At 33.2% G+C, this 144179-nt stretch overlaps 2 protein-coding genes across 2 annotated transcripts in view; both read left to right on the top strand.

Moving 5' to 3' along the window:
* The window catches only part of LOC129225236 (DNA topoisomerase I, mitochondrial-like), a gene marked incomplete at its 5' end in the record, with an annotated part of 61218 nt that extends 41318 nt beyond the window's left edge, over nt 1–19900 (top strand). The window contains 7 exon segments of the mRNA XM_054859809.1: nt 3138–3281; nt 9155–9406; nt 9770–9884; nt 11259–11386; nt 12528–12604; nt 14285–14434; nt 17060–19900. Coding sequence (XP_054715784.1) covers nt 3138–3281; nt 9155–9406; nt 9770–9884; nt 11259–11386; nt 12528–12604; nt 14285–14434; nt 17060–17162 — 969 coding nt within the window.
* A 33018-nt stretch (nt 19901–52918) lies between these two features.
* On the top strand, nt 52919–131356 carry LOC129224235 (DNA mismatch repair protein Msh2-like). The gene is made up of 27 exons (XM_054858660.1): nt 52919–52980; nt 53814–53882; nt 60647–60679; nt 64084–64168; nt 66462–66607; nt 78308–78424; nt 81199–81285; nt 86290–86428; nt 86985–87071; nt 87196–87254; nt 89086–89206; nt 89449–89562; nt 95535–95668; nt 98230–98346; nt 98508–98622; nt 102941–102996; nt 103085–103165; nt 104312–104483; nt 104598–104723; nt 106743–106835; nt 112425–112486; nt 114883–115050; nt 118812–118903; nt 118991–119145; nt 123417–123484; nt 125651–125740; nt 131148–131356. The coding sequence occupies exons 2-27, from the start codon at nt 53829–53831 to the stop codon at nt 131298–131300; spliced, it is 2724 nt and encodes a 907-aa protein (XP_054714635.1). The 5' UTR covers nt 52919–52980; nt 53814–53828; the 3' UTR covers nt 131301–131356.
* Nucleotides 131357–144179: the final 12823 nt, after the last annotated feature.

Raw genomic sequence — 144179 nt, 5'->3', positions numbered from 1 at the left:
AACTAAACATTTATGTGGCTTACCATGCAGTGTGCATTTCGAAGCAAAAACTACACATTTATCTGGCTTACTACGCAGTGCGCATTTTGCAGCATAAACTCGACCTTCGTTCTCGTGGGGAAATTGCAATCCTTTTGCATCAGTAAATGTTTTAATATTTTGGGCAGTTGAAAGTTAATTTAACACTTAATTACTGAAGATGAGTTCATTTTATCTTTTATTGTACTATTATATAATTATGAAATTATTTTTTATTATTTTTAGTATAGATGACAGAATTAAGCACATTCATCACAAGAAATTGTTTCCTTTGTTTGAGATAGAAATCCTTTTGCGTCTTATAAATATTTTGATATTTTGAGTAGTTGGTAGTTATTTTAACGTATGTTACCAAAAATTAGCATATTTTAATTTTTATTTCAATTGTAATTCACCTTTTGGAAACATCCCAACATAAAGCACTAACGTCGCACAAATTATTTTTTGTGTTTGATATTGCATCTTGTTAATATTTAATGTTTGGGACACTTGGCTTATTTTATGCATACTACGAAAGATTAGCTTTTTTTATCCTTTATTTTCACAACTACTGAAATAATGAACTTTTTAGAAACATGCTACAGTCAGCAATGAATATTTTGCACAAATTTGTTTCTTATGTTTTTATTTCTATCTTTTTGCATGTTGTAATTGTTTTAATATTTTTGCTGGTGGAAGTTATTTTAATCTGTGATTCCTTTAAATTAGCTTAGTTTTATTCAGATTATTATTTTTTTTTATAAGTAAATTAAAAAATAGGAAATGAATTAAAAATTAGGTTAAAATATTTTTCCTAAATTAGTATTTTAAAAGACCACAAAATATTATAATTTTCTTTTAATAGTTAAAAAAATAAATAATGTCCTTTTTTCTGTATCTATTTTATGTAGTATTTTCACTATCTCTTTAAACAACTTAAAGCAGATTGTTTTAATCATATGAGGCAGTGAGAAGCAAAGGGATGTAAGTGACAAAATTAAAACTTTGGAGATAACCAGTACAAATGGTAGGTGAACCTCTCCTCTGTCTTGAGGAAAGAGATAGGACTAGTAGTCCTGGTAGGTTCTGCTTTACAGCATGATTTAGAAAAACTTTCCAATGAAAATTAAAGAAAGAAAAAAAAGAAAATTAATTTGAATTTTGACATCTTGAATTCAAATTATGTTTTTCGCAATCACGAGTGTGTGTATGTAGGTGTGTGTGTTTGTGTGTGGGGGGTATGTGTGTTTGTGTGTAGGGGGTATGTGTATGTGTGTGGGGGGGGGGTATGTGTGTAGGCATATGTGTTTGTGTCTGTGTGCAGGCATGAATGTGTGGGGTAGTTGTGTGTATGTGTGTGTGTATTTTTTTGTGTGTAGGTGTGTGTGTGTGTGTGTGTGTAGTTGTGTATGTATGCGCGTGTGTGTAGGACATGGATGCAATCTGATGACGGCTTTCGCTATAGGAGCAGCATCGTGAGGAACCAGTCGACGGTGATGGTGCAGAGGGTGGCGGTGGGAAAATAAAATCAAAGGACATCAAAACAGTCAAATTAAAGCAATCGTGTTTGCTCAAAAAGAAACCTAAGGCCTTATCTTCAAATGTGTGTTACTCAAAACTTGAAAATGTCCACTTACATCCCTTTGCTTCTCACTGCCTCATATGAAAGTTGTAACCCCCCCCCCCTTAGTGGTAGAAGGTCAAGGGTGATAAGTAATTAAACAACAATAACTAGTAGATTACACATAAACACTTGAAACTATCTTTTTTCATTCAAATTTTTTCCCAAAATATTTTTATTATTGGTACTGCATGTTTCAACTCACAGATAGGTTACACATGTAGAATTGCACATTTTGAAAACGATAGGTTTCAGACTTTGACAAGAAGACAATTGAAAGGAATGCGAAGCAAGTGAATTACTACTGGACCAGCAGGTGAAGAGAAAGACCACAGCAACCTTAAGCTGTAGGTGAGCAGAGAGAAAGAGATGAGACCCCTTCAATTGAAAAGGAACATGCAATTTTTAAGTGGAGAAAAGAATTAGAAAGTGTTATCCTACTTTCTAGCGTTTTCACTCTTGGGGTTTAGCTGTTAAAATCTAATCAAATTGTGGCCAAAAGTGAAGAGTCCTTAATTGGTTTCTTTCTAGCTAATGATTACATGAAACCCTATTTTATGCACATAATAATCAGCTTCTTGGAAATGAGGAGTGTTAAAAATGTTATTCAGAGATGGAAAGTGTTTTAAAATTGTAAAAAAAAAATAAGTGGAAGTTTTTTTCTTATAATTTTAGTTTTATCTGCAAATAATTCAAAATTACATTTGTTAAATCATGCTTAAAACATTAAACTATCAATTCCTTTATTAAATCTAGCTTAATTATGAATTTTCTAACCATTCCAGTTATGATATTGCTCTGGCTATGACGACGCTTTGTTGACAGTCCCAAAGGTGACATGATAACGAGGTTTGACTGTACTCTGTACAGTTAAATTATGAGAAATTATCAGAAATTGGTTTTGAAAAAATTCTTTCCGAATAGTAAGACCTAATGAGGTTTTATTGGGAAAAAAAGGGATGTAAGTGGAAAAATTGAAAATTTTCAGATAACACCAGGACAGATGTTAGGTGAACCTCTCCTGTGTCTTGGGGCAAATGATAGTACAGTTGGCTCTCTGTTTAACGACGCTCTATTTGACGACGTCTTTTCACGGTCCCAGATGGCCCACTATAGTGTTAAAAGCATTCTATTTAAGAACAGTTTTTTGTGGTCCCTTGAAAGTCGTTAAACATAGAGTCAACTGTACTAATAGCCCTGGTAGGTGCTGTTATACAGCATGATTTAGAAAAACTTCTTAATGAAAGCCTAACTAAGATCTGTACTTAAAACGTGTTTTACTCGAGAAACTTGAAAATGTCCACTTTCATCTCTTTGCTTCTCACTGCCTTAAATGTTAAAGACAAATTTGCAAAGAATAGCCAACAATTCACCACTAATTTTTGCAAATGTGTGCTTTTAATGTTGTATTGCAACTTCTGTTACTTAGTTGCACAAAGGTTTTTTTTTTCTTATGTATTTTGTGCCTTCACTATATGCATTAAAATTTGCTCTACAGGGAGAGAAAGATTGGCAGAAGTATGAAACAGCAAGGAAACTAAAAGCTCATGCCGACAGAATTCGTGCAGAATACACCAGGGACTTTAAATCTAAAGAAATGAGAGTTCGACAAAGAGCAGTAGCACTCTACTTCATTGACAAGGTGAGATTTTTAGCTAACACTTTTTGAGTTGCCTTTTTGAAAAATATTCTCAATGTTTAGATCTATCTTTCTGTGGTTTGTATTCCTTTTGGTTCTTTTAAGGTTTCCACGGGTCCGTTTACAAAGGACTCCATGCCTGAAATAACTTAGAGCTCCCACCCCCAAAGTATAAATGCAGCCCTGCCTATTATATCTGTAGTGGCCTTGCTTGTGTAGTAATCATTAACTATGAATGATGAGGCCAATACTTAACAACATATAAGTTTAATAGTTATAATAATGCACAATTTGCAAAAACAAAATTGACTTTTCATAAACTCTGTAATATAAGGGATGTCCTTACCCAAGCTTCATCCCTAGCTAAACTAAACATATTACTTTTAGTAAGCCAGCAGTTTCGTGCTAATTAGCACTGTAAGTTGAGATTGATTTCAGTCTTGGTGGATCAGATACATTTTTTCAGTCATTGAGTTCAATGTAAGATTCTGCATCAAACTTAACAGTGAAAATTTTCTCTTTTGGGAGTCTATTTTGCTGAACTCTACGAGCTTCTAAAATTCAACAGGCTGCCCATTCACGAATGGGCAGCCTGTACTTTATAACTTAATTGCCCATTCATGGATGTGCTGTTCCAAGTCTGTCAGCATTTGTAATAAATTAAGTATTAGTTCATACGAAAACTTTCTTTGGTTTATGGGATCTATTTTGCACTTCAACTCAGTCGATAAATATCTAGTTGAAGTGGTTTTGAACAACTGCCAAGCCAATCTGCTCATAAAGGGTAACTTTTGATAGCAAACCAGATTGGAGCATAAAGGTTGATGACTTATATTGCAAGAATTATTAAATTTTCAGAAGGAGATTCCACTGAAACACACAAACGTAGAATTCGATTAGCACGCGTTAGCCGTAGAACATGAGACATTTTGCTAGGCTTTGACTCTTGCCAGAGCAGATTTTCGTGCTATTTTTCTCAATAATTTCTGAAGTGGTGGGGTAAAGTACTACTGAAGCAAAATAGCTACTCCAGCCCTGTCGGATACTTTGTATCTATCACATGTCCGTGAAAGCAAATTAAAGTCTACTGTATTGCTTGTAGTAGTAAATTTATGGATATAAGCGTTTGTAGTTTGAAGCTTCTAAAGGTCCCTCGAATTCATCCTTACTCTTCGTATCCGCGTATCCGATAGAAGAGATGTGATGAAGTAATGATACTGAAACTGTCTTCACATTCTTCTTGAGGCTGAAGCTGCAATTTCTCTCCTTCTCATGGTTTTTTTTTGGGGGGGGAGGAGAACAAATGTAGAAATGTAGTCCTTAATATCTTTGCATTTGTAAGATGAAGTGTCAAATAGTAATTCACTATCTTGGTAAAATGATTCTGATTATTTTCTTATTTATTTTTGGATAGGATTTCAAAAGATTGCTACTGCATTTCAAGAGGTAAATTTTTAGCATCTCTTTCAGTCATGGGTGCAAGACCTTCCGTCTCAGGACGGATTTCCGTCTTGACAAAATTTCCGAGACGGAGGTCGGGACGGAAAGAAATTCAATGACTTTCTTTTAATTTTTAATGAAAAAAGAAAAATTGAGTGTTTGAAAAATATGCTTTAATATTACTGGACCGTTGCATAACCACGAATTTACATCGACATTCTCTCGGTTTTCCGCCATGTGCTTGTTTTGTTTGCAACGTGCTTTTGGAGGAGTGGCTTTTCGGCTCGCGCCGTTTGACGTTTTTTAGGTATAGCTTTGTTATTTCCAACTCACTGCATTGCAAACCGAGGAGTTGCTCGCTATTCTCCCTGATTTTTCGAAGCAATCGGCTCTAATTGAAAATTTAGCTTTTTCTCATGCTATTTTCGATCATCATTTCGTTTTTTTTTTCATTTGAGGGGTTTTTTTTTGCAAACTTTACACGCATAAATGAAAATTATGTACGCTCTTAAAATGTCTTAAAAGTTGAATCTGCATCACCGATTGAAAGTGATTGCTGACAAGATGAAATATTTTCGCCACAGCAAAGGGCGTCCACATACCAGGTAAAACAGAAACTATCAAGGATTTTGAAAATTTTAATGAAAATGGGAATTTTGGAAATAATCGGGGGGGGGGGGGGATTTCAAGCTGGTTGGAAACACCGATGGGCAAACCGTTCCTGCATTTTTGACAGACTTGAGGAATCACTAAATTCTAATGTCATTGAATCGAACACTCGCTAGAATGGAAATACGGGTAGGGAAGGGGGGGAGAGAGAAAGGAAAGGAGAAAAATAACGGCAGCACGAGTTTGCGAAAAAACGCTGCTCTTGCAAAGAGGGTAATCTGTCCGCAAATTAACCTACGATACTGAGGTCTTAAACCGTTGATATCTTGGACAATCTAGGGGGGGGGGGGGGGGGGGGTACTCACGGGTTACAGTATAAAATATCAAAAACTGAATTGAAAATATTTTTGAAGCTAGGAGTGGTTCGATATTTCTCCACTGCAAACTCTTAAAAATTTAAAAGTCAAAAAGTTTTAGGCTGTCTCTGATGATGTAAAAGTGGGTTTTAAAAAAGAATCGAAGATTGGAGTTTTAAAAACACTAATTTAGGCAATCTTTGGTGAATTTATGAGAGATGGTTTTGGTGTTTTTACATGAAAATGTTTTGTAGCTGATGTATTAAAAACTATTTGAGGCTATACTTAAATGACTTAAGTTAAAAGGCATTTGCGACCCTCTCCCGAAAAGTTTGTAATTGAAGTCTTAAATCTTTTAGGCTGTCTTTGGCAATGTCAAGAGGGAGGCCTCTCTTTAGGCGAAATTCCGAAACTGGAGTCTTAAAAGCACAACTTTGGACCGTCTTGGGGTTCGGGGTTCTCCTTTCCCAAAAAATATTCAAAGCTGAAATATTCAGAACTCGACTTTAGGTAATCTTTGGAAGACTTAAGAAGAGGGAATTCGAAGGCTTTCTTTCAATACGTTTTAGAATTTAAATTCTAAAATCTTCGGTGATGAAAAGGGGAAACCGCAAATTTAAGTAAAATTTAGTGAACTTAGAGGAAAGAGTTCGGGGGGGGGGGGGGTCTCTCTCCCCGAAGTATTGAAATTCTATTTTGGCTATTTTTGAGTGAGTTAAGAGTTAGAGAATTCAGGGGTCTTTCTCGAAACATTTTCGAAATTGAAGTCTTAAAACTTTGGGTTGTCTTTGGCGATGTGTGGAAGGGAGTTGCTCTCTCAATAGAAAAATAAATCTTAAACAAAAACTTACACTGCGTTTAGTAAACACAATGAGAGGGGGGGGGGTATTCCGCACCCCCAGCCCGAAATATTTTAGTTTCTGAAATTTTAAGAGCTTTGGTTTGGGCTATCTTTGGATGACTTAAGGGGGAAGGGTGTAGGAAGATTTTTTCAAAAAGTTTCCAAAATTAAAGTATTAAAATTTTTAGGCGGTCATGAATCATGTTTATAGGTAAGAGGGGTACTATTCCTACAAAACAATTTAGAAACTGAAGCCTTAAAAATTGAAATTTAGGACATTTGTGGTGAACTCAGAGGAAAGGGTTCGGGAGTTCTCTTCCGAAAATTCTTTGATGCTGAAATATTTAAAGCGCCACTTTAGGCTATATTTGAGTGCCTTAAGAGGGATGTGATTTGGGAACCCTGCCTGGAGTTAGGATTCAGTTCCCCTATTTCTTTTTTTAATTAATGAATGTTGGAAAGGGTACCTTGTTTAAAAAATATATCTACTTCACTGAAGCGATTTTTTATTGCTAGTTTCACCACCTGTTATCCTATAACAGAATTCTTTTTCAAATGGAGACTGTGGGGGAATGATGACAGTTTATTATCATTAGTCGGTCTTACCCTTCCCCCACCTTTCCTTCTTTTCTAGTTTGTTGGCGCTACCTTGGGTAGACTTTCGAATCAGAACTGATTTATGATGCAAAAGTGAAAATCTTATGTCCTAAGCGATTTTATTGTTACAACAAAAATGTTTAGGATCGGCAAAAAACTAATGGTGGGGTGCTGCAAACGCTTTTATCCCTTACATTATCTAACATCGTCTAAAATTGGGTTTTTGAAACTTCAATTTCGAAATATTGCCGAAGGAGGGTTGCTGAACTCCATCCCTTCAATAGTGCATTCAAAAAGAGTATAAACGTTATGAAATTTAAATTAAAATTTCGTTTTTAATTCTTCAATTTTGGGAAAGCCCATAGCGTCTCCCCCCCCCTCTTTCTTTAATATTTTTTGAAGGTTGCCCAATATTGTGATTTTGGGACTATCAGTTTGAAATAATTGATGTAAGAGTCCCTGAACCTCTCCTTTCCCTGAACTTTACCAAAATGGCCTACTACAGCGTTTTTTGGACTTCAATTTGAAAAAATTTCTGGGGGAGAGCCCCCAGACCCCCCCCCCCCCCCTTTATTGCCGGATTTTAGATTTTTTAGAATTATGATGTCAAAACACTTAAATATTACAATTTTAAGGCTTAAAATTGAAATCAGATTCCAAAACTGCCATTGTTAAGATCTGCAACATTTATACATACAAATTTTTCCTTAAGCCCGCATGCGGGGGGGGGGGGCTGAAAATATTTTCCGTCTTGAACACATCACCAAACTTGCACCCATGCTTTCAGTAAGTAGGCAGGGAGTGTTTGACCTAATTCACACATTTCAGCCAATTCTAACACCTAAAATGGCAAGTGTGAATTTAAACCAGGTGCAAATTGAAATTTTCATCACTTGTTTTTGTAAACAAAGTAACATTTATTATTATTGCAAGCTTACATGGAACGTATCCTATTTGGGTAAGGAAATCAAATCTTCAAACTCAATCCGGAGGCAAAAAGACATATCAGAATGAAATAAAATTTCATACATGTTAGTTTGAGGCGATTTAGCACCTTTTTAATCCCCTGCCCCATAACATTTCCAAAAAAAAATTTTTTTTTGATCCACTCTTATGTACACTAGACTTGATATTCATTTGTAGATATTGCAAAATACTTCTCATGTTTAAGAATGCATGATTTTAATTTTAATTTTATTTTTTTATTTATCGTAGATAGCTATGATTATGAGGAAATTTATTTGCAAGAATTTATTCTAGGCTATTTGAAATTAATAATGTCTGAACTATCACAGTAAATTATTTCTCTGATTATTTATACCAAAGCCCATTTAGGTATTGTATTTTTTATAATAGTTAGTTTTTCAAACAATATTCTCTTATAGAAATCTCTATGTATGAGGAAATGAAATTACAAGATTTTACTATTAATTATTCAATTAGTTATGAGGAAATAAGGTACAAATATGAATATTAAACATTCCTTAACAATTAATTGATAAAATCTTCATGATTTTCCTAATATAAAATTGTTTTTCTTACAAATAAACCTGGTTTAAACCAAAAAATAAGTTTTTTTGGCGGGGGGGGGGGGGGTGTTACCAACCCTGCGTAACATTCCACACAGCGAGCAAAAATTTGAAGTGCAAGATGAGTGGACCAGCTTGGCATCATATAGATATTATATAAATACATTCTTAATATATTGCTTATAATCAAAGATATTTTCATATAGATGCTGTGGTTCTGGAGATCACCCTCCACATGTAAACAAGCATGCAACATTTGCTTTCTCTCTCTGTCTTCATAATATTAGCATAGCTATTCCTTAAGTCTTTGTTAAGTAATTTATATTAGGTCCTTTCATCATAATATTTTCTTGTCTATTCATGTATATTTGTCTGATAGTTTCAGAAAATTGCACACTGTCTTCAGAAAATTTTACTTGAGTCCACTTGCACCGCTGAATTACGTATAAATTTCAAAATATTTGAAAATCAAGAGTAATCAAAAGATCTTATCTTAATTTGTAGTTGGCTTTGAGAGCTGGAAACGAAAAAGATGAAGAGACTGCTGACACTGTTGGTTGTTGTTCACTCCGTGTGGAGCACATTACGCTGGATGATGAGAAGGATGGCCAAGAATATGTTGTGAGCTTTGATTTCTTGGGAAAAGATTCTATACGTTACGAAAACTCTGTAGCAGTGGAGAAAAAAGCGTACAAAAACCTTAAGCTCTTCATGGAAAACAAGCAGCCTGGCGATGACCTATTTGACAGATTAAATGTAAGTATATTTATATGCATATATATTTTTTAGTTTGATCAGCATGTTATGTTTTCTTAAAATTTTAGTTGCATTAAGTGTGTTAGATAACATTAAAACAATAGCTTATAATAGAAATGACAGTAAGTTAAAATTGTTAGACCACTTTTAATTTAGTAAAAATCATTTACTGTTTTACATTGTTAGATGAAAAGTTATCATGTTTGTGTAACATACGCTTGCTCTTCTATAAGAAGTGAAATGATTGTTCAGGTTTTTATTCTCAAGCATTCAAGTTTTTTGTTTTCATACGTTTTGCTTCAGAATATGCATATTTATACTATGCGTGTGTTAATGGTTTGTCTTTTCTATTTTAAAATATAGACAGGTATTCTAAACAAGTATCTTAATGACCTAATGGAAGGCCTAACAGCCAAGGTCTTCAGGACATATAATGCTTCCAAAACTCTACAAGAACAATTGGATCGTTTGACAGAAGGTATGTTTTAAAGGTTTCTTTCACGAAAAAATTGCATGATAACTTTATGGTGAAGGTTATCAGCAACATCATCTAACTTGATAGCTAACTTGAAAACAATATGGATACCAAGTGATGCGTGTTGAACAGTCAGACTTAAGAAAGAATGAGAAAACTTACTGTTAGTTTTTCTCATCAGAATGATGAAAAGTCTTTAATAAAAACCTCCAGGTAGCACCGGCTACTTTGAATATCCTGTCATTTTCTGGAGGGAAGAAAAAGGTCAAGTCGAATGATGTCTGTTCAGATCCCCGGCTCAAATAAAAACAGAAAAATTCCATTTTAAAAAAATGACCATGTAGTCTCTTAAAATATCCATTGGAATACAGAAATTAATTCTTAAATGGCAGATTTTCCAAAGCCGGTGTGACTTTTTACTGAGCACTTCATAGTATTTCTGATTGAGTGATTGATAGGTTATTTATTCATTTATTTTTCTGCTTTTAGATAATGTTTTTTAACGGATATGTCAGTGACTATTGGATGAAAAATTCAATTGCATATGATGAAGATAAAATTTCAGTGTTCGATTTAACTAAAAATACTTAGGACAGTTTTGTTTTATGTAAGTTAGGAAGTGCAATTCATTTTATTGTGAATTATACTCTTTAAATTCTTAGTCATTTGTTTTTTCATTTGAGTAACTGTTGATACATTTTTGCTTATTGTGTAAAAACAATCATTTAAAATTCTCAATATTTTGTATATTTGGTTGATTAATTTAGTGATTTTATCTTATTCCTAAAGAAGTAGCTCAAAGTATTGTAAAATTTATTTAAGCTTTAAGTTATGCATGCAATATATGAGACTTCTCACATCCAGAGACTGCAGTTTTGTTCTTATTAGAACTCTTCAGTCTGGAATAGTGAATAGCTGAGCTGGAGGCAAATGTCATCTCATTGAATTTGAGAGCGCCAACAAACTGGTAGATAAAATAAATTCATCTTAACAGCAATAGTCTGCAGCATGACGGTTTAGCTTAGGGGTGGTAACTTACTGCTTAAGTTATATTGTCCAAGTTTTGTGGTTCGATTAAATTGTGGCACATACCTTTTAAATATTGTGGTATATATCGAGATTTTAAAACATGAAGCACCTCGAAAAAACAGACTAAGACCCTAAAATAGCCACTCCCTTAAAAGATTTCAATGGCTGGTCTGCCCCTCATGGTGTCAAGCTTACTCATAATCTTTCTGCCTTGGCACAGTCCTTATTTTTTATCAAGCAAAGATTGTATGAAGTCTGCTGTGTTTGAAAACATTCACCATGAATTCTATTCTTTCCTCAGTAAGATTATGAGCTGCATGTGGTATAATGCTCTATTTTTATCTTCAGCGGACATGACTGTGCCAGAAAAACTTCTCGCCTATAACAGAGCCAACAGAGCAGTTGCAATCCTATGTAACCATCAGCGGGCTGTTCCCAAAGGATTTAATAAGAGTATGGAAAATCTCAAAGCTAAAGTAAGTTCTATATTGTATATAAGCATGTTGCTGCGACATACGTGTCAGATTCTTTAGAAACTTTATATCTTAGTTTGGACTATAGAAACTTGAAAACTGCTTGAATTTTAGCAAACTAATGTTTGTGCTGTACTTTCTGGTATACATTGAGCAGTTAAGCCTAATATTTTCATGCATTTCTCTGTGTTGATTTGGATTTATCTATTAGTGTCGGTGTATCTTTGCCCCGTGCAGTCTGTTCTTGTTTTTTCTTCTGCTGTCTGGTGTGTGTATTAGTTTGATACTTTATTAAATTGTGCAATATCTTTTCTTGATTTGTGTCAGTCTAGGAATTTTTAAATGTTATGAGAGTGCAGATTAATGTCAAATAGTTTTCTACGCATTAATTAAAAAAGGTGCTATCATACTCCCCTCAACAAATTTTATTCTTCCGAAGCAAATCAATGTGTGTCTTATTTTTACTTAATATTTATGTATGTAAATGTTACTCTGAATGACTGAAACCTGTAAATATTGACATTCTCCAATTCTGGTCTTTCACAGTAACACATGTTGCCCTCATTTATTGTTATAAATTTGTGAGTTCGCTCCAAGGTTTATAAATACAGTAAAGTCTTGAAAGTTCGAGGTTCGGTTTAATCCGAGTTTTCTTCATTTATATTTCAAGTTCAAGTCTTTAGCAGCTGAAAAATTGATTTTCATTAAAAATCTGAAAATTTAAATCTTTCGCTACTGTAAAATTAACTACGTACAGAAAATGAAAATGCCTTAAGAGGTTGGTTTCAACAACACTTCCAAGTGGCATGAAATATTCATGATTTTTGTAGGTTGTTTGAAAATTCTCTGTTGTGGATCAAATTTTTTGTTTCACTGTAATTACTTCACCAAAAGTTTAAGTGAATAAACTTCTGTTTTACAATTTGGTAATATCAATTCATGACATTTTCTAAGTTCAAATACAGCATGATTTTTTGAAAAAATCACTTTAAAATATAAATTTTCATCTTATTTATTTTAATTTCTTTTAAACATATGAAGCGATTTTCATATTTGTATTTATGTATTTAGTTTTCAAATTTATCTAAATTTGATTAGTAAAAAAAATATAAAACGACATGTACATGAGATTTTTTACTTTTAGATGGATGAAAAAGCTAATCAGATAAAAGAAATGAAGAAAGAAGTCAAGGCTGCTAAAAATAATTCTCGAGATAAAGCGTAAGTAACTATTCTTTCTACCTGTTTACTTTTGTCCGTAAAGATCAACCTTAAGTACTGGTTTCAACTACTTGGATTTTCTGACACATTTATGGATGAACCTAATGTTAGTGGTTTGATTATTAAATACCATGTTTAACTTGTAGAAAGCTATGTCATTAATTACTGAACACACAGCAGTCGCAGAACTCACTTTTAGTGATGAGACTCATGATATTAGATTCAAAGAAATCAAAATACTTTCAAGGACTCCCCATTATTACGCCAGATTAAACAGAGAAGCGATCGAAATTTTCAAACATCCCAACAATTTCAACAAAAAGGAAGAAGGAAAAGAGATCAACAAACTCTGGCATCTGCACTTAGACGGATTATCCCAAAAGATACTAAGCCAACCAGAAACAATGACGGACATCCAGCAGCCAATCCCCAACCAGAATGAAGAAAGCTCAAGTTTCAGCCAACCAGAAACAAAGACGAACATTCATCAGCCAATCCTGGCTCAAAACAAAGGGTGAGCTAGCTCTTCCCACATAAATATTGACAACGCTATGAAATCTGCATCAGTTGCTAGGATGTTGCTTCCCTGGAAGCTTCGACCACGTAAACACAGAAGATGATTGCCGAACATGCGGGTCAAAACAATTTGGTTAATAACAGCTCAGACCACGGCACAACACCCCAAAATCTCGTAACACCATCAAAAAGCTGAAATGTTTTCTACTGTGAATTTCTTTTTATGTGAATGTTGGTGAATAAAAAAAATATACAATGTGTGATTTTAAGTACTATACTGAAATTTCGACAAGGCTTTTGTCCCAAATGAAAACCTTAACACCATTACCATTAATGTTTACTTTAAAATTTAATTTATAGAAGGCAGTAGTAGTTGTGTATGTGTACTTTCAAACTAATTAATTAAACCATTGAGTTTTGGGGAAGAAATTTACCATATGCTTTAGATGTCCCATTAGTTTGCTGATATAAATTGAAGAACTCTTTTGGCTATTTGAGATATTCTACTCCATTACTGCTGATATGAAGTAAATAAAATATTTTATTTATTTATTCTGGGGCTATATCAACACTCAGGCTTGCATTCAAAAGGACATATCATGACGTTTTTCAAACAAAAAGGCACACATCCAAAATTAAAATGGTGATATCACCCTGATTTTTTTGCATGAAAATTTCTTACTCTGGAAAAAAAAAAGTCTGCTATCCCTTTGTGCTCAAATATATGTGAATAAAATATAATAAAACTATTTTGCTGTCAGTTTAGTTCGTTTTTTTCCCCCCACCTCCTGAACATTTTTGGAAAATGGATATGTTCCCTTTTGATAAATTAGTCCTTAATTATTTATCTAACAATATAATCAGCTATAGGAGAATTGTTTTAGTCCTGTTGATTTGTTTGGGTGAATGGGAGAAAAAAGGCTAAAAGTTTTAATATCAATAACAGGAAGCAAAGTCAAATGGAAAAAAAAAGTTTAAAAAAGTTAGGGGGGAATATTTTTTTATTACTGTGGCTGATTTGTTAATTCTAATGAGTTAAAAAAAAGAGCCAAGGTTTTCTAAATTTATTGAAAGTTTTCTTTTACAATTTTTTTGTTTATAATTTTCTACCAATATTAAATTTATAATTTATATATATATATATATACTAATTTTATTTATTAGAACCTACGAGAAGAAGAAAAAGAGACTTGCTCAACTGGAAGATCAATTAAAAAGGTTAGAAGTCCAAGCGACGGATAGAGAAGAAAACAAACAAATTGCACTAGGCACATCCAAGCTTAATTATTTGGATCCAAGGATTAGTGTTGCATGGTATGTTGTATTGTTTTACTTAATACAAACTTTCGGGTTAATTGTGCTAGAGTATTTTTATACGTTCTATGGATTTTATAGATTCTCTGTCTCACAAGACAAATGTGCTGTTCCCCCCACGCCATTATAGCAATGATAAACTTTTATTTACAATACTTTTTCACCGTGAAATCCTCCAAGAATAAACGATAAGTAAAAAAAAAAGAAAAAATCCAAATTTTGAACTAGCTGTGCATTTAAGTTGAGTAAATATCTCAATTTGTTCTGTAGTTATTTTAAGATTAAATTGACCCTTTAATCTTGACCCTTTCAATACCCAAGAGTACCATTTATCTGTACACCATTTCATATTCATGTGGAAAAAAAGGCTTACGCAATTTGAGCGCATTTCGTGTAATTGGGCAGCTATCTTCCAGCATCTGTCACTGGTTTGTCCTTTTTGTGACAATTTTCCCAATTATGCAGTTTGCAAAGCAGGGGCGGATCCAGAAATTTTTGTTGGGGGGGGGGGGGGTCAAGTTTCAGGTAGCTAGTGAAGTAGAAGAAAAAAAAAGCATAATGTGAACCTTCTTCCAAATGTAGGATATATTGCTATTGCATATCAATTAATATTTTTAGGACATTCTATTAACTTATCTATATATGTTTTCTAACAAAAACTATTATCGTGAAAAATAAAATAACAATTAATTAGTTGTATAGTATGCATTGTTACTATTTAAATTATAAAAATTTTGAAACAGTGAAATTAGATATTTTTACAGGGTTCGTACGGGTCATGGAAATCCTGGAAAGTCATGGAAAAAAAATAAGCAAATTTCAGACCTGGAAAAGTCATGGAAAATTGAAATTTTCAGTCTAAATCATGGAAATTTATTTTCAGTCATGGAAAAATGTTCTGGGAAAAGTAACAGTAGCTAAAAAGAGTATTAGAAATTTTGAGTGATTTAGTATTACACCATAAAGCTATTTAAATGGGAAAATTGAACGATCTCAGAAAACATTGCATCCAAGTTCGTTTCCATCACTTCTAAATCTTTATTTTAAAATTTATCAAAGGTTTTGGGCAATCTTTAATCTTGCGATAGAATACAGAAATAGGGGAATTCTAATGCTAAAAAACAGTAGTGCCCAATATACGGCCCGCAAAACTAATCCATGTGATCCACTGGTACGTTCAGTGTCATTATTCAAACGTGTTCTGGAATTTCTGAACCTATTAATTTAAATGCATTTGAAAATGTACAAATAAGTAAACAAGTACATTTAAATCAAAAGATTTATTTACTATGAAATGTTTTTATTTTTATTTTTTTTAAATAAATATCTGGTTTAGAAACATGAATTTACTAAAGAATGTGTCTTTATTTTAAAGAAGCAAAAAATTGTCAAGTTGGCACTAAAAAGCAACTTTTAAAGCAAATTTATTGAAACTTAGTAATGATTCATTCAACCTTTTCCCAAATCGTCATTTTGCCTGTTTATAAAAAAATAGTCGACATTTAAGCATCATTCACTGTAGTTTTACTTAACTTATATGATGAAAACAGATAAAAATTATTCAGTTTTTTAGGTGTACACTGATATTTTTTCAATCACGTAGTGGCATTCACATAAAAATTTTGCTAATGCTCATTTAAAAAAAAAATGTAAGTTTGATATTAAATAGTACTATTCTCTTCATGTAACAAGGTCATAAATTTTCATGAAGTCATGAAAAAGTCATGGAATTTTTTCATCTAAATAGAGTATGAACCCTGTTTTTATATTAAATGTTTCCAATGAAAACAAGAAATGCACAGCATTGTTGTATTAAAATTTTCTACAGCAACGTTAAAAGAAGTACAAAAATATGCAGCAAAATATTTCAGACACGCGTTTTCGAGCTTTCATTGTAAAAAAGAACTTTTACAATGCAAAAAAAAACTTATGGAGAGCATCCATTTAAATGCCAAGTTTTGCCTTCTTATGCGTGTTTGTACTCATTTTAAAAAGTGTTTTCCATCACAGGGGGGTCAGTTGACCCTTTGACCCTCCCCTGAATCCGCCCTTGGTGCAAAGCCTATTGAACTAAAATGCCAATGTATTTTTTATCATTCCTTGTTTCGGTGTTCCCCCCCCCCCCCCCCCCCGCCAAAAAAAAAAGTTTGAAACATAAGTTAATTGTTTTATTACAGATGTAATGCTGTAAAAAATTCTGTAATGACATTTTTTTTGTATATTTATTTATTTTATTTTCTATGTATTTAACTTTTTTTTACAACTTATATTACATATTTGTTGAGTTTATTAAAATAATTGAAATCAAAGTTCATAATAAAAAATGTTCCATGAAGCATCTGTCATCTGTATGCTATTTTACAAGGATTTTTTAGAACACTGAGATATATTTATTTTATATATTAAATTAGTCTATTTTGAACTAGAAATGCTAGATTAAAACTACACCTAAATTAAAATCCTTTAAAATCTCCCTTGAAACTTTAACTCATTCTCCTGTGTTTTTTTTTTTTTTTAATTAAAAAAAAAATTCCTTTCATGAGATTGGCAGGTCCGAGTTTATCCGGAACAAATTTGTTACTGTTTTACTTATTGTGTCTCTAAACTGACTTATTTATTTTTTAGGTGCAAAAAGTGGGACGTGCCTATCGAAAAGATCTACAACCGAACACAACGCGACAAATTTAGATGGGCCATCGAAATGGCCGGTCCAGACTACGAATTTTGATGCTCCTCAATCAGCCTCTAGTGTTACGAAGAACAGGCTGACATTTAGATAAATAAGGAAATAAAGTGTCTTGCCTTCATCATTCACATCATTCCATGTTGCAGCTTAGCTGCCTGTGACACGCATTTTGTATGGACTCATTTTTATCATGGAAAAGAGTGTGGACCTTGTAATCATATGTATGTTTTTAGAGGGATGATTAAAGAATGCAATGTCATGTTTCCAAGCTCATTGTTTTTCAGTAATGTAGTGTTTATTTATTTATTAGTGTCTATTATTTACCAAAGTGCTGTTAATTGTTCATTCTTTATTTTCTTTTGATATGGTTAATTTTTTAATGTGTGGGATATATGAAAAATGGCTATCTTATTTATTCTATAAATTATTTGTAAGTTTTTTTTTAGTCTGCAGGCATGAGCTCAAAGTGATTCATACAGAATAAATGTCTGGTTTTTGTAATAATTGAGTCCAAAGCAATACTTTCCACTAAACTGTTGCATATGCAAATCCAGGAATAAAGATGTAATTCTACACATACAGAAACATTTTGCATTTATGAGTGGCATTTTTTTTTTTACAGGAATGGAATAAGAATTTTTCTTTTCCATAGCAAAAACTTGCATATCTATTCTAATTAGCTACAAATTCAATCAAATATGTAAAAAGATTTCCTATACTGATGAATAGCTTGCATGTTTTTGCAAGGTACATATTTTAGTGACGAAAGAAAGAATGTGAATGATAAAAAGATAAAAAGTTACAATTAAAACAATGGCAAAATTGAATTTGTGTAGGCTGTCATTGAAAAGATTTTCTAAATTTTGCTAGATAGCTACCTCCTATCTTAGCACTGATTGTCTTGCATTTTTATTTTTGTCACTTATTTCTTTTATTCTATTTGCCTGATATGACTTTTGAAATATCTGTTTTACATTGTTATTTTGTGTGCTGAAATGCAATCACTATCACATTGATTGAAGTAGTTTTATTATTTATATTATTTTAAGTATATCAGAATCAGAATTATTTTTTAAAAATTGCATTCAAAATTTCAAATATATTTTTGAATCTGATTTTTTGCGTAGTGCTTCTCTTAAAATTTCAAATGTCTGGTTGTAAGAATTGTATCAAAATTTTGTTTTTTAAACAATGGCGCAAAGATTTCATAATTCTTTCTTTTGTAAGTATATTTGTGCTAAATAGAGGAATTTAGCACAAATAATTAGGAATTTAATTAAGAATAAGAAGATAATCTACCATGGTATATGCATCTCTTTAGTGCTTCATGAGCAGAAAATTGCTTCAATATTGCCTTATGAGATATTCCACAAAAATAAATAAATAAATAAAAATCAGTGCTTCCTTTCTTGATAGTTTTAAAAGTATTAATGAATTATTTAGTCTTCTAATATGGTATCCTAATGCCGTTGTCATATTCTATGAAGTTGTGTTTTGTGTATTATGCATAGCTATGTATATGCATGGAACCAGCAGATGTTCATTTTGGATTGAAATTTCTTAAACTAACAAATTAATCCCATTCTACTGAAACAAAACCAGTACTAAATTAAACTGTTCTAATCTTTCATTGCATGCAAGCTGTATATTTACTTAAAAATTTAAAAAAAAAAAGTTTTAGCAGTAAGGAAAAAAACAATCACTTTTGTTCAGTAAATGAATAAAATAACTTCATGTTATTTGTATAAGTTGAATGACATCAATATGTTTTGTGCATACAAAAAATTAGCCCAGTGCCCTTTTTTCAATGCCAAAAAATCAATTCCAAAGAAAGCTATAATTTAAATTGACATTAACTGAATGACGCTAAAACCTAGATTAACTCAAGTGATTGAGTTGTGACCAACAATGTTTTTTTTAACTATATTGTTAGTTTTAACAAATTGGTCAGTAAATGTCTCACAATTCGGGAAATTCAGTTTTTATTTAATAAGGCATAATACACTTGTCAACTGTATTGTTCTTTATGTTAAGATTTTTCTATCTGGAGATTTTTCTGTAATGTTAAACATAAGTGTGTAGTTAAAAAAAAACTCTATTAAACAATATTTTAATTTCACGTTTCAGCATTTTGAACTGAATAGCATTTTAAAGTACCAAATTATTTTGTCTTCCCAAAATTTACTCGTAGGTTTGCAAAAAAAAAATACAAGTGATGAAAAAGCATGGACACAACTTGTGTCTGTAGGTTAAAAAATGGCTTTTTCCCGGTGACATGAAAGTGTTAATAACTTGCCAAAAAAATTGATAAAATTTCAGTAACACAATATTGGTTAAAAGAGTTTCGGGTGATTAAAGATCTACTGTATGTTGAAATACATTAAGTTTTGATGTATAAACTGTTACGTATCTTAGAAGAAAAATTCTTGTTGCGCCTTTTGATTATGCATAGAAATTGTAATCTGTATGAATCAGCTTTAGCAAATGCTCTTTTCCTTCATTGCAAGCTGTTAATTGAGAATCAAAAATTATAAATGAATTTAATCTGCCTTTTTAAAAAAAACTTTTAGGCTCTACTTGAGTGCTCATTATATATACTTTCATCCTCCATTATTGTTGATTGTAATCATTTAATTATTTGTTTTATATTTATGCATGGATTGTTGTTTTTATCATACATTGTCTCTGAAATGTAATGGGAACTTGCATCAAGATTGTATAGTCATTTGTCCTACTTCACGAAAAATGAAAACATAATAAAAAAGTTGATTTATATCAAATGGCTTTCTGAAATAGCTATATTTAAATACAGTAAAGCCTTGTTCATACTTTTTTAGATGGACTGAGATTAAATAAATTTAAATGAAAGTGACACATAATTCGCAACTCCAGTGCTCGAATACGCTACCTTGCGGTGATTTACAAAACTGCTGAAAAAACTAAAACATTGCCACATTGCGTTCCACGTGTGTCTGTTGACATAAACACAGGCAGTTTGTTCTGAGTATTTATTAACGCAATCGATGTGTCTTAGATTGCTTTCAGCTACAGAAATTATTTCGTCCCTTAGTAGTATTCTCGAGCTTCTTAAAATAATGTTAGTTTTCCTTATTTCCTTCTAAAAAGTGAGTTGATTGAGAATTGGTGAAAGCATTAACACAAGAAACCTCTGCATTAACAAACTTGGATAACGTTATACCAAGTAAAAATTTTTATTGTTTTGTGTGAATTTGTAAGAATATGGGGGTTTTTTTTTTTTTTTTAATCTTAAATTAATTTAACTAACCATATTTTACAACAGCATTTAGTTGAAATGGACAGTATGCAAAATATTTTCTTGCATATATTATCGTAGAGCAAAATGAAAAATGTTTAACCGCGAGAAAGAATTTACTTTATTGCTTTTATTCTCAGCTGAAAGGTTTCGCCAAATTTGTTTAGGGTTATAGTTTTAGTATTGTGCAAGCAAAGTACCCTTGGCGAGGTTCCACATGTTAGTTAAACCATTATTAATTTGTATCATGAGTGGAATAAAATGGTAGAAATATTACAGAATTCGATAAGTAAAAAGAAATAATAGTAGATCAACTGAAAAGAAAATTACCACTATATATCTGTGAGACTTTTGTTGATGATTTGCATAGCACGACATAATTGAATCATAACTCAGAAATTAGAAACATTCGAAACAAAAATTTTAAACTAACCGATTCACGAATTTGAGAAAAATAACTCGGCTACAAATACAAAACAATCAGCACTAGCCAAGCAAGGCAAAGAAGTATCATCTTCTTTTGATAATAATTCGTAATGTCATATTAAATTTCCTAGCATTAATTGTTATTCTTGTCAGGCCACAATTATTTAGTTTTATCAGAATTTATAAATATCGAATTCAACATCGTGGAACTGACTGCTTGGAACTACAAACTTCGTAATTTGCATTAATTTCTAACGTTTATTAATGCTTCTTGAATTCTCATTTCTTTCTACGTGGGCCAGAATATCAACAAGACTTTGAAAATTAATTTAAAAAGAATAAAGCGAAAAAATCATGCATACGAACAAAATTTACTAGGCTTATGAGCATTTTTTTCGTTATCATGTGCATTTGTTTTACCTTTTTCGTCCGCCATTAGAAAGTCTACAGTGCCCCCCACAGTTTGTTGGAGTTGCGAATCGAAACACTGGCAAATCACTTGGATTTTTACAAGGGGTTCTCCAAAGTATAAAATGTTGAATGTTCCTAATCTAATTTTTACAGAAGTGACTTTACAACTGACAGATTTTTACAGATGTGGTTTTACAACCTACATTTCTATGCCACAAAAAAAAAAGTTTTTTTTTTCTTTTTGATTTGAATTTGCAATTAGTTCTTCATCTTCCCCAAAAGTTCTCAACTTGGGTTCCGTGGAACTTTACCCGGGTTCCGCTAGTGAACACTATTTTCTTCATCAAGGCGCAAAAACTTTTAGTCAATTTGAGTTTTTATTAAAGATTGAATTCAAAAAGGCAGTTTGCTTGTAAAAATAAATATAAATAAATATTTTGTTTGGTGCTTTTGCATATTATTCATTGAATGTCAAGAAGTTCCTTAAAGAAAACAGTAAACGTGCGTTCTCCAAGGCCCAAAAAGTTGGTTACCCTTGATCAAAGCCAACACTACGCACATGCGGAAATTTACAGGTTAGAGCTCGGTTTTTCTGAAAACACATTAAAAAAAAGAAAAAAATCAGATTTTATTAGTCACTCAATTTTTTTTTAATAATTTTTTTTTACAGTAATATTTGCAAAATAATCATTGATAGTTCATTAAAACTGTATAATAAACCAGAATTGAATCACCATAATTAAGAATAAGTTGCAACTTATTCTTAAAAGTTACAACTTAATCTTTATCTTCTGTCTTGAAGTTGATTAAGGCGAACAACCTCATGGATCTGATCTGATTCAGAACAGAGAGATAAGTAAGAAGAAGAAGACAATTTTGTGAGGAAAACAAACTTTTATAACATTCTAAACGTTTCTATCAATTATCAGTTAAATCAAAGCTTATGTTCTAAATTGAACAGAATTCAAAATGGCTTTGTTTTATTCTGAAGTGTATAATTTTCCTATTTAACAAACTTTTTCTAAACCGCGAACAAATTTGACTGAAGTTTACAAAAGTTTTCATGTATACATTACTTTTTTCTGGAAGTTCAAGTCACTTTTTAGCACATTTTTCTTAATTTTGCCTGCTGAATACATTGTTTTTGAAACAATAGGTTCATAAACACAGGATCTTGCAATATTTTCCTGTTCACAAGCAAATAAAAGACATAAATCAGTGAATGTAATTTTACACTTTGTTGTTTCTTTATTAATTTCTCCGAAGCACGAATCAAATTGATTACAGCGCCATCACATTGGAAATAAAAAATAGTGATGAAGTAGACAGGGGTGCCCATCCCTCCCAAGCTCAATGGCGCAAATTCCCCCCCAAAAATTTTCTCGCCTTCGAATTAGGTTAAACATAAGTTTTTAAAGTGTTTAATTTCCATTCGAATTCACGGGAGGGGGGGGGGAGCGCTAACAAACACCATTTGGACTTAAATATTTTTGGATTGTTCCGCATCGCCTTCCCAAATTTTACAACGTGGACCTTGAGTAAACAAGTTTTTTTTAGATCCCTGAGTTTTGCTGTTTTTTTTTTTTTTTTCAAAAGTATGAATAATTACAGGGAGAGTGGATTCAACTGTCTGTTTAGGGATGGAGTCATTACTAGATGTATGCAATATGAACCTTGAAACGGAAATATAATAGTCACCTAGATAGGGGGTCCGGGGGTGTCTCCCCCGAAAAATTTTCGAAATTGTAGTTTTAAAACCAGTTTTAGACGGTCTCTGGTAATGTTGGGGGGATAAAAGGTTCGATGGCCTCTTTCCAGTAATTTTTCAATATTGAAACTTCAAAAACGCAATTGTAGATAGTCTACCGTTTATTAGGGAAAGAGGCGGGTTCGGGGGCTCTCCTCCGATACGTTTTCAAAATTGTAGTTCTAAAATGCAGTTTTTGACTATCTTTGGTAATGTTAGGGAAAAAAGAGATTCACGGGCTCGCCCCGGAAAAATTTCGCGATAAAAGTCTTAAAAACCCTATTTTACGCTATCTATGGTTAGGGGACAGGCAGTTTTCTGAAATTGATCCTCTAAAATTCCAATTGTAGCCGACCTTTGTGATGTTAAGAGAAAGAGTTTCTCTCCCAGAATTTTCTTGAAATTGAAGCCCTGAAAATGAGACGATCTTTAATAATGTTGACGAGAGTGGGGGAAGGGAGAGTGGCGCTCCACTTAAATTTTCGAACTTGTAGCTTTATGTGAAAACGCAGTTTTGATAGATCTTGATCAGAGCCATTGCTAGGTCAAAAAACTGGGGGAGGGGGTGTACGCATTTGGCGGCCCCTTAATTGTTTCAAACGCATGTTCTAATGTGCAGAGAGAGATTTAGCTTCTGGTTTAGCAGGGATAGTCATTTTACTGAAGCTTAGTACTAGCAATATAAATGTAATTGTAAGGAGCTTTGGACTATATTTTAAGTTGGAGAGGAAGTAGAGAGGAGATCCAATATATCCTCTCCCGATAATTTTTACCCAAATTTAGGTTCCCAAAACACAATCATACGTTATATTTGATTATGAAAGGGGGGGGGGTCCGAGGGCTCTCCCCCCCGCAAATTTTCAAGATTGTTAGTTGAAAAACTCGGATTTAGACGATCTATTGTGATGTTACAGGAGGAAGAGACTCGGAGTCATCCCCTGATAAATTTTCAAACTTCTTCAAACTCCAAGCACGCAATTGTGAATTATTTCTGATTGTGTCAGAGGTAAAGAGGGATCCCGGGGCTCTCCCCTGAGAAATTTGAAAATTGTAGATCGAAAAATGCAGTTTTATATGATTTATAGTGGTATTAAGGAGAATAGAGAGGCGAACGCTATACCTCCAAAAGTTTTTGAAAATGAAAGCTTTAAAATGTGGTTGTTGACTTTTTTTTGTTAAAATGGAGTGCACCGCCAGTTTCTTGAAATTAAAGCTCAGAAAACGTAATTTAAGCTTTACTGAACTTACTTCACTGAAGAAGGAAGGAGGGGGGAGTCTTGAAAAAGCTCGCGCACAGAAATGTTTCGAAATTGAAGCACTAAAAACGAGATTTAATACGTTTTTCTGTGATGTTGGCGAGAAAGAGAGGGGAGTATTCCCTCGAAAAATTTCCGATCTGTTGAAAACGCAGTTTAAGAATATTTTTGATAATGTTAATGGGTGGAGAGATTCAGAGTCTTCCCCTGAAAAATTTTCAAAATTGAAATTCAATTAACGCAATCGTAGACGATTTTAAGTACTGTAAGAGGGGTGGAGGTTTGGGAGATCTCCCTCGAAAAATTTTCTGAAGCCTTAACAATAAAATTTTTGAGGATCTTTGGTAATATTAGGAGGAGGACAGGTTCGGGAAACCTCAGGGAGTTTTTTTAAATTAACGTCCAAAAGACGAAATAATAACGTTAGAGCAAGGAATGGGGTTTGAGAACGTTTTCCCGGAATTTTTTCAAGGCCTAAGTTTTAAAAACTCAATTCCTGACCAGCTTTGGAGACGTAAAAAAGAAGGAATTGGAGTTCTCCACCTCAGTTTGACTACGCCCCTGTCTTCATTTTAAATTATAATTATTGATAAACATATTGCGGTAATACTTTCTTTCAATTTTCCTTTGCCAAACACGATTATTTGCTTGGATTTTCCATAGTAAAATTGTCAATTTCCAGTCTAATATATATATATATATATATATATATATATATATATATATATATATATATATTGAAATACAAGCGTCTGCGGCCCCAGAAAAAGAACTTATAACATTTTGAACGGATGTAATTTTGTGCGATACCTTAGGTCTTACTTAGCAACGATTTTCAGAACAGTATTTTTCATGAAAAAAAAAATTTCGTATGAGAATGTTTCGGCGACTCCTTAGGAGCCACGGAAAACATTCCCATATGTAGGAGTCTATGAAGCCATAGGGCCTATGAAGCCAGCCTATTTATTCGTCTATATATTTTTTTAAACTGAAGAACGATGAAGCATTGTTTTGTATGACCAGGGCCTCCGAGAGACAAGGTGTGCACCATGTTAGTTTTGTCACCGGTTCTCCCTCCTATTATGCTAATTTTACTCATGCACAATACTTTAGTTTGAACCAGGTCCATAGTTTCTGACTACATGGACATACCCACTCTACGGCCTAGTGAATAGTGCGCTGAATACTATTTTTTGCGTTAAAAATGTTTGAAGCGCATATTTCTGCGGCCCTTACTTTGATAATCTTAATAAAAGAGAATCATTGATAGCCCTAAATTGTATTGTAACATTACATTTTCCATTTAAATTTTACTGAAAAAATATCTTTTGTCACTATTATTTCAGTTGTTCATTTGTATTTACTATTTTAATTTTTTAAATCAACCAAAATTTTCCCTTTTTCTTCGCTTGTTACATCGCCAAAAGGAAAGTCGCGGCCCCACTTTTGAGAAACTGGGGGGGGGGGAGGTGCAACACCCCCTCCCCCCTTGGCGTCGGCGCTGATCTTGATAATGTTCGTAGAAGGTGAGTTTCGCTGCCATTCAACCAGCAGTTTTTCGAAATGGATACTCCAAAAACGCAATTCTAGGATTGTCTTTGATTGTGTTAAGGAAAGAAGGGGGGGAAGGAGAATCAGGGGCTCGCTCTTATAAATTTTTCGAAATTGCAGTAACGCAGTTTTAGATGACTCTTGATGATAAGGATGGTGTTATTCGGGCTTTACAGTGAGGGGCGCTCTCCTGAAAGTTTTCCAAAATTTAAGTTACATGGTCAAAAAGGATAGATAGCACACAGATACACTGTGACAGATATTCTTCGGAAATCCTTAGAAATGGATTCAGCTATTCAGCACACATGAAAAATCAGAACTCAATAATTTTAACGAATCAAATATCCTTCTATGCATATCAGATACCTTCTATGCTTCCATCAGCAAAAACCAACATCACTGAAAGTTTTAATAAAAATCATCTAATGAGAAATTGAACCAATCAGTTTAAAAATGGTAGAGAAGATGATAGTAAAGTGAAATGATAAATTCTACATAAACTTCAGCTAGTTTATGAAAAAACTATGGTAATTGTCGATTAGAGGGATTAAAAATATGTTATTCGCTAACTTCAAAATTAGTTCTTAATGACTGTCAAGGTGCAAATGAATCATTGAACAACTAGTGCATGTGGTCAGAATTATTACAAACAATAAATTAAGGAGAGGGGAATACTTTTTATTTTAGTCATTTTTGATCTCTTTCCCTCTCATCACTGTCACACGTATTCATCACATCATGCAGAATTGTGCTACTTCCGGAAGATTTATAATAAATTAAATAGAAATCAAATCGTCTGATCAAGTTTTGAAACAGGCACCAACTCCATCCCGTCTCTGATGTTAACTTTATTGAAAAGAGACACGGGTATTAAATTTTGGAAAGAGTACGTGAAAAAAGTTTTACTTATGCATCTATTTCTTCTTGAATAAGTTTAAATATTTTTTCCGTCCAAAAATAAAAAATTTCATGTTCTAAATTAAATCAAAACTTCGGAAAAAAATCCCCCCCAAAAATTTTGATGGCGCAACTTGCGCCATAATCCCCCCCTGTGGGCAACCCTGGAAGTAGAAATGTCTTTTTATGGACTGACAACTCTTGAAATAAAATTTCGAATTTTTACGTGAAACTTGAAGTTCTTCATTGTTTCACATGACATTTGTTTTATTTCATCTAAATTTATGTCTGCTAGGAGGAAAATTCAAACTTATCTGGCATATTTAGAGTTACTAACTAATGATCCTCCCCCCCCCATTAATGATATCTACACCTTATTGGTTTGATGAGGGGGAAGCAGCAGGGGAAACTTAAGTAAAAAACTAATTAATGAAGTAAAAAAGTTTTAAAGTAGGGGAATGTGGGGCAAAGGGAAATGGTGACATATTTACTCTGCTTTTAGGGTTGCCTACATGGTAATATTTTAATTATGCAGGATCACATATAGACTTTTCTAGTCAAGAAGTTTCCTCTGAAAATCATATGATATGATAATACAAGAAATTTTCATAACATTACATACATTGCAAAACATTTTACATTTTAGCATGAAATTAGTTCTAATTACCTGACAATGTTGGAGATTTTTTTATCTGATACAGAAAATTAAGGGGTTTCTATGAACATATTTTCTTTTGTGCGAGCACTTTTTTCGGCTCCTATTAGAGGATTAATGCAAAAATGTCAATTGAAATTGGAATAAACTAATAATTAATGGTTAATTGATTGATTGTAGAACATCGGGTCTGAGGTTACATACAATAAAACGGGATCACTGGAAGTGGGTGAAAATTGAGTTGCAAGATTTCACCAGAACAGACAAGAACAAGTTAATAAAAACGTAATTTCTAAAACGGAAAGTAAAGAGCAAGGGCTTATAAAAGTAATTTTGGCCAAATAAAATTTAATAGGACCACAAAAATCGCAATTAGTTTACAAAATATTTAAAATAAGTGCTCGGGTTTTATTTTTTTAAATTAAAGAAAGAAAAAAGCTTTTAAAAATGCTTTAAAAATTTCGAAAATCTGCATAATTTGATAACAACCAAAAGCCCGGAATCCTCAACGCTAAGCTTGCTGTAGTTAGCCTTGGAATTAATTCGCAAACTTCATAAACAACCAAGGCTGTAGCCAGCAGGGGCGGGACCCCCCCCCCCCCCCGAAAGTTTTAAAGTTTTACATTCCATAAAAAAGCCATCAAAATTTTTCTTTTTCGAACTTTAACTCGGAAAGATTCAAGATCCCCCCCAGCATCACCAAGAACGTCTAAACTTTCGTTTTTAGGGCTTCAATTTCGAAAAAAACTTTGCCTGAGCGTTCCGAAAATTTTGTAAAACCCTCTTTAAAAGCTAACTTCAAAAAATTGTTGGAGGAATGTCTCTCCGCCCCCTCTGTTGCCAGCATCATTAAAGATTGTCTTAAATTTAGTTTTCAGGCCTTGAATTTCGAAAATTTTCCGGAGGAGAGCTTCCGAAAGCTTCTCCCCCTAACATCATTGAAAGTCAATCAAAGTTACGTTTTTGAAGCTTCAATTGGGAAGGATTGCCGATCCCCTTAACATCACCAAAGATGGTCATAAGAACCGTGTTTTAAAGATTCCAACTTCAAAAAATTTCCGGGGATTGGCCCCGAACCTCTCTTCCCCCTAACATTTCCAAAGATTGTCTAAAACTGCGTTTTTGCAACTATAATTTCGAAAAATTTCGGGGGAGAGCCCCCGGAACGCCCCCCCCCCCTCCATGCACTAAACGTAATAATCAACAATTGCATTTCGAAAAATTCAATTTCAGAAACGGACTGGGGGACCACCTCCCCCCGCCCTTCCCTTTACACTACTAAAAGTTGTCTAAAATGCATTTTTTAAACTACAATCTAAGAACATTTTTGGTGTATTGTTTTTGAATCTCTGATCGCCTTAACATCCCCAAAAATCTTCGAAAACTGCGTTTTCAGAGCTACAATTTAAAAAATGTCTTTAAGCACCACCTAAAGAACTTTTAGCCCCCCCCCCCCAGGATATTTCTAAAAAGATCGTAAAAATTTCGAGGAGTATCTTCGTTCCTATCCCCTATATCTACCCCCTTTCCTAGTCCTGCAAAATAAAGTTTGATATATAGCCTCTAATACTTCAATTTTGAAAAATCCCAAAAGAGCCCCGCACCCCCGCCCCCAGCCCCACCCTTTTCTTAAACACCAGAAAGAAATTAAAAAATTGTGCTCTAAAAATTTGTGCATCATCAATTTCGCAAAATTTACGATGGAGAAATCCCGAATCCCCTACTTTCGGTCACGGAAGATCGGGCGCCGAGCACATTGTGCCCAATGTTCATGGCGCACAAAGTGCTTAGGCGCCCCTAAGTTCACGGCGGCCAAAAAGCTCGGTGCCCAAAGTTCCCGGCGCCCAATCGTTCCATTTCGTATTGGGTACCAGTTCATGTCGAAATCCCAGATAACGAGATGGCTGATGCTCTAGCAAAACAAGCTGAAAATAATGCGTCAACTCCTATCATCCCAATTCGCACACATAAAGTGCTAAATCCAGTGCTAAAATAACGTAGTATTTGACGTTCCGATGTCACCGCATCCGAGCGCCCTCTATTTCTATGTATTGTGGAATAGTTACAGAAACTTTTTTCGCTTTGGCAACTTCAACCAACTTCGGAGCAACTGCTGAAAAACATTCCGAGTAAAGGATTATTCTTTAATCAAAAGTAAGTGATTTTTATTTTTCTCTAATTATTTTTAAATCTTTCATATGTAAATTTGGTTTATAAGTCGAATTTCATTTAAATTTTGAGTTAATTGGTTTTTTTTTCTTAGCCTCGAACATTCTGCAAAACTTAATTGTTCCATTTGTATCACTTAATATCAATGACTATTTCGCGGATATATTTTTCGCTAATGTTTCTTTCTGCAATTTTCATTTCTCATCTGAATTCGAATTGATTGCTACATTTATTTTCCTAAAATTTATTTTTATTAAAACTGTGTTGCTGCTGTAAAATGTAGTACATACTGTACAGAAATGAGAAAATTAGTATTCTTGAATATTGAGACAGAAAATGAGTGTAATTATTTAAAGATTTTTTCAATTTAAAATATTAATGATAAAGAATCAATTTTATCAACAGAAAAGGCCTCAATCAAAATAGTACCTAAAAAAAAGTTTATGGCGTTGAAAATAGTCAAGATTATAAAAATAAAATTTGTAGTATAACACATTCAATTTGTTCTATTCTAAAGCAATATTTCCTGTAGTTAAAGACCTGGGACAGTTAAAGATCCTGTAGTTTAAAGTCTGACTATGCTTTTTTTTTTTTTTTCAAAAGCAGCTTGAAATAAATCTGCTAGGTTATATTTTTGGTTTTCAGAAATGGAATGCATATTGCTTGTTTATTTTATCGCAGCAAAACAAAATGGCGAGCGACTACCAGCTGTTGATTGTCATCACCTGGTGCTTGTAAGTTTTTTGCGTTTAATATTCCCGTACAGATTGAACAAACAAATGAATTGAAAACGGATGGGGAATGAAAAATAATATTAAATAAAAGCTTAAGGAGTTAAAATTATCTCCCAGTGTTGTCTGTGTTAGAAAAATATTCGCCCTGTAACGAATTGTTTGAACTCAGATTTTTTTTTTAATTTTAAGTTTTTATTTCGAGTTTTAGACTCGGGTTTTGAATTTTTAATATCTTTTTGATGAAAAAACCCAGTCTTGCTCTGGAATCAATCGGCATATTATAAGTGGAATTGAATTGTATTTAATTATGAGTAGAGCATGTTTTTTGCCATTTTTAAATGGGATTCAATTTATATGTCGAATGAAGGGGCAAAAAAATCCTGAACCTAACCTTTTCATATTTTCATGAAACTTTCAAAAATCTTACACTTCCACATCTTAAATTTGTAAATAATTATGAAAAATAAAATAATAATTCATAACTTATGAGTTTGAAATTTGTTAAAAAGCATTTGTTTTGCTGGTCGACAGAGCTTTCAAATGCTTAACTGCACTTCTGGGAACTTTAGTCTTGTAAAATAGCTCCGTTTAAAAGACATTTACGTGCTGTTTAATTCGATCTAAAATGTTTCTCACATAATTTCAAAAATATTTTAGATACTGTCTTCCATCTCAAAAAATGAGTGCTAATCAGGGGTGTTTGTGATCTCAAATTTTCGAAAATTTTAAGCTGACACATTCTGGAACTAAAAAAATATTTAAAAAAAAATTTGAAAGTGGTACTTTTCAAATGATTTCAAATGATTTTTCTATGCATATTTCAAAAATTGAGAAATTGTTTTCTAAATATTGAATTATGTGAAAAAAAAAAACATATACAGTAGCTCCCAAAAGTGTTCGTACACTTTGAAATTTTTTAGTAAAACCAAAATAACGCAAAACTAAATTTGAATATGAAGTCCAATATTTTTTCACATCATTCCTATGTCATTCTTAATACAACCCAGTAGTTTTTTAAAAATATTGACGGATCTTCTTTTTGAAATGGGTGAAAAAACGAAGAAACAGAGAAATAACACGCTACAAAAGTCACCGCACACTCAAACATTTTCGAATAAATTCATGATTAAAATTATCATATGCCGTTTTTTCAACATTTTTGCACTGTGTTGACCCTTATAAGTCATTTGGCTGTAATTTTTTGTTTATTTATTCCTTAATATTGTGCTTATTACTTTGAAATGGCTGGTATTCGTGAAAAACGACAAACACCATTCGAAATTTGAATTTTTTCCTCACAGTAGCGGTAAATTGGTTTGAAATGTCTCTGAATTAGTTAAATTATTTCGTTGTATAGTAAAGTGCTTGATTAAATGCTTTAAAGAAAAGAATTGGACCGAACACAGGGGAAGAAAAGGTCAACCGGCAAAGTTGACAAAGTGTGATCGGAGAATTAAAGTTAAAAAAATTATGAAAAATACACATTTGTGTGCTGTAAATGTTTCTACAGAGTTAAATGAAAATTTTTACATTTAATTTTCACCTAAAATTGTTCGCCAAGTTCTCTGGTTAGCTGGATTAAATTGGACCTCTTCCTGCAGAAATTTTCTTGGTCGTGCGAAAAACCGAAAGTTTTCGCTTTTTGTCGTAAAATCAATGATAAATAAGCTCAAACCCTTTGGAATTACGTCTTACTTACAGATAAAAATGTATTCAACATTTTTGGTTAAATTGTTGTGTAATTGTAAATAGAAAAAAAAATTAGGAACTGAATCTTAAGACTTAGTTGGATCAGTTAATCAGGACGGTGGAGGTGTTCTAGTATGAGGGTTCATATGAGCATCAGGACTTGGAAGTTTGACATTTTTTGATGAAATAATGATTCATTCTGTTCATTTAAATATTTCAAAAAGAAATTTTAAACTATTAGCCCAAAATTTGGTAATCGGAAACAACTTTGTTTTTTATCAAGATAACGATAAAAAGCACACGTCTGTGTTTTGTGCCTCAAAATTTGTCCTTAAGCTTAGAAATATCTTCTCAATCGATAGATATAAACTTAATGGAACATATTTGGAGATATCTGGTGGCTAGATTACGAAAATACGGCTTTGAAATGAAAATAGAGCTACGAAAAGTAAGACTCGAAGTGTGGTTGAACACTTAATAAAAAAATTACGCAACAAAAAGAAAGAAAAATAATGAAATCATTTCCAGACGTTCGAAAAGTGTTATTGATACTGCATGATATTCTACTAAATAATAACTTAATAAGAAGTTAGATTATTCAATAATACATAAACAATTTTTAAAGTGTACGAAGACTTTTGTGAGATGAAATTTCCGGCACTTTTTGGTTTTTAAAAAAAAAAGTTTTAATATTTTTAAAAGAATTTTTATGTAGTTTTGTTAAAAATTGATCATAGATCTTATAATTAAATCCCTATTCCGAAATATTAATTCGAATCAATGGATAGGGGCCTTTTTCATTGAAAGTCGTAGGTGTACGAAGACTTTTGGGAGCCACTGCATATATATTGTAACGGATTCGGTGAGACTTACAACTTTCTTGAAAGGATGACACAGTTCTTGATAAAAACACAGGAAATTTATTTACACTATGTACAGGAAATATCGTCAACAACTGCTAAATTATTCATCAGCAATTAAGCAATTATCACACAACACCGTTAACTCAACGTTTACACACGTATTTACTTCCAAATACGAAAACAACACAGCGAAATGCCTCGCAATAAACAGAGCTAATCCACTCACAGCACAGAAATCTCAATCGAAACTCACCCCCCTCTTTATCCAGCAGGACGCTTTTATAAACATCGAAGAATTTTCCACAACATTCTTTCTGCTTCCAGAAATGCGTAGACCGTTATCAAATTTTATCAATGAAAAGAAAAGGAAATAGGGGGTCGTATACTTTAGCCGAATGAAAAGGGGTTGTATATTCATTACGGGAAACTATTTACAGGTTACGTTACTACAATAATTACTATTTACAGAATTTGTAACATTGCCCCCTTCCTAAGGACTGCACGTCCCGGGCAGTACAATCCCCAGAAAGGGTGCCAAACTTCTATCACATGTTCACAAATACACACATTAAATAATAACCAATAATGCATAGGAAACACAATAATAACAAGAAATATTACTAAACATTAAAAGCTAAAAAATTATCTACAACTTTTATGTTATCAACCATGGTTGTTTACGTAATACTCATGAACTATGGCCATAGTATGGGGCTAACCGATCATAATGTACAACCCTAGGTTTTGCATTAGGTGATTTTTGGATCCTCACTACGACGTCATTCAGTCGGTTAAGGACTTTGTAGGGTCCATCCCAATGCGACTGCAATTTGGGTGAAAGAACTTTCCGTCGGATGGGATTCCATAACCAAACCTTGTCGCCTTCGTTGAATTCATGTCCAGTAGACCTTGTGTCGTATCGGGTCTTCATCTTCTCCGCCGCGATGTTGATTCGCTCTCGTGCGAAGTTATGAACGTCTTCCAACCGGGCCTGGAGATCCTGGATGTACTCCTCAGGCGATGTAGGCACATCCGGAGGACGACCGAAGACGAGATCACAAGGTAGCCGAAGCTCTCGTCCGAAGAGCATCTGAGATGGGGCAAATCCGGTAGTCTCGTGGACAGCACTGCGGTAGGCCAGCAGGAACAAAGGTAGCTTCTTGTCCCAATCCTGTTGATTTCTGGATACCATAAGCGAGAGATTGTTCAGAGAATTGTGCGGTTAAATCTCTCCACCATGCCGTCCGATTGTGGGTGTAGTGGTGTTGTCCTAGTTTTCTTAATTCCGAAAATTTGACATAGGCCCTTAAACACAGCAGAGATGAAATTCCTCCCTTGATCGGAATGAATCTGCAAAGGTGTTCCGTATCTCGAGATCCAATGTTGGACTAGAGTCTCTGCTACGGTGGTAGCTTCTTGATCTGGAATGGGATATGCTTCCGGCCATTTGGTGAAGTAGTCGATGGAAACAAGAATGTATTTGTTCCCATTAGCAGTTCTTGGTAGAGGACCCAGGATGTCGATCCCAATTCGTTCGAAAGGAGCTCCAACGTTGTACAGATGTAGCTTCCCTCTGCTTCTCTTCTTCGGTCCTTTACGAGCAGCACAGGCGTCACAAGAATGGCACCACTTCTCCACGTCATCCTTCGCCTTGCTCCAGAAGAAGCGCTCCCGAACTTTATTGAGGGTTTTCAAGACAACAAAATGTCCTCCAGTCGCACTACTATGTATTTCTTTCAGAACATCTGAAATCCTTGATCGGGGAAGTAGTAACTGCCACCTAGATGTTTTGCCGTCGTCAGATTCCCATTTCCGGTGTAGCACGCCGTTCCGTAAATGGAGTGAGTTCCATAAAGCCCAGTGTCTTTTTGTTGCAGGACTGAAGATGGAAACGTCCTGCCAGCTAGGGCGTTGACTGTCACTTTCCATGAACTCTAAAATTGGTTTTATGTCGGGGTCTTCAAATTGATCTTTTCGAACTTGGTCATCACTCCATGGATCAGGTTCTGATGATGTTGGAGTCACTGTCACCTGATAGGCGGTAGGGCTAGTCGTTCCATACTGTTTCTCGATTCGGGAACAATAGTGGCAGTTCTCAGGACAGGGTAAGTTCTCAGGACCTTGATAAAGCGTCAGCATTACCGTGAGATAACCCTTTTCGATGCTTGATCTCCATGTCATATTCCTGGAGCCGCTGTATCCATCTGGCTATCTGGCCTTCCGGATTTTTGAAGTTCAAAAGCCAAGTTAATGAGGCATGATCTGTCCGAAGCAGAAATTTTCGGCCGTAGAGGTAATGATGGAAGGGAAGTGTTCTACAACTTTCAATATGGCCAGTAACTCCTTTCTGGTGACGCAGTAATTTCGCTCCGACTTTGATAAGCATTTGCTCCAGTAAGCGATGACATGTTCATTTCCGTCAATTTCTTGGGATAAAACAGCTCCGATGCCCTCGTTGCTCGCATCAGTGTCCAGGATGAAGGATTTTTCAGGCTGAGGATAGGCGAGGATAGGCGTTGATGTTAAAGCCTCCTTCAGTCGTAGAAATGCATCTTCGCATTCTTTGGACCATTCGAACTTTTGCTTGCTCTCCGACAGCTTATGCAAAGGTCGTGCAATGTTGGAAAAACCCTTTACAAACTTCCTGTAGTAGGTGCAGAGCCCCAGGAAACTTCGCAGCTGATGGATGTTTTCGGGACGACTCCAACTCTTGACAGCAGATACCTTTTCTGGATCGGTTTGTACACCTTCAGAAGAGATGATGTGACCAAGGTAGTTCACTTCCCGGCGGAACAAATTACATTTGGACGGGCTTAACTTCAGATTGGCTTCCTTAAGCTTTTGCAGCACCTTCCTAAGATTTGCCAGATGTTCTTCGAAACTGCGTCCCACGATGATGATATCGTCTAAGTAGACCAAACAGGATTCGTAGGAAAGTCCTCTTAACACTGTCTCCATAAGACGCTCGAAAGTAGCTGGTGCATTGCAGAGGCCGAAGGGCATCACTTTAAACTGCCATAAGCCTTGTCCAGTTGTAAACGCTGTCTTTTCTCGGTCATCAGGGTGTATCTCAACCTGCCAGTAGCCGCTCTTCAAGTCAAGGGTCGAAAACCACTTGTGTCCGGAAACAGTGTCCAAGGTGTCGTCTATCCGTGGAAGAGGGTAACTGTCTTTCTTGGTGATTTCATTCAGCCGTCGGTAATCTACACAAAATCTGGTGGAGCCATCTTTCTTTCGGACCAAGACGATGGGAGAGGCCCAAGGACTGGATGACGGTTCGATTACATCATTCTCCTTCATCTCTTTCAGGAGGGTCTCAACCTCTTCCTTCTTGGCGAACGGTAGTCGTCTTGGATGCTGTTTAATAGGGGGGTGTTCTCCAGTGTAAATCCTGTGCTGCGTTAAATTCGTACGGCCAACATCCTCCGATGTAGATGAAAACAGATGCTTGAAGTCTTCCACCAATTCTTCCGCAGCAGTTCTTTGATCTTTCGATAATGGCGCACTCCCAATTAACTTCGATGTCAAGGACTCAGAAGACACAGTCTCGGGGGAATTGATTCTTCTAATGATGCAGTTTACTGGAGTACAAGTTGCTAACACTTCACCTTTCCGGATATTCCTTGGCCTTTCACTCACGTTGGCGACTCTCACAGGAATTACATCCTTAGAAAGGTCCACAAGCGTAGATGCTACCAGCACTCCGTTTGGGCTATTGCTTAAGTTGGGGTATTCAATGAGTCCAAATCGAAAACTATTGCTTTCTTCAATGGAGCCAGGTATTAATGATTCTGACCTTGAGGGAATCGATAAATCCGTTTGGGCTATTATTTGATGAGCGGATTTCACATTACTTTCTGCGGGGAAAACGGCTATGTCTTCTCTCATCGAGTGCAGCTCATTTGTCTTGAAGTCGAGGTTGAAGTCATACTTCTTTAAAAAATCCAATCCGAGAATGAAGGGGTCTGTGATAGCAGCAACGAATGCAGTATGATGGTAAGTGGCATTTCCAAACACAATTTCTAAGTTTACTTTACCTTCAATCTCGATCTTGTCACCTGTCACAGTCTGGAGGGTAACGCAGGGCGGCGTCCATAGAATGTTGAGTCCAAATTGACGAGCCACATCTGTTCTAATAATTGTAACATTGGCTCCAGTGTCAATAATCAATTCGCAGGGAAACCCGTTTACATATGCGTAAACAAACAGTCCATTACTGCCGCCACTCGTCGATGAAATCTGGAAAACTTTAAGATGGGGCTCATTCCAATTTGGCGACCTCCGCCCCGCGAGATTGCCATGGCTTAGTTTCCCTGGACCTGGGAGGGAGAGGTGCTCTTCCCTCTGGTTTCTTGGCGAGCTTCAGTTTCTTCGTAAGTGACCCTCGCCGCCACATTTCCAGCACTTAAGTGATTGTCCATTTTGGTACTTGGGAGCCGAAGTCCTTTTGAGGATTCCTGCAATTTCTTTTATTTGCTTTTCCAGTTCAGCAAAGCGTGACGAAACCGGATCAGACTCATCAGTTTTCACGCCGCGGATTGAATGGCGATCCTTGCGGGTTGCTTGCTGGGCGGCCTCCAACTTCATCGCATACACAACAGCAGAACTCAGGTCTTTGACATCCGCCATCCGTAGAGCTTTCTGGATTTCCGGATCTCGAACCCCGTCGATGTAGTAGTTGAGTGCCAGGTTGTCTCGAACATCCGCAGGACAGTCGCAAAAAGCAAGATGAGACAGTCTCTCGACGTCCACCGCTATCTCTTGCAGGGTTTCCCCACTTTTCTGGAAACGGGACTTCAACTGGAGTCGGCTGAAATCTTTTTGGCACTTCTCACCGAAGCGAAGCTCCAACGCAGATGTGAGGGCGGCGAAATCCAGGCGCTGGCTGTCCGGAAGGGTCTGGAGAATGTCCGCTGTGTCACCTCTCAGGGATGCTGCAAGATGACAGGCCTTGGTAGCAGAGTCCCATCCGTTCGCTTCCGCCACTATCATGAATTGAGTTTTGTAAACCTGCCACGAAGTTTTCCCATCAAATGTGGCAAGTTTAATGGACGGTCGAGCAACCGATGTGGGAGCGCCAAACTGTACAGAGCTGCTTTCCGCGGTCGCCAATCTCCTTTCCACGTCTTTAAAGATCTCTTCTTTAAGTAGATGAAATCTTCTATCTTCTTCTTCAAATTTATTTTCTACAGCATTGAATCGGCTTTCAACGGTATCAAATTTTTCTTCAATAGCATCAACTCGATGCTCTATGTCATTAAATTTATTTTCCATCACAGTCTTTACCGAAATAAGGTCGTTTTTAATTTCTTCTTGGTTAGACGTTAAGTCCTTTTTCAGCACCGTTAAATCGCTTTTTAACTGGTCTTGATTTGCCAACATACTTGCAGTCAGATCACTTTTTAATTGTTCTTGATTAGCCGCCATATCATTTTTTAATTGTTCTTGATTAGCCGCCATACTTCCGGTCAAGTCACTTTTCACAGCATTAATTGCTTCCAGAAGTTGTTTTAATTGTTCATCCATTGCGCGAGTAATCACCATAAAAATAAAGTCCAAATTTAAAAAGTCTTTATGAAAAAAATGTCCAAAGTCACACTTACTGCAAGAAAGTCCTGAAGTAGCCCCACGTTGTGCGCCAAATTGTAACGGATTCGGTGAGACTTCCAACTTTCTTGAAAGGATGACACAGTTCTTGATAAAAACACAGGAAATTTATTTACACTATGTACAGGAAATATCGTCAACAACTGCTAAATTATTCATCAGCAATTAAGCAAATATCACACAACACTGTAAACTCAACGTTTACACACGTATTTACTTCCAAATACGAAAACAACACAGCGAAATGCCTCGCAATAAACAGAGCTAATCCACTCACAGCACAAATTCTCAATCGAAACTCACCTCCCTCTTTATCCAGCAGGACGCTTTTATAAACATCGAAGAATTTTCCACAACATTCTTTCTGCTTCCAGAAATGCGTAGACCGTTATCAAATTTTATCAATGAAAAGAAAAGGAAATAGGGGATCGTATACTTTAGCGGAATGAAAAGGGGTTGTATATTCATTACGGGAAACTATTTACAGGTTACGTTACTACAATAATTACTATTTACAGAATTTGTAAGAGTATATTTTCGAACAGTATTTAAGTTACTGATCAAATTAAAGTGCATGCAATTGTCAGCTATTACACAATCCTGATGCTCCCATAGCTTTGAGATATCATTTCAAAACACTGCAGGAAGGCACATTAACAAACCTTAAAACTTAATTACTCACTAAATGCTTCACCCGGCTTTGCACGGTCTACCTCGAAAATAAAAGATATGTAAAGTGACGCGTGTTCAACAATCACGCTTGAACAAAAAAAAAAAAAAAAAAAATCAGTAAAATTTTGCGGCAAATTCCGGAAAAATAATCAGAGGAAACATTTTTGAATCTCCCCATTACAGGAAAAGCCTCAAAGCAAAACCCAGAATTTTATTTGTTCATGTTCGATAAAAGAAATGGCAAAAGATCTTTCTTCTCGATGATTTTATTCACGCTACAAATTTCAATAAAAGCATTGTTACGGAAAGTTGAGATGAAGCACTGATAATTTGAATGGAGGAAAGCCTTCGAAAAATAGGGATTTTATGTCGAAATCTAAGTATTATACTTAATAGTTTTCAATTGATATCTGAGCTAATTATTATTAGAGGAATATGTTAAATAGCCAAACATAAAGCCGGGAAAATTACGAATGCATCGATACCTGGTTCAATGGTCAGTTTACTAGCGTTCGGGAGAAGTAACTCGAAAATCGATATATATATAGATTAATACATAGATAGATAAGTACATACGCTCAGTTTTTAATTATGTAGGATGAATTATGAAAGATCGATTTTTTTTTTTTAAAATCATTTGTATCTTTATGATATAAATGAGCAAAATTTCTGAATCATTCACGTTAGTATGAAATGGTCACGTTCAGTGCGTAGTTGATTTAACATGAAGTGACCCAAAACGAAATAGAACACAAAGAAATTAAAAGAGTAACAAATAAAATAACCTTATTAATGTGTTTTGAATTATATTGTATATAACTCCTTGACATTAAAGTCAATGACAAATCTTTGCATCTTTCGAATTCTAAACAAAATAAGATAGTTGAAAGAAGTACGTGTATAGCAAAATAAATAACATGTAAAATCTTCTAAGCACTCATTAATACACTTGCTATAATTCGTTACTTAATTATAAAATAATTTGAAGACAAATGTGTTAAATTACATGCTTTATAGCATGAATTTGAAGGAAAAAATAACTAATATTACACATGTAATCCTCGTATATAACTTTCTTTCTTGAAAACATGAAAGTAAGATGCATACAAAATATGCAAAACAATCATATGACGTACCAAATAACCAAAATGACATTTTCCCATTAAACCCCACTTATTCTCAATATAAAAGATACAGTATGTGCTTCTCTATTATACATAATGGGTCTTCTACAACCTCAAAATAGTGAATAGTATCAAAAAGAGAAAATTATTCCATCCAATCATGAAAATTTTTAGTGAAGAGTTTAAAAGGTTTTGTTTGTCTGTGTTTTATTGGAAAGTTTTTTTTAATTCTTCAGAAAAATTCCAGATTAATTTCGGGAAGATAGCTGTCTTTTATAGGGACAAAAACTTTTCTGTTTTTTGCAGGATATGTTACCGGCAGTGGTTAGATAAATTAGCTGTCCGTTATTTTCCAGAAACATTTCATTTTTTTTTTACAATGAAAATACCAAATTAGTGCGCATCTCTTCTTTGTCCGACAACTTCCAGTTTATCCTTTGTTATAAGTCTTAATATGCGCGATATTGTAAAAATATCAATGAATATTTTCATATCTTGAAAATAATTCTAGTAATATCTCTGAACATTTGTGTGGTACATTGATTCTTATATTTCTTCATTATTTACTGAAATTTGCACAAAATAGATAATGTAAGTAATGCAACTAGCATCTTCTCCTGAAAGCAGCAGGCCATGTTTTATATGTGAGCAAACTAGTTTTCCTATGTAGAACTATGGAATCAAGTTATCACACTTAAAATTATTACGCAATTAGAGTAAAAATACTAACCAATTCAAATTCCATATCAAACAACAAATAAATCCGCAAAAATGCAGCGTTACTGCAAATATCAAGAGTCTTGCACATCATTTTTTTTTTTTCAAAATAACGAAAATATGTTTTTTTGCAGTACGAAATGGTGGGAAAGAAGTGCTATTATGGAAAACGCATAGAACTTTTTTAGTGATTTTTTTCCCCGTTTGGACAAATTAAGTGTCTTACTCGATATATTGCACCCAAGTCAAGAACATGGTTACTCGAGTTGGATTTTGAAATTCCTTTAAAAGCAGCAAGGTATTTCTGTTTAAAACTAACAAACTAGAATCCTCTTTTATGGTTTTTTTTTTACATGCATCATTATATTATTTTTTTCATTAAAGAAAATCCTAGCACAAGTCAAATTGTCTTTTATGTTAAAAAAATGTATTGCCTCTCTATATAACTATTTCTAAAAAATGACGAACATATTTGGCTCCCAAGGTATGATATTTAACAACGGTTGGGGAATTGTACTATAGGAGTTGAACACCGGGTTACTTTTTTTTTCGACTTTTTTTTATCTAGATTAATTTGCATCATTCAAAAAGTAAGAATGTTTACGTCAGGCGATTTCTGACTGTACTTCAAATTTTTTACGCCCTTAATTTTATTATTAGCTGTAATTTTTGTCTATTTATTTGTATTTTAATTTCAGGCAGCCAAGGTCATAAATGGGACAAAACGATCAACTCCTTTCTTTTTAATTCCTTTTTGGTTGTTCCTAAAATCAAAATGTATGTAAAAGTTTATCATATAGAATGAAGGGCATTTTGCGATTAATTTTTTTTTTAAAACATGCATGTGTTACTTAATTGATTTCTTGTGTGACTTACGTGACTCTTTTTGCAATTAATTAAGGAATATAAGAATATAATTCACATGAGTTTTTCTGGGGGATAAGAAACATACTTGCATTTTAGAGAGAGAAAAGGGAGAGTAGGAAATTCAGGGACCATATTCGATCTTGATCGTGCTCATATTAGATGTAAGTTAAAATAAGCTTTAAAAAAATGTAAACATACTTTGATAAGGTATGACTTTCCTCTTTCAATTGCTATATCTCGAAATGGTATTTTTGATATTAAATGCTCCTTTTTCTCAGAAACTAAATTGTGTTAGGCTTTGAAACCACCAATTCCATACATATAATTAAAATTGAAAAAAAAAAAGCTTTCTTTCTATAAAATTTTACTTCAGTATAAAGAAAAGAGTCTACTCAAGGTACAGAAAAAAATTCATAATTGTATCTTTAATAGATTTTCAGAAAAGGGTACATGAACCTGTGCAAATTAACATTGACGGTATAGAGGGTACTGACTCCCCTTAAAATATGTATTTTATTTATTGAATTATTTTAATTTATTAATGTACAGGATTCGCCAAACCGGGCCCAGCACGAAAAATGTTTTTTTTTTTTTTTTTTTTTTTTTTTTTTTTTTTTTTTAAAAGCACGGGTCGCTTGAAAAAAAAATTAACTATCTCGGTAAAGTGTTTTTTTTTTTTTTTTTTTTTTTTTTTTCAAAATTTACCGCAAGATGAAACATTTACTTCAGAAACAAACTAAATATTAGAATTAAAATAAATAATACCAAGTACGAAAATTGGCATCTTCCTTTCTTTTCTTAAGTTTTAGTTAGGAATTAAAACTGCATCACGATTAATTAAAAAATATATATTTTTACCTTGGAAGTCAAACTAAGCAATTTACTTGATTTATTTCAAAGATTTTATTTTTTTTTTCTATTTTATTTTGTTTATTTATTTATTTATTTTGCATTGCTGGAAAAAATGCTTTGATAAACTACAGCAGAGAATCTTGTTTTTTTAATAGATGCTTAATGCAAGATTGCAAAGTGAAAAGATAGATTACAATAATCACATAAAATTAACCAACCTGTGTGATGGCTACTCCAGATTCCATAAGCTGTAATCATTACTGAAAATTTTCTAACATATTTTGAATCATTGTGTGCAAGATTGTTTTGTGACTTAATAGTTACTAATTTTAATACTGTTCAAATTTTTATTTTCAACTTCTCGAATGGAAGGATATATAAAATACCTTTTGGACTACAAGGACAGCTTTTCTCAAAATGTGACATACTTGTTTCTGTATGGATGAATCTGTTTTCTAGTTATGCTGTGGTCATATTTCAGAAAAATTAATTTTGATAATATTTCACCTAAATGCTAAATGTTTTCAGTAATTTTTATTTTCAAAAGTTAGCTGGCGGTGTATTTTATATAAATGATAAATAGTTTTCAAATTTACTTTTTTTCTTCAATTTTGACATTTTTTGCGATAAATTTGAGTAAAAAAAAGATCAGGATTTAAAGTTATGCATGGCTCTATGAAAAGTAAAAGTAACAAAGAAGTACAGTTTAAACAATGTTGAAATAGTGATCAAGATTAAATTTGTTCTTGTAAAAAAGTCCGCAATTTTCATCAATGACCAGGGTACTTGATAAAAAATCCAGGGTAGCTGGGGTTTTCTTAATTACCCCGGTTTTTCTTCAAACCCTGTTCATATATAGGGCTCGACCGATGGCATTTTTCGGCCGATGGGCCGATGCCGATTGTTGGCCGATTGTTCAAAGATGGCCGATGGCCGATGGCCGATTGTTTTCCTCCAAATGGCCGATTGCCGATGGCCGATGGCCGATGCCGTTGGCCGATGGCAAAAAAAAAATAAAAATAAAAATAAAAAAATAAAAAAAATAAAACAGAAATAAATTGATAAGATTGTCAGGGATTTAAAGGATCATTGATTCATTTCACTTTACTTCCTTTCTACGAATAAAGAATTGTAATCACAAAAAAAAAAAAAAAAAAAACAGATTTCGACTTAAATTCCTATTTTACAATCACCAAATTTATACTTCACTAGTTTTTTCGGCACATCTGTACATACATATGTACCTAAGAATATATAGATAACCAGATATCCATTTTGAACACCTCCTCAGTTAATTATCGCAAATTCTCTTGTGATGTCTTCATGCGGGTAATCTTGCGTCACTCAAAAACGTTATGAAATAGTAAATTGAAAACTCATACGTACGTAGTATGATCTAAAAGTTCGAGGTTAAGTTGTATAAAACCTTACCCTGAATAGTTCACATTACCGAAGCATATATCTATCTACAAAATAGTCACCTTGAACGATTATGCACTTCTGCCAACGTTCGTATAGCTTTTAGAAGCACTACTGGAAGACATTTTTCGTAACCTCCTGTATGGCCTCTTGCGCTGCTGCTTTTAACTTCATCGTGGGGAAGAAGGCGACTTTCATGTTGAGGATGCACAGTTCGATTGGTCAATACTCTGATATGACAAACGAATAACATAACGTTTCGTCGGACTTAGTTCCGTGTGATTTTTACCTGTTCCCAGCAAAAAAAAAAAATGCGCGCCGCTTTCTTCCGCCAGGAGAAGATAAAGCAAAATCACAGAAGGTAGCGAAAAATGGCTTCCAGGAGTGTTTCCAAAAGTTATATGAACACTGGCAGAAGTACATAGTCCCTCAAGGCGACCTTTTGAAGGTGGATGTGCTTCGGTAATGTGAACTATTCTGGGTAAGATTTTATACAGCTTGTCCCCGAACTTTTGCTTCGTACTACGTACGATCTGTATAGGGTGTAGTTATGCTTCTCCTTTTTTGACTGCTGTATGATGAAAGAGAAAGAAAAATAGCCAAAAAAAAGAAGGAAGAAAAACAAAGAGACTGTTTAATAACCAATTGATTTGTTTTTTTTTTTTTTTTTTTTTAATTGAGCATATAACTAAGATTTCAGTAATGTTGTAATAATGTCTGGATTTAGGTACACTAAACATAGTTAAAAAAATTAAATTACGTTGTTAATCATTAAATTAAATAAAAATTAAGAATAGAACTATGAAACCGTCAACAAATTACGCAATCAAAGTGGAAAGATTGCACGTAGACATTTTTTAGTCATCAAATTAAACAAAAAAGGTAACAGATAAATTACAATATTAAATCAAAATAGGAATATTTTTATACTTATTTAATATTTATGAATAGAAAAGTTTGCATTTTCCATAAAAGCTATAACAGTGACATACATTTTGCTGAAAAAAAAAAACCATGAAAAGAGCAAGGTTCTTAAAACGCAGATACAATAAACAAACACAATATTTACTTCAAGTTACTGAATACATATACTACTTGATCTGATGTTTGCACACATAGTATTGGACAATTTGATTTTTAATCTTTTATGAAGCTTTACAAACAAGTTCAAATTAAATTTTTCAATTTAACAATAATTTTCTGAAATTTGAAAAATTGCATAATAGAAAATCCTTGAAACTTTTCTATAAAAAACGAAAATAACTTATTCATTGATTTTATATAAACACATAAAAATAGTTACTTACAATAGAAAAAAATCAATCGCTATTAATGATGCAAAAAAGATGGCAATTTACGAAATATAGGTGAAACAAGTATGAGAAATACGCAAAATAACATTTCTTGACCAAAATAAATAATCGCTAAATATTTAAGAAATGCTTGAAACGACGAGGTAGGGTTGAGTGGGGGGGGGGGGGGATCACCCTCTGAATTTGGAATAAACCACACTTCGGCCCCAACCTCTGCGCTGCCTCATTTTTTTAGTACAGAACAGCTACCACCAACTCCTCGGAAGAGTTTCTGAATCTACTTCAGCACTTTCGAAAAAAAAAATTCAAAAGCCCCTTTGATTTCCGAATTATGTCACCATTCAAAACGTCTTTAATCAATTTCTTATATTAATGCCCTAAATTCTGTCTAAACAATAGATAAAGTTTGAAAAAAACCACTAATTTAATGAATGGTGTTAGTTTTAAACAACTCAGAAGTGCAACTAGAGTTTAATTTCAGAAATTGAGGGAGTGGGAGGAGGAGCACGCAAGTGTTCTCGGAAATTTAAAAAATAGTCGTAAAAATAGAGTTCAAAATAATCATAAACATTGAGCAGAAAACCCTTTCAAAACTTGCACCCGAGTTTGTTTTGACGTGCAATGGCGGATTTAAAATATAGCAAATGTTGCAATTGCGCGAGAGGCCCCATAACCATTGGGCCACCGAAGGAGTTACAAAAATGCGAATGATAAATGTTTTACAACTTCTGTGATCCCCAAAATGTATTTCGACGGGCCCCAAACTTGTAACTCCGACGAAGCAATACAGAAAAGACTGCATTACTGTGATTCATATTACAAATATCGAAAAATTAAAAATTACCGTCGGTTCAACGGGAATCTAATAAAATGACACAAAAATCGGTTTCGCCATCTCATATTTGTTTCCATGGTCTCCAATTCGGCAATATATCACCAAATGATCGTCAGTCTGAGACGCTATATTAGTTTTGCATTGAAATAAGTAATTAATAGCCACAAAAAATGAGTAAACAGGCTTTCCAGAACACCTGATCGAAAACAAAAAGGGAAGTGCACAAGTGGAACGTCCGCAGATCCCACATAGGAAACTTTAACCTTCTACCGATTATCATTTTTGAGTTATGACTTATGACAGATACATACGTACATCCTGATGCAAGAAACAACGCAATCTTGTTTGGTACCTGAATGTAGTATTAAATACTCTTCTAGGGATGACTAAAAATAGAAATTCATACTGAAATTTAAGTAAATAATTTTATATGAAAACAACTCCATTTACTTTGCATTAAAAAGTAAAATAGCAAAGGTCCTTTTTTTTCCAAAAACATCGGCCAATTCCATCGGCTTTTCGATGTTTTTTAAGGCCGATGGGCCGATGTTTCCCGCAAGTTAGCATCGGCCGCCGATGCCGATGCCGATGGCTAAATTGTTGAACCATCGGCGCCGATGCATCGGCCAGGCCGATGCATCGGTCGAGTCCTAGATTCATATATTCATGGGAAGTTACTTCTGAAGTTAGGTTGTAATACACCTTGAATAGCCCTAGAGTCGAATCTCGAAATTGTGGTGTGGCTGCAAGAAGCACTGCTATAAACTGCTCTATTTAGTTGCATTTCAGGATAGTAAAGCCTTTACAATTGTTCGTTTCATCAAAATCTGTAAATTAATCGGTATTTTTGTAAATTTTGTTTTCTTATTTATGTCTGCTGAACAGAAAATATAAAACTTTAATTTACGAAAATTCTATGCATTTAACAGATATTGTGAACAAAAGGTTAAAAAAAAATACTTACAGAGAAAAAAGTGCACGAAATCTGAGCATTGTAATTCAAGGTAGATTTTACGGGAGGAGTCGAAGGACCCTGACCCCTCTCAATGTGCCAAATTTTGCTAAATGTTAAATTTATGTTTCTATTTTAGCTAAGATTTGACATAAACTGGATATTTGTAAAAGATATTTTTCCATTTTTCTAGAGGGGCGAAAAATCCCGTACGTGAGTTTTCGAGCATCAAAGCATTTCTGTACTAAATTTTTAAAAGATCCGTCGTAAACTAAATTTGTCAAATGAAAAACCCTTTATGAGGGGAGGTTGAAAACCCCCCTTTTGTAAATTTTTGAGCATCAAAGGAACTATGTGCCAAATTTGGCAAAGATCACTAACTCAATTTGTAAAAAGGAAAACGCTCTATGTGGTTTTTCCTCCCTCAGGGCGGGAAGAAAACTCCCCTATATGAATTCCTGAACATCAAATGACTTGTGTAACGATCCAACATAAACTGAATTTTGTATAAGGACAAATCTTTTTTAGGGGAATTTCCACCCCCATAGGGAGGAGAAAACTCCCCTATGTGGATTCTTGAGCATCAAATAAAACTATGTGTAAAATTTGTCAAAGATCCAGCGAAAACTAGATTTTTGTGAAAGAGAAAACCCTCTGTGGAGAGTTTCGCCCCTATAGAGAGGAGCGAAAGCCTCTATGTGAATTATTGAGCATCAAAAGACCTATGTGCCAAAATTGGCAAAGTTCCGACGTAAACTGAATTTGTACAAGGAAAAACCTTCTGTATGTTGTTCCCCATCGGCAGGGGCGAAAACCCCAAGGGAGTTCTTGAGCATCAAAGGATCTACGTGTCGAATTTGGAAAACTCGATTTGTAAAAGGAAAAGTCCTGCGTGTAGGCATCTGCCCACCATAGAAAGGGGGCGAAAACTCCCCTATGCGACTTCTTGATCATCAAATGACTTCTGTGCCAAATTTGTCAAACATCCGACATAAACTGGATTTTTTTTTATAAAGGATTTTTTTTTTTCGCCCTAAACACAATGTATTTCGTGATAACATATTATTCCATTCCTGAGGAACTACACCAATCCTATTGAATCCTTTTGTAATGAAGAGATGTTTCGGATCCCTCATTACTGTCGACGACTTGTGTCGTTCGCCTCACATGTGCTGAACACGTATTTTTTTCCCCCTTTTCATTTCTTTTCCGTTTTTCTTTTGTTGGTTCTCTTCTTTGTTGGCTATGCTTCTCTACTTTTCTTTTGAGCAATCATGATTGCTTATTGTTCTCACTTGACTGTTTTGATGTCCTATGATTTTATTTTCCCTCCGCCTCCCTCTGTAGCACCACCGTCGGCAGGCCCCTCCCGATGCTGCTCCTCTAGCGAAAACCTTCTCCAGGTTGCGTTCATTACCTACACACACGCACATACATACACATACACACACATACACACGCACCGACATACACACACAAACACATACGCCGACATACACACACACTCTTGCCTGCACACAGACACAAACACACATGCCTACACACACATCTAAAGTTGGTTTGGCAATTTCTTTTAATTTAATTTTACATGCTCATTTATAGTTTGTTTCATTTGTTGGATTATTTTACGCTTAATGGAGAAACTTAATTATTCAGAGGATTATTTTTTATTTTAATGGACTTTTTGATCTTGTTTCTAGGCTTGCTTCGCTTATAAGTCTTTAAAAAGACAAAATAGTTTATGGTATCGCCAAATAAGTACTTTATATGTAACTTGAAATAGTCCCTGACAATAAATAAAATTGAAACTAATCGCCAGCTTAAAAAATGCACGGCTACGTACCTATAACGGAAAATTACCCCCCTCCCGACCTTTTTTTTATTTTAATAAATGTTAGATATTTAGAGCTGCTCCTAATGCTATACAAATAGAACAAGATTACAAAAATTTGTAAGCAGATCTTAGACTCTTGCAGATACTTGACGGTCTACTTACTGTGTGTGTGTATTTTATTTTTCCAACAGAAAATTCATATCCTAATTTTCGCCAAACTTGGCGATCAAATTTCTTGCAAAGTTTTTAGTTCGAAGCTCATTCTCATTCATTTTTCAAATGTAGAAAATAGTTTTTTATGACTAGAATTCAATGTTTACAGGATTTTACATCGCTAAATATTTTGATTTTCTTAAAAATACAGTCGATTTGCGATAACTCGAAGTCCGATTACTCAAATATTACTATAACTCGAAGTTTTTATCAAGTCCTGACTCTTTTGTCTTTAATTCCATTCTAATTATTTTAAATAACTCGAAGTTAACTTCCTTCAACTCGAAGTTTTTTCCAAGATTACTCGAAATTTATTTTGAAAGAACGAAAAAAAAAAAAAGAAAGAAAGAAAGAAGTGACTATGGGAGAATAATTATTTCACCTTCACTTGCAATCAGAATTTGAAACGAATGAAGATGTGCACTTTTCCTGAAGTAGAATCAGCTCTATTCAAGTGGTTCCAGCATGCTTTTCTTTTTTTTTTCTATCAATATATTTGATTAAACTGTGCATATTGTGCTAAAAAAACTTACGTTCTGTAATTTTATCTGTTATATGTATATATTAATTGAAATATTCGATGATTTTTAACATTAAAATATCAAAAACCAAAACTGGCGTTAAGTCAAACTTTCGATAAGTCGAAGCTTTCCGTCGGTCTTTTTACATTCGAGTTATCGCAAATCGAATGCATGTTTAAAATTATCTTAAAAATGGCAAGTAAAAAAATTCATATCATTGTTTTGCTTTTGCAAGGACAAAATAAATTTTGTGCGGAACTCTCCCCTGCTAGGTTTTTACAAAATATCAACAATGTTGATATTTTGTAAAATAATCTGTTCCCCATTTTTAAAAAAAATTAGTTTCTCAATTTCATGTGTAGAAATTTGAGGAGTTTCTTTCCATATTGCATGTATTTGTTAAATGTTAAAAATAAATTTTTAAAAATACTAATAATTTGAATTTTGGCTGCTTGAGTTCGAATTAAGTTATTCACGATCATGAATTGCCTAAAGGATCCTACTCGTTGGGTTTCTTGTTTCTACAAATGGAATGAAATGGAAATGACCAAGAAATTTGCACCCGTCATAATATGATTGTTGATTTTCTAGAATAGGTAATACGAGGCCGTAAATAAGATACATATTTTATGGCCGAATCTGACCTTTATCATAAAGATTATTTACTGCGTGAACACTTTATAACAATTGAAAAATATATTGAAGTAATGGCACCTGGGATGCTATAGGTAAGGTGGGAGCCTGGGGGTGGGGATAGAACCTGAGCTAAAGTGAACGCTCTCCGGTCTGTGTGCCTTCCGATGTGTGTGTGTACTACCGAACCTGTTTTTGTGAGGTCTTTTTTTGTGTAGTTTATAAAAATTATTTATAAAACGAGCGGAAATTATTTATCAAACGAATGCGTGGTAGTATCATCAAGGGTCGACAGGGACATCCAATGGGAAGTCACTGTGACCTTCCAAAAATTTCTTAATTCGGGAAATTTTTCGGGAGTCGACAAAATTATCATCGCTTGTTTTTTTTTTTTTTTTCGTTTAAATATAACATTTTGGATATTTTCTACGTGAGACTTGTTTTACGAGTCCCTATCCACTGCATAAAAAATATTTTTTAACTCAGTTGCGAAAACTTTTTAAAGCTACTGGTGAAGTTTCAAGCATTTTTTTTACACGATTTTTTATGTGGTCCTTATTCACCGCATAAAAAGAGGATTGGGTGTATATGTATACATTTTTTTAATGCTCAAAGCGTGTGAAGCAACAAGGTCGTTTCCGAAATTTTAAGGGTTTTTTTTTGAAAGAACATTTTTAAAATCATAGGGTCTGACCATTTTTTTTTAATAACTTGACTAAGTTTAATATTAAAAAAAAAAAAAATGCATTAATCGGTGCGCTTTCATAGTTTACGCTTCTGCCGATGACATCACAAATGATGAAATGCCATTCACTGATGCCACTCACGGAGCACAATATTCAATTAGTTTCTTTACTCACATGTGCTGGCAATTATATGATTGATAGTAAGCGTAGAGTGCAATATGTAGTTCGCTTCTTGATCATCATAACGTAGAAACGCAGTAGACAGATGCGCCAAAGTACATCATTTGTGACGTCATAAAGACCACGCCTTATTTTCAAAATCGGACATTTAAAAAAATTAATTAAAAACTAAGCTTTGGGAAAATGAAAGTTTTTTCTAGCTCCATGTTATTTTTATTTATTTTTTGATTATGCTATGAATTTCCTTTCGTAAGGAAAAAAAATCTGCACTTTTTCGAAATAACTCTTGTGCACTAAACGTTTGTGCATTTCTATGCGTATTGTGCACAAATATACTACTAAAATCTACACTAATGTTATTATAACATGAGATGTGCTAAAAATGGAAGGGGAAAAAGATAAATGACATTGTTTTGGTGTTCGTAAAATATTGGTGCGAGAATCACGGACCCGTTGTAGAACCATGTATTAGCCGCACTCTGATTTTAAATGTTTTTAAAATTATGTTAATGGTTCATTTTCTTAAATTGCCATCATATTTTTAACTTTTCTATTGTTCTTCTGCATTTGAAAAAGATTATTCCTAACCAGGCCTGTCAAGTGGGGATATCACGGGGGGAGGGGGCAATTATGACACCCCTAAATTTTACAAAAATACTAAAATTAGGCATTTTGCTCGTGTTTTTTTGTTTTTCCCGAACACAAAACCTTTGCCCCCCCCCCCCGGAAAATTTTTAAATGTCGGGCCTGTTCCGAAGCGTACATTTTTAATTAAAGTCTGTTCGTTGTAAAATATACACTACATTACGAGCGAAAAGAATGGCAATTGTTAACGTAAATTCCTCTACCCCCCCTCCTCTAATCCCCATCAGGGTCAAAAGGGGCAATGAATGACCCTCTCAAGTTTTGAGAAATGAATGTATTTACAGATTGCGGAGCGTGTTTTTTTTTTTCGATGTAATTTATTGAGCAGAAAAAATTCGCATGTAAATGAGCATGTAAAATTATAAATGAGGGCTGCCTGCCATATATCATCAATCTTAGAACTGTTGTATCAAAAAAGGAAACCCCAGGGGATTTTCAATAAAAAATTTGAAAATTATTTGCAAAGCTTTCAAAAAAAAAAAAAAAAAAAAGAAAAAAAAAAGCGCGTTTGAAAAAATATATTAAGAATTACGCATTAATATTTTTAAAAAAATCATATGTTTTCTGTGTTTAGTTTAAATTTTTTCATTACGCGTAATTTTTGATATGATATTAAAATAGCAATAAGAAATGCTCTTCACCTTTGTAATACAATGTTTATTCAGCACTTTTTCTCTTCATTCCTTCTTTTGAAATTAAAATTTTCGTCAAATGACGTACGCCCGATAATAAGTCGAGAAGTATTCACAGATGCCAAAGCGCCAACGCCCACAATCACGCCAAGTGGAAACAAAAACAGGGGTAGCCAGTGGCGCCCTCTTTGTTGCCATGAGTTTCAGCGATTGCCACGGCCTTTAAGTATTCAGTGGGGCCATGTTCTGTCATATTGTTCATGGACCTATTCTGATTTGTGGTTTGGATGCATTTGTTAGGTTCTAAAAATTATTATTCCTCTCTAATTATACTAATCATGCGTTGTGGAGAGTAGGGACTCTGTATCCACACCTCCTCAACACATCACCGCGCCTGAGCGCCAGAAGAAGAAGAAGTAATAATCTGAGCTGCGCGGTCTCTTTGTTTTGTTTGTTTACTTCAAATCTGAATGACATGTGCTTTTGGTAGGAATTCTTTTTTTTTTTTAAATTAATCTCTACGTTTCATCTTTTACCAAATATTTGGTAACTCTCTCGTACTACTTTTAATGTTGTGGCATTTTAAGGTTTCGTTTCCCCGTAGACGAAGCTTACATTTAAAACAAAACATACTTACATGAATCTAAGAAATTACTTCTCGAGTTTACATAGGAAATTTAATTAGAATGTCTGAAGTGGAAATTCATGAAACATTTATTTTTTTTAAGCACAGTATTTTTATACTAACCAAAAATAATATAATCAAAAATACATGAAATACAGCGCCAGCTCAGTCATTTCAGCCGATGACTGCTGTTTCGAGCTTAACTTACTGAAAATAATCGAAAATGTTTCAAATTCAGACCAGATCTGGATCTGGATTAATCTATTCTTTTGGTTTGAAATAAAAATTACACATTCTGAAAACTTCTCTTTTTGAATATTGAAAACCAGTTTTTGATCAGAAGTTCGAGTAAGCGACTTTATCAATTCAAGCTAGCCCCCCCCCCCCCAAGAATAAGGGCGAACCCCTTAAGTATCTCTAAGACCCCCAAGAGCAAGAATCCTCCCTAAGAATTTCTATGTTGCAGTCTGTGCCATGACAACACCCTCCCCCACCTTTAGGTTTTTGATTCCAGTCCAGTGTCAAATCGTTTAAGTGAATGTTACAGCAGTAAATTGAACTTCAAGCAATAACTTCAAACATTTTTTGTTTATCTGAATATATAGCAAATTTATGGTTACAATGTAGTAGCTTCAATTTTCTTTCAGGCCCCTGTGTTATTTAACTTTTTATGACAAATTCTTTTTTTTTTCAGATTTCCATCTCTAAAATGTCTGACGGTGCATTTGGAGAGTTTATTACATACTATAAAAATCTTCCTCAGGTAAGATAGCACTTCAATATTGTTCAGGGTGGCGACAGATGAGGGAAAAGTCAGGGAACTTCATCACTTAGGGAAATATCAGGGAATTTTGAAAAAATAGCAAAAATTCAGGGAAAATTGATCAAATGAAGAAAAAAAAATTTTCCTTGCTAAATGAAATACTTCAATTCCCTACGAATTTTCCGCCAATTATTTGTTCTAAAAAAGTAAAATTAATGCGATGCGATTATACAATGCCGCATATTAGTGCATCTTTTTTCCTCAAGGTCCAAGTATTCAATCTTAGGATGAGCTTCCTAAGATTGCGTATGTAAAGTTGTTTATTTTACCTTGCTTGAATCTTCTTTCCAAGCATTCCGAGTTACGAAAAAATAAACAACCCTACATGTAAAGAGGAAGCCGTCATTAGATGGGGAAGCCGTCATGTGTAGATGGGGTAAACACTCCAGAGGGAAAGGGGGAAGTTAGCAAAAAGGAGGTTGGCATTAGCTGTGTGTTAGATAGTGGGAATATTCCAGAATTAAAGGAGGAAGTTGGTAAAAAGGATGTGGGAATTAGCTGTGTGTTAGATAGTGGGAAAATTCCAGAGGTAAAGGGGAAAGTTATTGCTGAGGCGACTGACTGGGAAACAAAGGTGAGAGATGTAAATAGGGTTGCTGAAAAGAAGGGGGTATTTAATAAAGAGGATGTAGTGACTTTGTGGGTGGGAACTAACGATGTAGGCCATAGTAACAATGATGAGTTTACAAAGGAATGGGATTCCCTGTTGGACAAAGCAACCAACTGTTCGGCAAATGTCCAAGTGGTTGGTTTGCTTCCCAGGTATGGAGTGCATAGGAGTTGGTTAAACCAACGGGCTAGATGTATGAACCTGGTACTCAAGGAAATTTGCGTTAAGCGTAGTATCAGGTTTATTGATGTGTGGAGTAGATGTAAACGAGATTGGATTGCTAGGGATGGCCTACATCTCAGCTCTACAGGGGTCAAAATGGTTAGTGGTTTGGTTTTAGAGGCTTCAGAATCAAAAAACTAAGTTGGAATGGGGGGCATGGTTTAAGGAGCAGAATTCGAAAGGGTACTAACGATCGGGATTTTAGTAGACACGGAAATAGGGTGGCTAATAAGAGAAAAGATTTTAACACTTGGGATTCAAACAATCGTGCAGCATTAAATAAAAGTAAGATGGGCTTACTTAAGGTTTTTTATACAAATGCTCGTAGTATTAGGAACAAGATGGAAGAATTGAAAAGCATAATTATAGACGAGAGGTTGGATATTATCGGAGTTACCGAGACATGGGCTACCGAAAGTGATGATGATTTATTATCTATTGCTGGGTATAATTTGTTTAGACAAGATAGAGTAGGTAAAAGAGGTGGTGGGGTTTTATTTTATGTCAGAGACACTTTAATTTGCAATGAATTGGTAATTAATGATAAACCTAATGAGATTGATATGATTTGGCTGGAGTTGATTAGTAATAAGGACAAAAAACTACGTTTGGGGAATATTTATAGGCCACCCAACTTAAGCCAGGGTCAAGACGAACAGATGTTTAGTATTATTAGTGACATTTCTAGCAAGGGGTCAGTCATCATAATGGGAGATTTTAATTTTCCAGGAATTGATTGGAATAATTTTTACCATAGTAATAGCATAGAAGAGGATTTTTTGAAAGTAATTGGTGACTGTTTCTTAGATCAAATTGTAACTCAGGGTACTCGACAGGACGCGATTTTAGATCTAGTTTTCTGCGACATGGAAGGCTCTGTTCAGGGGCTATGTGTAGGGGAACACATTGGAGATAGTGACCACAACAGTATTAGGTTTGGGATTAAATTTGATATGCACAAAGTAGAGAATTTTAGGTTTGTGTCCAATTTCAGAAATACTGACTTTGTGGCACTTCGGCAGAGTTTGAAAGCAGTTTTTTCTTCTGGATTGGACAATAGCGATGTGAATCTTCAGTGGGCAGAGTTTAAGGAAAATCTAGCGAATACGGTTAGGGATCATGTTCCTTTTAGGAAAAAGGGTGTCAACACTAAAATTTGGCCAATGTGGTTCTCCAGGGAAACTAAAGACGCTCTAAATTACTAGCAAGCTGCTTTTCATAGGTTTCGAGAAACAGGTCACAGTGCAGATAGGCTCCAATATTGTAAGGCAAGGCGTAAATTTAAGTATTTGGTACGGATTCAGAAAAGAGAGTTGGAGCAAAGACTGGCAGATAACATAAACAGGAATCCCAAGAGGTTTTTTGCATACGCTAATTCGGGGAAAGTTCGAAATAGTCATATTGGGCCACTGGTTGATGAGCATGGAATTTTAATTCAGGACGATAGTGATATTGCTAATGTTCTTAATAACTTTTTTTTGAGTGTTTTTAACGATAACTGTATCTCAACAGTTGACACCAACAAGACACAAGCTATAGTACAGCTTGAGGACTTTGTATTTTCCAGGGATGACGTTTTACTTCATTTGAAAAAAATTAAAGAGACTAAGGCTCCGGGGCCAGATAATATTTATCCGAAAATTTTAGTTGAATGTGCAGAGGAATTAGCAGATGTAATCGCAAACATTTTCAATGCTTCTTATAATTCGGGGACAGTGCCAGAGGACTGGAAGCTGGCTAACATTACACCGCTCTTCAAGAAAGGGTCTAAAGGGAGTGCGGGAAATTATAGACCTGTGAGTCTAACTTCGGTGGTTTGCAAAATTTTTGAAACATTGATGAAAATTAAGATAGTAAATTTTCTAGAGACTAATAATCTATTGACTAGTTTTCAGTACGGTTTTAGGAAAGGTAAATCTTGTGCAACTAATTTATTACATTTCTATGACAAAGTTACCATGGCTTTGGACAATAAGAAGCCTGTAGATGTTGTTTACATTGATTTTCAAAAAGCTTTCGATAAGGTACCGCATGTTGCTCTACTTAGCAAATTAGCTGATATAGGAATAGGAGGGAAAACTTTCATTTGGGTAGAAAATTGGCTGACCGGAAGGAAACAACGAGTAGTTGTAAGGGGAAATTATTCTAATTGGAGTGAGGTCTTAAGCGGGGTTCCTCAAGGATCAGTGTTGGGGCCTGTTTTGTTCATTGTCTTTATGAACGATATTCACAAAAATATTTCTGGGAACATGAATTGTTTTGCTGATGATGTCAAAGTTATGGGGACTGTAGAAAATGACGAACAAGCAAATCAGCTGCAAGAGGATCTAGATCATATTACGGAGTGGGCTGATAAATGGGGTATGGCTGTTAATGTTGGGAAATGTCAAATGCTACATTTAGGGCATGGAAATAAGTGTACAAGTTATTATTTGCAAGGTTCAGTCATTAGTCAGGCAGACAAAGTTACTGATCTGGGGGTCCTAATAAGTCAGGATTTAAAGTTTAGCCAACAGTGCAGCATTGCTAGCAACAAAGCCAATAAGATGCTTGGGTTTATCAATAGATCTATTTCAAATAAATCTAAAGAAGTTCTTCTGCCCTTATATAGAAGTTTGGTAAGACCCCATTTGGAGTATGCTGTTCAGTTTTGGTCTCCTTATCTTAAGAAAGACATTAATGTATTGGAAAGGGTTCAAAGGCGGGCTACAAGGCTAATAAGTGGACTTTCCCACTTAGATTATGATTCCAGGCTTAGAAGGCTAAAAATGTACAGTCTTGAGCAAAGAAGAGACCGAGGGGACATGATTCAGCTGTTTAAATTTATTAAAACGAAAGATGTTATGGGGCTAAAGTTTAGCACTGAAAACAGGACAAGGGGTCATTGTTTTAAGCTATTTAAATCTCAGGCTAACATGGATATTAGGAAAAATTATTATTTTAGCAGGGTAGTGGAACCTTGGAACAGCTTAACGGAAGAGGTGGTAATGAGTAAAGGAGTAGACAGTTTTAAGAGGGCCATTGATCTTCACTGGGGATTGTAAATTGACTAGGACCAGTCTAGCTGGGCCCAGAGCCTGTTGCTGGTCGTCACTTTTGTATTTGTATTAATGACTTTGTTGTCTTGCCTTTACTCTTGAAGTAATTAGCATACTGTTATCACAATTTCAAGGAAAAAATCTTTGTTTTTTAAATTAATACTTCAAAAATCTTAAAAGTTATCATTTGGAGTTTTTAATTTAATAGTTAAAATTAAACTTTGACTTAAAGTCATTTTTTTCTCTTTTTTTGCCACGGTTTGCATGGTTATTCGCTGTCACTTCAGTGAACACAATGTTTTTTTTTTTTTTCTTTTCAGACTTTAAAACTCTTAAATTTTAAAACCATATACATATACATTTTGAAATTAATAATTGTTTTTGAATTTAAATATTGTTTGTTACTAAAGTAATCTAAGAATTTTTTTTGATAACTAATGAAATCATTTGAAATTGAGTTGTGTACATAAGCAAATATTTTTACCATTTTTTAATTGTTAAAATGCTATATTCATTCACTAAAACCTAAGTTCTTGATTAGAGAATAACTCAGTATGACTGGTTGTTGAAAGATTTCAATTTATTTAACATAAATATGTCTATTCTGCCATGTGCAAGTAAAGGGCAGTAACTGCACATTTTATTATTATTTTTTTTTTTTTTGCATTTTTGTCATCTATTATACGTTATCTTTATTATACATACTGGCTTATTTGGGTTCCGCTGAAAAAGGGGCGCGAAAAAAACGTCTAATTTCAACATTTGCTATTGTTAGTATTGAATCCGCCACACATTTCTTGAAATATCTGGAAAACTAATATCTGCAGATACTGTCGTTTACCTGCACACGGCAGTATTATTTACGTAAGTTAAACTACATTGCTTCTGTACATTCATTAACTATCACTTGTTATTCTTGCAACAGCAATTATACTGCTTGAAAATTCAGTTCAAGATTATTTCCATTTAAATTTTTTTGTTTTATCATGATTAGATATGTCCTTAAGAGTGATTTTAATAATTTCTTAGAATTCTTATGTTAACTGGTTCCTGGAAGTAAAGCATTTGTTTTAGATTTCCTACAATATTTCTCTATCGATAATTAAATATACTATTTTTACCAAAGAAAAAGGATGCATCTTTTCAAAATATATTTTTAATTAACTGCTTAAACCATTCTAAACACTGCATTTTATTTAATATGCAATGCTTTTTAGGTAGGGCAAAGAAAGGAAACCATTATCATTGGTAACGTAAATCAGGGAAATTTGGTAAAATTAATCAGGGAAAAGTCAGGGAACTTTTTTTTCCAATTCCTGTCGCCACCCTGTTGTTTTATTAAGGAAAATAACGTTTAGCTGTGCTGTTTTAAAAATATTTTTTATCAAAGCAGGCTTTAAGCCAAATAGAGCAAAAGAGCCCAATTGGGCCCATCGCCAACAGGGGCCCCGCTTTAACAAAATCTTTTTATTTTCTCGCGAAAATAAATGAGGAAAAAAAAATGAAATAAAAAGTTCAAATGAACTTAACTGATGTTAATTATTTTCTGCTTTACTGATAATTAATCTGGGAATATGGAGCTACTTTCAGTGCAATTTAAGGAGTAGGGGGAATTTCCTGAAGCTTTTAGCATCCCTAATAAAGTTAGCAAAATATATTTCCAAAAATACTAGTCTCAAATTTCCAGAAGAAACAACTAAAACATATAGCCAGTTGAACATTTTAAATCCGTATCCAAAGCCATACCCGCTGCACCCAATAACTTCCGATCAAAAGAGAGGAACTTAGGTAGTAAGGAGCAATGTAATTTATTTATGATTATCAGCAATTAATACGGTGAGCAGTAACCTAGGGCCCCTATCCCAGGATCTTGCTATTACATGGGCAATGCGGAAATTGCCCCGAGACCTCGAAATTTTAGAAATTTCCAAAGCTATCTATTTCATTTATTCTATTTATATATTTGCTCTCTCTATATATATTTTTTACTTTTATTATTTGAGTTGATAAAAAAATGCTAAAACATAGCAGCTGTGACAATTTCTCTGATATACGAGTAACACTAACGTATGTGCAATTCCGAAAAATGAATAATTGAATATTCAATAAACCTCAAATACTGCCAGCTCGATACACATCTCCATAACAATTCTACTGAACACAAATGGTAGAGAGGCAAAAGTGCATATCTGTAACAAACCAACTAACACCCCTATAAACTAATAGAAACTGTCCATTTCCGCCTATAAACCGGATATTAGCCTTTCCATGTAATCGATGGTCAGACAGTAGGTAGTGTTCATTGTTGACCATTTTTTTGCTACTTCATTCCCCTGAAATGACAGTCTTACCAGTGACACAGTTAAGTTACCGGATCAAGTTCAGCCTTGTCATAATAAAGCCTTTCCCTGCATGTTAAAAATTACCAAAACATATTATCAAACTGTTATGCCGTGGCACGAGTTTCAATGTTGAAACACGCAGGTTACTATCATCGGCTGTTATTTATGAGGATTTCTGAGCTAATATCCAGCTAAACATTGAAATTGTCTTTGAGATGTGCTTTTTTTTTTTTTTTTTATGCAACACAGTTGTATAACTTCAATTAGTTTGAAAATAGTTATTGTCCATGCTAATTCTGTCACAAAGATAGAAATCATGACAGCGATACAAAATATTTTGTCGGAGTTGAGTTTTAGGATGAAGAGATGAAGGACTCGTTATGAAAAGTAAAATATGGCTACAGATTTGATGAATGTGTTATGTATTATAATTATTGAAATCTATTTGTAATTTCTCATTATTTGTGTTTTTTCTTTTTCTTTTTGTTATAGGCTAAAGGAACTTGCCGTATCTATGAAAGAAATGTAAGTGATGAATTTGGAGGGATATTATTTTCATATCATAGATATCCATTTGATTAAAAAATAAAATAGCTGAAATTCATTTCAATAAATGTATTTATTTAAAATTAATTGACAATTTTGGCTTTGAAGAGTGAGAAAGCAATTAAATTTTCTTTTTTGAAACATCTTGAAAAGAGTTCCTACAAGATCAGGGAAATCATGGAGTGCTCCAGGAAATTAAAAAGAGGGCTAGAAAATCAGTGGAAAGCAAAGTAAATTTGAAAAATACGCTAAAGGCACAGGAAATCTGACCTCTCCTACTACTCTGGTTATTTGAGAATGCAATCTTTTTTAAACGTAAAATATAATGTTTTTAGTTTCATTAAAATATACTGTCTCCCCATACCTTTTTTTTCCAAATGTGAGTATAAAATGCTTTCATTTTTTAGTTCTGAAATGCAAGTAAACGTATGATCATAGGCATGTAAGTTTACTTATCATTATGCTTGCTGAACATCCCGGTTTTTAGACAAAATCACACTGATGTTCCTATAAACAGGGCCGGATTTAGGGGAGGGCAGGCGGGGCTAGTGCCCCGGGGCCTCCACAACAAAGGGCTTCCACAATAAAATTTTTACAAAATGTCCTAACTTTCACGGGTCGAAAATTTTGGATATATACATATGTATCAAAATATTTTGATATATATCAAAGTATCGGATATTTTCGAAAATATGATGATCTTTTCGAACCCTGATTAGGGGCCTCCACTCCTTCATTGCCCCGGGGCCTCCACACTTCCAAATCCGGCCCTGTCTATAAAGTATATAGGGGAGGGTGGGCCACAATGAAACATTGTAAATTCAAAACTAAATACAATTCTGTCAGCTATTACCACATAAGAGGAGTAAACATAACCAAAATGCTTCCCAGAATTCCTAGTTCCGTGCTGTTCTATGCTTTTGTTTTGTAGAAAAAAAATTAGTTACTGTTTGGACACACAGATCACCATTTGGATAATTTCATGCATCTATCATAATTTTGAAAAACTTCAATAGTTAAGATAAGTGTTGTAGTTTGCGTTGTTATGGACACTTTAATCTTCTATTATTCAGCTAGATTATTTTTAACTCATGGTTTATTTTAATGACATGAAGCAAAAATCTTTATTTTGTTGTTTGGATTACAATGAGACGTCTCATTGTGGCCCAAGCAGCAGTAAGCAAGTGTAGTATACTGATCTACTGCTTGTTTTAGTTTACAAAAAATAAATTTAACAGTAAAAAAATAGGCTTGATTTAAAAGTATTTATATTTTAACTAATTATTACAAGTGAACTTTTTATCTTACTACACAGCTTTGTACTAAACAAAGCTAGAAACCGGTTAGTTGTTGATAAGGTTGCCAAACATGGTACTTTTTCAAAGCACTTTATGATTATGATTAATGTATGTTTATTTGTATAAAATAATTATTTAATTATCAATTAATATTTGGCATTTATTATTTTATTCTTTTCCTGTTTTTAAATCCTAATATATATATATTTTTTTGCTTACTGTAATTAAAATTGTTTTGTATGTAAAAAAAAAGTTTTAAACATTTAAAATATGCTTTAAGGGGACACAGGACCTCAAAACCATCAAATTTATGAAAAAAAAAATTTCATTGGAATTGTGGAAAAAATCAGTCTGTATTACGTGGTGTTGTAATTTTTTAATAACTCCGTATTAAATTAAGTTTCTTTAATAAACTAGCTAAAAGTACGTATTAAACTTGAGATAAAAATACAGTGATTATTCAGCTGTCCCATTGAGGCCCTACTTAATGTCTCATAGTGGCCCATCACTGGGCCACAATGGTACACTTTTCATTGAATTTATAAAGCCTCATAACCTTTTTTTTCTAACATTAAAGGAGCTAAATTTGGTGCTATATACTATAATTTGATACCTTTAATATAATCAAGTATGTTTCTGTGCTTTAAAACTCACCAATATACAAAAAATGAAAAATATGTGCTTTTTGTCTCATTGTTGCCCACCCTCCCCTATATTTCATGTTATCATTTTTGTTTTCTCCTTACTCTACTAATATTCACTTTCAGGAAAATACGGTATTATCTTCTTATTTCTTCTAGATTTCAAATTGTAAATATACAATTATAAGAAATCTGCGTCTTCATTTGCTTTATGAGTTTGTTCCTAAAAATACTTTAAAAACCAACAAAATATACAAAAATCTAGAAAAGCGTGGGAGATTTATTCTCAAAAATGTGCTGGAACCCAGTTAAGTTCTCTCAATCCAAAGAGTAATGTGTTAAATTTCCATATCTCACTAAGCTATTGGTAGTTCTTTATTTTTACTCTTTATTAAAGGTTAAAACTGTCCGAATTTTCACTATTTAACTATTATAATACATTTTAACTAGCACATTTAAATACATTTTTTACTAGCGCATTTAATTAATACGTACATTTTTAACTAGTATTTTTTACTTATACATATTTTTAACTAGTTGGTTTAGTTTTATTGAGTTTTTTGGCACAAGAGCCTTAACAGGCTGTACTGCGTCAACAATTGTAATTTTTACTTCCGTTTACAAAAAAGGAAATATTGTATTCATGAAAAAATTTTCACTCAAAAATCGACCTTAATTTCCATTTTACTCACCCCCGAATGAATATTGAGGTTTTATTTTTTGACTCGACCACACGTGGATAAGTGCCTAAGAACGTATAGACATGCCAAATATCCATAATGACGATTCCCGAGTTAATTACAACGAATTTTCTCCTGACGTATGTATGTGCGTATGTATGTCACATAACTCAAGAACGGTAAGTACTAGAAAGTTGAAATTTCATACGTAGACTCCTAGTTGGATCTAGTTGTGCACCTCCATTTTTGGTTGCATTCGGGTGTTTCTAAAGGGATCTTTTGCCCCTTTTTGGGGGAAATCATTGTTAATTTTGATGTAAACTCAAGTGGTGTTATAATTTGGTGGACACTTGGCAATATATTGCCAGTCTTTTGGGCGCCAAGTTTTGTCGCTAACTTGGCGACAAATTTGACGATTTTTAAAATTTTTTTTTAAATACTATCTGTTTTAATTTGGCCACTGTTGGTGATATTTAGAGAGTAAATTATTGAATCACATTAAAATTACCAGTAATGGGGAAATGACATTAAATTGGAGTAAAAGGAAGTCATGTGATGCACACATCAGCTCGTTCACTAGCATAATAGCAAACTTATCATACGGTTTGATTGAAGGATATCTAAGTATTTGATTAATTAAAGTTTTTAAATCATAATTGTTAATTCATTATGAAAATAGTAAAAAAGAGGAATTTTTAACTAGCATTGCATGAAATGGTGTATTTAGCTTGACATTTCTTAATATTATTATTTTTTTCAAACAGGAAAATTTTTCTGTATATGGTGCAGATGCTGCATTAATTAATCAAGAGCTATTTAAAGCATCAAAGCTCAAATCTTTGGAGTTGGGTAAGTTTTCTCTTAATGTAGAAAAAAACAAATGTGTTTCTTGACAATGAGGTCATAATGAGTGGAAGAAACTCCAGTAAACAGCTAAAATGTTGCACAAGCTCTTAAGAGTGCATCATTGATGTTGATACTTTTGGAACATAGATGTTCTTGTTAAAGCAACAATGTTTTACAGTCGATGTTTTTTTTTCGGTTTTTTTATTCTTGAACAAAAAAGTTTAAAAATACAATCAAGCACCGTTTATACGTTTTTAAAAAGACTTTACTGAAAAAGCGTATCAACGAAAAGCATTAATCATTAGTTGCAGCAACTACCTCAATGGAAAGAATTTTCACTAATTAATTATCTAAAGATTTGACTTTATTATAAAAAAATCAAAAAAATTACAATTACATGGGCGCCCATATCGGGGAGGCAAGTAGGGACTCGAGTCCCCTCCCCCACCCAGAAATTACAACTTCCTTGCTTTTAGTACTTTTTTTCTTTGCAAAAATGTAAAAACATTTCTTTAATGAATAAGTTAGTAAAAATGTCGAATTTTAATGACTCTAATCTGTCCTGAAATAGGTTTCCATGGGGAAAATATCCTGCTAAACCACAGGGAAGGTATCTGAGCCCCCTCCCCCCTTACAATTTTGCATATGGGTGCCCATGTTAGAATAGTTTTTTCCGTTTAAAAAGATGACTACTGCAGTAAGAAATATTATTTTATGATTCCTTATTGTCAGCAGTATATGTATTTAAAGCTAGTGTAACAGCAGTAAACTCTCAAAAATCTCTGAAACTTCTTAATCAATATCAAAAAAATTTGTCATGGTTTTAAAAATGAGCACTTATTTTTATGCATTGAACTGTACAGAAAATGAACACAATTTTTCATGTAGTGTTTTTACTGACATTAATCTTGAATTGACAGTCTGACAATATAAAATTATGTCGGAATGGATCAGTATTTTTTGGAAAGTGTTGGGAAATTCCTATTGGACATGTTATGGTGCTTAACAACTTCGACACACTTTGTGTTGCTCAAGGTCAGACTAAGGTAAGTCACATTGTCACTGCTTTGCTGGGAAGCACAAAAACATTTGCGTCGGGCATACAAATGTTAGAACTCGTGCTCTTGAAAGCCTAGTAAGTAATTATAAAATAATTTTTTAAAACGAACTAGCTGCATTGCCCGGCTTTGCTCGGTCTACCTTGAAAAAAAAAACCCATTGCGTCAAGTGAAGTATCTTCAATAACAAGAATTAAATGAAAGAAAAAACCATCAATGCAAAATTTTCTTGGCAAAGAATGACGACAGATACTAAAATACTTTTAAGAAATTAAAATAAAATGAGGAAGATGGATTTAAAAGGCGTAACCATGGAAACACAAAATGAAATAAGTTTAAGAATTGAAAATGAGAAAGATGGAAATAAACAATGGATTCAAAAAGGGTTACCATGGAAACGCAAAATAAAATGGTTAAAAACGCGAATAGAGAACAGATTTTTGAACTTCATTTAATTCGCTTGTTATTTTTTTCTAATGGAGATAGAGGGTAAAACTTTTGACCTTGAGTTGAGTTACATCTGGAGTAAAAAAAGCAGCTCTTTCCAATGCTGTCAAAAAGAGAGAAAAGGTGCTGTGGGACAATTCCTTCACTTTTTATTGATGGATTTAAAAGAGAAAGTAGTACCTAAATTTAAGCTAAGCCTAAAAAAATTCGAGCTAAAAACGTAAAAAACTCCTGCGGAAATTAATTTAGAGCATGGAACAAATTGCGTAGAACGCTGAAAATTCTTCCCTTTCCAACGATATATAATATTCCTATTTGCAAGTAATTTTTCACCCCCCATATTCAGGAATTTATGTGAAAATTGGGTCTAAATTGGAATAAAAAAAGAACTATTCATCGAATTGTTTTCAAACTGGTCTGCAAACCTTCTCAGGACTTAAAGAAACAAACTCTGGAAATTTCAGCCAAATTGGACGGGTAATTCTCGGGTTTTGCGAGTTCAAACACACAGACGCTTTTTGGAGACTTCATTTTATATGATGTAGAGATTAACATTGTTATGGCTCAGTATGGAACAAGATTCTACATACAATGTTGTAATAACCTAAAAAATTGCCATTTTTGGGCTTACATTGGTCTGGCCTTGAGGTACAGAAATTATCTTTTTATAGATAATAAACAATCAAATATATGTGGTATTAATTTTTTTGTATATGTTACACAAAATTTTCTAAATTGCTTTTCTACTATTGTTTGGACTGCAAACATTTAATCATATTTTTTATTTGTAGGTGGTGAATCTTTGACTTATATAAATATAAGCAAAACAAATTTAGCTTTAGCTTTGAAACACCTACTCTTTGTACGACAATACAAAATTCAAATACTGAAAAACACTGGAACAGCAAGAACACCTCAATGGACTGTGGTTTGCAAAGTAAGTGCATTATGCTTTGTCAGAAACACGAGTAGCGTTGAAAGTATGTATCTTATAACCAGAGGCAGAAATTAGGACTGAAAAGTGTATGTGTGTAGGGGGGAAGGAGGGGAAAAAAAAAAAAAAAAAGATTAATTTGAATTTTGTCTCCTTGAATTCAAATTATGTTTTTCTCAATCACGATTGTGTGTGTGTATGTAGGCGTGTGTGTTTGTGTGTGGGGGTATTTGTGAGTGTAGGAGGGTATGTATGTGTAGGCATGTGTGTTTGTGTCTGTGTGCAGGCATAAGTGTTTGTGTCTGTGTGCAGGCATAAGTGTGTGTGTAGGCATATGTATTTGTGTCTGTGTGCAGGCATGAGTGTGTGAGTAGTGTGTATGTGAGTATGTAGGTGTGTGTGTAGGTGTATGTATGTGTGTATGCATTTGTGTGTTTGTGTAGGTGTATATATGAGTAATTCCATGTCAAATCAACCAAATAAAAAAAAATATTTTCAAATTTACCATCTCAGATTTTCATGAAAATTTAAGGGATTATACTGTTTGACCTTCTAAATTCAGATCTACTTTTTAAAAAAATTAATCTCTTTTGGTTAATGAGTTATTAATCTTTTAAATCTGTAAAAAAAACACTCATCTGTTGCGCTTAAAAATGCTACAATTTTAGTTGTATGGGGTCAATACAGTTGGTTAATAGCTCATTTTAAGGAGAATTGCATGAGCTTTAATTTGACATGCAACTTGCATATTTTTCTTGCATTTTTAATTTTTGTTTTAAATTTTAAATTAAAATTTTTTTAAAGTTAGTGTCTTTTAAAAATTTTTAAAAAAATATATGTTTTTTAATATGTTTTAGTTGATTTATCCTGAAAATTTCAGAGTGGGGACATGATGGGATCAGCAGTTATAGCAAATAATGCAATGGTGTTACTTAGCATTTTTGTTTAAAAATTAAAAAAAACAATAAACAAATAAAAAATGCTTTTTTAAATGCACAAAACTATTTTTAACAATTTAAATTTATTTCAAAATATACATGTTTTAGTTTTTTTTAATAATATTATAAACATTTTGTAGTGAAACTATAAATAGTTCAATTAACCTCCTCAGACCCGAGAGAAAAATAAAAGCTTGATATTTGGTAAGAGGTACTTAAATAGTTGTTATGGTTACTATGATGTAGAAAAGTGCAATAAAAAAAATTATTTTTAATTTATAGCAGCTAGGGGGGATGTATCACATGTGATACATCAGGACCAAGACACTACAATCAGAATTTTTTTAAGTATCAAGCAAGATTAAAATAATTAAATCTTAGTCTTTAACCACACAATACATACATTTAATAAATCCAACATGAAAATCAAGCTTTATTGACGTTTTAGGTACATATTAGTAGTATCATAGTGGTACAGTAACGTTATTTTTTATTTTCGTGAAAAGCGTTGAGCAAAAAAAGTCAGATGATACATCCGGATCATCTTCTTCTTCCATCTCACTTCTATGATCACTTTGATAATCATCTTCGTCTGACAGTGAACTTACATCAGAATCATCACGATTCATCAGCTCCAAAACTGCATCTGGTGTCAAATATTTCACTGGAAAAAAAAAAACACTTATTTAAAAAAAAATATCATGAAAAATAGATGAAAATAAAAAGCAAACATCTCAACTAAAGATTTGACCTTGAGAAATAATTATCACTCTGCAAATTCTTCCAAAATATTTCAAAAAATTAAAACAAAATAGATTAAAAAAGTGTGTTTGTAAAGTGGTTAGGACCCTTTGTATCACATGTGATACAAACAAATTTAACAAGTCATTATGCTTAAATATTTCAATAAAATTTTATTTTTTTGGTGTTAACTAGTAAAAAGTACACATGCAAAGAAAATACATAGCTTAAAAAGAGTTTAATATTTGTATATAAATAAGAAAAAAATACTTACTTCGAGGACGCGCAGCCACCTTGTTTTGATTCTGAGACTCTACTTGAAATCCCTATCATGGAAAGGTACTACCATCTGCTGACTAAACGAGAAAATTATATGCGGTATTTCAATTTGTATCACATGTGATACAACCGGTCCCAAATTTGTTTTTGCGTTTCAGTGAAACTTATGTATCACATGTGATACAAGGGGACCAAGGAGGTTAATTAAAAAACCTTTAAATTAAAAAAAAATCTTAAATTTTGGTTATCTTTTATTCCTTTGAAGTTCAGTAAACAGAACTAGCACAGAAACTTTGAGGATGTAATTTTGAAATGTATAAACACAAAGTAGAACTCGATACATAAAAATACCTTGTGGCAGATAAGTCTTTCATCTCCTCAGTTTGGAAAGTAGCTTTTTACTCGCCTTTGAACTTTCAGATTCTGAGAGATTATAAACCCTTCCAGTTTGTGTTGTAGGGTCAACTTTGGTTAGTATTTTCATTTTATTTACAACCAATACATCAGGAATATGAGGGTACGTAAAGGATGGACTATGAGGTTTTAAAAAACTTACTTTAACCTCCTCATTTTCAATTCCTAAAACACAACCTAGCCACCATTCATTATTATATACACATGTTACAAAACCAACTATATCATTCAAGTCCAAATTATCAGCATCATCATGTTTGCTTACTATCTCTTCTTTTGTATGGTGTGAAAAGGAGTAATATTTAACGAAAACTGTGCTTTTGTTTTTTGGTCTGTAATTGTGGAACTGTTGAGTTCCTTTCACTCTTATGGCTTCTTCAAACCTTGTTTTCAGAAATGCTAATTCTTTTTCGTAATCTTTTTCTGTTGAATATATGAAATTGATATTTTTAATATTGTCTTTAGACCATTCATATAATTGACGGGGGGTCATAATCTGTTCATTGTAGACCATACGAAGACTTGTTTGTGCAGCTAATCGCTTAACTGTGCCGCCTATACCATCACAAGCATTTTTCCCATGGTATGATGCAAAAAAATTCCATTCTGCTTCAATAGAAAAATCTGCAGTATGGTGACAGAGGTTTACAAAATTCCATTTATTTTTGTTCTGGGATGTAGCTCCATCTGGGAAATAATGAATGTTGTCTACTCTTTGCAGCATTTTTTGCTTTAAGTATGCTATCATAAGCCTCCGGAACAAATGCACAGCAACTGTATCATAGCACATGCAATCAGAGATAATAGCTAAATTCAGGTGCTGTAACATGGCATTTTCCAGGTAGTATACAACAAAAGGATGTATCGTTGCTTGTGCATTGTTCCAGTGGAATCCTTGTGCAGCATCTTGTAGAAGGAAAGAGTAGTTCCCAGCAAAATCACATAATACAATACATTGATTTTCAACCAGATTTTTTTTCATATATCTAAGATAAGCAGATTGTTTGCTAGCAATAAAAGAATGTTTCAGCAGTTTGGGTAAACTATCAAACAAACAATTTAAGAAATCATCATTTTGTTTTGTTATTGCTTCAAGTGCAGTCCTATTATCAATTTGCATCCACTGCTTGTATGTTTCAGTATCAATGCTGTTTTGCTCAAACGAATCTTCAAAAAGATATTTCAAATTATTAGTATCTGGACAGTTGTTACATTTACGGAAATAACATTTGTCTGTAGGAATTTCTCAAATCATTAAACTAAGTTAAGTAAGTCTTTATAAGTTTTGATTGGTTTGTCCCTGTTAATCAATTCTGGTAACTTACACTGAGTCATCATCAATTTTGCATTCTGGTGAATAGCGCATACACAAACTGAATGTTCCAGCTGATCCAGCAAAAACACAATTTCTCGGACGAAGTTCACAAAATTTGGAGAAGCCTATTTTTTTTATCAGGATAATGTTCTTTGAAAAGCACATAAGATTCTCTTAAGGTATTTAAAATTAAAAACTTTTGGAGATGAATTGCTCTTCCATCCACTTTAATAGAAACAAAGTCTTTCTTACCAGGCATCTGATGACTGATTTCATCACATTCATAAAATTGTTTCACTAGATTCGCTATCTGTGGGCTTAATGCCTTTCCGGGTTTTAGATCAGGAGCAGACATTATTCCTTTGTCCTTCATGAGTTTTTTAGCTTTTCTAGCAATGAAATTTGTCACTTTAAATTCGCTTTCTATTTGCTTTAAGGTCCAACTTTCTGGAAGTATTGTTAAAATTTGCAGTTTTAAGCTTTTGTCAGTTGTACTGGAGAATTTCTCTTTAAGTCGGCTAATTATTTCACTATCATAATAGAACTTTATGAGATCATCTGATTTTTTTGAGCTTAAACCAAATAGTTGAATTCCTAAAACTTCAGTGATCTTAGTTAATTTTGTCTGGGGGTACTTCTTTTCACTAAGACGAATTTTTTTTATGGGAGTTTCATCAATTACTCCAAGACTTTCATTTAAAATTTCAATAGCTTTAGACTTTTCTGGGGTTGAAATTTCAGTCTCATGATCTGTTTCACTCAGAGCTTCATCTGAACTTTCTTTATAATCTGAGGTAACTAAAGGTAATTTTTGTACAGCTTTGCGGCAAGTATCACATGTTTTATAGCCTTCAATTACTTCCTTATGATGCTTTGATACATTATTACTCACAGTTCCTAAATTTTTCTTGTAATAGTCTTGTCCAGGCTTCTTAAATGGATTGCAGCAGTACAAAGAAATAATTTTTAAAGTCCCTGCTTCAGTCATGTTTTTTTTCTTTAAAGCTTGGTTAAAAGGTCATTATTAAATTCCAATAAGCACCCTTGAAAATTTGCACAAAAATATTTTAAAATAATCAACTTTTATAACTATTAAAATATGCGAACATCTATTGAAAAACAAACAATTAAGCAAAATTTAAAAAAGCACAATTATCAATACATCAAACACAACCTACTTTACTATTTGAAAGCCAGAATAAGAATGAACAGCTTCCTTCAACTATTGGACTTAATGCATCACACACCTGTTTGACCATGTCAAGGGAGTGTTTCAACACGTGTGTAAACAAGCTGCTGCATGATCTGCCTGTTCATTAAATGGTTTTAATGCATTTCATTTTCAATTTTTACTTATATTTTAATTTATATCATAATTTTAAAATAAAATGTTGCCAAATTAGAAATTGCTTAGTTAAAAATAAAATTAAAAAATAATTTTAAAAAGTAAGAGATTAATTTAAAAAAATATGATTTTAAAAAAAGTAAAAGAAAATTATCTAAAAAAATGTCTAATAAAAAAACATGCATTATTTGCTATAACTGCTGATCCCATCATGTCCCCACTCTGAAATTTTTAGGATGTATTTATTAAAACATATTAAAAAAGATATATTTTTTTCAAAATTTTTAAAAAACATTAATTTAAAAAAAAATTAAATTTAAATTTTAAAATTAAAAAAAAATATTACAAATTCAAGAGAAATATGCAAGTTGCATGTCAAATTATAGCTCATGCAATTCTCTTTAAAATGAGCTGTTAACCAACTGTATTGACCCCATAGAACTAAAATTGTAGCATTTTTATGCACAACAGATGAGTAAAAAAACGTGAGTTTTTACACATTTAAAAAATGAATATTAACCAAAAAAGATAGATTTTTTTAAAAAGTAGATCTGAATTTAGAATGTCAAACAGTATAATCCCTGAAAGTTTCATGAAAATCTGAGATGGTCATTTTGAGTGATTGGTTGATTTGACATGGAATGACCCTAATGTATATGTGTGTGTAGGTGCGTGTATGTATGCGTGTAAGTGTAGGATATTGACGCAACCAGAAGACTGTTTTGGCTAGAGGAGCAGCATCGTGAGAAGCCAGCCGACGGCGGTACTGCAGAGGGTGCTGGCGGGAAAATAAAATGATAGCACATCAAAACAGTCAAGTGAGAACAATAAGCAATCGTGATTGCTCAAAAAAACCACCAAAAGCCATTGCATTTTTAGCAGCAGCAAAAAAAAAAGGTAAAATCTTTCTAAGGCTGGTTTTAAGAGCTTATGAGTGGTAATTGATGCAAATCTCACAACTTAACTCATGTTTTTCTTAAGGTTTTGATGAATCATGTACACAAAAATGTTCCCCGAGGAAACACTTAGACATTAATTAGACTTAATTCTTTACCCCAAAGTATTTTCAGATGTCACAAACACTTGCTAATAATTTCATTAATCAAGGAAATCGTTAAATTGAGGAGTACAGAGATTCAATGCAGTCAAATCCGGACCAGTAAAATTTATCCTTAAATTGAGGAAATCGCTAAATCAATATCTGCATGACAAATTGAGGGAATGAAAGAAAAAAAATCTGATGTACGTAGCTTCACCCCTGTTAAATATTTGATGTCTTTTTGATAACTCAAAAGAATAGATGCGTATACTCATATAAGTGCATTCAAAGTAATCTTTCTGGAATTCATATTTTATGACACTTATAAAAGGTGTTAAATATAAAGAATTATAGTGTTTTTTTTTAGCGTTACCGTATATACTCGCGTATAAGTCGAGAAATTTTGTCCAAAAAATGAGATCAAAGGAAGGGGAGTCGACTTATACGCGGGTCAAATTTTCCGAAAAAATTTTTTCCGATCAACGAGAGCTGGGAAGCTACGAGAAATGCCGATGTGCGGTTACAGGTAGTCGCTGATAAGTTGCTAGTGTGAAAAAGTAAACTTATTCAAAAATAATAACTAAAAAAACCTAAATAATACACATAAGTAAAGATAATTTTATTCCTCTTTATTAAGGATCAAATCAGCAATTAACAAATATCGTGAAACGTATTAAAATATTTATCGTCAACAGTCACGCCATTCAGACTGAAAGTGCGTTCGACGAGCACGACCGGGAGCGACCGGTTAGAACGCCGCGGTTAGTAACTGGTTACTTACCGGTTGACCGGTGAGGTTCGTCGAACGCATCCTTTGATATCATTGACGATTCTGCACCCGCCGATGTATAGGATGACGCGGTGATGACGGAAGCGGACTTTAATGAACTTTTTTTTGCGTCCGACTCGGAATCCGAGTTTGAAGGCTTTTAGAAATGTTTTCCTATTTAATTCCTATTTTATTTGTAAATAAATGTGTTCATTATTTTGAAATTTCTTTGAAAATAATTCGCGATGTTTTTGGAAAGTATGGGGGTCGACTTATACGCGGGTTTTAGATTTTTCTGGATTTTTTCTCTGAAAAAGGGGGGGTCGACTTATACGCGAGATCGACCTATACGCGAGTATATACGGTATTCAAAATTCGAAGGAAAACGCCGTATTCTTTCGTGAGACTACTACAAGCATACAACAATAACTACAACAAGCATAATTACTGCAGACAAAACACTGAATGTGGACTATTATTCTGAAACAAGAATGTCATTTTTCAAATAAACTTGAAAAATAAAATACAGTAAAACCTCGCTGTAACGATATTTCGGGGACCAAAGAAATATATTGTTGTAGAGGGATATATTGTTATATCGAGGGCCTATATATTTTGATAATTCAATAGGTTTTTTTATTTAAATGTTATAGTATATGCATTAATTAGGTGTAAATGTTTTTATATATAGTATATTTGTCATACATTTATTGGCAAGGTGTTAATTATGATTAAATATTACTATCAATTGAAATAAATTCCGAAAATAAGCTCGAAAACATACCTCAAATCCATTTTTATTGAAAAAAATCCAATATTTTTTGTTTGTTCGGCCGCTTTTTTGACTGCTAAGTCAACCAACAAGGGATATACATTGAGTCCAAAGCACGAAAAGGATCCTCGTTTGTTTATGGAAGACTTGAAAAAAATGTCCGCAGAGATTTGACTGATTGAAGTGCTTCCTGGGTCGACAATAAGGATTGTGATGAACTCGTATTATCATCATCATCTTCTTCCTCCTCATCGTCTTTTTCTCCACTATGTTCCATCTCACCCGTAATTTCAGAGACAATTTCTTCATCAGTAACTCCTGCGAAAACAGTAAGATCGTCATCCGCTGTCAAATAATCCTCCACGTTCACTCCATATTTTTTGCCCGTTTTTTCCTCGAGTTGGGACACAGATGTTTGGAGATTCAAAACTATTTCCTGATCATATAAAATATCACAGTCTGAGGAATTTTAATCACAATCAGATAACATTTTATCTTCTAAGACACCTAAACCGGCCTTTTTCCAACAATTCAGAATGGTTTTCTCTGTTACTGCCCACCAACTTCAAGCAATAAAGTCACATGCATCCTTAACATTTACAGCTTTAAAAGGGTCTTCCACTTTATTTTCAATCCCCAGAAGTATCGATTCTACCAAACGTTTCCTATAGTATCCTTTAAAACATTTAATTATGCCCATGTCGAGTGGCTGCAATATGGAAGTGCAGTTGGGCCGGAAAAACAACAATTTCAATGCATTGTAGTTTTGGAGTTGAGGTGTGAGCGGAGCAATTATCAATCAACAATGCAATTTTTTTCTTCCTCTTCTTCATTTCCTTATCTAACTTCAGCAACCATTCAGAAAAAAATTTAGACGTCATCCAAGCCCTTTTATTGGCATTATATTACACAGGAAGACTTCTCACATTCTTGAAGCACCTTGGCTTCAACGATTTGCCGATAACGAGGTTGAATTTTATGTGTTCCTGTAGTATTGGAACACAGAAGAACAGCAATCTTTATTTTGATTTCTTCCAGCCGTGACACTCTTCACCTTTAAACGCCAATGTTCTATCAGGGAGGAGTTGAAAAAACAGCCCAGCTTCATCAGCGTTGTAAATGTCTTCTGGTGCATACTTTTGAACCCCAAAGCAGAATACTTGACGATGTTCTGCAATGTAAAACCATTTGACCAAAATTGTTCTGCAAGTACTTTAAGCTATACATAAGCAACAAACGTGAGCTTTTCCACAAATCAGAAACCCTAAATCAAAATTGTTTCATACAGGTTTTTTTCTTTTCTTTCAGTTCTTAAAACTTTACTGATGCTATGCATTTCTGTGGAACTTAAACCAACTGAGATTCTCCAAAAATATTTTATATGCTTTCTAAAATGAATAGGAAGAACAAAGATACAAAATTTTATAAAAATCCGAACCTAGGTGTCAAACCACGTTTTTTTGGTTAATTTTACATAGCATGAAGGAGAAATAAAAATAATGTTAGTGAGTAAATAAATTACTAAAATAGTAAATAAAATTGAGTCGAGTTAGGGAAGCAAATAATAAAACACTTCAAAACTTTCTAAATAATTGAAATATTTTGAGGATGCAAAAGGATTAAATCTCAAACAAGACACACAATTTTCAACAATGGACATGTTTCAATATTGGCATGTTTCCAAAACATATGTTTATGGAGGAAATTGCAATGGATGAAGGTTGATTTTGAAAAATAAGGGAAAGGGGATCCAAAAACGCTAGAGGGAAACCAGAACATTTTCAGATTTAGAAAATAAAATTTCTGCAGAAAATCTGCAGGAACTGCGATTTTCTACAAATATCTTCCGACTCAAGAGAGCACTTTGCACAAATTCTGCAGATTTCTTTAAGTTTGAAGTAAATCTAAAGTTCCTGCAGATGACTATGCAAATTCAACATTTTTTGTGAGCTTTCCGTCAAATTATCGTAATTTCCGAGAATTTTATATTTTTTTCTAATTTAAAGAAATCTGCAGAATTTGTGCAAAATTTTATCTTGGTTTGGAAAATCTACAGCTGCTGCAGATTTTCTGCAGAAATTTCACAGAAATCTGTAGAATTTCTGCAGAATATTTGTCTGAGTTTTCCTCTCACATTTGAACAGAATTGTTCTGCAGCTCAGGCATCTGTTCTGCGACGTACGTCGCAAATTTAGTAGTATTCTGCTTTGGGGCTTTTGAAGAATATCTTTCATCTTCTCTTGTCTACAGGCATTTGCCTCATTCATCGGAGCAAATTTTTTCTCCGTGAATTTCCTGGAAAGTGATTCCGTGGTGATCCCGAAAACGCATTAGCCAACCATTGCTAGCTTTAAAAGTTTCGTTCCCTAGCATTGTTGCATATTTCCATGCTTGTGCACATAACAAGGGTCCATTTATTGGGATATTTGTTGCCCTCATCTCTTGAAACCACTTCAGGACGGCAGCATCAATGTTTTCATTAGTCGCGTCTTTTAGTCGTTTTCGCTTGGGATTAACTGAATTTGATCTCACAGCATCTTCAATATGTTTCCTCTTCTTGAGGAACGTTGCAACTGTAGATTGAGATAATCCATATTTCTTAGCTGCATCAACCTGCTTCATTCCATCATCAATATCGCTGATGACGTTAAGTTTATCTTGAAATGAAATTTGCTTTCTCCCTGCCATCTTAGGGAAAAATACACTAGTGAATAAAATCAAATCTTTCGTTTTCGTCGATCATGTGACAGTGATGACGCAACCAGATGGGAATGTTACACCTTTTCGGATCATCTTCATTTGCCACTCACTCAAAAAAAAATTGAGCATTTTCTGTTTTTTTACTCGGCAAGCATTTTTAGATGTTTAATTTCCCTCTGCATGTACATGTTTTCTTTTCCCCAAAAAGAAAAAAAAAACATTGTGGTTTAAACAAAATTAAAGAACAATCTCAGGGGGGAGGAAGGACGGTTTCAGCTCTTTATTCCTTTGGTCTAGACGCCTTTTGATACAAGGGCGCCTTTTCTTTTTGTTCATATCTGTTGCAAAAGAAATTTATACTATTGTTCTGCTTTTTTATTCATTTTGGAAGGTGCATTTTTGTTTTGACTTGTGAAAATAAACTATCTCCAGCGCGACGCCATTTTGGAAACGCATTGTTTAAAATGTAGCGCGAAACTTAGAGCTAACCATTTTTAAAGAAAAAATAAATAAATAGGAGGGGTTACTTTCAGGATTTTACTGTACTTGAAAACCAAATTATCGTAATAAAGAGGGGTTGAAAACTTAAAAAACATCACTTTACAGGGGTTTATTGCTGTAGAGAATATCGCAATATTGAGAGGAGGATAACATGAATTCCTATGCGAGTTCACCGGGACCACGAAATATTATCGTTGTATCGGATAGCATTGTAGCGAGGTTTTGCTGTAGTAATAATAATTTTTTTTCAGCAAAAGAAAGAGAATTTTTTTTTGGAACAGTTTTGAAACATTTTAGAGGGGTTTTAAAACCTAAAAACCTACCCCTTAAATATGGTAACTATTTGCATAGTAGATATACAACGAGAAACCCACACAACTTTTTGAAAACTTGAAAAAATTGTTTGATTGGTTCTGTACTGTTATACAATAAACTCTCGATTATCAGCGGAATAGGATGGTACGGTAACAGCAGATAAGCGAAACCTTCGAATAATCCAAATGATAGGTAGAAAACAATACTTAGTGTTGGCTAAAAAATATTAATAACACTCACACATACATTTAAGTTACAACTAAAAACATTGCTACCTTGCATCTACTAACATTGAATATCAAAAAAATATATATATAAAATCTAAAAGCGAACAATAACTCAATCATTAGTGAAAAAAAAATGTGAGCAGTCCCGCGGATAGTCTTTTCTGCCGATAATTGGCAGTTTACGGTAATGCCTTTTCATGGGAGAGGTTGTAGCTTCCTCTTCCCCTTCTTTGTTACATGCGCATTTTCAAGCATTCATTATTAATATTTCCTAACTTACAGTGTATTGATAAGTAATTCCTGTTGTAGTAGACTTTTCACATCTTACCTTCATTTTTCATCTTGCAGGCATCTCCTGGTAATTTGACAGAAATTGAAGAATTTCTATTTGGAGAACATGGAAATTATGTTCAAGAATCCAGAGGTCTAATGGCTATAAAAATGGTACCTGATGGCTCTGAATTGGTATGTGTGAAAGTAATTTTTTACTAATGAAGTATTGACCCTTTTTCTCATTTTGTAAAATAACTTTTGCATATTTTATAACTTTCAATGGTGAATTCCGTTTTGTCTGATTTCCTTACCCTTTCACTCAATTTTATTTTAATGTATGTTGCTATTGCGCTTGTACAGTCCGACCACGATTTAACAAATTCATCGGGACCGAAATTTTATGCGTTAAATCTGGGTTATTATTATATTAGGGTGTGAAAAAAAAAATGAAAAATTTGCACATACCTTATCTAAAACCCCTAATAAATAATTGCGCAAAAATATCCATTATTAGAAAATGTACACTTTTTATTCAGCATTCCACGACTTATTACACTAGTTAATTTGAAATTTTAAACTACTGAGTAATAAATGTTTGACAATTTCCTTGATACTTGACTCAAAATAGTTCTCTTTCGCCTTTTTGGAGAAAAGAAAATACTGTGTCATTTGCAGCCTGCTGCATGAGGTATGTTTTTAGTTTCCAGGCCATGTAAAGCATTTGAAAAAGTAAGTTTTAATGGGAGTTTCATTATTGCTTTCTGCATAAGAATCACTATTTGTTGGTTGCTTTTCGCCCGTCAAAAATTGATGATTCCAAGAAAAGTCTTTTTCTGCTTCGGACAACATGGATCTGGTAAACAATCCAATATTTCCTACCTCAAATTAACCAAAAAAAAAAAAAAAAAAATCGGCTGTTAAAATAATTCGTTAATTCGGGGTTTGTTATTCGGTAAATAGGGGTTTTTGCCTTCATTTTAGTCGGAAAAATTTGCTAAATCGCGAAATTCGTTAAATAGAGGTTCGTTAAATCAGGATCTGGCTAATATTAAACTAAAAACTAGAGTTAATGTTGGGTAAACAAGTACAAGACAATATTTGGGGTGCCGTGGCCACCCTGACAGTCAAGTGCAAAGGATTAATACTGATTTTAAACATGCAATAATAATTAATAGCCAGTTTTAAGAATATAATAATGATAAGTTATGAAAGTTTTCTTAAAGGTGCTGTATATTTTGATAAAAACAAAGTTTACTTTCAGTGCTAAATAAATGAAGTTTTAAAGTTTTTAAAAATGAAGTGATTTATGTGCAAGAAAGTATGTAGGTGAGAACCGGGAGGAATGGGAAGGCTCTATGTATGTGCTAAAATTGAAAGTGAAGTGTTATTTCTATCTTAACTGGTATAGTAAGCAGCTTGCTTTTGTTCCCTCTTGACTCTCATAAATTCAGACACTTGCTGCTACATGTGCTCAGGGCCGGATTTGGAAGTGTGGAGGCCCTGGGGCAACGAAGGAGTGGAGGCCCCTAATTAGGGTTCGAAAAGATCATCAGATTTTTGAAAATATCCGATACTTTGATATATATCCGAATATTTTGATATATATGTATATATCGGATATTTTCAATTTAAAAAATTTCCATTCAAGTCATTTCGTCAAATAATTTTTAAATTTTTGAGCTCAAGAAACAGAAGTTATAAGGATGACCTGGAAAGTTAACCATTTTTCGGATTTTTTTTTACTTACTTTATTTCTCTTTAACTCATAGGCACAAATTACAAATTAAATGAATAAAAAAATGTATGTATTGCCGCTGAAATGCTTGATCAAATAAAAAATTGATAGTAAATGGATACTTGCAATCGGGCTTTCTGATATATGGATAATAATATTATATTTGTGCTAGCATTCTTTGTGGAAATACAAAGAAAAAAAAAAAATCTGGAAGAAAAAACGTAAACGCCTGTCCTCCCTCAAATCCAGCCCTGCATGTACTGGACAATCTAGAAATAATATTTCACATTTTATTTTGGTTCATAAATGCAGCTGTCTCATACATTCCGGCTCTCCACTAGTAAATAAATAATGAGATGTGATGGAGATAAGTCTTGAAGACGAGAAATAGTCATCCTCTTTCCACCTCGAGGCAACAAAAACTTACTTTTGGCTTGTGGCAACAGCGTAAAAATAGAATAAGATTTTGTTTATTAAGATGAAGGTAACATGACAAGAATTTGGCCATTTTTGTTGAAAGAAGTTTAATTAGAAAGATGTAAATAGTGTGAATAGTCTCAAATAAATGTGTTTTTCAATACTGTCCAACCATGGATTGCATGGAATTTTCAAATGTCCAGATGATATGAATCTATGTGAATAAGGGGGAAAAGTAAAAATTTGATGCTCGTATTCCACTCATTTGAATGAGACTCTGCATCTGCAAAAGCTGACATCGGCAAAAAATAATAGATTCGTCCTTTTCCGGCTGTAAAACGGATGTTTGTCTTTCCATACAATCCGTTGTCAGACAGTATAAGCTTTTTCTTTCAAGAACGCCATGAACTTTAATATTACTGCGTAGACAATTTGCCTTACAAAGTTGAATAAACGTAACAAGATGAATACAATAAATAATGTTAAGAAATAGTTTTCAAAAATTAACATAACTCTTCAATGTTGCCGGAAATATATTACCTAATGAAAAATCAAATGAATGTAGTTACCTCACATGTTTGATCCTTGATGTGTTATTGATTTGATTAATTTTCTTAAAAGCTGCTAAAAAACTAAACCATAAATGTCATTCTTTTAAACTTTTATTACATACATTCTTTTAGTTCTTTATAAGTCTTGGACTTTTTTTTTAACAGTTTCATACACATATGCCTGTTTTTGATGTTTGATTGTCTTAATTCAAGCATAACTTTTGTCAAGAGCTTAAAGATGTATGTTTTTGGATATTTTTTAGACACTGGGAATAGCATTTTGTGACCCTGTTCTGAGAGAGATTCATATAGCTCAGATATCAGATAATTCTGAATTAATAAACACACAAGTAAGTATAACTGATTGTTTGAAATTATTGCATTTGTAGTATGTAATCAATTTAAATCAGTTTAAATTTGAAAAGGTAGAATTGCTTTAATGTCTTAACTTTGGTATTAATAACAAGAAAAACGGTACTGAAATAGAGAAGAATCTTGACTGGCATATGAATGTCTTCAAACACTGGAAATGCTAAAAATATTTTAGATTTCTTTTCACATTCTGGAAATAACTGGAATTTTTATTAAAGTAGTGGGGGGGAAAAATGCTTGAGTGGGATCTGATGCCTTAATGACATGAACTGAGGGGCAATCTTTAGTCAAACTTGGTTGTAACAAACATGAGGGGACCCCGCAATATTTGCTTGTTCTAACCAAGCAGTAAACTTAATCATGTACAAAACTACTCCAAACTTGTTTTGTGATTAAAAAGTAAATGTAAGCTTAGTGTTAGTGATATTTTCAAAAAATTGTGCATTATTTTAAGTCTTGTTTTCTCCTAAAAAAGTTTAAATGTAATGTAATCATAACTCATTCTAAAATAATAATTAAAATGAAAAAACAACGCAAATTAAGTACAAGTTGTCAAGAAAATGCTGAAAACAGCTTTTATGAGGCTACACTCAAGCCTCTTCCTCAGTACCAAAAGTAAAGTTTGTTTTGTGTCAGCTAGACAGGCGATTTGGGGTGCACTGCTTCACTTTTCCAACTGTACTGTAATTCGGTGTGAAGTCCGACTTCCACTGTACACACATGCCACTAGGGTATGCAACCATTCACAGCACAACAACACGTTCACACAAAAAAAGAATAGAACGGGAGAGAGAAAGTACATTCATGCCCAAGTCGGGATTCGTACCCAGGACCACCCCATCACAGTCAAAACTCTTCTGACTACTAGGCAGGGCGAGCAGTACTGAAAGTGTTTAACACACAATAAGAAAGTCGTGAGTGAACACAGCATTTTCTTAACAATTGTGCTTTGCAGTATCTTATTGAAGTATGAAGTGAAAAGGGGAGCACTTGAAACTAGCGCGAGCACTGAGACCAAAGCAGTATCTTATTAAAAATACTATAACTATTATTATCTGGGTTATTCAATGGGAATGGTGACACGGAAAATCGATATACACGTTTAATCTGAAGCTGTTTATTTTATGCAGTGGAATAAGTTACAAATGAATGAAATCATTTTTGCATAACAATATGAGATAAATTTAAACATGGAAATGATCATAGTTAAAGCTGAGCAAAACATATTTATCAAAATAACACAAAGGCTCAATAACAAAAAACTGGTTTAACACAAAGAACAGATGTAAGTCACGTCAAATCTTATTCTGTAAAAATAATCATCTGATGTACTTTACTTTTACCCCTCTTTTTTTTCAATTGATTTTGTTCTATTTCATTAATTTCTTTTGTTCTATTTTAGTTGTCAAAAAATTCCTATATTAGTACTTCAAACAGCTTTTTTTCTTTAAAAAAAGAAATTTTTAAATGATTTTTTTTTCCTACAAATCAAAAGGATGCAGATTATCTCAAACGGAATAATAAGGAGCATACTGAATTCGTACACAAGCCGTATCTGCAGCTGAGTTCAAAACGAGAAACTGCTTTTTAAAGTTTTATGCCTCCATATATTTGATTCAGATTCCCCTTTTTCAGGATTTAAAAAAAAAATGTTTCCTATACATAAATGACCACAAAATATTGTATATTGGTAAATATTGTATATGATTAAAAACTGAGCATATGTATCTATGTCCAAGTTACTTCTTCCAAACGACAGTGAACTGACCATCAAACCAGGTGTCAGTGGATTCGTAATCTTCCCGTCTGTGTTTGGCTATTTAACTTAATCCTCCGATAATAATTAGCAAAGATATCAATTAAAAACTATTATGATGCTTAGATTTTGACATAAAATCCCTATTTATTCGAAGGCTTTCTTCCTTTCAAATTATTATTTAGTGCTTCATCTCAACTTTCCGTTACAATCATAGACATAGGAACGGTTCGCTCTCGCTCACTTAACTAGAAGGATCATCCTGTGGTAGAAAAGTGATTCCTTTTCAACGAACGATCGGCCGCCATTTTATGGGCAAGAACTTCCCACTGCACATAATATAAGCTTACTATCGGTTCGTTTTCCTCAATTTTTGCTTGGATTTTTCAGTTTTGAACTACTACTTTCAATGGAACATCTTATTTTTTGAAAAAAGAAATTGTCTCAAAATCATTTTCTTTGGAAATAAACTATTGAAGGTAAATCCAAAAGAAACTAGATTTCGAATTTCCCTAATTTGTAACTCATTTTTAATTCAGCATTATGTGAAACATTAAAGTGTGAACATACCTTTGTCGTAACGACGACAAAAGTATGTGTAACTAATTTATGGTTTTAGGGTTTCTTTGTAAGTCAGTTTGAATCGCTACGAAGATTTTTTTGGCTGCATCTCGCATCCTATATAAATTTTCTAATCTTTTTAAATAAAGGGATTTCAAATTAACATGGACATATCTGTGAAATTTTCAATTCGTAGGGAAATATATGTGTACTCTCGGTTAGAGTAATAAATTATAAAATGTAAGGAAGCAAAATTGATATTTCGGTTTTGAAATCATGATAGCAATGATTTAATACTAGCAATCAGAATCAGTGTTTTAAATTATAAGCAGTTAAATTTACAAAATATTTTTATTTAACAAAAATGACTTAAGGTGCACAGGGGCAGATACAGAAATAATTTTTGGCGGGAGCCAAAAGCTCCCTCCTCCCCTCCCGTAATTTCAATTTTTCATAGTAATGTTTTGATGACTTTTTTTTTCAAATTTGATTTTGTTTTTTCAGAATCCCTTAAGGCCAATTAATATACTTTTAAATGCATAAATTCTTTGCACTTTTCTACTTTGAATGTGGAAGTAAAATATCTTTAGCATTTCAAGCCAATCAAAATAAAACACTAAACGCTATATAATTTCACCGAGATGCATAAGTGGTTCTCATTAGGAACATTTTCATAATGATTATGACACGAGGACAAGGTTATTTAATAAACCCATACCTCATTTGGGTTTTTAAATTAACTTATATTTTAACTGCAAAATATTATGCTAATTAAAAAATTATAGCTTTATAATAAATATCTATAATAAATAGGTTTTGTTGAAGAATTCAGAAGCTACTTTTTTGCGAAACTGTTTCAAAGCAGTTGCTGATTTGTTCTTAACACTTTAAACAATACATGCTATTTCAATTAATATATTGGTTTGGCCGAAGAAGCTATCATGCGATTTACTTCATTTTGCATTTTTTATAAGCTGAAAAAAAAAAGTTATGTCTCAAATAGCTTCCTGGATTGAAATGAGGCACTTCTTAGCTCATTTTTCAAAACACATCAAATACTGATTCCATCAAAGAAGAGTTATTGGATGAATGGCGGTATTACGTTCCGTTAAGTTCGAAACCAGTAAGTTCAATTGCCGCTCTGGTCTCTTGACTCTTTTGCTGCTCTGGTCTCAGAAATTCAAATAAGATTTGTCTTTTGTGTTACTTTTAAATAACTGTAAAACATTTTTTCATGTTATGTTGAGAAGTCAATTTGAAAAAAAAATGAAATAGTTAATTAATTTTTCCTTTTGGAGGTTGCCGTCCCCCAACTTAAAATCCGCTACTGAAGGTGCATCAGGTTTGTAATTTCCACAGTTACTTTCTGATCAGAAACAATAACAAATGTTATGCAGTAAACTATTATAAATCACAAATATGAACGACTTGTAACGAAATTGTTGATGAAACACAAACATTCCCTACTACAGTGCTCCCCAACATTTTTGTACCTAAGAGCACATACTAGAATACTGGTCACACTGCGGGCACCATTAATCTTTTTCAAGATGTTATTAAGAGGTGAACATAGCAAAAATATATTCACACAATATATGAAATAAAAAGTAATTCTAAGGTAATCTTTAAAAAAATCTTACTTGTAAAATAAGTAAATACTAAATAATGAAAGCAAACTATACAAAGTCTGTAACATAAAATGTTTAAAATTCAAAGTCAACAAGATTTTCGGGAATTTTTTTGGTCATTGTTTCATAATTATTCGAGCAGGATAATTTTGCAGGGCAGTAAGTTATCATGGTGCTTACCTGTACTGCCATGGGAAGTCAGGCCCGGATTACAAATTCTGCCCCCCCCCCTGCACCACAAAATATCACCAGGGCCCCAACAAAAATTTTTGATTGATCTAAAAGTTTTATGTCCTCAAAAATGCAAATCAAATAGAATTTTTCAAAGGACGCCTGGCTGTTTGTGTGTTACGCAAAAAGAAAATAATTTTTTTTCCCAAAAGTTAATTTTTTGATGCATAAAGGCATGCTTCAGTTTTATCCTCCCAAAAAAAAAAAAAGCTGAGAAACAAACCAAATGTAGTTCCAACACCGATTTTTTTTGCTCATAAAATGGCGGCCGAAACTAGTTCAAAAGGAAGTTCCCTTCGCAGTTCCGTAGGATGATCTATCTAGTTAAGTGAGCGCAAGGGAACTGGTTCCCATGTCTATGGTTACAATGCTTTTATTAAAATATGTCACGTGAAGAAAATCATTGAGAAAAAAGATCTGTTGCCATTTCTTTTTTTCAAATATGAACAAATAAATTCTGGCTTTTGTTTTAAAGGCTTTTTCTGTAATTGGGAGATTTAAAAATGTTTCCTTTTTGGTTGTTTTTCCGCAATCTGCCACAAAATTTGACTGATTTTGTTTTTCAAGCCTGATTGTTAGACACACGTCACTTAGCATAACTTTTATTTTCGAGGTAGACCGTGCAAAGCCGGGCTTTGCTGCTAGTGTTATAAAAAAACATGTTGCGTCTATAACTTGACTTTGATAAAAAGTGCACATATTACTTTTGTGACTAGCACTGCAGTAAACTGCATTAACGTTTTTCTTTCAACTTGATCATAATTTAAATGTGCTTATTGATCAGATTTTTTCCCCCTCCAATATAGTCCATTTTAGTTCAGTTGAGTCCCCAGGAATGCCTTTTACCTTTGTCCCCAAACATCAAGGCATCTGATGGAAGTCCAAAATCGAAACTCATAACTATTTTGAAGGCACACGACATTGCAATTTCTGAATGCAAACCAGGTAAATATATTCTAAATCATTAAAGCATTTTTATTCATACGTTTTACTTACAGAAACATAAACAATCAAATAAAAGATTTTCACTTTTTAAAATTGATTTCATCTCATGGTTAAATTTCATTTTAAAATTTGTTGACTTTCCTCAGAAAGTTAAAAGTTATATGAATGACTGTTAATCCCAAAATATTGTAGAGGAACACATATTTAAAGTTAACCAGAATTTTTAAGCATTGCTGTTGAAAGAAAACTTTTGTTGATGAAAATTACAACCTTTCTTAACATTAAGAAATAATCATTTCAGTAAGAAACGAGAAATATGAATTTGATAAACTTTCCTATATAAATGTATCCTTAGTATATTCACCCAAATCATGTGTTTAGCATTTACTAAATAATTTGAATTCATTTTCCAGCAAAGGTAGTTTTTATAATTTCCAAGAGATTGTAAGCTCATGAGAATAGAACATGCTAAAAGGGAATATTAAAAAAATAATAATACTTTGCCTTCATATGCTTAACTCTCTAAGTTCAAGCAGTACCATGTCTGATTTTTCAGGTGATTTTTCTTCTTATGACATAGCGCAGGATTTGAACAGACTTCTAGTGCTTAAGGAAGGCCAAGATTTCAAGAATTCAATGAGAGGTTTTTCTATTGTTGCCATTATTATTATCATTCTTAGAATATTTTTCACTTTTATTTCTACGTTATATCGAATATATATTGATTCCAAAGTAAATCTTGTTTCTGATGAATCTTCCTTTCTTAGATGAATCTGAAAGGAAATTTGCATTATCGTCTGTGGCTGCAATTATCAAATACTTAGAGGTACTATCTCAATTTTATTTAAAAGTAAAATGGCCCTTTTTAAAAACAAACTGTCTTTTTGAACAACACTGCCATTTATGCTATGTACCTAAAAGGAGAAATTGAAAGTGGCATCTTTTCGTACAACACTGGAGGCTCGGCAACCCTACTCGCAAACACTCACCAACCCCAAAGATTGCTTCACATTCTCATCTGGTTCACGAAGAGTAAAGTTGTCTGTTAATATAGTTGTAACTATTAGAACAAAATGAAAATCCCCCCCCCCCAGCTGTAAAGATTGAAAATGTAAATTATCAAAGAAGTGTATTGAACTCAAAATTTGTTTCTGTGATAATTAATTTTCATTATCATTTTATTAGCACAATCTTACTTTATTAATTTAAAATTATCAATTCAATCATGGCAAATGTAATTTTTATATAAATGATATCATAATATTTTTTTGCTCAAAATATTTTCCTAGATCTATAACTAACAAAACTTGCACACCAGAAGTTATATAAATTATATTTGGAGGCATTCATTTGAAATTAATGTATTGATCCTGATCAAAATTTACTTTTAAATTAAAAATTAGTTTAATTTTTTATTTTTTAAAGTAAAACAAGTGATGCAGTATTAGAACATTTATTTTGATATGCAGATCTTTACTGTTGAGAAGTAATCTAAATTACAGATATTTTATTCATATATTTATTTCTGAAAATATCACATACCATACTATAATGTATTAAAGCTTAGGTTTTGATCTAATTTTTAAAAAAATCATTTACCAGATATATTTTATCAAGAATTATGTTCAGCGGTGTTGCTCATGAAGCTGATCCATGTGACTTGTTGATAAATTCAACGTTACCAATTGAAAATAATATTTTGGAGCCTTTCAAAGCAACCAATCATATTCATTCAGTATTACAAATGATTGTTGCAAATTCGATGTTAAATAGTAAGGCAGAACTACATGCAATGTACCGACAGCCCGGTTATCCCATACAGAGACTGCAGTTTCATCCTTGTTTGAACTCATCAGTCTGAAGTAGGAAATAACCAAGCTGGTCAGTTTTCATCTCATTAAAGCTGAGAGTGCCAACAAACTGGTAGCTCAAGGAAATTTACCTCACTAGCAAGAGTCCGTAGAGTTACAGTTAGTTCACTTGTAAATTGAAAGCATAGCTCGGATTTTCAGCAATATGTTACTACAAGAAATACACTGCTAGCTCAGTCATTCCAGCCGAGGACTGCAGTTTCATGCTTATTAGCACTCATCAGCGCGGCTTAGGAAGTGACTGAGCTGGAAGTGGAAAATTTCTTAAGGAAGCCAAGAGTGCCAAACAAACTGGTAGCTATTATATAATTAGCACTTACCATATTAGCTACCAGTTTGTTTGGCACTCTTGGCTTCCTTAAGAGGTTTTCCACCTCCAGCTCAGTCACTTCCTAAACCGGGCTGATGAGTGCTAATAAGCACAAAACTGCAGTCCTCGGCTGGAATGACTGAGCTGGCGGTGAATTTTTTGTATTGCTGCCTTAGCCCTGGCTATAGGGCAGTAACTTACTGAAAATGTTACCACCCCTAACAACAATGCTTGGTTTGTTGTTTTCTTTCCATCTTGATTTTCCCCCTTTATTATCTAAAAAGATTTAAATATATTTTAATTTTGTGTCTGTGTGTTCTGGCCCGCTAGATTTATATTAATATAAGATGTGGCTCGCAAGCCAAAAATGGTTAGGCACCACTAATGTACAGAAATTATAAAAAAAATTACTGTTACTTTCTGTGTGATGAGCAATTTCATTTCATTATTTAAAAATGCATGTTTGTCTTTATTAGCTTCTTTCTGATGAGCATAATTTTGGGCAATTCAACCTGTCAGTTTTTAATTCAGATCAGTATGCCAAAGTGGATGTGCAAGCTATTGTAGGACTGGATTTATTTCCTAAAAATCACAAAGGTAACGTTTTGCATGATTGAAATCCTTCTAAAAAATTAAAAGCAATTCGAAATGGTATCCTGTATTGTAAAAAACAATAGTCTATCAATTAAATCATCAGAACATTTTAGCTGCATATTATTTTATTTTTCCAACTACAAGTCTGTCAGACTGAGTTTGACCCCTGTTCTTTTGAAGCTAAGTTTACCTTTTGTTTTAAATTGTGCCATCTTTTCAACATATTTTTTTTCTCTCTCTTTCAGATTTAAATGATAATTCTTTTCTATTGGGACATTTGAATTCATGCCAAACAAGTCCAGGAGAAAGACTTCTAATACAATGGATAAAACAACCACTGACAGATTTAAGAAAATTAGGTAATTTCATTCAAACTTCCTGTTTTTAAAAATGAAACAAGTCAAAATATTTTTTAATCGTTTGGGAAATAAATGGCTAACTGCCTTAAATCAAGTATTTATTTGAATCATCAAAAGTTTTCATCATCAGATCCTCTTTTGTGATCATGAAAATGAAGTCGGCTGACTAGGATATTGAAAAATCTTCAATCAAGGAAAATAATGAGGAAGTAAATGCCTGTTAATAAGCAATGCAAAGTAAAAAGTAAAAGTAAATGTAAAATTTGGTATTGCCGACAAATCAAAGTGCTTGTAATGAATTTTGATTTTCTTTTATGAAAGGAATTTTAAATGATTATTTTAATTTTTCAAGATCTTTTTCTGCGTGCAATGTTCTATCAAACAAGAGTATTTTAAATGCTTGTTTCAGAGAAGCAGCATCGATAAAAAAACATCTACAGTAAAACCTCGTTAAGTCGTCACTCAAGGGACCAAAAATTTTTGACCACTTATGCGGAGTGACTACTTATGTGGAGTGGGAAATTAAGGAAGAAAAAAACAGGCCTTACAAATATTCATGAATAGTAGTAGAATTCTGTGAGAAAAACAATAGCTTATGTAATGAATGTCTATAAATTAGTGGAAATTTTAAAAAGGGGGGAAATACTAATGGTAGTTACTTTGTTTTATTTTCTCTTACTTATACATTACTTAATAACAACAACTTATTTTAATGTAGTTACGGTACATTAATACAATCCTTCAATGTTGACTGATGAAGTTGTTGCTTACAGAAAAGAACTATCTCTTCTAACATACATCAAGCTTTAAATTTTGTGCTTATTGTTCCTTGTGAACGGATGTTATATACTGACCAACTTTCTCCAGGTATTAGATTTTGTCTGTCTTTCTGGAAGGAGTTAGATTCATATTCTTGGCACTTGGCAGAGTCACGGCAAGAAGTATGCTTTGAATGACCAGAACCGAGGATCGAGATTTCGAGGGAAAATGAATATCTAACAGCCTTTCAACTAAGTCTGACACAATTTTCTAAGATCCGTTAGGGAAAAGGAGTTTTGGAAAACAATTTTTGGGTGACTAGTTAAGCGGGTAAAATTAAATTTGGTGACCAGTAAAGGAGGATCATTTTACATTACTGGTTGTCGGGACCAAGGAAAAACGACCACTTAAACGGAGTGACTACTTAACCGGTCGACTACTTATTGAGGTTTCACTGTATGTTCTAATTTTAAACATTGATATTATCCATACATGAGCCAAAAAGAGGGGGAAAAAAGAAACATTGTTTTGAAACATTGATGCTCTGAAACTTAATCTTTTTCCAATGTGTATTCATATACAGTACAGTCTAACAAATGAAATGTTTTTATAGAAAAAATAAATGGAAGAATAATTACAGCTTGTAATCTTTGTTGCAATTAATAATTACAGCTTGTGCTTATTAATTTTAACACAGATTTTTTTTTTGTCAAAGCAAAGTTAATCATAATATTAATTAAATATTAATTTTTCAAACTGAGTAATACCGAGGAATGAAAAACTCATGCGTATATTTTCAATATTTAAAATACAAAGCATCCAAACATAAAATACTAATTAATGGGAATATTTTTGCAACTTTTAATTTTCCACTTGAGTCATATAAAACTAAAAACCAGTTATTTAATGATTAAAGCAAATTAATTAGAGATATTCATATATGATACATTTTTCAAGCTAGATAATATTTCCCCTCATTCTATTACAAGTTGCTAAAATGAATAGTTGTTCTAATGCATTAAATTCCAACTGAATTACAAAGAATTGTACGTATCATATTTATAACACAGAATATATTCAAAATTTTAAAATATTTATATAACAATTTGAAATGTTTTTACCAATAATATGAGATATATTTAAAGTGAAATTATAATTTTTAAAAGTATTTAAATTATTGATTTTAGAGGGAGAAACTATAATAATTTATAAGATTCTGGTTAACTCTTGCTAACTTTTCTCTAATTAAAGTCTACTTTTTTAGATAATGAATCTTTGAAAGCTCAACGAGATGGATATCGCTATCATTAATTAATGGTGTAGTTTTTAACATAGCTATATTTTCATAAACAGGATCATCAAATTTTCTCTTACAGTACACTCTTGATATCTCGAACTTTGATATCTCGAAAACCGTGACAAAACGAAAAATTATTTTTCCCCTTGATTTTGAGTATTTATTTAATGTTATTTTTCATTTTTATGTAGAAGAGTTTTTAATTAAAACCTTGTTATGTCGAATAATTTTTGAAGTCAAATATAATTTTTCTGGAAAAACCACAGTTTATTGTCTTGAAGCAACTCGAGGAATGTTTCCAAAAATTTCTCACATCCTTCATTATTTCTCTCTGGGGTTAGGAATGATTCGGAGAAGCTTATCAACTGTCACTTTCATTCTAGAGCCCGGGAGTGTCAGAAAATGTAAATTCTGAGAAGCCCAAAAAAGCCTGCCTAAAACTTTTGGCAATTCCATTTCGTTGGACCTTTTAACTCTATTTTCAACTCTGTAAAAAGGGGAGATGAGCAGAAAACCCCTTTGGAGACACAGGGAATGGTGCAATCCTTTATTCAACTTCTTTTGTTCTGGGGGCTCAAAACCATTCTGCAACTTTGGTTATCCAAATCCTCGATAAGTTTAGTTGCAGTAAACCACTACATTTTGCTACTTCACTAGAGCGTTCTTTTTTATTCTATTTTCTATTACCAGGGCTCTCATTCCCCCTAAAATTCCTAAAAAAAATTTCAACTTCTAAAATTCCTAAAATTGTTCTAAAATTTTGTTGGTATTCCTAAAAAAAAATTTGAAAATTTCACAGTGGTCTCTTTAGGAGAATTTAAGTAGTCTTTTAGGAGAAGGAGACCCTTTACAAAAATTTTATCGCAAAACAAACTTTTCGCTAGATCTTTAATCTAATAAATAGATAGTTCACAAAATATTTCGTTGAAAAAATCCAGACCCTTCACAATATTTTTCCTTTCAGAACATACCTTTGACAAAATTCTTCCTGTAAATTAACGAACCATTTAATGTTTAAAATAGATGTTTTTCGACTCTACCTGAATGAAACATGCAATTCCTGTGAAATTTTACGCATTGTAACTATTTCTTACACACCTATAGTCCATTTAGCGAGAGCTGATAGTGGACGTAAACAAAGCAACGTGACAATTGGCGTTACCGCTATCTGCTTGGCGGTGGGATGATTGAAAGCAGCGCCAATCAGATAAGCGAAATGTCCGCGCTTTCAATGAGAACAGCATTGCCAATCGGGCGAGTAAGTCATGAAAGTAGTAACCCTCTTTGTTTACTTCCTCTATCAGCTCTCGCTGAATTGAGTATATCTCGATCATTTACGAATTTCGAAATCCTCTTCTGAAAAACTTGCTCATTTTAATTTACTCTACAATTTCAACGTTTGGACATCAGTTATTTTATTTCTTACCATTAGTCTGAACCTTACTTAGTTTTCTTTGGTCTGTTGAGGATTTGTAAACTCATCAGTTTCTCAAGTTCGTTCAAAAATGTCAATCCTGTTGCACTTGAATCAATTCAGACCATTAGCATTCTTAAAAGTTGTTTGTAATTATTAGGCGGTATCTTAGGTTCACAAATAGAAAGATTAAATTGATCTAAAACGTTGATTAGGGTGTTTGCAATAGCATTAGAATCCAGAAATCAGGGAATTCAACAGGTCTAGTAAACTTAGGCAAATGTCTTAAAATGACGTAACACAAGTCGAGGATTTCTTTTCTTTATTTTCCTTGCCCATTCAAAATTTTGCTTGTTATGTCAACTATTACTTATTAATTGTTCTAACCGTTCTTAAAAATTTCTGCTCAACTATTTTTTCATTGTCATTTGCATACTTTTTCTGCTTTAAAAAATGCATTAACTTATCATATCTTTTTTCTTGATATTTTTTAGCTGGTATGTATAAAATTGCAGCTTCTTCTTTATTTAATACTCAAAAATGTTTACACTATTTAAAAAATCAATGGTCAAGTTTAAAAGCAAGTATGTGGGCTTTGACAATAAATAAGATAAAGTTTTAGTACAATACCTGTTTCAAATCAAATTGTTGTGAGTCTGAAGATTTTTATGCACAGGAAACTTTTTTGAGGATTGAGGAAAGTTTTTTTAAAGAAAAATTTATAGCAAATGTGCATTATGAGCAGTTAGTAGAATTTATTTAAAAAAAAATTAACATTACTGAACAAAATATGAAAATCATTTGCTATTAAGAATTTCCCAAATTGACTGGCATTAGAAAGTCAAAATTTCATTTTTATCATCTTTTTGTTACAGTATTGTTGATAACTAAGTCAGTGAAGGATTATCATAAATCACACAAAAGTACAATAGGACCACATACTCTTTTAACCTTAAGCCCACAGTTAATATAAAGATGAATCTCAGTGGCCAGAACATATGCATATATTTTTTATTTTTTATTTTCTAAACAACATTTGAAAGTATGGAAGAGAAGAAAAATACTAACTGAAAATCGTTGTTGCTTCAAAGAGAATCGTAACATTGAACATAACACAACGCAAGGGTCAACTTGGCAATCCGTAGGTTCTGCACCACTGTATTAATAGTGTAGAAGAAAAATGACAAAGAATAAACATGAAAATTAATAAATTAGGAGGGGGGGGATCTAGATTTGTTGAAATAACAAAAATATTAACGAGTTTAAAAATATGAAAGTTTAGTTCTAGATCAATTAAAAGACTGTACGAAAAAACTAGAAAGCGGCTGTAGACAAGACATTATGGAAATGAATTTTGAACAGAATGTAATATCTGTAGGAGTTGGTCAATTGCAAAAACTTGAAATTGCACATCTTTGAAAGTTAAAAGAACGAATTTTTAAAGTATGACTACAAATTCAAGTGCTTTCTGACTACTTAACATAAATTAGTTTTAAAATCTATTATGTCTCTTTTGTTTCGACTCTTTCTTTGTGAAAGTACTTGAGTTTATGCTATTAGGGATAAAATGTATTTTCAGTTTGGTATGTCAGTTGTTATGTAGTTAAGTATGGTCAGGATACCCGTTTGTAATCAAACAAAAAGTTAAATTGCCCCTAAAATTTTCCTAAAATTTGCCGAAAAGTTCCTAAAATTCCCCTAAAACTTTGAAAAATCTGCTGAGAGCCCTGTCTTATTTTTGGCTCATTTTAAAAATTAAAATTTTTGTTATTGTATTAAGACTTTTTTTCAGCTCTCATTACATGTTTCCACTAGTTTTAACTGTCATTACTGTTTTTTATATTTTTATTTTATTACTAGTGGTACCCGCATGGCTTTGCCCGTAATTGAAAAAATTAAAAGGTATTTTGGTTCGCCTGTATATTTACAAATAATGTGTGGTGTATTTTCTCGCCAATTGGCTTGTACACACGTTACAGTTCCACGTTATGATAATTTCATATCTTGCCAATTGGCTTGTGCCCATGTTACAGTTCCACGTTATGATAATTTCGTAATTTACTTGTCCATCTTATGATAGTTTTGTTCTTAAAATTGGAATAGAAAAAGAACCACATTAGATTTTCAAAACATTTCTTCGAGGTGCACACCCCCGTGCTACAAACTCATTCTGTGCCAAATTTCATGAAAATTGGCCAAACGGTCTAGGCGCTATGCGCGTCACAGAGATCCGGACAGAGAGACTTTCAGCTTTATTATTAGTAAAAATAATTATTATGAGGTTTTCTCGAAAACTTGATATCTCGATTTTTTTTTACTGTCCCTTTGACTTTGTGATATGGAGAGTATTTATATTTTATTTGTATTTATATTTTTACTGTATTTATATTTTTGGTTTAACTTTAAAGCACTGACATGGGGGGGGGGGGGATGTTGTTAGGATAACATTGACAAGTAGACATGATGTCACTCCCCCTACTAACCCAAAATTTTTTATTGCAGAAGAAAGATTGGATATTGTTGAAGTTTTTGTAACAGATTTGTCTTTGCAAAATGATGCTGCTAAGCATATTTCAAGATTTCCAGACATAGAAACTCTTTGTAGAAAAATTCAGAGGCGTAAAGCAAATCTGCAGGTATTACTACTTACTGCAGTTATATTATCGGGTGAGTGCAAAAGTTCGTGTGGAGTTTGTGAAAGAAAGTCATACAGTGATTAGGCAAGCAAAACTCTTTATTCAATCAATGATATATTCTCCATCGTTGTCTATAATCTTGTTCCAAAGTTCTGGCAGCATACGGATGCCCCGATCATAAAAACTGCGTGGTTTAGATTCGAAGAACGAAGACACGACATTTTGTAAGGCATTCAAAGAGTCAAGTTTTTTCCATTTAAATGATTTTGCAATGACCAGAATAAGTGAGAATCCGATGGTGCGATATCAGGAGAATACGGTAGATGAGTTCAGACATCCTATTTCAGACTGTTCAGTTTGCGTAGCGTCTGTCTTGAAACGTGTGGTCTAGTGTTATCTTGATGAAAGACTACGCCTTTGCGATTTGACAAACTCGGACGTTTCTGTTTGATTTCTCGGTTCAGATTAGTTAATTGACGACAGTACTTGTCCGAATCAATCGTTTGGCCGGCGGGGAGAAACTCAAAATAAATTATAACCTTGTAATCCCACCAAACACAGAGCATCACCGGGTACCAACTGGCCTTTACCATTGTGTCACCATGTTCACCTGCCTGTTTCCATGTGCGTTTGCGCTGAATGTTGTTGTACAGGACCCATTTTTCATCGCCCGTCACTAATCGATCCGAAAACGGCTCGTTTTTGAGCCGCCCGAGTAAAGATATGGCAGCAGAAATTCACTGGATTTTTTTGCTCTCGGTCAACAAATGGGGCACCCATACATCGAGCTTTAAATCAAATCCGATTTTTTTTTAACGCCGAAAAGCGGTTGATCGGTCAACGTTAAGTGCTGTAGCAACTTCCTCTGTTGAAATTCGTGGAGTATTCTGAACTAAAGAACGCAAAACGTCGTCATCAATGTCGGAAGGTCGACCTGAGCCTGGCTCATCTTCCAGCTTAAAATCTCCGCAACGAAATTTTGCAAACCATTTTTCCGCAGTTCGTTTAGCTGGTGCTTGATCTTGATAAACATCTTGAATCTTTTTTTCGGCTGCTGCAACGTTTATTCCCTTCCAAAACTCGTAAAGCATAACATGCCGTAAATGCACTTTATCAACACTCATTTTAAAAGTAATCTTTCTCCAAGCAGTTTGTATCTGCACAAATTATTTTGATTTGAATGAAAGCTGCACACGTCATCTTTCCAACGATCTGACTTACATAGATAGTGGTATTAATGACAGCACGTTACGCCCGTTCTAACGTCATCTATTGCAACTCCGCACGAATTTTTGCACTCACCCAATAATTTAAGAAATATTTTTGTTGGAACTCTATTTCAAAATTTTCTATATTAACTCATTAACAGGTATCATTACAGAAATTTTCAGAGCGATGGTCAAAAACTCTTTTGGCTAAAATAGAATGCACACCAGTTGAGAAAATATAGTTTCGAGAAAAACGCAATTGAAATAAAATGCTGTGAACACTTTACTTTAAGTGCTCATAGCATCGGAACAAATCAGAATTTTTCACTCAAATTTTGGCAACATATTCTTGAATAGTTTTACTGACATTTTATGACATTAAAAAAAGTGAATTTTTTGACCGATCTAAACTGGTTTCCCCCCTTAAAGCTGGAAAATGCACCCTCCCCTTTATCTGCAGGGATAAAAGTCTTTCCAAAATGGGTGATTTTCCATGTTAAGTATTTTGCTTACATTTCTGCCTTATCTTTTAAAGACTATTTCTCAGTTTACATTCTTTGTCATAATCCCTGCATTTTGCTTCCAGTTTTAAATTGTTGCCAAAAACATTGAAATATAATAATAAGTCATTACTTCTACTTTTAAATTGTTGCCCTAAACAATGAAAAATAATAGTAATTATAAAGTTAATTTGGTAAATAAATCAATTTCATGGCTAAACTTAAGCAATGTTGATTTTAGGCATTTGGCTTGCTCGTGATACGTGATAACGCAATTTTAAATTGCTGCCAAAAATAATGAAAAAAAAATTAAAAATATTAGTAATTATAAAGGAATTTATAAATAAACTAATTTCATGGTTGAACCTAAACAATGTAGTTTTGAGTATTCCGCTTGCTTGCGATAGCACGCAAGCATATTTGTGTCAAGTTTTAATCAATAAATCATATACTTATTTTATTTCATACTTTTTAGTACCAACCAAGATTATAGAAATAGTGTTTAGATTTAAAAATCCTTTTTTATATTTTATTCTCCCTTTCTTTGCTAATCCTTTGAAAAGTATTTTTGGATCTCCTGTCGTTCCTAGATGGATGATTCATGATCCGGTGACAAAAACCGCCTCCCCCCCCCTTAAGTGAGGAATCTATTTAAAATGGCATTAGTACAACAAATGGTTTTGATGATGATAAGCGTTTTTTAAAAAGAAAGAACATTTTCCATCCTTATAATAAGACTCTAAAGGGATGTTTATTATGTTTAAATGCACATTTATATGTTTTTTTTTCTTATTTTATCATTTGTGCTACTGCATAAACTAGTTTGCAATAAATTTTATTGGTTATTTATTAGGATTTGTATAAAATTTATTTAATGATCCTTCAATTGCCTGAGCTGTGTAAAACACTGGAAAAATATGATGGACAACATACTGATGCTTTAAAAACCAACTTTATTGAAGATTTAAAGGTGAGACTAATTTGAATAAAAAGAAAAAACGAAGTGTGCATGCACCCTTATTATGTTTACAAACGTTTATATATATTTTCCCTTTTTTTCTTCCCTTTTTTCTTCTTCTTCTTTTTTTTTTTTTTTTTGAGAAATATTTTAAGTTATTCAATCTTTTTCAGGAAAGAATTGATGATTTTGAAAATTTTCAGTCGATGATTGATTCAACACTTGATTTTGAAGCTGTGAAAAATAAAGAATTTATTGTCAAAGCTGAATATGATGCACAACTTCTAGGTAAAACGTTTTTGCCCTTGATGCCCTTAACCTTAATTTAACACTTCAAAATTAGCTGCTGTGCATGCATTCTTTTTTATTTATGTCATTCAAAGTCTTTGTTTTTAGTAATTATATATTTCATTATATTGCCATGCTTTAAATACTGTTAGTTTTTTTTTTAATGAAACATAACTTTCTCTGAAAAAAGTAGTCTCTAGTATGAGAATGTGCACCCAGAGATTCTCTAGACAGAAAGCATTATATATTTTATTCAAAAACTTATATTGAAATTAATATAAAAAGAAGTTTAATATACTTGTTTATTAATACCACTTCATTTTGGTGTTGAGAAATCAATGTTAAGATTTGCACTACTTTCCTGATACAAGTTTATCAGTGTCCATTTTAAGTTCTTTAACGCCCATTGCAAGGTAAATAAAGACTTGAAGGTGCTGTGGATCTAAACTTTAAATAAAAGCCATGAGTAGTATTACTTAAAAAAATTTAAAACACTCAGAAAGATGCACGATTTTTTTCCAATCGTTTAATTAGAATGTTTGTCCTGTAAGAAAAGCAAAGTCCATTGAAAATGAAGAAGTTGGCAGCGGGTTGGATCACACTGTTTTAGGTGACCTCAGAAGAGAAAAAAAAAAAAAACTGTGTATTAATTTTTTTAATTTTTATTGAAATTGAAATAGCTGACGAATTCTGAAATTTCCAAAACAATATTATCTGCTTCCCCATTAGGGCTGGTAATTTTTCCGGCAAAAAGTATTTTTGCGGGAAGTAGAAAAAAACTAGAGAAAAAAAAAGAAAAAATGGCAAAAACCCAATTACAAATTAAGTTACATTGAAACCCGTTTATTAAGAAAGAGTAATAATATCCTGTTTGAACATACTAAATGAATAATGCACTGTAAATAAATATTACAATTATAAATTATATTAATTTTTGAATTAAAAAAACTCATCCTGGGTTCACCGATATATCAGTCGATATATATCATGATATATACCACGATATATTTCCAATATTTATTTTGAAAATATCATGATATTTTGATATTTTCAATATTTAATTTTTCAACTACAGTAAAAGTATATAAATCATAGTAATGTTGTTCATTTATTATTAAAAATAACCAAAAAGTTATGTACTATATTTTTATGATGTATAATACATCATTATTATATCAAAGTATTATAATATTCCTTTTTTACTTGTATTTTTTTTTTCATAAAATTATTAGTAATGTAACAATTTTAGTTCATATTAAAAGTACCTAATTAAACTTTAAACGTTGCTCAGAAAAAACAAAAATGTCTTGTGACTGTTCACCAACTAATGCATATTATTTTTTTCTGAATCATATAACTGTAAAAGAAACTAACAGAAGAAAAATATGTAAAACAGCTAATGCTAAATTAACTCCATTAAAATTGATAAAAATGTAAAATGAAATATTAGATATAAATAATGAAAGAAACGTTAACTTTTAATCTATATATTGTAATTATTAGAAAATAAAGAGTGATCTGAGGATGCATAATTACTATTTTGAAGACTTTAGTTTGTGCTAATTGAAAATATCGGATATATATATCAAATTATCATGATATTTTCGAACCCTGATTTTAATTCATATTGAAAGTGTCTAAATAAATATCAAACTTTGGTCAGAAAAAAAAGAAAATGTTTTATGACTGTGCACAGATTAAATTATATATATATATATATTTTATTTCTGAATCATATAACGGTGTCAAAGTAACTAACAGAAGAAAAATGAGTAAAACAGCTAATTCTAAATTGACCTCATTAAAATTGATAAAAATGATAATTGAAATATTATATGTAAATAATGAAAGAAACTTTAATTTTAAGTCTACATATTGTAATAAGAATATAAGAAAATAAGAAGTGATATGAGGATGCATCTACTATTTTGAAGACTTCAGTTTGTGCTGATTGGAAATATCGGATATATGTCAAATATCCGATATATATCAAAATATCAGATATATTCGAGATTTTCAAAAATATCATGATATTTTCAAACCCTGTATTGTACTTACTAATAGCAAGTAATTTTAAATATCTGCTACAACATATTGCAATGCATTAAATTTTTTCGTACATCCAATTCTTTTAATATTTTATTAAATTATATCTTTAAGATTAGTAAATTTATTAAAAATCAAAATTGTTCACTTTTTTCTGATTCCATTACATTTTTAAGCTATTTAATTTTGATATAATTGTTCAAATATTATAGAAAAATATTAGATTCTACTTATCTGGGTGTGATCTTGGACCCAGAACTTCGCTTTACAAAACACGTAGAATATACGGCAAATAAAGCTCTTGGAAGATTAAATATTCTCAGGAAGCTATGTGGAACCACATGGGGTTCTAGATGTCGAACCCTGAAAAACACATACTGCTCTATCATCAGACCCGTACTCGAATATGCTACTCCAATCTGGGCCTCGGCTTCAACCACTACGAAACAACAAAATAGATTCTGTGCAACAAAGAGCCTCAAAAATTATAATAGGTGCCGTCTCCTCAACTAACAATGAAAAGGGGGAACAAGAGAGTGGTCTAGTCTACCACCATTGGAAAGCAGACGCAATCTTGCTACTGTCAAATTCACAAATAGACTCCGCAGCAACAACAACGATTGTATCTCTACTAGAGTCTTTGCATTCATCCCTTGATTTCCTATTGGAACCTCTTTTTCCAAGAACACCACCACCTAACACGACCATTCATCTGAACTTGCTCCAACCATGCTCGAAAAAAGAGGATCCCATTCTACTCAAACAAAAGGACCTTGAAACCATAGAAAAGCTTTCGCAAGAGAACCTAGCCATTGCTTTTACTGATGGTTCATCAGACAAATTCCTCAATGGAGGTGGAGCAGGCATCCTTTTCACTCTTCCAAGCAGAGAAAAATTCAATCTTAAAATTAACACAGGATTAATTTCCTAGCAGCGAGCTCTTGGTGATCAAGGAAGCTATAACTTTTTACGTAACTAATTCTCAAGCTGTGGATCTTGCTGAGGGACTAGTTGTCTTCTCAGACTCTAAATCAGCCCTGGGGCCATCTGAAATGTTGAGACAAACATCACCTGAACCATAAACAACTTGCTTGATCGGATGCATTGCAAAGGGAAATCTTGCGTGTTGCAGTGGATACCTGCACATGTAGGCATCCAGGGGAATGTGTGTGCGGATGCCTTGGCCAAAGAGGAACGTGGTCTTGACCAACCTCTCCCCACCATCACACTTGCAGATGCGAACGCAGTTGCCCGCTTAACCAGTCCTTAAAGAAACCTTTGACAACCGCCTTCGACTTCCCTGGAGACATCACGGCCACACTCGCCCGACTCAGAACAGAGCCTTACAAGGGAATGAAAATACTTCCTGACGGGACAGGAACTTATCCTTACTGCAAGAACTACCCAGAGACCCAACTCACACCAAGATACATCTTTGAATGCCCAAGCATTACTGCAGGGATCTTGAAACTCTGCTTGCTACCAGACAGAGATCTGCTGCAGGAGACCCTCTACAGTCCTGAGGCACTGAAGCTGGCAGCTGCAGTCCTTCGGCTCTTCGACAATATTTAGCACAATCTATGGACATAACATCATCAAATATTAGTTTTTCCTCACTTAAGGAGTACATTTTTTCTCTTTTTCACCTGGGAATTGATAGCTGAGGGAAAGTAATGAAAAAGGGCTGAAATATTACCTGTATCTCTAATTCTGTAAAACAATCAATCCTCCTTTTTTTTTTAAAATTAAATTTTAAAACAAATTAAATGTTACATTTATTTTAAACTAGAAAACAAATAAACCAAAATTGAAATTTTATCAAACTATATATAATGAAATACACCACGAGCTCAGTCAATTCCAGCTGAGGACTGCAGTTTCGTGCTTATTAGCACTCATCAGCCTGGCATACGACTAACTGAGCTGGAGGTGGAAAACCTGGAGTGCTAATAAGCACGAAACTGCAGTCCTCGGCTGGAATTGACTGAGCTGGCGGTGTATTTCATGTATTATGTATGCCTTAGCCCTGGCTGTAGGGCAGTAACTTACTGAATATATATAATGCTTTTTATTAACTTGCAGAGGGAAAAAAATATGAATAACTGAATCTGTAAATTATGAGTTGAATTCTATTCTTGCCACACTGGCAAAAAATATCGGGCAGACAAAACTGAGGTTTTTTTTCCCACCTGTGGCAAAAACTTGCCAACCCGGCCTAAAATATTTTCAACAACCAAATTTGTTAAGTTTTTATGTTTCTTTTATTGATTAGAGTTGCGGAAAGAGATGAAGGAAGTAGAAGACTCTATTAACTCTACCCTTAATGATGTAAGTCATCCTGTTTTTGTGTTACATATTTTATTCTGGTGAATGTGATATTATATAAGTCTTATCTTGTTTTTTAATTTAATCTTAGGTGGTTGAGGATCTTGACTCACCTGGCATAAAACTAGAATATGATAACACTGTAGGTTATCATTATAGGCTTACAAGAAAGGTATGTAAAACGATGAGATTTTATTGTTTTTAAGTTACACAGGTCAATTTTGAATGTTTCATGTTAATCCCTATTAAATAAATCATGTTTGTATTTACATGAAACAAGTTAATTTAAAAATTAAAAAGAAAATCCTAGCGTCATTGTTTTTCAGAACATGTGAATAGAATTGTAAATTTGAAATGTTTCGTGTATGGCTGCACCTTGTGTGATACAAGTCATTTTAGAAAGTTTTGAAATCAATTATTTCTTTTTCCAAAGTTCTGCCACCGATTCTGTGTCATCCATGGTAGTATTGAGGCTGTTAAGGGGCAGGTTTTTTATATTACCTACTGATTTTTAAATATTTTGGGGTTTTTTTTTGGAGAAGCATAAACTTTTAAGATTCAATGCAGAGTTCTATTCTTCTTTTTATTCATTTTTTTTTTCAAGTGGTTCTTGTATAATCAGTTTTAGATTTTTCAAAATTGTAGTACTTTTTACCCTACCTCAGCAATATTTTTATGACTAGGTTATATATTTTTTAATACTGACAATAACTGACTTATTTAGTCTTGGAAGTTTATCTTACTGTTCAAATATTGTTTTGCAACAAAATTGTGTGAGGGGGGAGAGTATTTTCTTGTCTTTTCGTTGGTTGATTAATCGCATTCCTGTACGTAGATTTATGATCCCCAACTAATGTAGGCATAACGCTACAAATAACTAAAAAATAATAATAATAATAATTTACCTTATCATCCCCTTGTAATAAACCATAATATTTCTTCTTCTGGTAAAGGGCTGAGATTTTTTTCCCTTCTTAAGTTGTGAAAGATGAATAATAATAATAATAATAATAATAAAAATCCCACTTTGGAAGAAGATGTGCACAACAGTTCTTTTAAGTGATTTTTGACTGTGCACCTGATTACTCTTTAATTTGCTTCCATATAACACATTTTGGCTTTTTGAACCTAAGTCTGCTTTATCTCTCTTTGCAGTGCTGAAACTTGGTTATGTACATACTTAAAAATATCTGATAAAATTCTGAGCTGTCTCTTTAATTTTCACTGCACATTAGTACCAGAAAAATGTAAACTTTTATGTTTTAATGTTTTGTTTTTGATATATGTACAATTATGATGTAACTTGTGTTTTTGGCAGCAAGAAAAAAATTTACGTCATAAGAAAGGCTACAATATTATTGATACTAAAGCTTCAGGAGTCAGATTCCAAAGCTCAGATCTGAAAAGTATGAACGAGCAGTATATGTCACAAAAAAAATCTTATGAAGAAATGCAAAAGGCATTTGTTGAGGAAATAATTAATGTAGCAGGTATACTATTTTATATCATTCAAATCAGTTTTTTTATGTTGGAAGTCTTTGACATACTTTAACCACTGTACATAAATTTACAATTCTCAATTCTTTCTTAATTTTCCCCCACAGTGTCTTATCTTCCGGCCATGAAAATGCTTAATAATACAATCGCTTGGCTAGATGTCTCTTTGGCGTTTTCTCGCGTCTCAGTCAATGCTCCAAAGCGATATGTGCGCCCAAAGTTGCGTGAAAAGGGTAAATTTTGAAACTGTGTGTTCATTTATGTTAGTAATAGTTACAACTGTAATTAATTAAAAAGTCTCTACATAGAGAAGTGCATGTATTAATATGTTTAAGTTTTAAAATCAATACCAGTTACTTCAAAACTTTTTTTATTATTTTTTTAGGTTGAATTTTCTTTTTTTAGTTTCCTGCCAAATAAACTTTGTTTTGTGTATAATATTGCAATCAATTTTAATTTTAACTAATCAAAACAAGACAAAATGATATTACGAAACAAAGCAAGCAACAAAATTATATTTTAATTTTAAAGAATAATGATTTTCTGCTTAATTCTTTTTTTTTTTGAGCAATCACGATTGCTTATTGTTCTTATTTGACTGTTTTTGGCGTGCTATCATTTTATTTTCCCACCACCACCCTCCGCACCATCGACCGGTTCCTCACGATGCTGCTCCTACAGCAAAAGCCGTCTCCAGGTTGCATCCATATCCTATACACACGCGCATACATACACAACTGCACACGCACGCACACGCACGCACACACACATACACACAGGCATCTACACATACACAAACACAAAAACATACACACAACTACCCACACATTCATGCCTGCACACAGACACAAACACATATGCCTACATACACATACGCCCCCACACACACATTCATTCACACAACTACCCACATACTTATGCCAGCACACATACACAAACACACATGCCTACATACACATAACCCGTACACACAAACACACACGCCTACATACACACACTCGTGATTACGAAAAACTTGATTTGAATTCAAGATGTCAAAATTCAAATTAATTATAATTTTTTTTCATGTGTTGTTTTTGAAATATATATTTATTATTCATTTTTTTTCATCCCCTTAAAATTTTCTTTGTGGTACTGGTTGACTTCAAATAAAATTATAGTCAAACCTTTTTGCTGTGAAATTGTTGAACAGGCTTCTTTTATTTTCAATTTGTGTTAAATTGATCTTCCCTGAAATGAGACAATGCACACTTATATTTGGTGATCTAATTGTAGAAAGATGCTGCAATTACCGTGAGTAATTAGTAAAGCTATCTGTCTTCAGTATGACTCAATTGAGGTCAGTGGCGTGCACAGAAATTTTGGGGCCCGTCACAAATGACTTTTCCGGCCCCTCTCCATATTGTTCACCCCTGCATATTTCACGCCTAGTTTTAAAAATATTGGGTCCCCTTCAGGCTCGGGCCGGGCCAACAGGTATCTCTCCCCCCCTCCCTCGTGCACGTCCTGCTAGGGATAGCACTACAATTGCAAATTGAACTGTGTTAATGATTATTTTTTGTGTTTTTTTTTGAGCAATCACGATTGCTTATTGCTTTCATTTGACTGTTTTTGGCGTGCTATCATTTTATTTTCTCCTCAGCACCCTCTGCAGCATCACTGTCGACCGGCTCCTTACGATGCTGCTCCTCTAGCGAAAGCCATCTCCAGGTTGCGTCAATATCCTACACTTATACGCACACATACATACACGCACGTACATACACACACATACACACACACTCAAACACATACACCCTCATACATACAGATGCTTACACATACACACACCTACACACCACTACCCACACATTCATGCCTACACACACAAACACATATGCCTACACACATACATATTCCCCCCCCCCACACAAACACTCATACACACAACTACCCACACACTCATACCTGTACGCAGACACAAACACACATGAATACACACATACACATACCCCCCTACACACAAACATACATACCCCCCACGCACGCCTACACACACACATACACTCGTGATTACGAAAACCATAATTTGAATTCAAGATATCAAAATTCAAATTAATTTTTTTATTTCTTTGTTATTGTTTTGAGCAATCAAGATTGCTTATTAATTTTGCTATACTAGAGCTGACATATGCTTTTTTTTATTTGTTAAACTCAAAAACTGAATTGTGCAAATTTACTGCTTCTGCTATAATTTTTAAAATGTATTTCAGGTGAATGTTGCATAATATTAAAGCAAGCTCGTCATCCAGTCTTAGAATCAAAAGTTGGAAATTTCATTCCTAATGATGTCACAATCACTAAAGGTCAGTTGAACTGTTATTATCGTCTCTGTTCCAGCTTTGTCATCAAAAATGATGCATCATCATAGAAAACATAACGTAGAAGACAATGTATATGTGTATGTTCCTTATAAAAATTTGCAGGTTACTTCAGATATTTGCTAAACTTGGCAAGGAGTTTTGGATGCCCAAAACTTCACATGAATGTTTTTGAAATTAAGAAGAAATCTTTAGTTTAAATGTAGAGGGATAAAATCACTCTTTTCTACATGAACAAACTGGCATATCATTTCAAATTTTATACCACATTTAGTCCCACAAAAAACTGCACCAGATGAAGTTTCTTCGAAGTCTGTATTATAATTAGAAAGCTTGGAATTGTTTTTTTTCAAACTAAACAAAATGGAAAAGGCTGTCCTCAAATTGTCTCATGCTAGCCAAGAAACCCTGCAGGATTACTAATAAGAAAAATAAATAATAGTGCAATATCATAGCCATGCTTACAAAATATATCTGCCATTTAGTTTAATGTATGCCTTGTTATTAAAAATTAATTACTTCAACTTTCACTGAAGTTTAAAAATCAACTACTTTGAATATTTTAGTGTTTAGTTGAATGCTTGTGAAATATAAACTTGATTACTGGAGAAAACCACATATTAAGCTAGCTGTACATAAATTTAAAAAAAAAAAAAGTATCTAAACCACAGTAGAGTACGATTTGAACATCTGCTGAATGGGACGAGTGTTCTGAAAAAAGTCACTTATGGAAGGGTTTTTTTTTTTGCTGTAGTGCAATAAATGTGTCTAGTATGTTGTGCTCCAGTTGAGTCATTGAGAAGCAAAGGGATGTTCTTCGCATTTTCAAGTTTTGAGGAAAACGTGTTTAAAAATGCGGTCCTTGGTAGCCTTTCATTGAAAGTTTTCTAAATCATGCTGTATAGCAGCACCTACCAGGGTTAAAAGTACTATTTCTTGCTCCAAAGCGGAGTAGAGGCTCATCTACCATTTGTACTTGTTATCTCCAAATTTTTAATTTTGGTACATACATCCCATTGCCTCAGTTGAAGAAAAAGCAGTATACAGTAGAACTCCACTTTTTAGGTCAGGAGGTATGTTTTCCATTTGAGTTATAACATAACCATGGTATAATGAAACTTAATTTTTGCAAAAGGTAAATCAGCAACAGCAATATTTCACGCTACAGAGCTAATAGAAGAACTAAATATCCATGCGGAGTTGACTGAAATTGCCTCGCACATTATTGTTTTAAGAACATTTTGGTGATCTGCCAGTAAATAAAAATGTACCAACAAAAAGATCAGTAGTTATTGCCTAAATATGATTAAACATAATGGAGGACAACTAGTGTATTTTCTGTTGTTGTTGTTGTTGCATGCCCCCATGGTCAGCAGAGCTAGACCAGGTCCATGAGTTTGTTGACCCTCAAAAAATCCAGCACCGTCAGTGGGTCTCCAGTCAGATCCCTCCTGGAGAGCCCCAGGCACGACAGTATATGGTCAAGCGAGGCCTGCTCAACGGAACACTTGGAACAAGTCTGAAAGGTCTTCGACTCCTCCGAAAATTTTAAAGTTTTAAGATGTCCGCTACGAAAACGGGCAAGAGTTGTTTGTTTCTGTCTGTCAAACCCAGGGGTCAGGGAGCCACCAGGTCGTGAACATCTGTACCAATGGTGTTCTGGCTGGACAATCCAAGTGATATTATCCCTGTGTTTAATCATTGAGTGGATCTCCTGAAAGGTGAGTGATGCCGTTGGCTCTGAGACCTCAGCAGCACCAGCTTTCGCCAAGGTATCCGCGATCTCATTACCCTCAATTTCCACATGGGAAGGGATCCACTGCATGTGAATTTGATGAGAGAAGGAAAGTTGTTTTAGTTTGTTGAGTATTGAAACTGTTACACTATCTCTCACACTTTTCCATCTGGTCAGGTGCTGTATTGCACTTCTGCTATCGGATAGAATCCAAATTTCGGTTCCGTGGTGGAAAAGCTCCAGAGAGTCTAGGGCTTCATCAATGGCTATTAGTTCACTATGCAGGGTTGCCACGCACCGGGAAAACCGGGAAAACCTGGAATTGTCAGGGAAAATGAAAATGGCCGAAAATCAGGGAAATGTCAGGGAAAATGAAAAATTGCATATATCCGATCGTTCTTAGCGCGGCCTGCGGTCTATGACGTCAAAAAAAAAAAAACTTTCTGCCTTGTTTTTTTCGCCGCCATTCCCTTCCCATTCGTCGTTTTGTCATTCCCCTTTTTCTTTTTTCCCCTGCAGTTCTTTTTATCAACAACTCTGCCATTGGCACGTGCGCCATAGCAGTCGGCGTGCACCATAGCAGTCAGCGGCGGACATGCGCAGAAGGTACTTCTTTTCTTCCTCGTTTGAGCGGGCTCTGTTTAAGCGCTGCTTGTTTACGTCAGCAGTTCTGAAGTTGTTATGATGCACAGCACGTTGTTTTGTCTGGGAGTGCCACTGAAGTTTTTAATGAGCTGCAATAATCTTTTCATATTTTATATTATTTCTTTAAATTAATTAATGTAATCGTATAATTCTAAACAATTTTGTTCTGTAAATTTAGTTCATTAGACAATTTTAAACTTAGAAAGTTTCTTTTTTACAGAAGTATCGCTAATCTTTTAGTATTTTGGTAGTGATCTTTACAGACTTCCAATGCGCTTCTTTCTTTCAAAATAAAAGTAATCCGATTAAAAAAAATCTGCACATCAGAGAAGTTTCTGATCAATGCTCAAACTTTAACTTTATGACAGGGTGCCCACAGGAGTGATTATGGCGAAAGTTGCGCCATCAATTTTTTTTTTTTTTTGGGGGGGGGGGAGGATTTTTTAATTATTTATTTTAGTTTATTTTTATTCAAATTATTTACTCATATTATTTTACTTTATTATTTTCATCTGTGTGTGTGTATTTTATTGGGGAGCGAGCACACTTTTTTTTCAAAACAACAATAATTAAAAATAAATAAATAGGTTAAAAAAAAATAAAAAAAGAGGGTTAAAAATAAAAAAAGCGCTAAGGCGTTCAGAAATATTGGGGGGGGGGGGTGCTATTGAACTTGGGGGGGGGGAGCACCCTTGTGTTATGAGCAACAAACAGGGGAAATATGTGAAGTTAAAAGGTGCATGATTTTTTTACAGGCCAAAGTCTAAAAGCGCTTTGAGTTCAATGGATTGGAGGGGTAGACAGCAATAATTGAAAAAGTTTAGGTTTCATAAGTTTTAGTTCAGATTATTTTAGCAATTAACTTTATTTTTGTGATACAGATGTCACAATTGCTAATTCTGCAGTTCTTTCACTTGATGTAAGGCAGTGGCTCCTCGCTATTGAAAATTAGATATGCTACATTTACATTAATTGTTTATTACAGTGATTTGCTTCACTTGTGTTAGTACATTCGGGGAAGTTCAAAAATACACTTTAAAAAAAGGGTTTCTCCTAGAAAACAGGACACCACTCAATGTTTTTAGACTTGTGGATAGTAAAATACTGGAGGAATTTTAACTTCCTATTCCAACTGAAAGAGGGTGCTCGACCCCCTCCCTCAAACTTCATAAGTATGAGGAGGGGGTTAAAAAAATTCATTGAACTGAATAAACAATGTTACATACTATAATCTACACGAGTTATATGCATATTCATTGCAATAAAATAATTACTTACATAAAAAAAACAGCTGGGGAAATTAAATGTTTCTAAATTTGACTTTTTCTATGCTAGAGCTAATGTTAAATGGAGGGGTCATTGAGCACCCTCCTAAAATTTGAGCAAGAAGCTAAAACTTTTACAGCACAATACTATTAGTAAGTCTAAAAAAATAAGGGGTGTCTTGGACTCGAGCCGAGAGAGGAAAAAAAAAATTGAACCACCCTTAGTACATATTTTTGATTATTTCAGCTTGAGTAAATTAAATTTGGTAGCCATTGTTTGTAAAGTTTGAAAATGAGGTAAATTTTATCAAAATTTGAGATGTATATATTAATGTTGCAAGATGAAGGTGGAGATTGATAACCTGGAATTTTTCTCAAAACCACCTGGAAAACCTGGAAATGTCAGGGAATTTCATTCTTGAACTTCTGTGGCAACCCTGACTATGGAACACAGAGCAGTAATCAGGGTTTCTCCTCTGAATCCTTAAGTCAAGGTTTTGCAATTTGATGTAAATTCCACTACCAGAGTGTTTATTATCGTCTCTACTGCCATCCATGTAGACTCGAATAGCGTCAATTGGAATCCCTCCAATTCTCTCTAGAGCTACTTGTTTTAAATAGGCTGGTAGATCTGTTTGTTTATTCACTTGAACGGGTAAGTCAGGATGGAAAAAGACGCCGTCAAGATCATCCGCTGGGTCTAGACATTGTATCAGATGATGTGATTCCACAGTATTATCGATTATATTAAGAGAGGTTGATTGACTGAAGGGACTGTGTATTTTCTTCTTAGACTATCAAGAGCTTGTAATAAAATGTAAAAGTAGATTTCATACATAAACAATACTTGATAAGCAAGACTACAGAGACTTTGGCAATTAAAGAAAGTAGGATTTTTTTATTTTTTAAAATATTGGGTACATGATGGCATCTGTGGTGTAATCAATTCCACTGCATACCAATGGCATGGTATAACGAAATTCAATTACATGTACTGGATGTATTGTGCAAAATATGAACATGATATAAAATTCACTTAAATTTTCTTTTAAATACCAACACAAGACAATCAGGTCCCAATTTGCATGGAACCTCATTGGAGATTAGCTTCCGTACTTTTTTTTAAATTTGTGTGAAATTTTACATACCAAACCAATTTCAGGCTATTTACCTATCAAAACTTTTCTGAAGCCTGTGGTGCAATCACTCTTCTTTTATTAAAGCATCAGCCTTGAGAAAAGATAAGTTTTGTACTCCAAACAGCATGAAATTCTCAAACCAGACACTAGATAGCGCAGCTCATTTCTAGATCAATCTAATAAATATTTCTGTTGAAAAAGAAAGTTGAAAAGAAAGAAAACATGTTTTGTTTTCGGAAGCATTTTTCATTTAAATATTTTATAGTTCTCAAAAAGCAAATTATTTTGAATTTAGTTGTTCTTTTATAAATAACCATATATGTAGGAATTTATCCCAATTAAAACGAAAATATTAGACGGAACACATTTAATTAGAACAAACAGTACATAAAATAACGTAAACACAAACATAAACACAAAATGAATGTAAAACTCCAGTGTCTAGGGCACGTCTAAACAATTGTCAACCATCTTTCACTAGCTTCTTACATCCTACTCTCCTCTTGTTTACAATCCGCTCAGCTCACCATGGTTTAGCGGTACGATCACCGTTAATATTATTCAGCTCATCTCCTCATATATGCTACTAGCTTTTTCCTTTATGTGTTCATTTCCAACTATGCAAAGCTTTATTGACAGAAAAAATTGTTATTAAAAAAAATCTTAATGTGTTTCAACCAATAGCATTAAAAAAAAATTATTTTGATTTTTTTCTGGAAAGTTATTAAATGTGATGATAATTTTAAACTTAAATTCCATTTTCAAAGAAGTAACTTTTTTTTTGTTTCAGATAAGTACTTTTACTTTGTAACTGGACCCAACATGGGAGGCAAATCAACTTATATTAGATCAGTAAGTTATTGTATTCCTTTGTTACCTAGTTATCAATTTGATGTCCCATTAATTTGCTATATATATTGAAATTGCTGCATCAACTTATATATATAAAGTTATAGTGGACATTATGGTATCATAGTATCTTATGTTGTGTTACTAAGCTATCATAGAGTTTGGTAATGATTCTTCAATTGTATCAGATTAGAGTTATTCTGTACAGGTTTTAAAATTACAACATGTTTTTTTAGCAATCACTTACAAATAGTTACTATTAAATGATATCTTTAAAAATGTTCACTAGTTAAACTTAATACTGTAGATCTATTCATCATGAACCCATATTTAATAATATTCCGGGTTAAGCTCAAACTATGCAAAATGTTATCATTCACAAATAAATGAGGAGTTTACTTTTAAAACAGATTATATCCAGTTTTGTACTTTTTTGGCAAAATGAAAAAAACGTTTTACGCACTAACACTAACTGTTAGAATTCCGAATTTCTCACAATGTTTTGGTAGAATAACAAGTGATTATTGGCATGAGTCTAGTGATGTTTCCTCAATTTTACCGTATCTAAATTGCCAGTGTTATTTTGGGTGTATTCCTTTTTGGTGTAAAGCAGTGAATATCATCCCCTTTGCAAAAAAAAAAAAAAAAAACACGTATTTTCCTCAGAAACAAACTTGATTAGATTAAAACAAAAATGTTCAATTTTTTTAATATAATTTTTTTTTGCTCTACTTTTTTCCTTCCTACTTTATTCTTTTCATTGAACATTTCAAAAGAAAAAAAAAAGGACCTTTGATCCAATTAAGTATAAACAATAAAACTACCCAAGCCGATTCAAATAACAACGTTGTAGGTATTAATAGATCACAATTTTAATTACATTTAACCACAAATTTTCAATTAATCACAATTTAATCATTAATTAATCACAGTTTAATAGTAATATTAATTATTTAATATAATTTAGTAATCACAATTTGAGGTTGCACTTGCCTAACTGATAGCAGGCTTACGCAAGGTGCTGCTATCTCTTAATACGGATGGGTATCACTCTTGATTGAAAATGCTCAGCCAGTGCTTCATTCTGCTGTTTTATTTGTGCTATATTACTTTTCAGCTCTACTATTAGAAACTCTACTACAGCTACTCAGTTTCAGCTATATTACTTTTGAATTAAAAGTAGCAAACTCAAATTTGGATATGTGCCCTTTTGATATGAAAGTGAAGGAGTGGGTACCGGCAGATAAGTCATAAGTTCCACTTTGCTGTAAAAGACTTGGCGAGAAATAAGGTGATGGATATACACCGTTTAGGTGGTAAAACCAATATGTAGGCATTTTTTAGCAGTAGAAATAAACCACTTCAAGAGGAATGAAATTCATGGGTCGATAGGGCTTATATTGGAGATCCTGAAAACGAAAAAAAAATTGTTTTTTTCCAAAAGTGGATATAATACGTTTTGAAAGTAAACTCCTCAAATATGCTTCATAATCATAAGTGCATTTATCATGCACTTTTGCCAGCTTCGTGGTTTGCAAAGCCACTGCATTTTTAACCCCTTCCCTCTCGCTCCTGTGAATATGCCGGGCTGCGGTTTCGATCTTCATTTCTCGCACTCGTGATATTGCTGTGCTGGGGTGTGCAATATTAACACGACCAAACGATTAAAATTGATTCATTTCTTTGGGCCGGAATACATTTTATTTCTCTTTTTATATACTACATGGCAGCACCAGTCAATTTTAAACGTAATTGCGGATTTTAAATATAATTACAGAGATGCAGGAAGGAATTTTGGTACTACTTACCAGATTGTAACGTTAGCCTCTGTATCTCAAGCTTTGAAATTTACCACACAAGAAACATTTACTTATCTTCCTTATATTACACAAAAGATTAATAAAATTCTCTTTTAATGTTTAAAAGATGTATTTCTTAAATTTTCGCTGTTTGCTTGGGCTTGCTTGTTGACTTTTCATAAAATTTTAAATTTTTTTAAAATTTCAATCTAAAAAATATTGAAAATAAAAAATTGAATGTACATGTTGTTCAAACACTTATTTTTATATCATTTTCTTAAATAAAAAAAATAGACACTTTTATGACCGTTTTTTTGAAAATTATCCGATTGTTAAGGGGTTAACGCTTTAAATTAAGATGAGAAAATGAAAATCTGTTTAAAAATTTGATTTTCCAAAGAGTACTTTTGTATTTGCCGTGTAGAAGAGAGGGTTATTTTAACTATACTACTTATTGTTCACTTATGAAAAGTTGTGCAATTTGTGGAGAATTGCATTTCATAGATCAGCAGTTTTAAAGGTTTAATGCATGTGCAATTTTACGTATTAAACGTAAATGTACATTTTCATTTCTATATTTCTCTTTGATATCTTTCCCAGGTTGCTCTTAATGTTCTCCTTGCACAAATCGGATGCTTCGTTGCATGTGATGACGCGGAAATATCATTGACAGATGCTTTCTTGACTCGAATCGGTGCATGTGATAAGCCTGAAAAAGGTGTTTCGACTTTCATGTTTGAAATGCTGGAAGTTCAAAACATTTTAAAAGTATGTTTTTTGTTCTTTGCTGACTTTTTTTTTATTTTGCTTACTTGTTTTTGTCTTTGTTGTAAACATTCACATTTTTGGATTATGTGAATTTTTTTCCTTGACATAAATTTTGTTTCTTTTTAGCAAAATTTGTTACTGCTGTAAATATTGGTGACTTTGTTAGTTTTAAAATTGAGCATTAACTAAAAAATTGAATATTTTTTGAAACACTATGTTATTTTTTTTGGGGGGGGGGGGGGAGCATTTATTTTTACTTTTGTTTTTATTTGTAAATGAAGCTTAACAATTAAAATCATTAGAAATGAATGAATTTCCTTGTGAAGATAAGTATCCATTAAACAACAATGAATCCAAGTACAAAGATTGAAAAAAGTGTTGTGCTTTGATTACATTGTTGTTTTACGGTTGCAAAGACAATAATAGTCAGTTATTACCAGGGACTGATTTACGGCGGGACATTCGGGGCCCAGGCTGGGGGTACCAAAGGAAAGGGAGCACCAAATTTCTGTCATAATTTTTTTTAGGGACCAGTGTTCGTTGCCTCTAACTAAAGGAAATAAAAAAAATTTTGTCATTTGACTATTTTTTTAATTAAATAAAAGCATATTAGCCAATTGTGGAGAATGATCGTTTTCGCTATTGAAGAGAATTAAGTGTCATTTGCGTACTCTCATTTCTGATGGTAAATTATCTTTATTAGCTGTGTTATCAATCGAAGGAAGTTTGACCTAAAACTTGATTATGAGGACATTATAGATAAATTTACTACAAGAAAACAAAGGAGAAAATATATAAAGAATCATTGATGCACAGAAAGCACATTATGATTTACCTTTACCATTTGTATCATTGTTTTTCCATCTGCGACTGTAAAAAAATTTCTAACATGAAAACCATAAATTTATTTTAGATTTATATTAAATGATTTCTTTGCAAAACATCTTAATTATTAACTTTTTCGTATGAAATCGATATTTTAAAGTTTTCTTTCTATCAAAATAATATCCAACACTTACCATCATATTTTTTTTTGTGTGTGTGGGGGGGGGCACCATATTTGTCAGTGCCCGGGGCACCCAGGTGTGTAAATTGGTCCCTGATTATTACCAATGCCGGGCATAGGAATTTTTTAAGGAGAGGTTCAAAGTCCTCCACAGACCTCAAGATGCAGAAAATTTTTATATTTTTTATTTAAAATTCTTGATGGGACAAATATCATGAAAAGTGAAGTTAAAGGAATGCTAACAGAAAATATAAATTAAATTTATCATGAAATATAAAAGGCATTGGGTGAAGTTTGGGGCTCCTGAAGCAAATGGTTCAAACCACCCATTTTAAAGTTTCATAAGAAGAAAAAAATCATTAAACCAAAAATCAAGTAGTGTGCACAATACCATAGTTTTACAGTGAAAAAAAAAAAAAAATCCTTTAAAATCTTTTTGTAAATCATTACAAATGCCATGGCAGTAAAAATCAACATACACTTCTCAGGTGACTAGTTTAATGAAAAGAATTAATTTAAAGAAAATTCACATGAAGGGAATAGAAAAAATATTAGATAAGCATATAATTTGAATTTCTTCAATATTAAGATTATTTTGTATGTGTGTTTTTTTGCATAAAATTAGTTAACTACAAACCCCCTTCAAGAACCCCTCCAGTTACATACAATTTGGCATTTACCAAGAAAATATTTCCAAAAAAAAAAAAAAATTTCTTTCTGCAGTGTTTGAACTAAGAGTATGACCAAACATGGCGACTATGTTCCATACGCAGCCGCCATGTTAGGATGATTATAAAGGGAAAACGATCAAAGGACTGGTTATTTGGCTTATATTATAATTAATCTGAAATATAATCTAAAATATAATGATTTCTTCTTGAAATCATGTTTATAGTACACTAATTACTTGAAAAACAAAGAGTCAAGACAAAGGAGCAAACGGTCTCCTCCTTCACTGTATTCTTGTTTATTTTACATGGCCTGAATCGGGTAAGAGGAACATTCAAGCAATGTAAAAGAACCAACATACAGGCAGACAGCAAGAAAGATATGCAAGCTTTGTAAAATAAACAACATTCAGTCGGTGTACAGTCTCTGTTATTGAATCCTACTGCAAATATTGAATTTCAATGCGTTGGTGTTGAGAGAAAAAAAATCACAGATAATCCACACCTCATAAACTTTGCCTTTTTTAATAGATAATCAGCGGATTAAACGCAGGAAAATACTAGATTGACTTACCTTTCAGAATTACTCTCATCATTTTGCTGACCACGTGGTTTATCGCTTACATCTTTGTCTACAAAAAACAAAGTTATTTTTCGAGTTGAACAATCATTGTCTGTGAGTTTTCTTTTTTTGGCTCCATTATTCTTTCTTTTAATGCATCAATGTAAAAATTTTTTTTTTTAAATTCTTTCCAATGAAAAAAACGGACTCCACAAAACGAAGGCAGGAGGCAGAAACGTTGTGAGAGACCCAAAAAGGTACTTTTCTCCGCACACACACCACCATTTAGCTGTAAGCCTTAGGTTCCACCGTCCGGGGGTTCGCGTAGCGGGCCCCCCGCACGGCTGGGTGCGGCGGTCGATGGTCATCTAAGCCACGGATGGTCTTGGTGCTTATTGCGCCGGGTCCCTGTGCTGGGCGTCAGCCCAGCTGGGAGTTTACCCCTTAATGTGTGAGCCTTGCTCACCGTGACTCTGAGGTCCATTGTCGTGGCTACCCACTGTCCACTCTTATTTCCAGGTCAAAAAAACAATCTTTCCCTGATCCTTGATCTCACCCCCCCCCCCCTAACTTCTTTCCTGGTGGATTGTCTATGGAGAGGAAATACAAGCTTTCAGCGCCTGCTCCCCCCCCCTTGCCGAAGGCGGGGAAGAATTGCAACTTTGTTTCTACCCCCCCCCCCTCCCACAGCTACTCCAGTTAGTCCACTTTTTTTTTGCAGCTTTTCTTCTTTCTTTGCTGAGGTACAGTGTTAATCCCTAGACATTCTTCCAAAGCAATCTGTTGCATTCTGTATTTCTTTCCGCAAGCTTTTTGTACTGATGCATCTCTGGAGTGGTGTGGAATTATTTTCTTGGGATCTAAAATAAAAATAACCCCCAAAGAGAATTGGCGACTGTAGAAATTTTTTGGGGTCGCCAATTTTGAAAGCTGAGTCGCTAGGTGGCGAGTGGTGACCATAAATCTTGACCTTAAGTCCATCGTCTAATTCGTCAACAAATAAATTCTTTTGATTTTATTGTCCAGACACCTCCCTTGTGTGTGCCACCAATTGTTACATATTGATCTATTCAGTACAGTATCACTTTCGAATGCATTAATGAATAATATGTTTTACGTTTAAAGCATTCAAAATTTATTTAGTTATTAGTTATATTGCATGCTGCACCTGCTGTCAGTTTTGGCGATCATGGCCGATCAACTGTTATCCATTTATGTACTAATTGTGAACCAATATTTGCGCTGTTTATTCAGTTCTTCATTGATTACAAAGCTATGTATATTTTCTATAGTTGTAGTTTGTTTAAAACGATTTAAATCATGCAAATTCTGATTATGAAGGAAAGCAAATTTTGTATTTTATTTTTGCCTAGAACCAAAACAAATAAAAAAAAAAAATGGGAAGCATGATACTTTCAACATGTCAAATATATTTTAGCATCCACACATGTAAGATTTTTGTTCTTAATTTTTATATCGGTAATTGCTCTTGTTAAACTATAGTGTTTTTTCAAAAATAATTTAGTCTGCTACATCATCATCTCTGCTCATCATCGACGAAATGGGGCGAGGGACATCGACGTTTGATGGATTTGGCTTATCGTGGGCTATATCAAGGTAAATTATAACACCATGTTGCTTTATTTTCTCGCTTTTTAAGTCCAAGATAGTTTTTAATATTCTAATGAGTTTATGTCATTTCAGGCATATTGCTGAAGAGTTGAAATCACCTTGTCTGTTTGCTACACATTTCCATGAATTAACTGACTTAAGTCGATGCGTTCCCGTGATTGATAACTTGCATGTGGAAGCCATGACTACTGATGGTAGCATTACATTCCTTTATCATGTAAAACCTGGTAAGAAATATTGTTCTTCATTACACTATTTGGTATGCAGTAGTTTCCTGATGCTACACAGTAGAATACCTTTATAATGCCAACCTATAAAACCAAGGTTAGCAAAAACCCGGGTTTTTTTTAAAAAAAAGCCCATGGACCCAAGACCCAACTAAAGCTGGGTTTTTTAAAAAAAGAAATATGGGTTTTTTGTCTTTTTTTAGGTAAGCATATTGTAGCATAAGTATATGGACAAAGCACAAAAATTGTCTTGGGGATAAAAAAAGCTCGAAAATTCAGCTTTTTCTGAAGAAAAGTATAAAATGTGAAAAAACCCAAGAATGGTGAAATTTCAGATTTTTTAGTTTCCATGATTACCCCAACAGTTAGGGCAAAGTTACTTCTTGAGTGATAAAATCTATTGTTTGTTTGTTTTCAATTACTACATTTTTTTTTTCATTTTACTTTATTGTATTTCCTTTTGTTATGCAAAACTACTGTAGAATCTAAAGTAGTTTAAATCCCTTTTTACTGAATTCCAGCTTAATCAAGACATTTCTTTGAATTTTATGTTGCCTGTTTTTCTATTTCTGTATACAGAGTAAGAAATATTAAACTTTTTCGTAAGATAATGAAAATACTGTACATCCTATTCCATTTTCTGTCCGACCATTTGTAAAACCTGTTAATTTCTAAAAAATATACCTTGTTTATTCGAGATTTGTGACGTGTTGGTTTGCAGGAAATAATTCAAATGAAAGCCTTTTAGCTAGCGTAGTTTCCTCTGTAACAATCTACAGATATTGAGAAAATCAGACGTGACAGGACTTAGTCAAGATAATTTGAGTTATTTATTGACCAGTTAAAGAAAAAATTAAATATATTTATTTAAAATCTTTGAAGTATTTTTTTAATGTGGTTAAGCGTTAAGAAATACTATTAAAGTTCAAAATTCATTTTTTATGTCCATTGTCTGTGGTGAAGAACAAATAAAAAAGAAGTTTAAATTGTGAAAGTATTTAAATTAATTAATTTTTTAAAAACTTCTCAGAAATTTTTTTAAAAACCCAAAAGTGAGCTAAATAATAGGGTTTTTCAATGGATTTTTTCAAAAAAAAAAAACCCATTGGGTCCAGTCGGGCCAACCCCGTATAAAATGCACAACTTTTCGGAAGTAAACAATGAGTTTTTTAGTTAAAAAAGTACTTTGTTTTCATTCAAACATAACAATTCAATGGAAAGTTAAATTTTTATAACAGCTCTTTATCGTCCCATCTTCCTTAAAAGCTTTTAAAGGGTAATTAGTGTTTACATAAAAAAGGATCAGATTGTTCTTGAAAATGCAGCAGTGTGCTATAATGCACTTTCTTTTGATTATGAAACATACTGGTTTGTGAATGACTATAGATAAATTAAATTGTATAATTTGAGCTTTAGCATTCATTGTACGAAAAACTTATTCAAATATGTAAATACATTGATATATTCTGAATGTTATTCTCTAAATTTGAAATTATCCATTTAACGCCGAAACCTATATAACACAAAATTTCAGGTCCCAAAGCATGAATTATAAGTCTTCTACTGTGCTTTGAAAGCCCATAATAGTTTATTTGAAAAATACTCTGGTTAGAAACTGAAGAGCGAAACTGTGGGGAGCTGCCATTATGCTGTTTTAATAACCATAACTTACTTCATAATTTAAAAGAAAAGAAAAAAAAACATAAAGGCATGTAAGAAGAGACACAAGAAAAATTCTGAGTGATACATGTGTAGAATTTGAATCATATGAGAGCTGAGAGCCTTATATTCCACTCACAGGCCAACCAGAACCACTCAGTTTCTAAATGAGTTTGGAATGCTGCTGTAGCAGAGGGAAAGGATTATTAATATAAATTTTTTTTTGAAGGTATTCTAAACTTCATCATACCATTGAGAGATAGACAAGCCATTCTATTCAGTTGCTATTGTATGTGCTGAAGCAGGAGTAAAGGCGACAAGTTTTATTACCCGGGGACAAGATCAATGAATTTCGCCGCTGTGTACCACGTGTTTTAAACCCCACAACCTTTGGAAAAACCTTGAGCGCAACCTTTAGGACCATTTTTAAATTGGCATAACTCAACAATTTACTGTAAAAATAAAATAAAATAAATTTTTATCTATTAATCTGTACATCGTGCGCTTGCGGGTGACAGAAAATAAATGTGCCAAAACATTTGAGGCAGAAGTTAAAAAATTAAAATTGACGACTTCAAATCTCTGCGAAATTGAGTGCAGACATGGGAAAGTGCTTCCATGGAAGGATGCAGTCATGTGGTCATCCCTCACTTTCCCTCGCAAAGATTTCTGCAACAGCAACCACACCCACTTGCCGTATCTATGTGTTAATGCAGAGTTTCTCAAACTGTGGTCCGCTGTGCTATCCAGCTAAAACGTTAAATATGATTGAGATTGAAGGACATGTAACGATATTTTGATTCAAAAAGAAAGCACATTTATGAGGAATAAAAAATTTCTTGCTTAAGTTTATGCAGTACGCAGCAGCCCCCCCCCCCCCAGAACTCTCGGAAGTAAACACACTACACATTAGTTAATTTGGTGTACATGACGAAGTTCATATTGTTATAAAACTATACTAATAGTTGTTACAAAAATACAGGGTGTCCGAAAAGTCTTTGACTCATTTTAAAAATTCATAAAAAAAATAATTGTTGGATGAATATGCGGTTTCTGCCTCAATGTCTCATTAGTTCCAGATTTTTCTTTGATATCGTAAAAAAAAGGAGAGAAAAAGAAAAAAAATCTAACCATAAGAAATTTACATTTGATGGCTGAATTGTCACAGTAAGAATTGTCACTGTTACTATACAACCGTCAGTGTAAATTGCTTAAATCATATACACTTTTTAATATTTTTTTTTATGTCTTTTTTTTTTTTTTTGTGAACTTGTGAAGTATTATGGCGCAAACCGCATATTGATACAACAACTTGTTGCTTTTCAATGACTTTTTAAAATGTGTCAAGGATTTTTAGGACCCTATATTAAAAAAAATAGACTTAACCGTGTCAAATCATTTTTATTTATTTTTTTGCACGCCGGGGAAGAAGGGGGGGGGGGGATCCGTGAAGTTCGTAATTTTTCTGGAGGGGGTCCGCAGAGGTCTGAAGTTTGGGAACCTTTGTGTTAATGATCAATGCTGTGAACACCGCCAGGATACTTGATTATTCGGGAAACAGAGTTGTACACCAGCCCGCCACAGTAAACGCCGTAGCCAGCAATATCAAGACAGCCTCTGATGGCGGCTAATCTAGCCCCCCTGGCACCTACTTTATGTTTAAATGTTGATTGATATCATAATTATTATTTACAAGGTATAACGAGTACAGTATTAATAATTTTGTAGCTCAAATTCACTGTGACAGCCTTGTTTACACTAGAGTTAGCTATTTTTCATGTCAGTTGGGCTCATTAGCAAAAATGTGACATCTCTTCCATACAATAGTGTTACCAGATTAACTGAAACAGCAGCTGGTTAATTGAAATGACAGATCATCGAAGATACTGGTGAGGTTTTTACATGCCTCCTGTCACACTTGAAATTTATTAGTAGCATTCAATCTTTTAGATTTGCATTTCAGTAAAAAATATGAATTGCAAACATACATGCCTTTCAAATTAATTAAAAAAAAAAGTTAAAGTTATTATCTTTGATTTAACTATTTTATGGATTTCAGGTATGTATCAGAAAACTAGCTAAAAAGGAGATTCTTTAAACATTTATTACTTTCGGTAAACTGTATATGGATGTTATAGTGGTTAAAGTTTGTTGCAACCATGCAAAAGCTTTTTTATTGCAAATGTTTTTTCATTTTCAATTTACCATTTAGGATGGAAAAAATTATTGAATTGAAAATAACACTGTTATAATCTATTTTATGAATTTCACAATCATATAAGTCACTTTTAATCTGTCATTAAATCATGTTAAAAATTTTCAAATGCTTGTCTGTTTTTGTGTTATTTGCATTTCACTCATTAAAGGGAACAGAGTACCCAACTCTCCTTTACCCTCTTCTGCTTCGTATTTAGCAAATGATAAAACATAATTATAGGTTTTTTTTAAAACTTCACATTAATTTTTAAACGTTAATTGAAATTTATTGGAAACCTATACCAGATTACCTAGTTTAAGTTACATTGTAATATTTTTTATGAAGCTTTATTGCTCTACATTTTATATGTTATGAAACACCTTTGAAAGCTTTGATACTATTTTTGCCTTTGAAGGAGTATGTGATGAAAGCTTTGGCATCCATGTTACAAAACTAGCTCAGTTCCCTGAGGAAGTAGTTAATGTAAGTTTATATTTGTTACTTTTTCTATGTGTCTTTTCTTTTTTGCTTTATAAATATTCTTTTTTTTTTTTTTTGTGTAAAAATAAAAATATTTTGTAATTTTATAACACCGGGGAAATCCAGGAAAATATGTAAAGCTACAAATATTTTTGAACTTTTAGGTTGTACTTTTAAACATTTTTGCTTTATTATTTTTGTCATTTACGTTAAGTTTAAAACATTCATTTAATACTGGCATTTCTTTTTCTTAGAATATGGCAGTGTGCCATGCTAAACGCAAAAGTCTTGGCTGCAGCCGTGTTCAAAAGGAGAAATTTTGTGCCTCCATGTATTTAATGCAAATGCAACCTTTTTAGATTAAAAAAAATATATTTAACACTGACAAATGACCATAAGACATTGTATTCACGTGAAATATGTGACAAAGAATCACCCGGTAACCATAACTCAATTTTGATGAAAAGTGCAGGTACGACTTTTGTGCTTAGCATAGCAGTATAGTCCCTACAACTTATTTTTACAAGTAAATAGCGTGGATTTCATTTAAAATACTAAAAATTGAATAAAATTGAGAAAATCACTCATTCATAGGAGCTCAGCTCTCGTGAGCTGCTATGCAAAATTGGCCCTGGAATAGGGTGTCTAGTTTTGCATGACCTCTATTTCCAGAACCATTGGTTCTAGATGCATACTTCCAAGTTGAAAATAGTCAAAATACAATTCAAACTTTACATATTAAAAATTTAAAGTGAAAAAAAATGTAGGGCTGAAATGAAATCTTACTTTTTATATGATCCCTTTGTCCCTAAAATCTTATTTAGGTCACCAACTTCTAGGCCCTATGAATAACATATATGATGATAGTTCAATAACATTAAAGGTGTTGTGACATAATGGCACTGATAACTAAAAATGAAAACAAAAAAGGCAATGAATGCTCTCTTATAAATTTGCCAGTTTTGACATTCGAGATTGACACTTTCACCATCAACATGATTTAATATGAACTGTTGTCAAGCTTTAAATTCCTGTTAAAATTATACTTCAAAGTTATAAGCTTTAAGTTAAACATTAATATTTTAGTTGTTTTTGATCATATTTTAAGTTATGTTCTCCAAATCTTTGTTTCAACTATTTCTATTTTTAACAAGGACGGATAAAAGGGAGGGGCGATGGGGACCATCGCCCCCTCCTTAAGCCAAGATGCAGGAATTCTGCTTCTGCATATTTTCGGTACTGAAGTTTGAACAACGTAGTTTTAGACAATCTTCAATAATGTTACAAAAGAGTGCTCTTCCTCGATTTTTACCGAATTGTAGTCTTAAAAATGCAATCGGAGCACATCTATTAATACTTTAATGTAGACTTGGATAAAATGAAAAGCTTTCTGCGAACTCAAATCCTAACTGGAAAAATTTCTGCAAATAATTATTTTGCCTAGCTCACCCTTGAATAAAGAATTAAATTTATATTCAAATATGAAAGAGACAAAAAAAAAAGGGCTTTAAATCATTTATTATTATTTTTTTTTTCTACAATAACATATAGTGTGTGTTTATGTTTCACCAACTGAAGAAAACTGCCAAAACCATTATTTTTTTCACCCATGTGCTTTAAAAAGCTTTTGAAGAAAGGTTTTAAGAGAAATAAATTGGGATTTTTTAAAAAAATTCCCTTATTTTTATTAACGTTAGCAGTTTGAAAAGAATTTCTGTGAATGCCGTTTGTGCGTTCGTCTATATTATGCAAGAGTGCTTAAGTGATAGGGATTGGAACTTAGTACAGAATGATTTTTGAAATAAAAAAAAAGCTCAAATTTTAGACATCTTAGAGATGACATTAGATGGGGTTCAGGTGGAAAGTTTTTAAATTGAAGTCCAAAAAAAAGTAATTATAGGACACCAATGAAATTAAAGTGAAGGATGGGATTCCCCCCTCTGCAGTTTTTAGAAACAGATGTTCCAAAAGTAAAAGAAAAAAAAAAACAGTTTGAGGCAATTTTCCATGATGTTAGGAGAAAGTTTGGAAATTTGTAAAAGGGTAAGTATCTATAAATTCAATTGCCCCCTTCTTGAATACTTTCTGGATCCATCCTTGATTTTTAAAATCCATTTTTCCTGTATTGAATGGGAAATACTCAAAGTGTTTCTTGTTTGTTTGTTACAGAAAGCAGAAAAGAAACTGAAAGAATTAGATAGCGCTGTCATGTCAGTAGATGAAATTATGAGCACATTTTCAACAGTTCCTGGTGGAGAGGTAAGCATGGAAGTTTTTCTTTTAATTGAATTAGTAATAAATGAATTTATTTTTTATTTTCAAATGTTGAATGTGTGTTTAAAAGCAAAAGTTTTTATTTGCTAATTGATTTCATTAGTTCTATAAATACTGTCGACCCCGTTTAATCTAATACGGTTGGTTCCAAGAAATATTATTCGATTAAGCAGGGAACGGTTCTGTACCTTTCTAAATTGATAAAATTTGTCTTAAAACGTAATAATAATAAATCAATTACTATAGAAAGGAAAAAATTTATGTTATTCATAAAAGTTTTTGAAGTAAGCTGTGTAAACAGCAAAATAGTTTAATAATTGGTATATATATTAGTATATAAATGAGTTATTAGTGTAATATTTATATTATAATTAGTGTATTATAAATCAGGGGCACAACCAGAAAATATTTTTTTTGGGGGGGGGAGGAGCACAATTTTTTTTCACAACACTCGATCAGTGTTCTCTCTCTCTTTATATCAATATATATTTATTATTACGAGGCGTATTTTTAAAGTAAGTTCCGTTTTTATATAAAAAAGGAACAAGTACAGATAGAGCTAAGTAATTTAGTGCACAAAAATCTACCACCCTTACGCTATTTTTCGACATTGCTCCCGTGATTTTCCAAGCATTTGTCATAGCGTGGTACAGGTTTTTGTATACCTATTCGTACAAAGTTACCGCCCGTTTAGTCAACCATGAGGACTCTTTCAGGGCTTTGGCTGGGGCGTTTTTGAATATCCTCTGGTGTGCCCTCACCTCGCTCGCAGCATCTTTCATTTGTTTCGGCATCTAAAGTCTTTCCAAGGTGGTCTGTGGCACAACAGCAATAATGAGCTCAGAGAACATGTTATCCCATGGCTGACTACACAGGCGGCGATTTTCTATGAATAGGTATACAAAAACCTGTACCACGCTATGACAAATGTTTGGAAAATCACGGGAGCAATGTCAAAAAATAGCGTAAGGATGGTAGATTTTTGTGCAATATATTTCTTTGCTCTATCTGTACTCATTCTTTTTTTATATTAAAACGGAACTTACTTTAAAAATACGCCTCGTATTATTAATATTATTTAGTAAAATTCCTTAAACGTAAATCCCCTGGTAACTAAAAATTATTATTAGTTACAATGAACATGTGTGCGGGCAGCCAAGCAGGCATTTTTTAGTCCCCCTTGCAGCATAGTAACATTTTCACCCGTCGTCAATCAGGAGTGTTTCCGAGAAAAACGAAAGTGGTGGTAAATTTGTTTTCCAAAGTTTTTCTCCTCAGATTTACTGCTTATCCATCAACTGTCACACGGAAGAAGATACGATCTTGTAATCACTGACGTTTCAAATGAGTTCCTAACTATAGAAAAAATAAATGCCCAAAAGGAGAGAGGGGAAAGTTTTAAATGACCTCTCGTCGTCCCTGCTTACTTTGGAACCACTTCGTTTTCTCAAAGCGCATTTATCTTCGTTTGAATAAAACAAGATTATTTTTGAAAATTGTTCAAATTAGCATGTTGGGGGGGGGGGGGGGGGCACGGTCCCTGTGCCCCCCCTGGTTGCGCCCCTGTTATAAATATACTAATTATAATATAAATATAATTAGTATATATAACTTATTAGAAAGTTATAAAAAGTAACGTACGACTTGTTATAAAATCTTTGTTTTGGTACCATTTTCAGTATATTATTGCTTTAAAAATTCCATAATAGTGAATTGTCTGCTCAATGTCTTTTGGTAAAGCTTTTCTAACTCCTTTTATCCCCATCTCATCTGCTTCGTTTTATATGTAATAGTTATCAATTACAATTGTCTGAAATGTGTACATTTCTTTGTGTTATTTAATTTTTTTTAATCAACTGCGCTATCTATTGTTTTTTGGTTTTTTTGTAATGACTATGGCAAAAGAAATTTGATAGAATAGTGGAAATGTTTTGATGGAATGAGAAAATTGTTTTTCTCGTTCGTTGTCAATAAAGAATATTATTTATATTTTTACGTCAATGATTGTTCTTACTTAATTTATTCAAAATTTTTCTCAGCAAAAATATTTGCAAAAGCTGATCAATAATATTTGATTATCGGGGGGAAATTATTCAATGAAACGAGGACCTTTAACATTGCAATAATTCTATTCTTATTTAGCCGTTACTTGATTAAGCAGTGCTGACAGTATTTCTGAGAGAAATTGGAAGTTTTGTTCTGGATATCATACAAATTTCAGTGTGGCTTTTCATCAAGGACGTAATTTTGTGCTACCATATTGTTCTGAGTATTCCTTGATTTAGCCACAGTGCTGTTCAATCGATCTTTGCCTCATTTCCTACTCCTAACACTTCTGCACATACAGGAATTTGCTTGCTTCATTCCTGCATAAATGTAGTTTAGTAAGGCAAAAAGCTTACGTAGGTGTTGTTCTTCTTCCTCTGAAAACCAAGTTTTTACCACAAGGATTAGGTTCGACACTTCTCAAGTCTTATTAGCAGGGTTGGCCGGATTGGACCCAATTGGGTCGGACCCAATGGGTTTTTTTGAAAAAACCCATTTAAAAAAACCCATTATTTAGCCCACTTTTGGGTTTTTTAAATTTTTTGGGAAGTTTTTAAAAGAATTAATTTAAATACTTTCACAATTTAAACTTCTTTTTCATTTCTTCTTCACCACAGACATTGGACATAAAAAATGAATTTTTTGAAATAGTATTTCTCAACTCTTAACAGCATTAAAAAAAATGTTTCAAAGATTTTAAATAAATATATTTAACTTTTTTCTTTAACTGATAAATAAATGGACTCAAATTATTTTGACTAAGTCCTGTCACGTCTGATTTTCCCAATATTTGCAGATTGTACAGAGGATACTACTCTAGCTAAAAGGCTTTCATGTGAATTATTTCCTGCAAACAAACACTTCGCAAATCTCGAATAAACACAAGGTATATTTTTTAGAAATTAACAGGTTTTTCAAATGGTCGGGCAGAAAACAGAACAGGATGTACAGTATTTTCATTATCTTACGAAAAAGTTTAATATTTCTTACTCTGCACACAGAAATAGAAAAACTGGCAACATAAAATTGAAAGAAATATCTTGATTAAGCTGGAATTCAGTAAAAAGGGAGTAAAAACTACTTGAGGTTCTACAGTAGTTTTGCATAACAAAATAAAATACAGGAAAGTAAAATGCAAAAAAAAAGTAGTAGCAATTAAAAACGAACAATAGATTTTCTCACTCGAGAAGTAACTTTGCATTAACTGTTGGTAATCATGAAAACTAAAAAATCTGAAACTTCACCATTCTTGGGTTTTGTCAAGCTTTTATACTTTTCTTCAGAAAATGCGGAATTTTAACTAGTTTTCCAGTTTTTTTACCCCAAGACAATTTTTGCGCTTTGTTCATATACTTACGCTACAATATGCTACAAGTACCTCACACTTTCCCTAAAAAAAGACAAAAAGAAAAAAACCCACATTTCTTTTAAAAAACCCAGCTTTAGTTGGGTTTTTTTTTGGATTTTATTTAAAAAAAACCCAAAAAACCCTGGGTCCATGGGCTTTTTTTAAAAAAACCCGGGTTTTTGCCAACCCTGCTTATTAGTGATGTAGCAGTCAAATGGCAGTGGGGTCATCTGACTCTAAACAGACATAATACACGACGTATTTCTGGCCTAAAATGCTGTTGGGAAAGCCATTAAGCATCGTCTAAAACAGACTCGCAACCTTCAATCCGTAGAACCGGCACGGATAGAGGGAAAACTTAAGTGGTGCCCTGATACTCACCAGTCTACATTTAAAAAAAGAATACCTCTCCTTATTCTATGAATAAATCAAGAATTTTGGTATCATATTTTTAACGTTAATTTTGGGATTACTTTTCATAATTTTCTGTAATCGTATAATTGACTTAAGTAGCCGATCTTTAAGAGAAATTAAAGATTTTTTTTTTGTAAAAAAGAAAAACATTGGTTTGTAAAATTTGTTTCTCACATGTTTACTAGTCCATGGACAGAAAAGTTTGAGGAACACTGATATAAAAGGTATTGAGTTTGCTACAAAATTGCTCTACAAAACATGCTATTTTTCAGCTGCTGCTGTTATCTTTACCTAGTATAAAATAAGGTATCCAAAAAGCATCTGTGTGTTTGAACTCGCAAAACTCGAGAACCACCCAGCCGATTTTGCTGAAATTTTTAGTTTGTTCCTCTAAGTGCTGAAAAGGTTTGCAGAACAGTTCGAAAACAATTCGATGAATGGTTCTTTTTGTTTATTCCAATTTAGGCCCAATTTTCACATAAATCCCGAATATGGGGGTGAAAAATTACTTGCATATATTAATATTATATATTGTTGGAAAGAGAAGAATTTTCCGTGTTCTACGCAATTTGTTTCAATGATCTAATTTAGTTACGGCGGGAGTTATTTACGTTTTTTGCTCAAATTTGTTTATGCTTAGCTGAAATTTAGGCACTACTTTCTTCATTAAATCTATCAATAAAAAGTAAAGGAATTATCCCACAGTTTTCTTTTTGACACCATTGGAAAGAGCTGCTTTTTTTACTCCAGATCTAAATTGACCTATTTTCGAAAGTTTAACCCTCTATCTCCATTAGAAAAAAGTTACAAGCGAATAAAATGAAGTTCAAAAATCTGTTCTCTATTCAAGTTTTTAACCATTTTATTTTGCGTTTCCACGGTAACGCTTTTTGAATCCATTATTTGCATCTTTCTCATTTTCAGTTCTTAAACTTATTTTTATTTTCGGTTTCCATGGTTATGATTTTTAAATCCATCTTTCTCATTTTATTTTAATTTCTTAAAAGTATTTCAATATCTGTTGTCATTGTTTGGAGGGTAAATTTTGCGTAAAGGTTTTTTTTTCTTTTATCTAAGCCTGATTGTTGAATATACGTCACTTGACACAATTTTTATTTTCAAAGTAGACCTGGCAAAGCCGAGCAACGCAGCTAGTTCACTATAAGTCTTTTCCAATTTTTCTGCTCTGATTTACAGTAACAGTACTGATAAGAGTACAGTACTGGTAAAAGAGTTAATTTTTCTTGGTTATTAGTATTCCTGTTCACAAGTTGTATTAACTTTTTACCATATTTTTATATTTATCATGAATTAAAAGATTGTTGCAATTTTAGTTCAGACATATAAATGTTAGTTATACTGTTGTGGTAACTTTGAATGTTTAAGTTACTTGTGTCGAAGAAATTTTAATTAACTTTACCAGTTGAGCTCATTTGATGACAGCCTATCGATTTTGTTGTTAAAATCAGCAATCGCAACTGAAACTAATTTTGAGAAATTGCGGATTGTTACTTGAACTATGGTTTCCAATATGTTTATTGTTACTACAGTTTTATAAAAATATTTTGTTTAATTTAATTGCAGGTGATAACTGAAGCATTCCAACAGTTATACGAAACGAGCAATGTTACTGACAACATGGACACGAATTTAGAAAATATTGGGTGCCAATCAAAGCTAGAGAAGTTGCTACAAGTTTTAGAAGAAATGGCCAAAGATGAAGGCTTGGATGTGTAAAGTCATTATTTACTACATTTTTGCGAAAAAAAATCTGTATTTAAAATAAAATTGTGTTGTTCTCTAACTTAGAACTGTTGTCTTTTCTTTTTCTTTCTTTAAAAAAAATGCATTTACTTGTACTGTCTTTATTATGGTTAAATTTATTAAATACTGCTTTGCCGGTGGCAGAAAATTAAATGATCTTTTGGTTAACATGTACTTCTATTATGCATAGGGTTTATTTATTTATTTATTTAGTCCCTACATATTTTTGGTATATTTGAAAATTTAGCAATACAACAGCTAGTTGATTAACTTGTATTCTTATGTTCGAATAGAGCAAACGGTTTAACTGGTTGGTTGTGATAGACATCGGTAAACGATATTTATCCGCGTTCTCATTCCTAATGTAATGTAATATAAAATTAACTTTATTCAAATTAGATTAACTTCTCAACTCTTTCGGCACGTGTAAAGTTTCAGTTTTAGATTGGCATCCTTTGATGCCCAATCATATGTAAATGAGGCAAGTATAAATAGTGAACGATTCCAATTGTTCTCTCTCTCTCTCTTTTGTGTTCGTCAGCCTCTTGTGAGTTAGGTCCGATAGGTGTTGGGGAGTTGCGAACTCCGCCTCCACTTATGGCCAGGGTTTATTCTTATGAATTTATTTTTGTTAGTTTATTTATTTTAGTTACTACGGACCAATAAATTTTTGGTAAGATTTTAACAAGTTTCCAATGTTCATTTCTTCACATTAACATTTGATTCTGCACCTTCCACTGTGTGGTATTATCTCTGCTTGTATAAGCATGTAACATTGTTGACTGACTTACGAAATTTAGCCCTTCGGCTTTTCGTTTAAACATCGTAAGTTATCAGGTTGATCACATGACAGCTAATGACGTCAGTGGTTAATAACTGGTTTTACTAGCCGATGCTCCATCAAACCCTTTTTAGTTATTATGTGGTTACTTGGGCAGAGGACTAACCCACAGGTGAAAAATAATTTACAGTCGGACCTCCATATATCGAAGTAGCAAATTGCCGGAACAAAATTCGATATATAGAAATTTCGATACATAGAAACAATCTGTTTTTATCACAAAAATCTCCTAAAACATTAAAATTAAAGCTAATTTTCTTGCATGAAACCCAATTTCTAATTTATACGAGCATCGGATTAAACGAAAGTTAAGAATTAAAAAATTAACAGAAATTACCTTTTTGCGCCTTCATACATCTTCATTCTTCGGCAATTCAACTTGATTCGCAACATGAGGGGATTTTCGTTCTGACAATGTAATCCAGAGAAAAGTAAAATGTCATTTTACCTAACTTGAATGATTATTACTGAAGCTAAAAAGACTAGGAATGATAATCAACAGAGAAAAGGGATAACTTGAAACTGATTTTACAGTACTACTGATTAAAACTAAAATTTGAAATAAACTTGAGGTAATTTAAGAACTCCAGAACGAAACAACAACCTAGCTACACACCCCTCAACCCCAGATTCCTTGTGAATTTCATAGCAACCTTTAGTGAACATAATTTTCTGCCATAACCTTCACATACCTGCCAACCCTACTGGTTTTTCCAGGAGATTCCTGGATTTTGATCATTTCTCTTGATTGCGTATATGATGTAAGGAACATTTAGTTGCACTAAGAAGGATCATAAGAAATCCCTTTTCTTCCCTAAATAACAATGAAAAAAAAATCTGTCGTAATCATCCACTGGATTTCTTAAGCATCTACTGGATTTTTTCCCAGTAGATGTTGGCAGGTATGCCTTCATTTTTCATGAGACAAACAGTCTAAAGTGGGAAAAAAAATCTACTAATGTCTCGAGAAAAATTTCGATATATAGAGATTTTTTCGATATATAGAAACAAATTTTCTATGTAATGAACATGGAAATTTGCTGGGATTTCGATACATAGAAAATTTCGATATGTGGAAGTTTGATATATGGAGGTCCGACTGTATTTTGGTTTGTCAGAAATGTCACATGATTCTATCAACCAGCTTAAATTACGGTTGATTGCTGAAGCCAGGGGCGTAGCTAAGGGGGGGGGGTTTGGGGACAAAACCCCCTTAGTTAAGTCCCCGAAAAGTTAGTCTCAAAAAAAAAAAAAAAGAGAGAAAAAGAAGAGAGAAGAGAAAAAAAAAAGAAGAAAAGGAAAAAATTCCAAGCGATTATATATACACACACACACACACATATATATATATATATATATATATATATATATATATATATATATATAAAATACATATATTATATATATATAGAGAGAGAGAGAGATAAAAGAAGTAACCCCCCCCCCCCCCCCCCCCGAAAGTCGGGTCTAGCTACGCCACTGGCTGAAGCTATTAGAAAAACTTCGGCAACAACCATTTAACCGGTAGCTCTATTGGAAAGATTTTGGTTAACTGTAGTCGACCGGTTGCTCTACATGAACACAAGGTATTATTATTATATCAGCAGCTGTATTTTTTCTGAAAAAAATGTAAAACAAACCAAAGACATGGCAGCACTCTCTCTTCATTTTCAGCTTCAAAGTTTCAAGATATCTGTTAAGTTGTCAAATGCTTGCCCATTTATAAAGTTGCTCTTGTCCCATTACTCCCGTGATTTTACTGCTAATACTAAAAAAATTACTAATATTCTGGCCAAAAGTACTGTAACTTAAAGATTTGCGAACTTCAGAAACAGTTGTTTTGTTTATTGAATTAAAATTGGTTAGAACAGTTCGGTTACAAGTAATAATAACAATTAATGTATTACATTCATTTAATAATAAACACCAAACCATAAACCAAACAAACTGGTAGCTAATATAGAATTAGCAGACCAGATTTCTTCCTTATCCTTAAGAGGTTTTCCATCTCCAGCTCAGTCACTTTCCTATGCCGGGCTGATGAGTGCTAATAAGCTCGAAACTGCAGTCCTCGGCTGGGAATGACTGAGCTGGCCGTGTATTTCACGTATTTCTGCTTTAGCCCTGGCTAATGGCCGGTAATTTACTGAACATAAACCATATAGTCTCTAAATGAAATAAAAAGTAAAAATTTCCTCTTGGAATTATTAGCTTAAATCAAAAATGTTACTTCAAATCAGAATCAGTAGTATTAAACCGATATCGCAATGATTAAACATTTTTTCCAAATTCAACATTTTAGAAAGAACGTTGCACTAGCGCCTATTATATGATATTTTAATAGTTTACTGGGTATAATTCCGTATAAACTGAGAAAATAAAAGCATACAACTTTTTTTTAACCATCAAAATATAATTCTTTTTAATAAGCTGACTCATTTAGAATCGTTGGACTTGCTTAAGGCAAGCCTTAAATTCTGATTTTCTAAAAACCTACAGCTCTCCCAATGATTGTAGAAACTTCAAACAAGATTCATCTTATGCAGAAAATTCCAAACTTTCAAAATACCTAAAACTTAAAAATGTGCAAGAAATATTTCTTCCCCATATGATCAAATTTGTGTGAAAAATGAGCTTAAAGTTGGAAAAGAAAAAAAAACAAATTTTCGAAGGAAAAAAAAAACGCTTTGAGGTGCATACCACTATTCTACAAACTGATATTGTGCCAAATTTCATGAAAATCCGCCAGTCTAGGCACTATGTGAGTCACAGACAAACTTTCAGCTTTATTATTAGTAAAGAAACTAAATTTTTACAAAAAATATAGTAGGTCATTAAAAGCCTTACCTTTAATTGAATCGTTGCCAACTAAGCTATGTTTAATTTGTTTAACAATAAGGATTGAGATAAAGTGGGTATTACTTAAGAAACTAATTCTGAACAAAAAGCGACTTTCTTCCTTATTCTAACTTAGACTATTAATAAGTTTCTTTATTTTGCATTACTTAGATGCCAGGGGCCGAAGACCGCTTGATCGGCTGATTAATGATCATGATGATTTTTGAAACCACAACTCCTCCATCAAGGGGGGGGGGGAGTTGCCCCTCCGTTTTTACAATTTCAACTTTAGAAATAGTTAAATTTTCCCCCATTTTCATAAGTTGTTTTCGCAGATAATATTTCAAAATTTCATTCAATTTTTGAATTAAGCTTCAGGTTCTTGTTAATAAAGTTACATAGGTGTTACTTAGACATAAAAATTCAAACTTTTATTTATTAGTAACCTGTGCTCAGCAGGCACTTGCCACTTTTATTATATTTAGCCACTTCACTTAATCCAAGATTTTTATCCTTTATGAAAATTATTAGGTAATCTTAAAAGTACTATGCTAAAAAGGTGTATTGTAGAGAAAAGTATTGACTGATTTTCACCAATTTCCCGTGAAAATTAAGCATTGTCGTAAAAAAGTTTCTTAAATTACTACAAGTTGTGTGAATTGAGGTTTCTCACTGTTGAGAAAAATATTTTTAGCTACCATTTTAAAGATTAACTGAGCGATTTTTTTAAGTTTTTATAACTTCAACTCGATTACCGCTTCGTCCCAATCCAATGCATCGACGGCATAGGCGGCCGATGTTAACTCTGAGAAATGATCAAGCCTTGAAAAGCATTCTTAATGCCGATGTATTTCAGGGGCCGGGGGGGGGACGTAACTTTTGTTTATATATTTTTCACTTCTTAATTAAAAGCAAGCACAGCACAATGCCCGAAATCGGGTACTAACAGGATTAGATTTCAGAATATGGCGAATTTCGGATAGCTACCGAAATTTTCACAACATGTCAGAAAATTATCAAACGATCTCGTTGATGAAAGTTTTAAGAATTTTATGTACTTTAATTGAAATAATTAACTTATATATTTGCATGTAAGTCGAGCAATTTAGCACTAAAAATGAGGATCAATTTTCAGGGGTCAACTTATTTCGCGCGGAAAATTTTCCTTCCCGAGCAGAAAAAAAAAATCTCGCTATTTCAGCTTAACCATCTCAGATTAGCACTAAAGAAAACATTCATTCCTTAATTAAAGACTTGAACTGTATTAAATACTCAGCTGTATGAATAGTGTGGAAACGCCAAATTCAAAGTTTGTATGAATTTTTTGTTACTCATAATAAAACAAAACCACCCCCCGAAAAATAGTATCTTTTTTGGGGAAGAAAATTTTTTATATTCTTCATAAAAGCAAATTTGTTTTCTAACCTGTACAAACTCTTGAATTTATGTAACTATAATTAGTGATGAAAACAGTCGTAAAAAAAAACGTTTTTTTTCCGAATTGGTTTATTTCTCCTCTGGAAAAATTGAAAAAATGATTTTTTTCAAATCTTCAGGAAGTTTAATTGAAATTTTCAGCCAAAAGTAATTAGAAATTTCTTATACTTAAATTCTGATGCAATTTCCTCCCCCTACCCCCTCTTTGTATGTTAAAATGCTGTCTAATTTTGATAATGCAATATGCAATGTCTGATAATATAATTTGCATATAGATCAAAGAACATTTAATTATTTTTGCAAAAAAATAAATAAATAAACCAATATCCTTAGTGAAGAATTTATTTTCCTTCTTCATAAAACGAACAAGCATAACTTTAATCACAGAACTATGTTTCTGCTGACTATGCGAAATAAATGTACAGGGTGCGGTAAAAAAAACTAGGGCAAGCAAATTTCCATGTAACTTTATTAAAAATAAATAAATTTAAAAAAACCACAAAAAATGATAAAATGAGAAGATCTTTAGCAATCAATAAATTAATTGGTTTCAAACTGGGGCGCCTTTTGAAGTAATGTTGAAGTTTTTGAAGTAATATAAAAAGTAAATAGTTAAACATTTATTTAAAGAGGTGCAACTTCTTATTGAAATTTTCATTCAAGGGCTGCAAGTCATTTAATGAATCCTATTCCCTATAAAAGCAATTAATTTAGAGAGTCCAAACTTATGTGTAGTTTAGGGTAGACCTTTAACTCTAAAACAGGCCATACAGTGTAATAATTGGGATTGAGGTCTAGCTAGTAGAGCGTCCACTCTAAAGATGATATCATGTGAAAAACAATGCGCCTTCCACCACTCTTGTCTCTTTGGCCATATGAACTGGTGTAGAGTCCAATCTACATTGCTCTCCTGAAGTGCTCTTAGGTCCACAGAAATACAGCAGCTTCTGAAATGTCCTTCTGGTACACTTTTTGATTCATTTCATGGCCCTCATTCACAAAAAACCAGAGATTTTTTTTGTCGTTTGTGCTGATTCCATCACAGATCCTGACTTCGGATTTTGGTGATGTTTACCATTTTCTAAGGTGCTTGGAGCAGTGGCGTACCGAAGGGGGGGGGGGGGGGGCGGTTCGCCCAAGGCCCCGCTTTGACATAGGCCCCCAAATTTCAATTTTTGGTTTTCACCAATATTGTCTCATATCTTGGTTTCAATGCTTAAAAAAGTTGGCTTAATCTCACTAATATTATATATGCGAAAGTTTGTCTGTATGGATGTATGGATGGATGTATGGATGTTTGTTACTCTTTCACGCAAAAACTACTGAACGGATTTTGATGAAACTTTACAATAATATAGCTTATGCATCAGAATAACACATAGGGTAGTTTTCGTCCCGTTATGGGGGGCAATAAAACATAATTTTTGTATAAATTCTCTAATATTGGGATGAAAAAATACTTGCACATATTTACATTATATGTCCATCGAAAGCTCTGATTTTTCTGCTGAAGATGGCACCTGTTCGAAATTTCTAAGTAGAATAAAAAACGAGTTATGAGCTTTTTAGATCCATGTTCGAAGGCTTTCCTCAACTCAATACAGTATTTAGTGTATCATCTCAACTCCCTGTCGATAGCGACAATTGTTGTATTGTTGACTTTCTTTGCTTTTCGTGATTGTTCAAGGCTTTTCTCAAGTCAAATCTTGAAGTAAGATTTTTGCACAAGATTGGCAAATAATACATGATTTGGCTGATGATTTTCCATTTAAACGGAACTTTAAAGTAATTAATGGTTTTTATTATTATTTATGCTAATTGAACACTTACTCATTATCCAAACAACCAGCAGATCGCCAAAATTTTTGCAGAAAGATTTCCGTAGCTGATGCATTTGGCAGTTTTTTCAACGTTGCTGTTTTTGAAGCCGAAGACTACGTCATAATGTTTCTCAGCTTTCACCATGTAAACAAAATATCGCCAATCAAAGAATTTTCAAAAGACTTTTTTTACTGTGTTAAATAATCCAGCAACTAAATTAGGCAAATCCATAAACAGCACAAAAACTTCCATTAATTTTCCTTTTTGCACAATTTCAAACAATCACCAAATTTTATTACTTATTTTGGTAACATTTCGGATGAAACTGCTTAGCGCCATTTTATGGTGACCAAAAATATCTCAGCATCTGGCGACGATATCTTTGTAACGAAAATTAATATCATATCGTTTTACAAAGTAAGGAAAGAATGGGGGAGCATCATCGAAGGTACCTCGAAACGACTTTCGCAAATTCGGTAAAATCGCACCAAGAGCCACAATGATTGAAATTTCCCGAAATAACTAAAGCAAGTATAAGGGGATTACGAGCGCAGCTACTTTTTTTTAATCACTTCGTACTTCATTAGCCATACAGAGAAGGTTTTAGACTCCATGTTAAAAAAAAAAGTATCAACAGATTAATCTTTTTAAACATGAGAAGATTAATTTCATGTTTTTTAAATTTGTATATGCTTAAATATAGTGCTTTTGTTTCTAAATCAATACTACTTTGTTTTTATACTTATTGCTATTTTAGTTTTATGGGTAAGGAAGAAACTCGATTTTTAATCACGTCAAAAAGATGTGTTTTAAATTCTTTTACTTAAAACAGAAAACAAAAGCAAGTAACGATTTTTTCTAATAATTATTACTGACCCAGGCAACGCCGGGTATTTTTGCTAGTAAATCATAATTTTTTTAAAGACCAAATATTTGTTCAGGGATACAATCAATACCTCTTCGGGATCAATGGAGGGTTTGTGATACCCAGGCCCCGCTTTGACATAGGCCCCAAAATTTTAATGCGTTTTCTTTTCCGCCAGACGTGCCTTATGTCATGGTTTAGATAAATAAAAAGTTGACTTTTTATGTAGAATGAATATTTTCTCAGTGACTTTTGCCTAAACAAAAAGAGGGCAAATTATGTCCCACAGGCCCCGCTTTGACATAAGCCCCGAAATTGTATCTTATCTTTTCCAGTAGATCTGTCATATACATCATGATTAGAAATATTAATCAGTTACCTATATATGCGAGTATATATCATAAATTTTGTTAAATATGACTTTTTTTCATAGTGACCCGTCCTAGTGTACAAAGGCACATGAGCGCTTGGGCCACGAATTTAATGGAGGCCCCAAATTTTTAAATTAACCAAACCTATAAAAATCATTTGCTTTTATTTTGTTAAGTGCTTTCGGCAAAGTCTTATGCATTTTTTTTTCAAACAATTTATAAAACAAAACTAATGCATAACTAATGCACGTTTATAATTTTTGATGATTAAAGTATACAACTAAAATATCTGTTTTATGTTTTGTTTTGTGTATTAAGACTACGATGGTCTAGTCTTAATTCATACACTATTTTTGAAACCATATTCAAACATATAACCAAGAAAATCCATTCCTAAATGAGAAGTTGTCTATCCTTTGTGGCGTTGGAAGAATCAGTCAGATATTTTTTATTTATTTTTTTTACCAGCTGCACTTCTGTGGTTTTAAGTTTCGTCTCCTGCCCGAAGCTGTGTGTGTGTGTAACTTCTAAGAACAAATCGGACGACTACCTTCTTTTTGCTATGCCCCTTTCGGCAGCGTAAAACTGTTTAATTGGTCAATCCTTCGGGACTTTTGACCTTGATTGCATAATACCTCCTCCCATCCATTCTATACTCGATTGCAAGCTTACTTGACTATGGAGAAATGAGCTGCGGCCAAGCAAAAGAAATAGTTCCTTGCCCTTTGTCCGATAAATCGGGGGAAATTACGCTCTTCGCTTTAGAAATCGGATTAGTTAGTTAAACCCACGCATACGCAAAATTTTTTTGTCTTAATTTCTGTCGAACATTAAATATTTTCAATTCTACCAGCGAAGCCGCGCGGAGCGTTTTCTCCACTTCAATCAAACGCGCCAAGCAAGTATAGGGTCACACCTAAGTTTTTTTTGTCTGAAGAACATAAAGAGCGTTTTTTTTTTTTTTTTTTTTTTTTTGTGAGTGAGACCTAACAGAAAAGTTTTATTTAGACTGTGAACGTGTGAATTTCATCCTTATTTAGGTAAGCATGTTTTAAAAATATTTTTCTCTGAGATTAGGTGATGTTATTAGGTAAATAATTCCCTGGTGTGTCTTACTCTAAGAAATTGTAAAGGGTTTTTTTTCTGTAAAAGCCAATTTTTATCCAAAAATTAATTAAATTTGAAATGCCTAAACGTTTCTGTTCACTGTACTTGGTGTTAAGATGCAATAAATTTTTAAGATACAATATAATTTTAGGACTTTTTTCCGTTTTTGATATTTTCTGACAAAGCACAATTTTATTAAAAAATAGTATTTACTTAATTTTACTTAAAACCATGTGTTTTACTGTAGTATTTACAATAGTGTCCGAAATCAAACCAACACTACTGAAATATGTAAAAATGTACCACTCAAAATAATTACTGTAATATATGGTACGTACACATAGTTTGAGAAACTTCAGTTTTAATACCAGGTAGGCCCCCATTTCGAGTACGCCCCAGGCCCCCATCTGTCTTGGTACGCCACTGGCTTGGAGTGTCTACACAGTAGAGGTGCGACATCGATGTTTCAAACCATCGAGGTTAGAAATTAAAACATCGATGGTATTGATACATCGACCAAAAAACATCGATGTTTCAAACCATCGAGGTTAGAAATTAAAACATCGATGGTATTGATACATCGACCAAAAAACATCGATGTTTCAAACCATCGAGGTTAGAAATTAAAACATCGATAATATTGATACATCGACCAAAAAACATCGATGTTTCCAAACATTGATCTTTTTATCAATGTATAACATACATTTTTGAATATACTACACTAATTTAAGCAGTACAAAAGAATACGTCCCCGACGAATATACTGAAAATACTGAACCTCAAATCATGAATATAACTTAATAAGAATAATTTCGCAACATCTTGATATTATAGTGGGACAAAAATTGATAATGAGACAAGCACCGATTAATACAAACCAGTTAAAGTAATAAGGAAATATTTTCATACTGAATGAAACTAAACGTAAATTTACATCACAAAAGAATCTAAGAAAAAATGTATCATAGCACTTACTGTCAGTTGAATGATGAGAAAAAGTTGTGCTAATTATTTTAAAAATACAAAATTAATTCTAACAATTATTTTTAAGAGCAAGAAATATGTGTTGTACTGTTATGTAATAATTAAGCACAAATTATAAGTAATAGAGGAACGACTTGTTGGGGGAAATCGATAAGTAATCCCGAATATTGGTGTTGACAGTTAGGAGAAAAAGAAGTTCGTTTACTTTGTCTCCCAGAAGAGCATTTCTCTTTTCTCAGACTATCCCACCAGTCAGAGAAACATCCCTTTCCGATGGAACAGAAGTTGCCACCACTATCAAATACTTTATAGCAACTTTTATCAGCTTTGAATTTTTAAAGTTATAATTTTCACCGTAGTAACATATAGGATTTTCCTTTAGTTTAAGAACTGGAGCCTTGAAATAAATTATAAATCCTGGCACTCGACTACTAGTGTCAGGTACTTCCAATAGCTTTGACCTCTTCCTCACACTCCATTTATCTTCTACCATCATGTAGTGATCTGAAAAAACCATCCTCTACACAGAAAAATTGATCTTATAAAATGGGTGCAAAAAATGATTTTTTTTCGGCAACTCCATAAGTAAACTTAATTACCTAGTCAGAAAATTGGAGTAAATTTTTATGATGATTTTCAATTAAAATTCAAAAACATCAACATCCTAAAAACATCGAAACCAAAACATCGATGGTCCAAAAACATCTAAAATAAAACATCGATGTTTTAAAAAAACATCGATGTTTTAACAAAAACATCGATGTTTCCAAAACATCGACATCGATGTCGCACCCCTAGTCTACAGACCAAATCCTATTGTTCTGGAGGTTATAAGCTGGTTGAACGGTAAATCAGTAAAAGGCATCTCTTCCAGCCTGGACTTGCGGCTCGTCTCAAATGTGTCTGACATCTTTGGAGTCATACGAATGCCTGAATTTTTGGAACTCGTAAAACTTCTGTTTGAGCTGTTTTTGCACTTAGGACATCGACTATCATTTCCAAACCTCTTGAAGCGGCATACCGCATCAAATACTGTTTGTCGAGGCACAACAAGCAAACGAACTGTCGTTCTACTTGGTTAAACAACTTTAAAATAACAGATCTTTTGCTTAAAATTGTTAAAAAAAAAAGAACGAAAAACAATACATAAACTAGGAGATATACTTTAAATTATTTTCTAATAAAGTGAGAGACAAAAATGAAAAAGAAAAACATTAAAATGAAATTACTTTACTTCCATTCGATGATGCAATCTTTGTCCGAGTTTTTTTTTTTTTTTTTTTTTTTGCCGCAACCCGTATACTGCCGTGCTAAGCACAAAAGTGGAATCTGCAGTTGAGCTCAAGCTGAGATATTGTGTTTTAAAGTTTGGCTCTTCCATATATTTGATTCAGAAGCTTTTTTTTTTTTTTTTTTTCAGACATTTAAAAAAAAAAAAAAATAGTTCCTGATCAAATGACCCTAAAACATTTTATTTATTAAGTAAAATACGAAATAGAGAAAAACTTGGTTATAACTCAGTTTTGTTCAAAAGTGCAGGTATGACTACTTTTACTACTGTGCTTAGTACGACCGCATGAATGAACTGAAACTCAAGTTTAAGTTTTGGTTCACCTTTCGAAACCATTACGCAGTTTTGGTTTGGGGTTTCTTTTGGAAAGAAAAGGAAAAACCAATTTAGTTTTGATTTGGACTTAGACTAGATTGGAAAAAAATCAAAATTCAATAGCTTTCATTTTCAGAGAGTAAAGTTACATTGTAAGGAAGGGAAATCATACTTATTTTTCTTTCAAACAAAAATATTAACCATGTTTGAAAGTCAAAAATTACAATTATTATTTCAAGTTTCAAGGCAGTTCAAAGTAGAAAATGTCATTGTTATGATTAGACATACCTTACGAAATATTATTGGTTGAACGACGACTTGACTTATTTCTGGTGTTTGGCCAAGAAAGCTCTCAGTTATAAAACAAAAAGGTTTTTTTTTTCTAACTAAACTTACTTTTATGTATATTTCTGTCAAGCAGAAAAAGAAGTGTGGACTGCATATATTTTTTGATGCTTAACTCTTTATCTGTTCAAAGAAACACAGAGCTATTAAGATACCCTATTTTTATTCATTAAAAAAAAAAAAAATTTTTGAATTTTGATATCTTGAATTCAAATTATGTTTTTCGCAATCACGAGTGTGTGTATGTAGGCGTGTGTGTTTGTGTGTGGGGGGTATGTGTGTTTGTGTGTAGGGTATGTGTATGTGTGTGTTGGCATGTGTGTTTGTGTCTGTGTGCTGGCATAAGTGTGTGGGTAGTTCCCAGCTAAAAAAAATCTGCAGAAAATCTTTTAAAAAAATCTGCAGAAAATTTAAGCATATTTGGAACATGTTTTCTAAAGAAAATCTGCAGATTTTATCTGTAGATTTTTTGCAGAAAGCGTGTTCCAAATATGCTCAAATTTTCTGCAGATTTTTTCTGCGGATTTTTTTCTGCAGATTTTGTGAAGAAAGCATGTTTCAAATATACTTAAATATTCTTCAGAAAATCTGTAGATAAACTGCAAAAAATGTACCCAGCAAATTAAAAATAGTA

Source organism: Uloborus diversus, chromosome 6 (assembly GCF_026930045.1).
Source record: "Uloborus diversus isolate 005 chromosome 6, Udiv.v.3.1, whole genome shotgun sequence".
Lineage (NCBI taxonomy): Eukaryota > Metazoa > Arthropoda > Arachnida > Araneae > Uloboridae > Uloborus > Uloborus diversus.
The sequence above is the reverse complement of the archived record's forward strand: the minus strand, read 5'-3'. Positions and strand labels throughout refer to the sequence as shown.

Bases quoted from the DNA above. Each gene is read 5' to 3' on its own strand.
- LOC129224235 (XM_054858660.1), top strand. From the start codon at position 53,829: ATGTCTGACGGTGCATTTGGAGAGTTTATTACATACTATAAAAATCTT. The intron at 64,169-66,461 runs GTAAGTTTTCTC...TTTTATTTGTAG, and splicing joins GCTCAAATCTTTGGAGTTGG to GTGGTGAATCTTTGACTTAT. The intron at 81,286-86,289 runs GTAAGTATAACT...CCTCCAATATAG, and splicing joins CTGAATTAATAAACACACAA to TCCATTTTAGTTCAGTTGAG.